Source organism: Pteronotus mesoamericanus, unplaced genomic scaffold, assembly GCF_021234165.1.
Source record: "Pteronotus mesoamericanus isolate MK-2021 breed Mesoamerican mustached bat unplaced genomic scaffold, CSHL_Meso_final contig_25, whole genome shotgun sequence".
In the NCBI taxonomy this organism is placed as follows: domain Eukaryota; kingdom Metazoa; phylum Chordata; class Mammalia; order Chiroptera; family Mormoopidae; genus Pteronotus; species Pteronotus mesoamericanus.
Window position 1 is genome coordinate 6,775,209 of NW_026555105.1, and position 142,219 is coordinate 6,917,427.

General features: G+C 51.0%; 2 protein-coding genes across 2 annotated transcripts; one reads left to right on the forward strand and one right to left on the reverse strand.

Moving 5' to 3' along the window:
- The first annotated feature begins 31,959 nt into the window (after positions 1-31,959).
- On the forward strand, positions 31,960-54,967 carry RIPOR3 (RIPOR family member 3). Its single transcript, XM_054573374.1, has 21 exons — positions 31,960-32,072; positions 37,918-38,064; positions 39,221-39,299; positions 41,172-41,195; positions 41,470-41,523; positions 42,230-42,379; positions 42,523-42,586; positions 42,916-42,959; positions 43,113-43,238; positions 43,315-43,460; positions 44,067-44,196; positions 45,263-45,832; positions 48,371-48,501; positions 48,894-49,017; positions 49,688-49,823; positions 50,386-50,547; positions 51,155-51,316; positions 51,803-52,005; positions 53,023-53,106; positions 54,246-54,336; positions 54,740-54,967. Exons 1-21 carry the CDS (start codon positions 31,963-31,965, stop codon positions 54,841-54,843), a joined length of 2,841 nt encoding a protein of 946 aa, XP_054429349.1. The 5' UTR covers positions 31,960-31,962; the 3' UTR covers positions 54,844-54,967.
- A 1,979-nt stretch (positions 54,968-56,946) lies between these two features.
- On the reverse strand, positions 56,947-119,812 carry PTPN1 (protein tyrosine phosphatase non-receptor type 1). Its single transcript, XM_054573602.1, has 10 exons — positions 119,589-119,812; positions 78,465-78,555; positions 75,415-75,515; positions 72,439-72,537; positions 67,279-67,416; positions 63,983-64,192; positions 63,447-63,608; positions 62,846-63,069; positions 60,162-60,333; positions 56,947-58,102 (listed from the first exon to the last, which is right to left on the reverse strand). The coding sequence occupies exons 1-10, from the start codon at positions 119,649-119,651 to the stop codon at positions 58,088-58,090; spliced, it is 1,275 nt and encodes a 424-aa protein (XP_054429577.1). The 5' UTR covers positions 119,652-119,812; the 3' UTR covers positions 56,947-58,087.
- Positions 119,813-142,219: the final 22,407 nt, after the last annotated feature.

Sequence of the window (142,219 nt, forward strand, 5' to 3'; positions counted from 1 at the left end):
CACGTGCAACATCCTGGCGGCCTGTCAGCGGCAGCTGCCCGCTCGTTCCACCCGTCTTGGGTCTCGCCCCTGCCATCCTGCATTTTCACGCACGGCGAACAGTTTTCTAATGCAAACGGCATCTTGGCACAAGTAGAAGGAACTGCTTAGCCAAAACTATAGGAAAGTTAAGACAAATTTCTATTTTTAGAAGCCTTGGGAGCCAGGTGGGCCCTTTCCAGCTCTCCCAAGCCAGCCAGCATGAGAGGAAAATGCTTCTCCTTTCCAAGTTCCGCCTCCCCTCCTGTCCAGGCCAAGGAGGAGGCCCAGGTAGGGACGCTGGCTAAGAGGAGTGCAGCGCGATGGCAGAGGGGAGCTGTGCCACAGCACTGTAAAAAGATCTAAAAGCGGGGCTTATTATCATTTTATTTTGCATGGAAGGAAGGGCAGTCCTGAGCTGACATCTTCGCTCCAGGTAACTAAGAGCCAGCTGTGCCTATTCTTCGAGACCATTCATTCACGCATAGATTCATAACTTTCAAAAATGAGATCACTTTCCATTCTGTTCTGCCTCTTCCTTTTTCTTCTTCTTCTTTTTAACCCTCACCCTAGCATATATTTAGAGAGAAACATTGATGTGAGAGAAAAACATCGATCTGTTGCCTCCCATATGGGCCCAGACTAGGGATCAAACCCGCTACCTTGTGGTGCGTGACATGATGCTTCAACTAAGCACAACACCCAGCCAGGGCTTGCCTCTTCCTCTTTGCACTCGACCATGTGTCCCGGGTGTTTTCCCTGTCAGCCCACAAAGGCTAAAGCCACTCCTTTCAAGGCCGGCATGGCAGAAGTCCCGGGAGGTTGTAAGAAGAAATCCCTTTGGATGACCACGTCTCTACTCTCTAGCCAGGCCTCAAACTTTCTTGACCCCAGAACACAGGAGCGGAGCCCAGCCGCCTCCATTGTTCAGTGAAAAGAAATCGGACTGGCTCTCCCGCGAATCCGTAACTGGGAGCCGACTGCTTGCTGGCGCCTCCCCTGCGCCGGCCTGGTCCACGTGGCCATCAGCTTTCTCTGGACCATTATCGTTGCCTCTTCATTGAGGCCTCTGCTTCTCGTCTTGCCTCTCTGACAGTCTGTTCTCCCCTTGCAGCCAGTTGTGTCCGGTTAAAAGGAAAAGGGGTCCTGTCCCTCCTCTGCCCTCCAGGCCTGGCTCGCACCTCATCCAGAGTAAGGGGCAGAGTCCTCACCGTGGCCATGCGGCCATGCGGGACCTGGACCTCATCTCCCGCTTTCTCCCCCTCACGGTACTTGCTGTGCCCACTTGCGCCAGGCACAGTCCTGCCTCAGGGCCTTTGCACTTGCTTTCCCCTCCGCCTGGACCTCTCCTCGTCCAGGTGTCCACATGGCTCACTCCTCACCACCTACAATTTATCATCCGACATCCTGTATATTTTCCTTTTCTTAAATGCGCCCTAACACGTGAGTTTCCTGAGGGCAAGGATTTCCCCCTCACCCCCACCTGTTTTATTCAGTGCTGTAATCCACAGCGGGCACTCCATAAATGCTTGTTGCCCGGGGCAGGTACTCGATACATACTTGTGGAAATACTTGCTTTGCTGTGTTGCCAAGGGTGACAAGACAGACAGGCGTTTGGGGAGAATCCTGAGTTAGTCACCAGGAACCTCTAGCTGAGTGCCCTAGGTCATTGATGAATACCCCGTTTTAGCTGCCTCTGTTGACTCACCAAGTGGCTCTTCATTTGCATGTCAGCGAGAGTCTGGGAGAAATGAAGCTGTGCATCTTCAGATCAAATACGACCTGGGCCCAGGTTCCGGGCCCTTCCCGTGGCCCCTGCACGCAGCTCCTGGCCTGTCCCAGGGGGGCCTGGAGGGGCCTGGAAACAGTGCCCTCTTTCTGACCTGCGTCCAGATAAATCCAGACTCAGGCAGATCATGGGACTTGGATTCTGGGGTGGTCGGCTGGCTGTTCCTGTGCTGTCCCCTGAGTTGGACCCCCAGCTCGTCCCCAGGGCTGCTGGCGGCTCTCCTGGGAGGACCACACCCAGCATAGCCTTCCAGACGCACCCACAGCGAAGCGGAGGGAAGACCCTGCAGGTGGAAGCCTGAGGAGGGGGCACAGGTGTCCCTCCAAACACACTGCTGGATGCCCCCACTCACCAGGGACCCAACAGGCTTGTCATCAGTTAGCCACAGAGGAAACAGCCAAAGATCTTTTGCTCACTTAGCCAGGGAGAGGGGTCCCCAGAGATCCCTGGTCCCCAATCCAGGCCTAGAGAGCTTTCCTCAAGATTTTAAAAAATGGACCACAGGTAGAATTGAATTAATCATCATCTCGTCATCAGACATCGAAAGAGGTGCCTGAATGGCCCCCTTTGCCCTCCCATCCAAGTCTCACTACATCTATTTATGAAATGAAAACCACCTGTAAACCCACCGCCCACAGAGCACTAGAGCTCTGGCAGTTATTTATGTCCACCTCTGGCCTCCCTCCCCCGGGGGCAGCCGCTGTCTTGAACTCTGTGCATACCCCCTCTCTGCACCTCTGGGAGGCCAGAGCGCTCTTTTCCGGAAGCCTCATTCAGTGTTCTTCTCCTGTGCTCGCTGTTACTGAAGGAGGTTGTAGGCGGGTTCCTGAAATAGCCCTGGGGACGCTCGTCGGTGTAAGCCCACCATGGCAGTCGCGGGAGCTCAGGGGGCGGGAGGATTGGCTCCCCCCCAACCCGTGTCTGGGGGACCCCAAAGCCAACGGCTGCTCTTAGTGCGGGGAAGTGAAGCTGGGCAGCGGGAGAGCCACGTCCATTCCAGGCTGGGCTGGTTCGTCCCCTTGACCTTCATGACCATCCCAGTGCAAAACAGGCCGACCTGGTTGGCTGGCGACCGGCGCAGGCCACCTCTGGCCTCGTCTGGGTGAGGCTGTCCGCCGCGCACGGGTAGCTGCACACCACACGTCTGGAATACCTATCCCGAAGGGTAATTCCAAGGGATAAAGCATGTTGATGCTTTTTAAATTTTTTTTTATTTTTTGGTGGGAAGGGGGGGAATTCCATTTCTGCTGCCAATTAGTTCTGCCTGAGAACAGCTTTTCTCAACACCAGCACGTTGGCTGCCCCGGCCTCGGGTTCTGTTGATGAGCTCAAAGTGGGGAGAAAACTGATTTTTCTTTCCTCCCTCCACCCCCGACCGTGGAACCCGGCTGTTAGTGATGAAAGGGGTCCTGCGGATCATTTCGTTTTCCTTGTCAGGACTCCAGCAAAGGCTATAAAAAGAATCGGTGGGCTCCTCTGGCCGTCACTGACAGGAGAGAGGAGTTGGCTACCACAGCACCTGAGTTATCACCGTCGGTTTCAGACGGGCCTCTTCTAATGACACCTGCTCCCCCGGCCAGTGCAGCGCAGGGGGTGCGGGAGGCTGGCTGCACATTTCTCTTCTTCCTCAGATGCCGGGGTGCCCCGGCAGAGGGTGACGGGCAGGCGGAGAGGCTGGGAGGCCATGTGGCAGAGAGGTCCAGAGCGTGGCTCTGAGGCCACTTATCTGCCCCAAATCGCAGCTGCACCGTTTTTAGCCATCAACCTGGTACCAGAAACTTGACCTCTTCATGCTTCAGTTTCCTCATTTTAAAGTGAGGCTCAAGCTCCCCCCGCATGTGTAAAGTTCTTCTAAATGTCAGCTGTTAGTATTTGCTCATGACCCTCCCACTCTTCCTCCGCTGACACTTGAGTCGTATGTGGCTGTGCCAGAGTGTCCTTGTCCAGCCTCCTGTTGATGGACGTGAGATCGGTTCCCGTCCTTTGTGATGGTGAATAATGCTGCATTGAATAACCTGTGGTTTTGGGTGCCCAACCCTCCCCGAAGGTATGCGAGCCCCGCGATAACCTTGGCGCTGGACCTCCCTTCCTGCGCCTGCAGAGTGAAGAGAGGCGCACGGGGCGAAGGGCCAGCCCCGGCCTGGCATGCAGACAGGCCTGCGCGGCGGGGTGGGGCAGGGTGCCGCACAGATTCCTCCCGCGTCCCTCGGGGAATGAGGCGCCAGGGGGTAAGTTTCAGAAGGTTGGGGCTGGAGCCATCCAGGCCTCAGGTTCCTAGCAAATGCCCTGAGGTGGTCTGAAGAGAGGAAACCTCTGCCTCGCAGGTTGTGCCCCAGCTTTGTGATCCTCTTCCTCCAGGAAGTCCCCTAGGATCCTCACCCCCAACACCCTTGACTGTCTCTACATGTATTGACCACCCATGGTGGGGGCAAAACCTTGGTTGTGGACTCAGGAAGGTCAGATTTTGGTCCTGGCTCCTTAGGGCCACTACGCCTGTCACCCCCTGGGCCTCCACGTCCTCATCTGCATGAACAAGAAAATAATAATGGTAACAACCTCTCAGGAAGGTTTTACGAGGCCTCAGTGGCATAATGTGTATGACCTGTTGGACCCTGCATCAGGCACTAGAAATACAAGCTCCTGCGAGGAATGTGACATTTATGGGGCGGGGGTCCGGGTCTCCCAGCAGCTGCCCTCTGGGCTCTGCGGACTCGTGGGCAGCAGCGTCTGCTTTGGGAGCAGAGTTAAAGGGAGTGCAGCCTACCTGTGGGGCCTTGAGCAAGTTACTTCCTCTGAACTGCGTTTTCTGTGGAAAATGGGGGATTCTGATGATACGTATCATGCCGGTTTGTTGTGAGAATTCAACGAGGCAAAGCCCATAATGCTTTGGATCTAGCAAAGGCTCAATAAATGGCGGCTCCTGCTGATATTGCTAAGCATCAGCGTTGACGTCGTAGTGTTGAGCATGCAGTCGGGGCTTTGGGAACACAAATAGATTTACCCACGACCCAAGTCCACATGTTATAAAGCAGGGTTGGGGGAGGTGCAGATAGAGGCCCATGTCTCGTGTTGCTAACCCCTTAGGGAGTAGAGAGAAAAACAGCCCAGGACGACCTGCGGTTGTCACCTGCTCCAGCTTACGTCTGTGAGATGACAGACCAGATGTGACCACCCCCGGTTTATAGCAAAGAATACGGTTCCCAGAGAGGGCGGCCTTGCCCCACACCCTGTGGCAAGCCCGCGGCCCAGCAGGCGCCGACCGCTGTCCTGACTCTCCGGGCCGCGGTCTTCGCCCTGACCCTCAGTCCATGCAGGAAATGGAGCGTGGGGCGAAGCTCCAGCCTCCCTCAGTGACCGGAGCCCTTGCACATTTCTGACATTTTTGCATCTTTGGACAAAGCATGAAGAAACTCACATGAACTGTTCTGGTTTCCTGCTGGAAAAATACTCCTGACCCGGGTTGGGGATCTTTGCTGTTGGGTTGCATCGTAATGGCGGTTTTGCCTGTGTTTCGCTATTTTCCCCCTATTCTACTGCTTAGTGATAACAGTTGCAAGAAAACCTAGCTAGGGTAGATCCCGGGGTGACGGAAGATTTGTCGAAGGGCCTCCGATGGGCCGGAGGGTCCCCTGCACCGTCGATGCTGGCATGGGTTCCTGCCCAGCCTCCTGCTGGACTTGCCCCAAACAAGAGAGCAGATGAATGAGCAGATACTCGCTGCTTTCACAGGCCGTCTTCCCTGTGTCCTCCCCACCTTGTATACGGACACCAAGTCACTGGGTTTAGGGCCACCCTCCCCTAGTATGACCTCATCTCTACTAATCCCATGTGCAAAGACTCTCTTTCCAAAGAGGGTCGCATTCTAAGACTCTGGGGAGACATGTATATTTCGGGGGACACGGTTCCATTCACGACACCACCTAATGAACGTGAGCTGTGGTTTATACTCCTCTGACCGCAGGATCCTTGCAGCACGTTCTAAGTTCCTTTCTTTTGTTCTCGCATGTGGCCCTCTCCCCAGCCTGCGAAGTAGGTGCTACGATTACTTGTCTGAGTCCGGGAAAGGTGAGCTGCCTTGTTCAAGTTCACACAGCTGGTAAATAGCAAATCTGGGGTTCAGACCCTTTCCTTTCAAAGCTGGTAAGGTTTCGAGACCCTCCAATCCCATCCCAAGAGCGCAGCGTCGTCATACTTTCTGTCCCAGAACCCCAGCAGCCCGAGTCAGGCCTCTCCCGGCCCACACTTCTCTCTGGACACATCTCCCCCAAAGAGGCTGTATAAAGGGTGGCAGGGAATATTGTCTTTCGAGTGGCAAACATGAAGCTGTGCTCCGTCTCACATCACTGGTGCTCGGCTCTCCCACGGGTAGGAAGCCGCGTGACCCCCGTGCATGTAAGAGTGTGCAAGAGGCACCCATTTCGTCCCTGACAGCTGGTACCATTTTAGAAGTTTAGACTTGGGGCTACAAATTGAAAAATGGTCCATTAAGGTGTGATTTATGCGACATCAAGACTACGCTATTAAATGCTCATGAAGTGGTTCACTGTGTTGGGTCCGCAGGCCCTGACTCCTAGGGCCAGACCTGGCCAAGACCGTCACGGCAGGACAGCGAGGGGAGTGGGCAGGGGGGGGGGCGGCGGCTGGAGGGGGGCCTGACAGAGACGAATGAGCTCGCTGTCACATGATATACGGCAGTTTACATTTTAACACGCCTGGGTCGCGGCCATGGAAAGAACTCGCTTTGGCTAATAAGAGATGTGTACATTAGGAGCCTCTCGGAGCCCTGAGCTCGGAGTCAGGAAGGAAGGATTATAATTTCCAACAACTGTGGTTTTGGGGCCAAGAAACAGTCGCTGTGTCAGCAGGGCAAGCCGGGAGCCTGCCCTCGGCCAGCGAGTGGGCTGGGGGCCTCTGGGGAGATCGGGGGTTCCCGGAGGACAGGGCCATCCTGCAGAGCTCCTCTGGGCCGGGAGGGGGCGGGGGGGCGGTTGCTGGCTGCTGTGCAGAGAGCGCTGCCCTAAAGCCAGATGGCCTGGGCTCGAATCCCACCTCCTCCACTGGCCAGCAGGGCCGTGGCCGGCCCTGTGCCAGTAGGGATTATAACAGAACCTACCTGCAGGGCAGGGGCTTGTGGGGATCCCGGAGCGAATGGCACAGAGTGAGTTTCGTCAGTGCTGACCGTCGTTGTCATGGCGGCGATGGGCGGCTGCTGAGGGTGCACAGAGTGGGGCCAGAGCTGAGACGAGAGAGAAGCAGCGCTGAAGCCTCCAGCTGTGGGTCCGGGGCCAGGCTCCTAGGCTGCCCGGTGCACACCGGGCAGGAGCCTACCTCTGGCACCTGCCCCTCAGGGCCACTGGGAGACCGGTATTGATGTTGGCTGTCACCCAGCTTGGGTGGCCCATGTGCCCATCATCCGAGAGGCTGTGGGATCAGCTGGGGTGGGGAGGGCTCAAGAAGGGGGCTGGAGTTACCCCTAAACCTCGACCTGCAGCAGGAGAGTTGCCCATGGGCTGCCAGCCCGTCTCCACGGCTGTGGACGGCAAGGGTCTCGTCCACATCCCCAGCTCAGGAGGGAGGGAAGGACAGACAATGGCCCCTGTGGCCCTTCTGCCCAAGTAGCTCCAGCCCCCAAGGAGATGGAGGACGGGGCTGCGCCGCTACTCGCAGCCAAGCTGGTTCAGCACGCGGGTCCAGCTCAGGGTGGGGGGGTGGCACACAGACGGGGCGGGACGGGCTGGCCCGCGTGTTCACGAAGGCTGCCAGGCCCTGTGATGTGTGTCCAAGTCTAAGTTTATTCTCCTGACTTGGAGTCAGGCATCTGTTACCATGGGAAGCCTGAAGCCTGACGCCTCCCCTTCGTCCCTGCCGTCCCCAGGACTGACCGCCCAGGGGCAGTGGCCAGCGTGTGGCTCTCAGGCCCGCCGGCCGCGGCGCTCCCACGGCGGTCAGCTCCCGGGTCTGTCCGATGCTGCGGCCCTTGGCTTGTTTGTCTGTGCGGCACCAAGCCCGGCCGGTTTGGGGGCAGCGGCAGCCCCATGGGGAGCGCGGCCCGTGAGGAAGGGACAGCAGACCCCCGTGTGGGGGGTGGCAAAGGGCGCGGAGCGTCCTGGCAGCTCAGAGCGCGGGTCCTTGGGAGGCGCAGGAGGAGCTGGCTGGTGCAGTGAGATTGCGGACGAGGCTTCTCCTTGGGGTGGGGCCCAGCCGGGGGACAAACGCCCCCTTGGCCTGGCGGCAGCGGCTCAGTGAGAGCCCCTCTCGGCTTCACCCCCACCGGCCGCATGGGCTTTCTTTCCTGAATCTGCGATCGTCTCACTTCTCCAACCAGTGGCCCCATTCGTTCATTCACTCTTTTCCTTGGTTCTGGCCACGAACCGCTAAGGTGGAAGGGAGTGATTGCTATGTCCTATTTCGGGAGGGAACACGCACAAAGGTTGAGTAGCTGGGCCATGGGCGCAGAGCTGTCTGCACGGTCTGCAGCTGCCTAGCACGTGACCCCACAACTTAGCAGCTGGAAACAGAATGATTATGAGTTCAAGTGTCTGCAGGTCGGGGGGCCGAGGCGGGTTTGGCTGGCCCTCTGCTGCGGGGTCTCCCGCAGGGCCCCGGTCACCCCAGAGTTCAGCTGGGGCAGGAGCCACGGGCAGGCTTGCTCAGTGATGCGGGCGGGATTGAGTCCCTGTGGGCCCCCGGCCCGGGGGCCTCCCGAGCACGGCAGCTTGCGTTGTCAGAGTGAGCAGGCGGGGAAGGTGAGTTTGCCCACATGCGTGTGTGGAGAGCTGAGTCACTGTCTCTTGTTAATCCTCACCAGAGGCTATGTTTTTTAATTGGTTTAGAGAGAGAGGAAGGGAGAGAAACATTGATGTGAGAGAGAAACATCAATTGGTTGCCTTCCATATGTGGCTTGACCAGGATTTGAACCCACAATCTTCTGGCGTACAGGCCGATGCTCCAACCAACCGAGCCACCCGGCCAGGGCGCGGACCAGGCGGCCCCGAGTCCACACTCTTCCCCACTGCCCTGCTCCCTGTGCATGTTCCTTCTGGGCTGAAGCCAAGAGGGACGGAGGGGGTGTCCTTCCTTCTATGCAGGTGCTCCTGCCCCAGGTCAGAAAGAAGACCGTTCTCCTTTCTCTGCCATTTGGGGAAATTCTATGCCTTTACTCTGTTACTTGGGAGCTCATGGACTTTTTAAAAACGTTCTCTCACAGTGGCCGCTTCTAGGTACCGTCTCATGGGAAAGTATTTTGATCACGAGGAACTGAATGTTGCCACCGTGCGGCTCTGGAGTCCTCTGCACGTACCCAGGTCTCCCCTGGCAGGTGGATGTCTGAGGACCCAGAGGGGTGGGCTATTTACCCAGAAAGGCAAAGAGCAAAGTGCAGAAATATCTTTCAGACAATTACCTGTCGCAGAAGTGATCACACGCTTAACTGGCCGCGGCTGCGCTAACCGGCTGGCGGGGAGACAGAAAGAGCAACGGGGATGGGTGACAATTGTTGCAGTCTTGTCAGGCCACTGTAACAACGTCCCACAGACGCCGCGGTCCGAGTTTCTGCCACAGCTCAGTCCCTGTCAACAGACCCTGTGATCTGGGCGGAGGCCCCGCCTCAGTGTCCCCAGGTGGGGAGGAAAGAGATCGGTCAGCCTTCCGAAGGATGAAGCAGACTCCTCCAGGGGCTGACCCGGCATGCGGAAAAGGGCGAGTACCGAACTCGGGTGGCTGGGGAGGTCATGGCTGCCCTTCCCCCGTGGTAGAATGACGCGGAAGTCCTGCGGGTGTCCCCAACGCCCTTCTCCCCCCCCCCCCCCCGCTCCATCCTCCTTCCTTCCCGCCATGGTCTCAGCTGATCAGAATGAGAATGGCATGGCTATTACTACTATAACCCCCGTTTGCTAAGTCAGGCATTGCACACGCAAATTCTCAACCCCCGCCCCACAGCAGGCAGTCGTCTTATCCCCATTTTACAGAAAGGAAAAGCGAGGCCCAGCAGCTTAACAACTTGTCTGTGAGGACACAGCACGAATGAGTCAGGCTAGGGTTCGTCCCCTGGTCTCTCTGACTCCAAAGCCCTCCCTGTTCTCCCACGCCGGCGGCTGGGCCTTCCAGTTTCCCGAATGGGGAGGAGAAGGAAGGGACCGAGAAGAATTTGCCCCAGAAACACTGTCAGAAGCCAGACTCCAGAAACGCCCAGAGCTGTTAGTTCCCTGTCGTGGCCTCCTCACTGTGAAGGAGCCAGGCCAGTATGCCCAGCTTGAGAGTGGCTATGCTGAGAGCTTAAAGCAGAAACCCAGTTTTGAAACGTTCTAGAACAAGGCAGGGAAGCTTCCTATGGGGATGAGGTGGAGGTTCTGGTCCATTTAACTGGAGGAGATGGGAGTACAGGGATATTCACTTGGCTGGTTGGTAGTTAATGGTCCCTCTCACAGGTATTTATGATTTATGTCGGTGTTTTTAAACACACTGTAACCAGGCTAGATTCGGTGCCCCGGGAAGCTAAGGGAAAAGTGTTCATGAAAACTTTGTTTGTGGGGGAAGAGAAGGAAGTTCCAGACAACGGTTCCTCTTTTTGACTCTACCCATCCGAAGCAGAGGCCCCTCTGCAGGGGCCCCCCGGGCTTCTGCCTTTGGAGACATTGGTGTCTTTTGTCTGCATCCTGGGCCTCTTGTCTTGGCTGAGTCAAAACATAAAAATAAAAAAGAAAGAAAACAAAACAAAACAACAACAAAGCCCCAGATGTTCTCACTGTCATATTAGCCAAACCGCCTTTGGTGCCCATTCTGGGACTGTCTGGGGGTAAAAAAAAAAAAAAAAAGAGTCCGTGCATATTAGGACCCTTTGAGTTCCAAGTGATGGGACTGACTCATCCTGGCTCCAGCCAGAAGGACACTGCACAGGCTCACAGAACTGAAAAGTGCAGAATTAGGTTTCGCTTCAGGTATGGCTGGATCCAGTGTCAGGGGGACCTTAGGGCTGGTTTTCAGTGAGCGGGCCTCGAGGAGATTTCCCTGGCTGGGCCAGTCACTGTGGCTGTCCAATGGGCTGGCCCGAAAGGCTCCAGTGCTGCGCACTGGAAAGTGGGAAGGGGTCACTGACCGTGAGACACCTGAGGTGCTGTTAGAGAAAAGGTCACGTCAACAGAAAGCTCTTTATATATTTTGTGGCATCCAATGAGATCTTAAGGATCTGAGCCATTTCAAACTTTATAGAGCTTTATAGAGGCACGTTACAGAGCTTCTGCGGGGGTCCGGGGGGTGGCCAGTATGTGGCACCAAGCACACGATTCTCGCCCAGCCTTCAGTTCACGGCAGACGGTGCCAGCCAATCAGAGCTCCCTGTCCTCGCGAGCAGAACACGGCCTCAGAATCCCTCTGAACTCTGCATCGAAGCAACCTGTACCCACCAGCTGGTGTTAGAACATGAGCCAAAACCAATCTGTAACATCTGCTCTGAGCCGATGGAGATACGGAAACCGAAGCTCTGAGAGTTGGCGTGGTTTGCCTAGTATCACGCAGGAAGCCAGCAGCCGACCCTCCCAGCTTTCCTGTGGGAGTCCCCCTGATGGAGCGGAGTCTGCCCCTCAGTGGAGGTTTCCACTCCAGGCAGCTGCTGCACATGGATTAGAACAGACTCGAGGACCGAGGGCAGCCAGGAGGCTTGGCGCTGGCCTGGCTCTCGCTCTCAGCACTGCCCAGAGCTGAGCGCAGCAGAGCAAGCACACGGGCCGGACGATGCACAGGGGACCCGCCCGGCAGACCATTTGTCCATCCACAGAGCTCTCCACGGGCTTTTGCTGCCCTTCCTTAAGTACAGTGAAACCCTGTAACATGCTCTACGAAACTCTCAAATGGGGGTGGCGCCGAGGTAAGTCCCTTCTGGGCCTGAGGGTCAAGGCTGTCTTGGAGGGGAGAAGCGATGGCTGCCAATCGGTCCAGAGAAGCCAGAAAGTAGAGAGGGAGCCCCCTGAGAGCGTTTATTCTCCTAGCTCAGCCACAGCCAATCCGTCAGAAAATAGGTGCCCAAGGTCCCGCTGATCGCTCGGCGGTGGGAAGGTCCCGAGGGCCATCCGGACCTCAAGGGGACTGTCATTTTAGAGGGCTCACCACATGCTTCTCACAAAGCCAAGAGCTTTGCACGCATTATCTCAATTCAAATGCACAGGACAGCCTCATGGAGTAGGTGCGGTTATTTCCTACAATGGACACTGAACCGGAAGCTTGGAGAGGTGGTCACGCGGGAGTCAGAACAGACCCTTCTCGGAGTCGGGGCTGCCTGACGCTAGCTCTGAGGAAGCCACGCTCACGGCCGGCAGACATCGCGCAGAGGGACAGAACAGGCAGCGTGAGTCGCGTAACCAGCAAGCCCGTTGCGCCCTGCAGCAGCTCCGCGCAGGGGCTGGGAGGGATCAGGGAAGCACGTGGTCCCTCCCAGAGAGGACGGGGTGTACACCACACCGTGGGGGCAGAATCACATCGACACATGCCTGTCGTGACTCCGTCAGTTGAGCTCACGGCCCACAGACAGGCGCAATCAGCTGTTTGAAACCTTCTGGTCTAGCACGAGCGCCCCTTGTACAGGTGAGAAAACCCCGAGAGGCGCATCAACTTACCTCGAGTCACACGGCCAGTGAACGTGGGACCAGGACTCAAACCCGGTTCCCAGGACTCAAACCCGGTTCCTGATTCCGGTTCAGCCGACTCGACTGCAGCTCCCAGGAAACAGCAGGGATCCAATGGAGAACAGTGCTCGGCGTCAGAGAGCAGGGTCCTGGGTGCGCCTGGGATGAAGAACCGCCTAAGGGTGCGGGGCACCGACACCTCTGTCAGCTCCCCCGGGGCGGCCTTGCGGTCGTCACGGCAGCGCCTCTATGGCCACCACCTGGGCTCAAACCCAGGCCCAGTGCCTGGCGCTTAAGAAGTGCTCAGTTTCACAGATGTGGTCAATTCTTACTGCTCATTTAATTCCTTTTGGAAATTTACTTTTAATTCTTTTTGGCCTTCCCCCTCTTTGGGGGATCTGGTTCAACCCCAGGCAGCCCCATCTGATGACTACAGCAGAGGCTCCCAGGTAGGCTGGACACACCCATGCCTCCGGTGGGTCTGGCAGAGGCCGGAGGGAGAGAGTCAGGCTGCAGCTAAATCCTTCCCTCACCAGCGGTCAGCTCCTTCGGCCTCTGAGGGACGTCTGCAGGGGCTGCCGATCGCGAAACCAGCTGGAAGGGAAATTTGAGGGCCGATACTGGAAAAGGTGCCATGCTTGGAGCCCATCAGACGCCGGTTCAAATGCCAGAGCCCTTGCTCACAGCCAAGCCGCCTCGCTTCGATGAGACTCCGTTTACCCCGGGTTGTGCCCTAGCACTGGGTCGCAGCCTGTCGAGGGAGTGCTGTCGGTCCGCATTGCCGGCTAAGCTCACCGTGGATGACAGCCGGGACGCGGGGACCCAAGGGAAACCGAAGACATTTCTGCCCACTCACTGCTGCTTCTCTCCCAGGCCCCCAACCGGCCCTTCAGCCTCTGGAGTTCCTGGCTTCACCCTTTGTCCAACCTCCAGAGAGATTCTGATAACAGCAGTTCTGAGGCTCCGCAGGGGTCGTTGTGAGGACAACGTGTTCCTGTGGCAAAGTCCTAACCTCTGGTCCCTCCTCCAAGTGCTTCGGAGCAGGAAAGGGGAGCTTGCCGCTGGGACAGGCAGGGACACTGCTTTGAACCCTATGCTCTCCCACAGGGCTCCTGCCTGCTTTGGTGTGGTCTGTGTGGGTTCCGTGGGTCGTAAGTCTACTCTAATAATTCAGGTAAAAGAAAGGGTGCACTGGGAGGTTTGAGAAATTTCCTCTTTCTTACCGAAAAAACACATCAGGACCCAGAAAAATCTAACAAAATGAATTTCCAAAGTCCAGCAGCAGGGTATGTTTCAGGTGAAGTTCGATCCAGCCGCGCAACACTGTCGCCGTGACCAAGCGTGGCCCAGCGCCGGCCCTCTCCCGCATACACCTGTGTGCTTGCGGCCTCAGCATGGCCGTTCCGACTCCAGCGATCTGCGTTCATTCCGTCTCAGGTGTCTGCGCCGATTGGAATGTCCGGTGTCTCTTGATTTGCATTCCAAAGGGAGGAAATGTGATGTCTAGAATCATCCTTTGGGGCCAAGCACCAGAAGTTGCGTGTTTCTGGCCAGCAAGTGGATGGGGGTTTCTTTCGGGCCCAGAGTCCAAGGCTTGTTAAGTCCTCGGGGGCCAGACCTCGAGGGTCACGTGCCCGCTCCACCGCAATGGAGGGAGGCCACATGTCCGAGAAGGGGCTGTGGACCAGTCAGCCACCCCAACATCTTCCCAGAGAGCGGGGACTGAGCCTGTGTGTCCCCATGACCTTGCCACTCCTCCCTGGCCTAGAGACTATCTAACGAGTCCTCTCGTTCTTAATTACTAATTCTAGAAGAATTTTACGTTTGGTTCGGGTTGGACATTTTTGCCCCGTTCTTCCCCGAGGCTCTGTTTTGGGTTCTTTCAGGAGGAGACATTCAGATTCAGGTTCGGGAAATGGTTTCAATCCCTGTCCCCGAAAAGTCAGTCCACGACCACATGTGTCGGCCATCAGCGAACCCAGGCTCAGTCCAGATGGCTGCAAACACACTGCTTCTCCAAACAAACTCTGCGTTATTTTATTACTCTCATACCAGGAAAAGGGTTTGATCTTCAAAACAATGCACCCACGTCATTGATTAGGCTGGAAGAACTTGTTTGGCCATATTTAGAACCCACACGAAGTTTAGAGAATAAATTTAGAACTGAACTCTGAACCTCAAGGGCCAGCAGCTCCAGAGTCTGGCACCGTGTCTTGGGAACTCCACGTGCTACCTTGAGTTTGGTTCGGTTTTCCCTCTGACTTCCCGCGCCCACAGAATTCTTGTAGGGCAATGTAGCCTTCAAGGGTCTGGCCGGGCGTCTAAGTCTGTCTTTACAGCTTATAAGCTGTGTGGCCCTGGGGATGTGTTTAACCTCTCTGAGCAGTAGTCTCATCATCTTTAAAAGACAGGGGGGAAGGTAATAATAACATGCGCTTTGCAGGGTGTCTTGAAGACCGATTCAGATTTTTCCTATTGTGGTAATACATGCGTAACATGAAATTGGCCATTTTAACCACGTTAAAGGGGACAGTTCTGGGGCATTACGCACGTTCACACTTCCATTGTCACCACCGTCCTTCTCCAGAATCTTTCCATCCCCCCAAACGAAGCTCTGTCCCCATTAAACAAGACCGCCCCGCTCCCCCTTCCCTCGGCCCATGGTAACTTCATTCTGATTTCTGTCTCTGTGCGTTTGACTCTTGTAGGGACCTATAGAAGTGGAATCACACCATACTTGTCCTTTTCTGACTGTTTTACTTCGCTCGGCACGTCTTCAAGGCTCACCCATGCGGTAGCATGTGTCAGAATTCATTTCCCTTTCAAGGCTGAATATTATTCCATCGTATGACTGGGCGTTTTGCTTATCCACGCATTTGTTGGCAGGCGCCTGGGTTGCTTCGCCTTTTGGCCGTTGTGAACGAGGCTGCTAGGCACACGGGTGCGCCAGTGTCCTTTTAAGACGCTGTTTTCACTTCTTCCCCAGAGTGTGACTGAGGTAGTTTACCAAGAGCCCGACGCCCCTGCTTGGCATATAGTAAACATTCAACATATTGTAGCTAATAAAATCAGTATTAGAAAAATACTGAGTAAAGTTTTTAAAAATGCAAAGGAAAGAATTGAAATGACCTTTTGCCTGTCAAATGAGCGAAGACTGAAAGGTCATAAACCCTCAGTGCAGCTGGGCCGCCCATGGGTAATCTTTCTGGAGAGCAACTCATAGGGTTAAATATAATATGATATATTGAGGTTCTTGGAAGTGTTCATACCACTTGACCCAATCATTCCACTTCTGAGAATTCATTCTAATCACCGCAAAGACAGAACCTCGAATGCAGGCCACGGCTCGCGTCTAGAGAAGTCTGTCCCAGCCGTCTTCGAGAAATGGTGGCAGCAACCTCTGTTTCCATCCACGGGGAACAGTTGAAAAGTAACGTTGGTGTAGCCCTGCAGTAGAATGTCTTGTTGTTTAGAAATGCTTATGGGAATAGTGAAATGGGAAAAAGAAGGTATAAAAATTACATGTATTTACCCTATAAAAATAGGTAGCACTTATTGAGCATTTACTGTGTGCTGGAGACTGCTAAGTTCCGCATGTACTTCCTCTTGTTTCCTCCTCCCAGCAACCCCCAGAGGCAGGCACTGTTCTCACTCCATTTCACAGATGAGGAAACAGAGGTCCCAAGTGGTGACGCGCCTGCCAAGGGCACACGGCCAGCAAGTGGCAGGACTGGAATACAAACCCTTACGCCTCAAAGCGTAGAAAAGGAATGAAAAGAACTGCACAGGAAGGGCTAATCGTGGCTTCTTGGAAGGGAAGAGGAGTGAGTTTTACTTTCTTCCTTATACTTGCCTGTATTTTTTCCCCCAAGCCAGGGAAAAAAAGGATCATATTAGATAAAAAGAGAAGGAAAGAAGTAATTGCCTCTTGCAAGTGGGCATCTTTGCAGATAAAACACCCAGGCTCTGGGTCCCACGTCATGAACTCGTTTTGTGCCCGTTTTTTCTGGCTAAAGTAGAGCGGAGTGTCCTGGCTGGATCTTCTGGCTGATTGCTTAATAATCGCGGACATACGCGCACATGCACACATGCACGCACACACATGGCCCACGCCACCGGAGACAGGAGAGGAGACAAAAACCAGCAGTAGCCAAAACTCTGCTAGATCGATGCAGACTGTTACAGGCGCAGCTTTCCAAAAAGCAGAGCTCGGTGAAATAAATATTTTTCCTGTGAGAAGAGGCTTAAGCCGGCGATCTTAACAACCCCCCAATTCATTCCAGATCCACTCCGAGTGGCTGGCGTCAATGCGCCCATCTTGATGTACTTAGGATCACTTAGTAAGAGCAGCGTGCCTGTGTGTCTGGCGGGCTTCTCCCACCGGGCAGCGTGCCAGGGGCGATGGGCAGGAAGGCCAGGAGGAGTCGGTCTCTGGGGAACACTCTTCCCACTCTTCCAGCTCCCCACAACTGCTCGAGGTCCCCAATTTTCTTTTCCTGCTAAGCCATCGCTCTTTAATCTAAACTGGAGGCCTGGGAACTCAACCTCTTTTCTTGGCAAAGGCTCCGTTCTTTTAGCCCTGGAGAGAATCTACAGGAAGAATTTAGAACTGGGGACTTTGAAAACATACACACACGAGGTCCGGGTTATCTCAGGCACTGGGAGCTTCACTGTCTAGGCAAAAATTCATTGATTAATTCATTCAATCACTTTCTCACTCAGCCATTGTTTATTGGGCCACCTCCTAAGTATGAGATTTGGTACAAAGCTAGTATAAGATAGCACAGAGCTGCTGGAGAGACGAGATTTATGCATTCACCCATCCATCCGTCCATCCATCCATCCATCCATCCAGGAGATATGTCCGGATTGCCTTCTAGCCGCCAGCCACTTTCTGGACATGCTGGGCCCTAAGCCTCTCCTTAGAGCTTGCATTCTAGCTGGGGCACCAGGCAACAGGAAGACGTAGCGTGTAGGGTAATAGATGGTATTCAGCGCTCAAGAAAAAATAAAGCAGGAAGCGGGGCAGAGGTAGATCCACAGAGATGAGGAGCCAGAAGACGCTTCACAAGAAGGTGATATTTAAGTCACGACCCGCAGGAGACGAGGAGAGACGATTTAAAAGGCGGGGGCATTAAATAGCAGTGACGCACAGCTCACACATGCCCCCTTCCCATGATCTCTCAGCGTGCTGTGCCAGCGAGAATGCGTGTTTGCTGTTAATGCCTTTAATGCCTCACTGTGACCCGCTGATCCCCCCTTGAAAGCCCAGGGCCCTCGCGGGCCACTGTGCCCACCCGCACTTGAACGTGGTCTTGTGTTCAGTGTGACTACTTTGCAGTGCCTGTTCATGTTGTTATGCATGGTGAGTGACCCCAGCTCTTTGTTTACAGTCGCGATGAAGTTGTCCTCTTAAAACGCGCTTATTTTTTTGAAAAGCGAGTTGATTTCAAGAAGAATGTTAAGGAACCTAGGGGAGAGCTGGTACTCGAAGGACGGGGTGGCGATAAAGGAATGAAATCGAGGGCACACTAGTAAGACCTGACCTTTCTCCTCAAGCTGCTCAGGGACAGCCGGGCTGCGGCTGCGAGGGCCCTCAGGTGACAGGCGGCGCCTCCCCGTGAGGGCCTCTGGAAAGGGCGGCCCCAGGGCAGCAGCTCAGAGGAGGGGCGGCTGGGGGCGCTTGAAGGTGAGGGCAGGTCTGGACCTGCCCAGGGAAGGTCATGCAGGGCACTCCAGGCAGGGGGGGTGGCAGAGGGGGACGACCTGCCCAGCGGCATGTGGACTAGGGGGCAGGGCGGCAGGAGGAGGCAGTCCGTTGAGAGACCACCCCAACTTTCTACTCTCCAGCGACCAATCCTAATGCAGATCCTAAAACTTCCATCTGTTAAGCACTGCGTTCTCGCACTGCACTTTCTCGTGGGGTCTCAGCAGACCCAGGGGGCAGCACTGTGGTCACGGTCCTTTTCTACAGCCGGGCAGTCGGGGACTCTGGCCAAGTCACCTGTGCCAAGTCATGCAGCTAGCACCAGTGAGAACTTTTAAAAGAGCGATTTTTAAAAGTTGAGATATTAACACACACACCATAGAATTCAGTCTTTGAAAGTGTACCGTGGTTTCTAGCGTATTCACGGAGTCGGGCGACCATCGTCACCACCCAGTTCCAGAACATTTTCATCCTCCCTGGAAGACACGCCGGACCCACTGCAGCCGCCCCCGCTCCTCTGCTCCCGGGCCCTGGCACCATCAATCTGCTTCCTGTCGCAATGGATTCGCCGCTTCTGCACGTTCATGGAAATGGAGTCATATAATACGCAACCTTTTATGTTTGGCTCCTTCCACTCAGCATAGTGTTTTCACGGGTCATCCGTGTTGTAACATATATTCACACTTCATTCCTTTATGTGGCCGAATAACACCCCATTGTACGGATGTCCCACATTTTGTTTATCCCTTCACCAGCTGGTGACATTCGGATTTTTAAAATTTTTTTTTACTTCTCGTCTGTGATGAATAACGCTGCCAAGAACATTTGCGTACAGGTTTTATTGGACATACGTTCATTTCTCTTGGGCGCGCACCAAGGAGCGGAATTGCAGGGTCGTGTTGTAATTTCACACTAACCCACCATTGGAGGGACTGCCAGACCCTCTCCAAGCAGCTGCACCATTTTTCATCCCTACCAGCAGCGGTTCCGATTTCTCTGCGTGCTCACAAGGGCCAGGCCTTGACCTCAGGCCTGAGACAGAGGCTCAGCAGCAGAATCTTTAGAAAAAGTTTCTGCCTCGGGTAAGTGGGTGCGGAGGGATATTGAGGAAGGAAGTGCAGGAACCACACCCAGGCCTGAGCCAGACTCCAAGGGGCAGCTGGGAGCCCTGAGGTCTGAGCTTTGCCTGCTGTGCCCGCTAAGAATGGTACGCGCATGCCCCCTGCTCCCTTCCAAGTCAGGGCTTTCTTTTTAGGGTCCTGACCCCCCAAGTGGCCCGTCACTCCCAGGTCAGGGCTCATTCCCACGTCCTCGGTGTGTGGGCAGGCGCACCGTTGTTAGTTGTCAGCTGTCAGCTGACTCTGATCATGAACATGCGCTATGCTCAGGCCTTTTGAGCACTTACTGCTCACCCTTACAGTGAACTCTGCTTCAATGCTTTACACACATTTCATTTCTTTTTCTTTTCTCATTCATTTTTTTATTGTATTCTTCCATTGCCACACATTTCATTTCCATCCCCATTTTATGGATGAGGAAACCGAGGCGCTGAGAGGGGAGGGAGGCGGCGCGGGCAACCTCACACAGCCAATGAGCAGTACAGTCAGGATTTGAACCTCGTCTCTAACCACTAGGCTCTCCTGGGAGGGCAGATTGCACAGGAACCTCCTTGTTAAGGCTTCCTTTACAGGGAGCAGGTATCGGTTCTCTGCTGCAGTGAAACAAATCGCCACACATCTTGGTGCTCCCAGCTCTCCAGGGCCCGGCACTGGCCTGAGGAGGCTGGGGCTCTGCTCAGGGTGTCGCGAGGCTGACCTGCAAGCCCTTGGGCAGGCTAAGTTTTTGTCTGGAGGGTCCGGGACAAATCCACGCCCAAGATCCTGCTCCTTGGCATCACCCAGTTCCATGAGGCTGTGGGACGCGCTAGCCATCAGTCGGGGCCACTTTCAGATTCCGGTGGCCTCCGGTTCCCCTTACCATGTGGCCTCCTGTCTTCAAAGCCAGAAATAGAGAACCTCCCTCACACTGAATCCCCCTCATGCTTCCAACCTCCTTCGCCTGGAGGTGCATAATCAGAGGAGTCATAGCTCATTATATTCACAGCTTCCACCCACACTCAAACAGGAGAGGATAATTCAAGGTCAAAGTCACTGCCGGTTTAACACTCTGCCGGCGGCAGGAGGTCTTAGGTTCAAATGACAGAGATAGTGGTAACGACAGCTAGGTTAGTACTTTCTTTCATTTGCTTGGAGGGCCATGGGTTTCTGGCTAATTCTACCTCCACTGCAGCCCAGGAGCAACGCTGGGCAGTACGTGCTTTATCCGCCTTTTACCCACAAGGGAGAGGCGAACGCCAGGCGGTCTGGGGCTGGAGCCCAGATCTCCCAACCCCCAGCCCAGGGCTCTTGGCGCCCACAGCAACCCCTCCCCCCGCCCCATTAGAACTCTCAGGCCTCATTACTGTGTTTGGAAGGGGCGAAGCATCTGTTTCCAGCCAACGTAGCCCTCAGGGAGCACTTCCTTGTAAACTCGCCTCACTGGGTCATCGAAACTCTAGGCTTTTCCAGGAATAGCCACTGGGCTGGGTGAACCTCATCTCATTAAGCAGGAACCAATAAACACGAGGGGCACAGAATCCAAACAGTGTGCCTGCGGGAAGGCTCCACTTCGCAGCGGCCCAGCCCCAGCGGGGGCGGGGGCGGGGGCGGCGTCTGGCCCCGGCTGTGATGTGCTGGTCCAAGGCGAGGGGCAGTGTGTCAGGTAGCGGCCCGCACTGTCTCGTATCTCTGTGAGCTGGGCGTTCTATTTGGGAGTTGACACGGATGCCCAGGTGTCAGCCCGTGGGCACCCCGATCTTCCAGACTTCTTGTGGGGTACCCCGCCCTTTAACGTCTCAACAAGGCCAAGACCACAACGAGAAACCCAGGCCCCGGGCCCTCCCTGCTCTCTCCACCACCCCCGAAGATGCTGGGGGCTTCGCATTCCTTCTCGCCACCTTTGTGCCCATAGGTTAATTTTTATCTTTTCTGTTTGCCCCATACTGTTCACTGTTCCAGTTCCTCCTTTCCTCCTTATGCATTGCTGACACCGGGCTTCCAGGACGTAGAGTTTGGAGGTAGCCGCTGTGAGCTGGGACGAGAGAACCTGGCCCACGTAAGCTGGGGAGGGGGCTCAGGACGGATTCGGGGAGCCAGGCCTGGAAATGAGCCTGAACCAAGATGTCAGGGACCCAAGATGGAGTCACAGCAGATGTTCCGATTAGGGTCCCAGGTGCGCATCCTGTCCTTCTGTTCTAGGGTCTCTTTCCAGGGAGGCTGTGTCTGCTTAGCCTGATGTGGGTCGTGTGCCTCTCTTTGGTGAGGGGACCAGGGGGCCCTGGCCCAGTCCTGTCAGACTGACAGCAGCAGGCAAGAACTAAATCCTCCCAGGGAAAATGCGGTGCCATCGGAAGTCCACAGAATTCGGGGCGATGGGAGCCCAGCGGGAGCACACTGGGAAATGAACTCTAGCATCCCCATCTTGAAGTTTCATTGCCTGGAGAATTTCACGCATTGTCCCCTTGCCTCCCCCAAAGTCCTCCCCTTCTCCAGCTGTCAATCATCACACACACGTTTCTTTGTTTTCTTATTCGGAACAGTTTGGTGTCTCTTCCCCCACCCACCAATGCTTGGGGCTCACCTTGGCACATCCAAAACCTCATTAAATCACTGGGCTACACAAAGCACTTTCTACCTGTTATGGGTTGAATTGTATTCCCCAAAACTTATGTTGAAGTCCTACCCCCTTGTACCTGCGAATGGGACCTTACTTGAAAATAGGGTCTTTGCACCCTAAAATGAAGTCATTAGGGTGAGCCTTCATCGAGTATGACTGGTGCCGTATAACAAGAGGGGAATGGCTTGTGCAGACAGAGACACGCAAGGAGAACACCATGTAACCACAGAGACAGAGGTCAGCGTGCTGCAGCTGCAAGCCAAGGAGCGATGGCCACCTCCAGAAGCTGGTAGAGGCGAAGAAGGGCTTCTTCCTTGAGACTTTACAGGGAACATGTCCTTCTGGCCTCCTCAACTCCACAACAAAATGTGAGGCTCTACATTTCTGTTGTTTTAAGGACCCGGTGCACGGTCCTAGTTACAGCAGCCACAGAAAATCAATACACTACCTCGCATCTTTAACCTCAGCAACGCGAAGCAGTAGACAAGTCTGTCGATTCTAGTTTGGGTGTTCCTTTGAATGAGGAGAAAAATGCACATCCTCACAACTGTAATATAAGGTAATTTCAATGGCTTCCATTTTATAAGTAAGGAAACTGAGGCTCAGAGGACAGGTGACTTCTCCAAGTCAAATAGTTACAAAGAGGTAAAGGCTGGACTTGACCTGGGGTCTTTTGACCCCCAAGCCTTATACTCATCGTCTTTCCGTGATGCTATGGATGCGTAGCTCATAGGTTACTGAAGAGTCCCCAAATCCAAGTCCCCAGATGTCCCCCCCCAATTTTTTTTTAAATTAAAAGAGCTCTGAACTTAACGCTATCCTCGTCCTTGTCCCTGCAGAAACTACCTGTTCTGGCTACGTTTTCTGTAATATGAACAAGCTCTCTTTCATTACAAAACTTTCATTGCAAAATTGGAGGCTCTCATTGCAAAACGGGAGATGCGTTCCCACCAAAATCACCTCCCAAAAGACCCAGGCAAGAATGTTTGGCAAAGAGGGAGTTCATTGATAAACAGCGTGTAGTACACAAATCCAGAGTTGGCCCAAAATGTGTTGCAACACTTTTGGAAACTCCAGGATGACAATTCCAGCACAAGCTGTTTATTTCGGGCCATTGAGCCACACAGATACCCTGCGTCCTTGGGTATCCAAAGACGGACATAGGGAGCCAGCCCCCTCTCGCTTTCCTGGGCATCTATCTGCAGAGGCGGTAGAGCAGGGCTGCAATACCGGGGGAGACCAGCAGGGGGTCTTCTTCCAGCAGGAAATGGATTTAAGGCTGAAGATTCTAGAATGTGAAGGTTTTGGATTCTAGAAAATAAGTCTGCTCCTTTGGGAGAAACTCCACTCTCCTCACAATGTGGGTTAACCATCTGGCATAAGGAGGTGTGAAAAAAATCTGACTTTTCCTGCCTCCCTGCCCCAGGGAGGCGCTGGGGCAGGGCCAGGGTGCCTGGGGCAGTCTCCCTGTCTCCGCCCAGCACCCAGAGGAAAGGAAAACCACACATCCCACTGTCGAAAACAAAACCAGACCAGCAGGCTGGCTTGATTTATCTCTTGTAAATTGTTTACCTCAGGCCGACCAGATGGCTCAGCTCTTGCTGAACCCTTGACCATTTCCCAAGCTCACAGCCTCTATTAGCAAACAGCCTCCTCTCCTCTGGACCACGTGTCTGTGCAGGCGTCCCAGGCCTGCTTTTGGGGAGCCTCGGGCATTCCAGGAGGTTGACTCAGTGGCCCTGGATCCTCGCGGGACACAGGGTGCTGGCCAGGCAACCCACAGTCTGGATGTGGTTATGGGGACGGAGAGCAGCCCCTACAGCCACGGGGCCCCACAGTTAGGGTGCCTGCCGCTCATCCACTTACCGGCTCTTCCGGTGGGGTTCCTGTACACCCGCCTGTCCCCACAAAAGTGCTCAAAATATGTCTGAATGCCAACATTCCCCTCCCGCCCCACCCCCACCTGGCTGTGTGAGGGTAGGAAAACCGCTTCCCCTCTCTGGGCCCCAGGACTTCAGCTACAAAAGGGGTGGGGGTAGGGTGCTGCTGTCTCTTCCTGCCTGCCTCACAGGCTGGGTGGGGCGGGGGAAGTGGGGCGGTCCTGTAAACGCCCACCCATCTCTGCCGCACATCTGCTCGGACTGTGACTACTTTTTGAGGGGTGGGAAGGGGACACTTGGGATGCTCATGCCGTCCTGGGCAGGGGGTAGGGAGCTCTTGGCCGTCCCCGGGTCCCTGGGTCGCATCCTCATGTGCTGCGGAAGGAGGCCTCCCCTTCAGGGTGCCCTGGGTGTGGTGTGGGGGCGAGATTTTAGTTCTGAGTGTGCCCAGAAGCCCTGAGCCCGGGGTGGGTGTAAGAAAGCTGATGGACATTCTTAAAATCTCACTCCATTTCCTGGTGGGGGCCACGGGCGGTGCAGGCAGGAGACCAGCGAAGACCCAGAGGTGAAGGGGGCTGGGACCTGGGGGAGGGGCAGAGGACAAAAGGGCGGATTCAAGGGGTTTCTGAGAAGCAGGGAGGAGGGAACTTCACAGCCTGGCCAGGAGGCAAAACTGTCACCTAGGGAGGGAGGCTTCAGGGATCAGTGGATCAGAAACGCCATCGTAGAGGCAGAGAGCACAGGCTCCCAACTCTTAAGACATGGAAGGAAAACATTGGCAGACCTGGGCACAGAAATACGAAAAGCTTCTGTTACACACACACACACACACACACACAGCGCCCTCGTGAAGAATGAGTTACACAGTGAGCGAAGGGCTGGGAGAAAATGAAGAAAGGATTGCCATCCAGGGTTTATAGATGGCCCCTTAAAGTCAGTAAGAAAAATCTAGATAACCTGAGGAGGGAACATGTAAGTGGGTAAATCCCTGAGAGGAGATTCTAAAGACAATGGATGCCTGCATCCCGTTAGGAATCAGGAAATGCAACTGGAGAGACGAGCACCCCCGCAATAGTGGTGGGTCAGGGTGGAAAGTGCACTAGGAGGGCAGGCAGGTGTGAGAGCTTCGTCCAGACTCGTTAAGGCGGGGAGGACCTCTCCCAGGGCACCGGGCTGGGCGTGGGGTTACACTACCGTAAGGGCGCACACCGGACTCCTGTCTCGGGGCCCGGGCCGGCTCACTGCCCTGTCCGTCGAGACTTGTGGCCTGTGGCCGGGAGGCTGGGCCGACGGCCTGGCTGCCGGGCCTTGGCCGCCTCCGTCCTAAGGGCCTGAGTGGGACAACGTGGAAGCTCAGCCCCACGTGGTGGGGGTTAAATGAGCGAAGCTGGGTCAGGTGCGAGGTCTGCAGCTCCCCACTGCGGGGCCAGGGGAAGGTGGGAGTAGGGGGAGGGCGGAGCAAGTCCTGAAGGGCTCCCTGGCTCTGCAGGTACAGGCCCGGCTGGGAGGGGGCTGGAGAGGGCGCCTGGGGGCTGGAGGGGGAGGGCTGTTGGGAGGCAGACTGGGGCGGGGTGCGGGGAGAGGGCCCAGGGCGATGGCTTCCAGGGCCCCAGCACCTTAGTTTTCATGAGACTCTTCATAAAAAATATTAAATTGCGCCTATTATGACTGAATTGGTATAAAGATGGACAAAGGTAATGAAATACATTCCATTAATATATAAATAGTAATATATCCAATATTATATGATAAAACATTCTCTTTGACCCAAGGTTCACGTTGCTGTCTTGTGGGTGTGCAAGTCCAGGCATTTTCACGGCCCCACGCACCGGGGCCTGGGGCCTGGGGGAGCGGAGCCAGCTGGCTCTTCTGAAGACGGAGTGGGGCAGAGGGTTCTTCCTCATCCTTTCTGGGGTATGCGGAGAGACCCTGCCTGCGTCTAGCTGTGTGTGGGGGAGGCTCAGGTCCCCAACTTTCTGGAGAACTTGGGTGGTTTGTCCAGCGCAGGGTGGTCGGCTGAGGCAGCCTGCGGGGCTCAGCTCGCCTGGGTTTGAACCCTAAACCGGCCCGCGTTGCACTCCCCACCCCAGGGCCTGCGCTCCTGCACGGCTGGTTCTTTTGGAGGAAGAGGGCAGGTAGTCTTTGGGTCTCTCCTCACTGCCAGGTCGGGGGTTGTTTGGGAGGCGGGTCTTGCACAGAATTCATGTTGCAGCCGACAGACCTGCAGGAGGAGCCCAACCGCTCTGCCAAGTTCAAGCATCCGGTCTCAGGCCACCAGACACTTGTCCATGTCCTGCGCATGTGTGTCCACGCGTGCCCCTGCGTGTGTGTGCAGGGTGGGGGCAGAGACCCAGCGGGAGCTTCAGGCCCAGGGCCCCTTCGGCCATGCCCGCCTGCCCGGTCCCCGCTTCCCACTCCCTGTTCCTATGAGCGGGGAGGCCTGGCCCGTATTTGGAGGCAACCAAATGAGGCAGCTTCAGTATGACTCCTTTCACCCATGAAAAATGCTCCGTGACACGCACTGCAATAGCCCAGGGACCCTTGGTGCAGGCTTGCAGAGCTGCCTTTGGCCTGGTGGCTCCCACGGGAGCTGATTCTGCCTCCCAGGGGACACATGGCAGCGTTTGTAGACAGTCTTGGTTGTCACAGCAGGGGCCGCGAGAGCTCCTGGCATCCAGTGGGGACACTGCTAACTACACAAGACAAGCCAGCAGCAAAGCATCAACCGGCCCACCATGCCCGTGGAGGGCCCTTGCCACACGCCACCGCGCGCCGTCTGAGCATGGATTGTCATCAGCGCCATTACTGGCTTCAGGGTTTGACATCCAACAGAGGCGCTGGACCTGGAGCAGCGACCGGGCTGGCCTCACCCTGTCCTCCCCTGGGGTCTCTCCACGCTGTCCCGCCTCGGTCACCCTCACTTCCTCCGTCCCTCTGGCCCTGCCTCATTTTTATCCTTGGTCCTACAGACCAGGTGGGGGGCGACCTCCGGGAGGAGATTCGGCAACCCGCTGTGTGTCCCGGAGGCGGAGCTTTGGTCCCCACCCCTGTCATTTTCCACCCAGGCCCTGTGTTCCCCATCACACCCCCCACCCCATCCCTGGCACCTGCACACACACCCACCCCCGGGCAGCTCAGGGCGCCCCTTCCCCAGGGAGCAGCTGTCTCTTCCAAGCGACCCCAGGCCCGCCTGGTGGTGGGAGTGAGTGGCTGGCGACCAGGGAAGGGATGGGGCTGTTTACATTAAAACTCCCTCTGGATATTTCCCAGAAATCATGAGCGTCTCTACCTTGTGAAAACCCCAGTTAGAGGTAACTGGGACTGGAGACAGTGTTTGGGAACCTTAAAAACATATATATGTTTTTAAGAGGAAATTTTCTCCTCTGATCCCAGGTTTGTCACGAAAAGCAACGTTCTCTAGATAAAAGGCTCTCAGAGTCAGCCCCACGGCTTAATTAATACGCAACCGGCCATGGCTTGGTCCAGCTCTGTTTTCTTCAAATTAACATTTTTTCCCCTAATTCTGAGTGATGCATGTCCATCGCAGAGCTTTGGAAGGTGTTGTTTCAAAATTAAAACCGAGGCTTTGTTGGCTGTCATTCCCATCGCGCTCATTTTCACTCGACATCTTCTTTTGAACACTTCTGCACGTCGTTGCTCTTCCAAGTGATGTTCCTGACGGCCACCCCAACGTCCCCCGTGTGGCCGGGCCGTGGGTCATTCAACCTCCGCCTTGCGTTTGACCGCCTGTGGCCGCACCCCGTGTTCTCCCCTGGGAACTGGGCGCAGGTGTGCAGTGAAGTCCAGCACAATGGCCTGCCTGTGCCCTCCTGGGGTCGCTCAGGTGACAGGCCCTTGGTGCACCTGCAGGCCTGAGTCGGAGCAGGACACGGGCCCCCGCCAGGCCTGTGCTGGGCAGGGAGGGCCCCGGGGCCTGCAGACGGAGGACCCCCACAGGAGAAGACAGTCTAGGCTCCAGAGCAGCCTCCCCAGGCTGCCTGGGACTCCTGTCTCGACGCACACTCCTCATCCTGGGCTATTTTGCCATTTCCTTTCATGCTAAACCAAAGGGGTTATTTTGGAAACTCCTATAAGCAAACGCAGCCCTGGCCGGCATTTGAGCGGATATGAAAGGGCCCTAAGTGAGGGGCTCAGGCATAAAAGCTGCCCAGCCCTGGGAGCCCAGCCGTTAAATTTAGAAGCCTCACCTCCAAATGAGGTGAAATTGCAGGTTCCCTCTGGCGGGTGGGCGGCTTTGGCCAGCAGTGAGCAGGACAGATTTAGTGGCCTCGGCTCCAGCTCCCTCCAGCCACACCTTCGGGGAAGAAGCCCAGGCAGTCCCCATTTTCTGGGGAGCAGCTGGCGGTGTGAGAAGCCCCTTCGGCTGCCTGCCTTCCCTGTGCCCACCAGCTGCGCCCACCAGGGGCATTGCCAGGGAGCGCTGCCCAGGTTGCCAGGCCAGAGGGAGACGGCGAGGGACGCTTGGAGAGAGGCAGTCCGGTCTGCCACCCAAGGTTTGGGACTTGCATGACTTCTGTGCCTCCCTGGTCTCCCGGGGCCCAGCGAGGTCTCTGGCTCGCCTCTCCCCGGACCTTCCCGCAATCCAGCAGCTAAAGGGTTAACGCCAGACACAGCAGTGGGGGATGGGAGGAGAGGGCCTGCAGGGGGAGTGAGTCTCCCAGGTGCCCAGTCTCTGGTCAGTGCCCCTGTCCTGTGTCAATGATTAAACAGGGACCTGGTCAAAGGTGACCAGCCTTGACTGGGGCTGGTCAGGAGCTGCGCACGGAGGGTGCCTGAGATTCCAGGGGTCTCAGACCGGCCACCCCATCTCCGGCCCCCCAACTGGGCGAGGCAGCAGCAGAGGCTGACTCAGGTCCAGTGGGGGGCCACGGGGACCCAAGCTCTTGCACCCTGCAGGGCAGGAGGCTTGATTTGTTTCCAGCCTGGCGGGTCCCCTGCACGAAACTCCTTCCATTCTGGGGCCCTCGCCTCCCCCTCGGGCTGGTCCTGGCTCAGGGGAAACGGGGTGCGTGCCACTGCACGGCTCCTGGGAAGCTAGTGCAGTCTGGCATGAAGCGGACAGGCTGTGGAGCCCATCACGCCCAAGTTCAAATCCAGCTCGGGTTTCTTCTCTGTGCAACCTTGGATGAATCATTTCCTCTCCTCTCAGAGCCTCGGTTTCTTTATCTGCAAAATGGGGATAATAATAGTACTCGGCTCCGGGGAGAATGACATAAGGTTTTAGGCCCTTAGAACAGGTAGCAGGCGGAGCGCTGGCTACCCAGGGTCGCCCATCAGAAGCTGCCGCCTTTGTAAACAGCGTGTTATTGGAGCGCAGCGACGCGCGTTCACGTACATGCCCAGTGTGGCTGCTCCTGCTCTAAAAAGGTGGCGGCTCAGTCGCTGTGACAAAGACTGTGTGGCCTGCAAAGCCTGAAAGATTTACTGTCTGGTTCTTTACAGGAAATGTTTATCTACCTTTGGAGTCTAGCAGTTTGTAGACATTTTTTTTAAACAAATTTTTTTATTGATTATTCTTTTTAGAGAGAGGAAGGAAGAGGGGGGAGAGACATTGATTTGCTGTTCCACTTACTTACGCATTCATTGGTTGCTTCTTGTATGTGCCCTGGCTGGGGATCGAACCCACAACCCTGGGGTATCAGGATGACGCCCCCACAAACAAAGCTACCCAGCCAGGACACACAGTGGAAATGTTTACTTTATAAATCCTTGTTGTTATTCGTATCCTGCCTGTGCCTGGAGCTGCACCGCCAGGTGAAACGGGGGAAGCAGTCCAGCCATTCGATCACGGTCCTCTATTCCCATAAAGGTGTGTTTCGAATCTTCCCCTGCCCCGGGCTGCTTCCACAGCCCAGGTCCCCACCACCTTGGCGGTCTCCCTCCCTGCTCCCTCCTTATTCCCCTGCCCAGATGGACTAGGGGGGAGGGCGGCAAGCAGTGTGAGAAGGTTCATCCCGAGCAGGTGCTGAGAGTGGTGAGGACAGGCGGGCCTCATACATGTTTAATAATCAGCAAGAAAAACCCTAATTTGTAGCTCTTGCTGATTTCGTGGAGTCAGTATTCCTACCATGGCTGCTTTCAAGCTACCAAAATACGGCAAAGATAACAGTAGATGCTACGGTGCGGGTGGGGGCTGTGGGGGCTGTGGGGACCTCCCTGTGGGGCTGGGACCCACCCTAGGGTCCGGGACACCTGACCACAGACACGGAGAGGTGCCGGCGTTTCACGCTCAAGCTCTGAACCTGGCTCTGCCGCTTTGGAGCTGGGTCCCTGGCCGACCTTGTCACCTTGCTGAGCCTCAGTTTCCTCACCTGTTGTTGAGTTAGGTTTGCAACAGCGCCTAGGCCTAAGGGGGTTGTGTGGACTTAATAAGATAATTTACATAAGGCATTTAGCCAGGGCTGGCTTCTTCATGAGCACCCAGTAAACGATGCTTCCATTAGCAGGTTGCCTCAGCCTTCCCATTGGTTCGCAGCGCTGTCCTGTTGCTCATGGGTTTATAGCCAGTGGCAGTCCCTGGCCCTGGGGCTTGCCACAGCGGGGGTACCCAGCACGTGGTCACCAGCTTCTGCCGTCAGGGCTGGAAGTCACCCACCGGCTTCTCCGTCTCAGCGCCTCACTCCGGGGCAGGGGCCTTGGCCAGAGCAGCGGCCCAGAGACAACCAGCTCCTTCTGAGTGTCTCTTGCACTGTGTGCTCTTGGCTCATGGGCCCCTCGGGACTTGGTGAACTTCCACTGTACAGAAGCGATCGCCGAGGCCCAGAGCTTGTGGGTGGCACAGTCACGGCTGGGGACTGGAGCCCCAGCCTGGCTTTTCTGCTTCCAGGCTCCTGCAGGGAGGCGGCGTGGGGGTGAGTAGGAGGAGGGGAGACTTGCGGGGGCTGCATGGATCCACCAGGTTCAGGGCGAGGGCTCTGGAGCCCTGGCGGGGACTGACACACGAAAGGCAGGACTGGGCGCTGGACAGAACGTTATTCCAGGCCGAGGCCCCGCCTGCGCAGAGGGGTGGAGACTGGGCTCAGCGCAGGGTGAAGAGGATTGGTGAGGCAGGGGCCTCGCCAGCGGAGAGAGGAGGGAGCTGGTGGGGGGCAGCCTTTGCGTAGGTTGGGCCTGACCCCACCCTGGCTGAGGAGCAAGGTAGGAAACTGTAGCAGCAGAGATTGAGGTTAGATAGGAAGGAGAGCTTTCCGATGGGCCATGCTGGAAGATACCGGGCGATGGTCCCAAGGGACGGGGTGGCATTCTTCCCATCTATGGATGGTTTGGAAAAAAGAGAAGGCAGCCAGCGTTCTAGGCTGGCCTCATTGCAGCCCGGGTCAGGGAAGGGGTGACGGATCGTGAGCCTCTGGAAGCCTTTGAGGCCAGCAGCCTGGCCTCATGTGAAGTGGGCTTTGTCACCCCCTGCTCAAAACCCTCCCCTGGCTCCCGGATACCTCGGCCCAGCTGCAAGGCCAAAGTCCCCCCGGGGCTGCCCAGGCCTCCGCGACCTGCGCAGGGAGGGCTTCTGCGCCTCACCCGGCGCCGTGCCCCGACCCCCTGACATCACACCACGTCATTGGCGCCCCCAGGCCTTGACTGCGCTGCTCCCTCTGCCTCGAATGCCCTTCCCTTCCCTCCCATCCCTGGCCCCTTCTCTCCCCCTCAGCCTTTCCTCCTTGGCTTTGGTTGCCTGCTCCATGGCTGGGCCAAAGGTGCCCTGGGTTCCCCGACCACTGCCCTATCGGCTCCCTACTGTGACTGTCTGGTGGCTCGTTGGCCTCCTCAGGGGACTGAGAGCCCTGGAGGGAGAGGGCAAGGACCCTGCCTGTCTTGCTCAGCACGTGTCCCCAGCACCGCGCCTGGCATGCAGTAGGTGCTCAGTGAGGGTTCGTGGAGGGGCTGAGCGTTACTGGCAGAGGGGAGCGGCAGAGGGAAAGGGGAAGAGCTGGGTTCAGGAGGCACCGTCCAGTCCCCACACGAGGATGCGGCACAGCTCAGGCATTGGGAACAAGCACAGAGTGCAGAGACCTGGGTTCGAATCTCGCTCCTGCAGCTCCTCCCAAGCAGGTTCCCCAACCTCTCCGAGCCGCAGTTTTCTCCTCTGTGAGCTGGGGACAGCGCCGGTTGCATCCTTTCCGCTGTAAGGACTCATGGTGGAGGGCGGCCAACCCTCAGTCAGCTCTCACCGGGTGGCGGGGCAAGGCTGACTCTCCTGTCCTCTCCCTGTAGGTGACAGCCATGTCTGTGAGGGTGCGGTTCCTGTCCTCGGGGGATGCAGGGGCCGTGGGGGTCGTGGGCCGGAGCGCCTCCTTTGCAGGCTTCAGCAGCGCACAGAGCCGCAGGATCGCGTAAGTTCTGCCGGTGCTGTGGGTGGGGGGCTCGCTCCAGGGCTGGGCGGGGACGGCCCGGACATCCTCTTCCTGCTGCCGGTGACCCTGAGGCTCACTCGCAGGCCAGGCCTGCGGCCCAGGGCAGAGTGGGTGGTGTGTGAGGCGTGGCGTGCGGCGCGCGGCGAGTGTGCGCGCGTGAGACTCCTGGCGTTGGGAGAAACCTATCAGGCCCACTTGGCAGATCAGAAAACCGAGGCCCAGAGAGGTGGGGCCGTGCCCCGAGGCCACTCGGCCTGGCTGACTCAGAGTTGGAACTGAGGCTCGGGGGGTGGGGCGAGGATGGAATGTTCTTCCTGTTTGAGAAAATGGAAAATGGGCCACCTCTCCCGGCTCTGTGACCTGGGGCCAGTGACCTCACCTCTGAGTCTCGGTTTCCTCATGTGTGAAGCAAGGATCACAAATGTCCCTCCCTCTCACGGGGTTGTCATGAGGGCACCAGGAGGTGACACATGGCCGGCAGCCAGCACAACTGGCACACAGCAGGTGCTTATGGGAAGTTTTCAAGGAGGAGCAGCCTCTACAGAGATGGAGACAGGCCTGGGGTCCATGCTGACCCTCTGGATGTGAGTCCACGGCTGCTCCGCCCAGTGTCCCCTCTGGCTGAAGGTAACCTCCCGGAGGAAGGCACATGTCTGCTTTGGGGTCCACGGCCGTGCAGCCCAAGCCCCCCAGCCCCTGGCTCCAGGGTCTGTTTAGCCACACGGACCCCCTTCCCCTCTGGGCCTTTGCACAGGTGAGACCCCCCTCCCCCGCCCCAACTCTCCTTCCACTGCTCACCTGGCCAGTTCCAGTTCCTGCTTCATCCGCCTCGATGCCATGTCCTAGGGGAGCCCTGGGCCCCAGGCCAAGCCCTCACCCTCCATTGCCCTTCCCCTCGGTGAGCAGGCGCCCACCAGGCCCCTGCGACGCCTGGCCTGATGGTCAGGCCCTGCCGCCTGCCTCGCCTTGTCCCCGGCTGCTCAGCTCCAAGGTGTGTCTGGAAGTGCGTATCAGGGCTGAAACCCCGGAGTGCTCCTACAGGAAGCACCCTCAGGGATCCCTAACTCATTCCACAAGTATGCGCAGAGCACCCGCTCTGGCCAGCCCTAGTCCCAGGCTCCCCAAAAGACCCAGGCCGCACCCTCCTCCAGGACAGTAAACAAGCCCACCGTCACCAAGAGGGACCCAGCTGCTGCGGCGAGTGCGGTGGAGACACTGCAGCCGGGGGTGCGGGAGGGCTGTGCAGGGGAGGCCCCTGACCCCAGCCTCCGTGGGGAGAGCGTGGGTGCGCCGTGAGGAGGCACACAGTAGGTGCTCTCTAAAGCTAAGTGTTCACTGACCCGGGAACGATGCTATTTCTTGACTGAACGAACCAAGTCTGAGTGGCCTCTTCCTGGGCTTCATCCGGGTCCCCTCCGCCCCGTGGTTGGTAGTCAGAGCTGCTCAGGACGGCTGCGACCTCCCCAGTTGGCATGGAGCTGGTCCCCCCTCTGACCTGGCAGCAGGGAGAGGCCTGCAGACTGGCACAGGGCCCCTCGAGGGGATTCAACCCTCTGCTGTCGCTGTCTAGAACGTCTTAAGTTTTGAGCTGCGGACTCTGCGCTGCCCTTTGCCCTGGGCCTCCCAGATTCTGCAGTCGGTCCTGCCTGCCCTTCCCTCCCTGTCAGGCCTTTCGGGGCCTCCAGGCTTCCCGCATCCCTGGGAAATGTCCCCTCAGGCCCCTGTGGGGAACTCTAGCCAGAGAGTGCCCCCAGGTGGTCCCCAGCCTCTTGCTGACCCCTCCTGGATCCTGGGGTCAGCCCTCTGGGCGGGAGAGGACAGAGGGGGCCCAACCTCAGACACTAGGGCTCATGGAGCAGCAGCAAGGATGCGGCGTCTGCACCCGAGTCCAAGGAAGAGGGCCCCGGTGGCAGCAACTATCCTGGGGGCCCCTCCTCCCAGGGGCCCCTCCTTCAGGGAATTCCGGAGGACGCCTGGCCTCAGGTCTGCGGTCCCCGAGTGGCCACACCTGGGCCCCTTGTCCCTGGCGAGGAAGGAGCTGCCCCCGACGATAGGGGAGAAGCAGGTCTATTTTTAATATCCTGTTTCTGTCCAACTCCAATGGGGGTCTGGACCCTTGGCCCTAGGGCCGGGAGGCCTGGATCGGGTTTCCGGCCTCACCTCTGGCCTTATTTCCCAGGTAATTCAACCAGGCTGAAACTCAGCCCCATTGCCGAGCACTGAGCAGCTGGCGCGGGCCAGGCAAAATAACCTTAGACGCAGGGCAGCAGATCAGGGCTCCACTTAGACGGGTGCGTAGATGGCCCGCCATCCTTCCCCTGCTCTGGCACCTGAAACCCCTTTGACACTGGACACGCCTTTTTATTCCATAATCAAAGAATTCACATGGGGAAGTCATCTGGCGGGGGACTTTTAGACTAAGGTGTGAATGGTTGCTATAATTAAGCCATATATAATAAGGCAGGGATAAAAGGAGGCCAGGCCCTGACACAGTCCCACTCTGCCCTGACTGACAGGCATGGCTGCTCTTAACCCCATCCTGCCACTCCTCAGCCCGGCGTTCCCTTCCCCCGCTGTCTGTCTGTCTGTTGTCAGGCACCCTCCTGAGCCAAGAGCCCCTGCAGTGTCGGCTGGGAGGTGGGGGTGGGAAAGCTCATAGCAGCCCCTGATCTTCCTGGAGAGGAGGCTAGAGAGGGAGTTCACAGTGGAAGCCCCCATGCTGTCCCATGAGACTTTGGGGACCTCAGAGAAGGCACCAGGAGAAATGGGCTAGTCCATGCAGAGCAGAGTTTGACCTTTGCAAAGGCCAAGTGTGTGTTTCCATCACCGCTGCCCGTCCAGCACCGCTGGACACAGGAGGAAAGGCTGGCTCACGGTGAGGTGCGGGTTTGAGCCCCGCAGTGGCCGCGGCCCAGGACCCCCGACAGGCGTCTCCCCGCGGTGCCAGGGAGGACGCTCCTCATGGGAGGGCTGGGCCGGCGGCCGCACGTGTCCGTCTGGAATTCTGTCTGGCTGCCAGCGGCTGTTGAATATTTACCGAGTCCTCCCGAGCTGGTGGAGTGCCCGCCCCAGAGGGCGCTCCCTGCCCGGCTGTTGTGACACGGGGCCAGACTGCAGCCTGATTTCGCCATCCGGAGGCGGCACATGCGGCGCCTCTCCCCGGCTGGGCCAGCCCCCAGCGTGGCCGCCACACCTGCCCTGTCGAAGCTCAGACAGGAGCGCTGGGCTTAGAGCTTCCTGGGAGCGGGCGCGTCCAGGCGCGGCCGCAGCAGCGAGGTCTCCAGGTAGATGGAAGGGGGGCTTGCCTGTGGGCGCGCACACGCCAGGGACTGCGGGCCCCTGGGAGCCGGCAGAGGAGCGTGGCTCCCGCCTCTCAGCTGCTCGCCGGCCCCGCCGGCTCGCCTGCCCCCCCTTACGCCCGTCTCTGCCGCCCAGCGATGGCAACTTTGTGGAGGGTCTGTTCCAAGAGGTGGGTAATGTGGCCTGAGGGAGGGAGAGGGCGGAGGGGGAACAGCCCCGTCTTGGCCTTTGGAAACTGTCACTGTATGCTACATGAATGAAAACAGCAACACAGGTACAGGGCTGAGCGCTCATGATGTGAGAGGCTCGTGCCTGCGCTCTGTGCATCTGCCTTCACGCAAGCATCGGGGAGCCTTCCCTGCTCACCCTGCTTAAATTCATCATCCTGCCTTTATTTTTTTCCTTAGTACTAAGAGCCCTGTGATATATGACTTTTTAAAAGTTATCTTAACTTCAACACATACAGCATTGACCTTTCACCCCACACCCCGTAAGTGGCTCAAAGCCCTTTACGTTCACTCACTCATGTGGATCTCATGGCAAACCTTCCTGGGGTTCCTGTTTTATAGATGAGAAAACTGAGGCACAGAGAGGTTCAATAACTTGCCCAGGGTCACACAGCTTGTAAGTGGGGGAGCTGGAGAGACACCCTGGTGCCTGGCTGGGGAGCCTACGCTGCCACCCCTTCCCACGGTCTCCCCCAGCTGGCTCGGCAGCTCACGGGGGAGGGGTCCCATCTGTTTTGGTCACAGCTGCACCCCCATCCCCTAAAATGGTATCTGGTACACAGTCTGTGCTTATTCGACTATTTGTTGAGTGAATGACTATCTCTTACCCCTGTGGGCCAAGCACTCTTGTCATCCCCGTTTGACAGATGGGGACACTGGGGCTCCAGTTAGCTCCCCATGCCCTCTGGGGCTGGGAATTGAGCACGGGCACTTGTGTCCTCCCCGCTTGGCCAGGCCCCCGGGGGTCCAGGGTGGGACTCTAGACCCCTCCTTGCTGCACAGCCTCTGAGAACCGGTCTCCGCTTGTCCGGACAGGGCCTGAGGGCCGCTGTTTCTGGCACGCAGTTTTGTAATGCAGTGGTGCAGCCGTGCAGGGGAACCGCAGGCTCGGTCCCTGCCTGCAGGGGTGGCCAGGATGACGCCTCGCTGTTGAGTCAACGGCAGGTGGCTGTGTCTGTGCGTGGAATGTGCAGCGTCTGGCTGGGGTGGAAATGCAGCTGGGCCGCTCGCTGAGTCTCTGGGGGACCAGGGCATGGCGGCTGCCCCGGGGCCCTCCTCTTAGGCCTGGCGACGGAGCAGGAGCTGTGGGCCACTTGCCCGCGCCGCCTCGACCTGGCCCTCCGGACTGCAATCTCCCCTCTCCCTGTGGGCTGTGAGCCCTCGAGGGTGGGATGCTGGCCGCTTGGCTTTCTCGCAGCACCTGACCCAGGGAGAACCGCGCTCTGTGAGTGTTTGAATGAGTGACAAAGTCCTGTGTCCCTGATTTTAGACCTTAAAAATGCAGCAAGCAGACTGTGGAGGCTCCCAGGGAGACGCGGAGCAGGGTTGGTAGGAGGAGGATGCCTCCCGCATGAAGCAGAAATGGCGATTCCCCTGAGACCGCGCTGCTCAAAGTGCGGTCCCTAAGCCAGCAGCAGCACCAGCACCTGGAAACCCGTTAACATGCACGTTCTCAGGCCCCACCTTAGGCCGATAAATCTGTAACTCTGGCGGGGGGCGGGGGTAGGATGGGGGGCAGTCAGCCACCTGAGTCTAAGTCCCCAGGTGATTCTGAGGATTCTGAGGATCCTGAGGATCCTGCACCTGCTCCCAGCTGCCTGGTTAAGATCCCAGGCTGAGGCTCTGCACACATTTGGGCTCGGGTCCCAGCTCTGCTACAGAACCACTGGCCAGACTTGGTTCCCATGCCTCTCCCCCGGCCAGGGGAGTGGAATAGATGGACTAACCCAGGTCCGGAGCATGGGTTTGCCTCAGGATGCCTGTGTTTGCATGTGCGCATGCAGATGTGTGTGTGGGGATTTGTCAGGCTACCTCCCTCCAAGTCACATGTGTAAAGATCAGGGCTGGGGAGGTCCCCCAGAGGAAACTCAAGGCACTATTAACAGAGGGAGGTGGATGGATGCTGCGCAGGCAAAGCCAATAGTACCCAACCCATGGGTGCCCCGCAGGGCTATGATTGGGCCTCCCACGTTGCTTTGCCTGCATTGACAAAGCATGCTGATCAGAGAGCGCTGGCATTTGGGCTGCTTGATTGTATTTCTCACTCTACGTTCACGTCTCATGTCAGGTTATTACTATTGGTGGTAGCAGTATCCTTTTAATCCTAAAATCCAAGCTTTCATTTTACAGATGAGGAGTGTAGGCCCAGGGAGTCTTAGCAACTCCCCTGAGACCATGAAGTTTGGTGGTGCTAGGGTGGGACTCAGCTCTGGCTGCTGTCCCCAAAATGCCTGCCCTTGGGAAACACTTTGTCCAGAGCAGAAATCTCCGCTCTGACCCCCCATTTCTTCTCACAGAAAGTCCATCCAGAGGAACTCAGTGAGGTCTCGAGTACCTGCAAAACCATCCAGGATGTACGGCACGCTGCGGAAGGGCTCTGTCTGCCTGGACTCCAAGACGCAGCAAGTGAAGAAGGTCTTCGAAGCTCTGAAGAGAGGTCTCAAGTAAGGGCAAGATGTCTGCGGCCTCTAACAAGTGAACTCTTTGGCCTTTTGTCTGCTTGTGCCTCTCTGCCTCTCCTTGGGGAACATGGCTGGGCCTCGTCTGGAAGGGGCCACAGAGGCAGCTCCTGGTTATTCAGCCAGATGGGAAGCAACTTGCCCAGGATCCCATGCCGGGAAGCAGGGCGTGGGGCTCCAGGGCCAACACCACCCAGGAGGCATCCCTCACCCTCCTCCCATGAAGCACCCGGCGCTGGTGCCGGAGGGAGCTGGGGGGTGAGCCCGGAGGGTGGACACCTGTCTCCAAGGTGCTCACCTCCCAGGACAGCTCCTGGTGATTCCCATAGGACTGCCTGTCTGAGACTTGTCTGGAGGCAACAGCGTCCCTTTTTTCCTGGGGAGGCAAACTTCTGAGTGGGCAGCGCCTGGTAGATAGTGGTGTAAATGGTCCCAGAGAGAGCGAGTCACCCCCCCTAGGCTGACCCAGCAAATCCATGAAGGAGCCCCACCCCAGCTCCCAAGCCCAAACCTCAGGTTTCCTGCCCGAGCCTCTTTGGCCAGAGAACACAACGTGGGGGGCCGCCTCCCGGCCCATGGCTTCTGCTGTGCTTTCTGGGATGGGCGTTCCAGGTCCCCCGCTGGTGCTCGGCCCCTGGCAGCCGGGCAGCAGGGCAACCTGCCCTTGGCCACCAGGGAGGGCTGTTCTCGCTGGCCTCCCCTGGGGCCTGGTGAAGACATCGACCTCTGGAGGCCACTGGGTCCAGCCTTTTCTCTGCCCTGTGACCCTACGCTGCGTTACTTGCAATCTTTGAGGGTCAGTTTGCCCACTTCTGAGATGGGTTTCATAAGAGTAGAAGCTGTTCGTGGGTGGTTTGGGGAATCACAGAGATATTCCCCATTTTTCACAGGGCTGGGCAGGCACATGGCCCACAGCGTGTGGGATCTCAAGGCCCAGCAGATGGGGCCAGGCTTCCGGGTGGGTGGGATGGCTCTGCCCCCTGCCCTCTGCCCTCTGCCCTCTGCCCTCCGCCCTCCGAGAACCACAGCTGCTGTCCACGTGGAGGCTGTGGCTGCCTGCACTCTGGGACACTGGTCAACGGCCTGTTTCTTTTTCTCTCTTTGTTCCTTTTCCAACTCCTCTTCCTCCTTCTCCTCGCAGGGAGTACCTGTACGCCCAGCAGGCCGAGCTGGATTACCTGTCAGGACGCCACAAGGACACCCACAGGAATTCCCGGCTGGTGAGACTCATCCCCGCCCCTTCCCGCTGGAGCAGCCTTGGCCGGGGTTCGAAGGCGGACCCCCCCTCACCCGCTTACCGGCGGCATGGGGGCAGATCTCCGGGATGCACAGGCCTAAGGAACGGACTTGCTTTATATTGGGGTGAATTTAACCTCAGAGGCTGGGGGGAAGCCCCCTGGCGCCCCCAACATGGTGCAGAGTTCACCCATCGAAGGACCCACCTCCACTCTCTCTTTGGTTCTAGAAGCCACTGTGCGGCAGGTGGGTGTGCAGAAGTGCCTGTTCAGGGGCCTAGTTTACAGACCATGGCGGTCTGGTCGCCCTGCAGGCAGGGGGCTCCCGTGTTGCCAAGGAACAGGGCCAGGCATTGGCTCTAGGGTGTGTCACAGGGGCCCCTGAGGCTGTCCTTGGCCAGCCCTCCGTGTCCCCCATCGCTCTGCTGGTTTCCGGCAGCCCTCAGGGCAGTGGCTCAGAGGCCCGTCTAGCCCGAGGCTCGTCGGCGCTGCGCTTTTGCTGCCTCCTTAGCAGAGCCAGGTTTAGAAACATACACACACATACACACAGTCAAGACCGAAGACAGACAAAAAATAGCGGTCCAGTAGGTCTGATTTTCCGCAGAGAGCAGGGGCTGGGAAACCAGGGCGGGGGCGTGATTCTCTCTCTCAAAGAGCAGCAGCCGGCTGCCTGCGTGTCCTGGCTCCAGCCGAGAAGACCGCGGGGGTCAGCACATGGGACTCACCGGCCCTCAGGCTCACACATGGGCCAGCTGCTTTGGGGAGGGGGAGGTGGGCGGCTCAGCCAGGTCTCGCCCTTTTGTGGGCGGGCGGGCCACACATGTGGAGGGAGGCAGCGCTACCAAGACCCCATCCCGGCTCTCAGGCCTTCCCAGCACTCAGCTGCGCCCCTCTTCTGTGAGTGCGGAGGTTCTCCCACCGCCCCATCTCTCCGTCCTGGTTCTAGAAGAAATTCTAAGGTAGACGAGTGTATAAAGGTTCCTGTGTTTCAGCTGTCCCCATGTCAGAGGCGGGTGCGCTGAGGCCAGGCAAGGGGCGGGCGCTGCGCTGCCGCCGCGTGGCGGGGTGACGCGTGTGGGTCCCGCCTCTCTGGACGCTGCAGGCTCTAGGTTACCAAGAAGTTGTGTGCTGTAACTTTTCTTTCCAAAGACTTAGGAACTTGTTCTTTACTTCTTACGTGGTGCTTTAATTCCATAATTCCACTTGTACAATTTCGCATAAATCCACACATGGGAAAACACAGAACTCAGGAGGTTCAATCTCTTGTTCCTTTTTGCTTGACACCCTCCTGCATCGTGTCTTTCCCACTCTGTTTAATGCTAACATTTATCTTTCCATATTTTTCTCTCGGGCCACATAATCATATAAACGCAGACTAGTGCGGAGGAAGCCTCTGGTCAATAACCATCTTTCGGAAGTGAACTCCGAGCTCACACACCCTCCCACACTTTGCCCTTTCTCCCTCGTGGATCTGCAACCCTGTGGAAACTTCTCCGGGCTCAGAGACGGTGCCTCTAGTCGACGGGGACAAACGAGGGCCTCTTTCAGAACTATGGTTTATTTATACAGGCCACACCCATCACTCATACCTCGTTTGGGGCTGATTTCATGCTGCAATGGCGGAGGCCATATAGCCTACAAAACCTAAAACATTTGCTATCTAGCTCTTTATACAAAGATTTGCCCAAAGCGCATGTGTTTAATCCCTCTTCTCCCTCTGCCTGGACCGCGGGCCTCAGAGGATGGAGGGGCTTCTTGTCCTCTGAGCCCGGGCGCCCCTGGGATGTAGCCTCCTGGGTCCTGGGGGAGCATCCGGAGCACTGACCGCTTCTCCCGCCCCTCTTTCCTCCCCCACAGGCTTTCTACTACGACCTGGACAAGGTGAGTGAAACTTCCTGTCTGCCTGTGGTGAGCAAGGTGGGCCGTGGCTGGGCCTGGCCGGGTGAGAATAACGGCTTTGTTCCCCCCAAATACCAGGGGTCCTCCCCATTTTACACACGGGGAGACGGAGGTTTAGCGACGAGCCTTCCGCAGGGTGGCGAGGGGCTGGCCTGGCTCTGAGCCCCGTTCTCTGTGTCAGGCCTGAAGCGGGGTGGCAAGAGCTGGCAGGTGGGCTGGGCGACTTTCAAAGCATCTTCTCTTTTTCTGGGAGAAGCAAACGCGCTCTGTGGAAAGGCACATTCGGAAGATGGAATTTCACATCAGCAAGGTCAGCCTGCTTCCTGGGTGTCTCAGGGTGGGGCGGGGATAGTCTCTGTCCTTGCTGGGCGTCTGCGGGGCAGCAGGAGCCAGGAGGTCCTCTCTGGGATCGCTCTCTGCGCGCTGAGTGGCTGGAGAAAGTCAAGGGAGTGGGACCTGCAGGGGCTGAGCTCCAAGAGACCCCACGCTCAATCTCAGAGGGCTGAGATCAAGCACTCCATTGTAGAGATGGGAGAGTGGGAGCCCAGAGAGGGACAGGACTGCCCGAGGTCACACAGCAAGTCCTTTAAGGCCTGAAGTCTGCGCACCCTCCCATGATCTCGCTTTATTCTGCCAGCAGCCCGGTGGGCGGGCTGGACATCACAAGCCCCACCCCTGTTTTCTGTTGACACATCGGGCAGGGAGAGGGGAAGGGCTGCCGTTACTGTCCAGTTCACTAGCTTTTGCTGTGCACCGACTCCGTGCCAGCCGCTGCCCGGTGCAGGGGACCCGAAGTGGGTGAGACAGACGTGATTTCTGGCTCTGTGGGCTCGCACACTGTGGGAGCCGGGGGACAAATGCAGGCTGTGCCCACCGTCCGGGGCTGGGGCGGGGACATTAGCTTGGGGGCAGCCTCTTCCCCAGAGGGCGCGAGAGAGACACAAGGGCAGGTCTGGGCCCGGACCCCGCCCCCCAGCCCCCAGGGTGGGCAGCACCCACCATCCCTCCCCCCGCAGGTGGACGAACTCTACGAGGGCTACTGCATCCAGTGCCGCCTGCGAGACGGCGCCTCCAACATGCAGCGCGCCTTCTCCAGGGGCCCCCCGAGCCGCGCCTCCCGGGAGAGCCTGCAGGAGCTGGGCCGCAGCCTGCAGGAGTGCACCGAGGTAGGCCGCCACGGGGCGCCGGAGGGCAGTGGGGGGCCAGACCCAGCCCTGGGGGCCCTGAGGAAGCTCGGCCCACGGCCTCTGGCCGAGTCAGAGGCTCAGCCTGGGGCAGGCGCTGAGACACCCTGTGTGGGGCTTTGCAGGACATGTGGCTCATAGAGGGGGCCCTGGAGGTCCACCTGGGCGAGTTCCACGTCAGGATGAAAGGTAACAGGGCTGAGGGGGCGGGCAGCAGCCGGCTGGGTGGGGTGTCAGGCCTTCTGAGGGCCCTGGGACTTCTGCTGAGGGTGGGGCCTGGGTCAGAGTTCAGGGCCTCTGGCCCAGCCCTGGGTTTGCACTCCTGTGACATGTGACCTCAGGCAGGTTCCACCCCCTCTCTGAGTTGGATGTGAGGGACCAGGCCTCTCCATTGTCCATCATGATGGCTTATCTCTGAGTCTGAGTTCCAGACTTGGGTGGGAGTCCCCCCGTGAGGGCCCAACACGGGGCAGGGGCAGAGGAGGACAGAGAGAGATCAGCCCATCTCTGCGTTCCAGGCTTGGTGGGCTACGCACGCCTCTGTCCAGGAGACCAGTATGAGGTATGGCCAGCCTCTGGGATCAGTCCTCAGGACTCCCTGCCAGGCCTTCCGGGGTCCCAGGGTCCCAGCTGGCAGGGAGGACCCCCAAGCAGGTGGCAAGGGGGTGCATCCACCTGGGGCAGCTGACCCATCCCCTCCTGGGCCTTGCCGCAGGTGCTCATGCGCCTGGGCCGCCAGCGCTGGAGGCTGAAGGGCCGGATCGAGTCAGATGACAGTCAGACCTGGGATGAGGAGGAGAAGGCCTTCACCCCCGCCCTGCACGAGAACTTCGAGATCAAGGTGGGTGGGGCCCGGGGGCAGGGCCAGGGCCTCCAGGCGCTCCGCTCAGAAACCACCTGCAACCCCTCACCCCCAGGTGACAGAGCTGCGTGGCCTGAGCTCGCTGGCCGTGGGCGCAGTGACGTGTGACATCACCGACTTCTTCACGACCCGGCCGCAGGTCATCATGGTGGACATCACAGAGCTGGGCACCATCAAGCTGCAGCTGGAGGTGCTGTGGAAGTGAGTAGGGGCCCGCCTCCCCGCCTGCCCTGCTGGTCCTCCCCCAGGCCAGCCCCAGATTCCCACCTGGAGGGACTCCCACCCAGAGGAAGAGGCTTGGGGGGGGGGGGGGGGGGTCTCGCTGGCTCCCCCTGGTGGCCTGACCACACCCCAGCACCTACTCGTGGGCATTTCTCCCCTCACCCCCAGGAGGAAGGTGCCTACAGTCACAGGCCCCAGGGGCTGGGCTGGCTGCCAGACCCCTCTAGCCAGGCCTGTGCGTAAATGTGAGCCAGCAGGTTTCTGCGAGGCGGGGTGGGGGTGAGGGGTGCCCGGCCTACCTGCTCCAAGGGCAGGGTTGACCCAGGAAATGGCAGCACTGCGTGTCTCCTGCTGGTCTGCTGAGCTTCTCGGAGGGGCCTCTGAAGGGGCGTCACTCACACGTGTTGGCGCCAATCGCAGCCCCTCGCCCTCTGGCTGCTGGAGCCACTGGGCTTTGCCTGTGACCCTGAGCAAGGCCCTGCCCCTCCCAGGGCCTCCACTTCCTCTTCAGTCCCCGGGCCCCGGGTGTGCTTGAATGTCCCCTCGAGCATCAGTGACACCCTGGCCTTCTGTCCTCGCCTCCAGCCCGCTTGATACTGAGAGTTTCTTGGTGTCACCCAGCCCCACGGTCAAGTTCTCTGTGGGCAGCAGGAAGGGCTCCTTGTACAACTGGACACCCCCGAGCACCCCCAGCTTCCGGGAGCGGTACTACCTGGTGAGCGGGCCTCAGTGGGTGGAGGCGCTGCGGTCGTGCGGGGGCTGGCGGGGGTGGGGGGACTCCCAGAGGCCAGCGTGCGGGACTGGGCTGAGCAGCCTGGCACCTCTCCACGTGGCAAGCTTTGGGTTCGGTTCCGCCTCCTTTATTTTGGGTTATCCTGGGTGTTTTTCTGTCCTTTTTCTTTTTCCATGTTAGCCCCTCTATTCTGGGGGGTTGCTAGGCGTGGTTGGTTCTCTTGGATGCCTGGAATAAGGTCTTCCAGAGGGTCCTATCATCCCAGCCATGGACCAAGGTCTCCAGTGTATTTGTTTTAAACTTAAACTGAGTATGTTTCCAGTAGGTAATACCTCGACATAGTGTACGGTAAAACATCTTTCTCCTGTGACCTCCAGGGACCTGGGTCCCCTCCCTAGAGCTGTTGTCAACCTCTTCCATATCCTTCCAGAGATGCTCAATGCCATCTGGCAGCAAATGCATCTTCTCCTCCATCTTTTAGTCCTTGGCAGCCTTTGTAACTCAGCGATGCCCTGGGGGACCAGAGGTTGAGGGATAAACGGTGAGGACGAAGGCCCTCAGAACCAGGCATGTAAACACCAGATGCTTAATTTAACGATGAGCTGCTGTTGTTTGTATACAGTGAGCACGCGCTGTGTGTTGTAGGGCAAGTTGTTCATTCATTCATTCACTTCACTCATTCAAAACTATGGGCCAGGCTCTCCCCCAGCCCAGGTGGGGGCCGCGCCCTCGGGGAGCACTGCCTCCCCAGGGGTGGAGGGACCAGGGGAAAGAACGCAGAACATTCTCTGGCAGAGAGCACAGCCTATGCAAAGGCCCTGAGGTGGGAAGGTGGGAATGAACCTGGAGGGGCATGCGGTACAGCTGGGGCTAAGAAGGTGTGAGCTAGAGGGGTGAGGGGGTAAGAGCAGAGAGGTTCGGGGGTCCTACCAGCACCTCTGAGTCAGCTTGGTGGGCCGCAGGCGTCCGGCGAGCGTGGGTGTGCAGAGGGGAGTGCCTGTGGTCCCCGGGGCAGCCAGTGAGGCTGGCCCGGTGTCCCCCTCTCCAGTCTGTCCTGCAGCAGCCAGCGCGGCAGGCCTTGCTGCTGGGCGGCGCGAGGGCCACCTCCATCCTCAGCTACCTGTCCGACAGCGACCTTCGGGGCCCTAGCCTGTGCAGCCGGAGTCAGGAGCTACCTGAGATGGACTCCTTCAGCTCTGAGGACCCCCGAGACACGGAGACCAGCACGTCAGCGTCCACCTCGGATGTGGGGTTCCTGCCCTCAGCCATTGGCCCCAGTGCCCCCCTGGGAGAGGCCCAGGAGGACCCCCCAGCCCTGGGCCTCCTGCCAGACATGGCCCACCTGGCAGCAGGCTCGTTTGTGGAGCAGCCTGGCTGGAGGAATTTGGGAGTGGAGCGCCCCGGCCTACCGCAGGGCTCCCCGCCCCACAGCTGTACGGTGCCGGGCAGCCAGGAAGACCACGATGAAGGAGAAGCAGGGGACAGAGTGGACGGGCCCGGGGTGAACCCCGAGAGGCCCCTGCAGGAGGTCCTGGATTTGCTGAGGTGCACAGGCCCCTCCCAGCCCCGGCTCCGGGAGCTGGAGTACCAAGTCCTCAGCTTCAGGGACCGGCTGAAGGTACGTGCGCTCCTTGCTGGACGGCAACCCAGCTCTGCCAACGGCTGGGGGCGGGCCGGGGGGGCAGCCAGCCTGGGCCGGCATGCCACTGTCACCTCTGCCTCGCCTGGGTGGGCATTGTCTCCTCTCTGGGCCTCAGTCTGCTCCCCTGAATGGCGACAGCCCTCATCGGGCCGGGAGGAGGGCTGGGAGGAGGGCCGGGAGGAAGCCGGGGCTCAGAGTGGGTAGCCTGCTCCACCCACCCCCAGCCAGAGCCCAGCCCCATCTCACCTCTCCACGCCTGAGCTCGTGAGGCCGCCACTTAGCCTTAAAGTCGCAAACCTGGGCTGTGCTCACGGTCAGAGCTGGTGCCGTGGAAGGTGCCCCACGCCGACACTTCCCCTCGAGGGGGCCCACGCCCGGGGCCGTTCTCATGGGGCTCTCAGAGGTGCCGGCCTGGGCAGATCATCCTGGTTTTTTGGGTTTACATAAAGGTAAATGTACATAAAATAAAATGTATCACACCAGCACCTACTTATACATCAATTAATTTATAAAACACTGTCTTTCGTGTAGGTGCGCCCTGGCCCTGAAATGACTCACCAGCTCCCTGCAAAAACTCGTTTTGTTTTATGCCTTCCCCACTGTTACGATCAGCAGAGGTGAAAAGAGGGGGATTTTCATTTTCCCTCCAGTAACTTTTAAAAAAGCTCACTATTTACCCCTGCTATGGTCTTTGAAAAGGACCTGCCTGAAGATCTCAAAAAAAAAAAAAAAAAAAAATATATATATATATATAAGCAGTCACTTTTTTTTCGTATTTCTTAACAGCGTTTTCACGTAGAACAATTTGTCAGCATACTCACAGCCTGTCACCTGTAATTTGAAAAATTATACCCACTCTACACATAAATCTTAAAATAATACCGCAATCAGGCAATAATTTTAAACATCTTTGAGGAACTCTTCTTTTTTTTTTTTTTTTTTTTTGGCAAACCAAGTTAGAAGAATAAGAATGATTACAGGCTATGGCTTTAGTTTGACTTTTTAAAGAGAAAGTACGGGTGTATAAACGTGTGTGTATTTACACCTCTACTCATTGTTCATAGGTTCTTTTTCTGTGTGAATTCGTTTACTTGCTGAAGTTTACCTTTAACCCCCAAATCAATTCTCATGCTGCTGTCAGGTGCAGCGCAACTCAAAGTGTGAGTCACCTGACTTGCTCATTGAACAAGGTGACACTCTGCTGCCTTGGTTCAGTTCTCTTTCTGTATTTCATGTCCCTCTGCCATCTGTTTAGTGCTGGGTTTTCACATTTTGGTGCCTTCCCTTTTTTTAACGTGCTGTTGTGAATGGCCCCAGCACAGGGCTGAAGTGCTGGCCAGTGTCCGAAGCGCAAGACGGCGGTGATTGTGCCTCACGGAGGAAATATGTGGGCTGGGCGTGACTTGCAGGCTGTCGGCTTGAACTCACTGTTAGGCAATAAACCATACAGAGGAAATAAGGCGTCTTTGAACAGAAGCACGCATAAAACAAGGGTCCCTACTGGCTGTTGACAGAAATGCTGTGAGCGGAGGCTCGCAGCTTCTGCCCTTCCCCGAGGAGCCGTGGTTCTGGGTTCAGAAACCGCGTGCTCACGGCGGCTTTGTAGACCAGTGCGAACGACAGGAATCGCCTGGGTGTGCACGCGCGTGTGTATAGGCACACATTTTTTTTTTTCCTGTCAGGAAAGGACATCTCTGCAGCTGGCCTTATTATCTCTCGCTGCTCGAGGCTCTGTCTGGGCTCCGCTTTTTGGGGCCCGGTTTTGCTCACAGGGTAGCACCTGCTTAGACGGTGTCTCGGGTGGGAAGAGGCCGGGCTAGCTGGGCCTGGGGACAGGAGCCAGCCTTGGAGTCCGCCACATGGGGACAAGACTGACACCTCCAGTAGTGGATTTCTATTCGCCGAGGGAGGGGCGGCCACAGGGAGGCTCTGAGGACTTGAGCGGAGGGAGTGCCGGGGCTTCAATGCTCTGTCCCCTCCCAGGTAGGGGTGGCCCCCCATCTCCTCCCCTTCCACCCTCCCCAGAGCACACACACCTGGGATCCGCAGGCTAAGCTGGCACCTCTGAGCCCCCTGAACAGGTGTTTGGCTTGACTCACACAGTATTTTTAAAATACCTTGAAATTAGTTGTCAATATATAAAACAGGGCAGCTTCCCAGAAAAACCTAGGTTTCCCGTTTTTCGTAGAAAGCTGAACAACCTGGTGACAACCTGGTGACTCCGCTCCCGGGTGGCAGGTGTCAGCTGCAGCATCGCCTGCCCTCCCGGGCTCTCCATGGTCCCCACAGCCACTCGCTCCCTCCTGTCACCTGCCCTGTCCTCGCGGGTGTCTGTGACGAGTCAGATCTGTCTCCCTCAGGCATTTGCACCATACCTTGTCACATGCCAGTTAGGAGGGTCCTTGAGGAGTGCTGTGCCCCGTGTCCCTCCCCGACTTAGGGAACACTGCTAAGAGGAGGGTGCCAGACGGGGTGGTTGGGGCCGGCTGCCTTCAGGTCTCGCTCCGTCCACAGCCCCGCGGAGGCCGCCGGGAGCACAGCTCGGCGGAGAGCCTGATGGAGTGCATCCTGGAGAGCTTCGCCTTCCTCAACGCCGACTTCGCCCCTCACGAGCTGTCCCTTTTTGGGGGCCCCCAGGGTCCCCGGTGAGTGCACCCGCCAGCACCGACCGGGTGACCAGCCTTGGCTCCATGCTTCCTAGCAGCCTCCTGGCCTCTGTCTCCCATTGCATGATTGGTATTTATTTTCGTAACCCTCCACCTCCCATCCCCACATGCACCCTGCGTGGCACAGAGCAGGTCCCCAGGGACTCAGCCTGGCCCTGAGCTTTCTACTCCAAGCAAGGGACTTTCTTTTTTAACCTTAAAAAAGTAAGGGTGGAAGACACAGGAGGGCCTCTGACCCTGACCTAACCGACGCGCCGCAGCGACCGTGCCCCCCGACCCCTCAGCGGCCTCCCTGATCAGAGCTCTCCGGGGAGGAGGGTACCCTCTACCGCAGCCAGAATGGTCACCTAGTTCTTCCCCATTCAACCCAGAAAGGACAGGACCCTGCCCCCACCACCGTCCCTGAAAGAGTCATCCAGGGAGCTCACGGCTGGCGCCCCTGAGCTGGACATGCTGCTCACAGTCCACCTCCAAGTCTGCAAGGCTCTGCTGCAGGTGGCTCAGGGGCCTGGGGAAGAGGCGGGGAGGGTGGAGAGGGAGGGGCTGGCCGGGGGCCCCGGTCGGGTTGGGAGAGCTCCCTGCAAATGGCTGATCTCAAAGTGGCGGGGAGCTTGGCGTGGGGGCAGGAGACCTGCGCCTTGAGAGCCGGTGAGGTTGAGGAGGTTCCCCTGTGGAAGGTCCAGGCCAGGCCAAGTAAAGAGTCATGTGGCTCTTATGCAGCCCAAGTCCTGAATCAAAGGCAGTGGCCGTGACTCCTTCAGTTGTCACAGCCAGAGCTGCGATCCAAACGGGCTCAACCTAAAGAGAAGTGTGTTGGCTCGCAGAGCTGACAAGCCCAGAGGTGGGCTTCAGGCCCAGCTGCACCCACGGTTTCAAATGTCACCGTGGCCGGGCCTCCCTCCCTCAGCTCTGCTTTCCTGTGTAGGTTGGCTTCACTCTTCAGGCAGGCTGGTCCCTTCTGGGGGTCAAAGCCAGCCCCTGGGCGCTCCAGCCTGTACCCTACAGCCGCAGCCGCTTGGGTGAAGGGGGAACCCGCCGATGACCGTCCGGGAGCTATCGCTGGGATAGAGAGGGTGGGCGCGGGGCAGGGGGACGGCCTGGCCACGATGGCTGATGTTGGAGGGCGTGTCCACGTTAACCTGGAGCGCCCTGGGCTGCTTCCCAGAAACTGGCCTCCCCCAACGTGTCGAGGATGGTTCAGGAATGCCTTCTGGAAGAAGCTGCGCAGCAAAAGCAGGTTCTGGAGACTCTTTCTATGCTTGATTTTGAGAAGGTCAGCAAGGCGACGTCCGTTGAAGAGAGTAAGTAACCGCCCGCCACCATGGGCTGCTCCTGGGAATGGCATGAAGTGACAGGCTTCGAGCACAGGGGTGCCCCGTCGTCCTGACACCCAAAGTCGCTGGAGCCCTGGGGTGTCCCTGGCCAGACTGAGCTCAGAGACACGCTGTGGGGGCGGGGAGGGAGGCCGCACATGCTCTGCGGTCAGCTGTGTGACTGCGGGCAAGTGAGCCACCCCTCTGAGCCTCAGCTTCGGAAGCCTCAAGACACACTCCAGGCACCCAGCATGAGCTCCCGTGTTAATAAAAGCTGTGACCCCGGTTCCGCCTCTGCCCCCGGGGCCTCCCCTTGTCCGTAAGGAGAGGTTGGTGACAGCAGCCGCCCCAGGTTGTTAGGAGGCCGGTGGGCGGTGCCTCGGGGAAGGGGCTTAGAGCCAAAGCATGTCCTGCGTCACACTGGAGTGTGGGAAGAGGACACTGCGTGTCGCCCCTCAGCGCCCCGGCCTCACGCCCCAGTGGAGGGAATGGGTGGGCCCTCGGGCAGGCTCCTCCCACCACAGCGAGGTGTCCGGGCCTGGGCTTTCAGTCCTCCCGCAGGCCGCACGGAGGAAGGGCTGCCTGAAGCTGTGGAGACGGTGCACCGTGCCCGGCGGGGTCCTGGCCTGCCCCGCCGCGACGCTACTGAACCAGCTCAAGAAAACGTTCCTGCACAGAGTCAGGGGGAAGTACCCGGGACAACTGGAAATAGGTAGCTCCCTCCGCCCCCCAGGAGACGCTGTCCTGAGCCTCTGGGCCCTCAGCGTTGTCACCGCGAGCCTCATCTTAGCCCCGGCTTCACCTCTGTCTTCATTCCCAGTGTGACGACCGGTCACCTCCTTTTACTGGGGAGATGAAGGAGGAGGAGTCTGTGAAACCGCAAACATGAGTGGGTTGGTGCATTTTCCTGGGGACAGAATCCACAGCTTCCACCAGGACCTTACTGGGGTTAAGAAAGCCTCCTGTCTCCCCTGTAAAGGTGTCTTGATGCTTCTTCAGAATACAGAGCACTGCTCGTTAACAACAAAGGGGACAGTCTTACTCCCGGTGGTGGCTCTGGAGCGTGAGCAGCTCTAAGCACCCCGGGCTGCTCGGCGGCCTGCCTATTCCCAGGCCGGGCTCTGGCCACGGGGGTGCTCGCTGCCCCAAGGCTGCCCGAGCCAGGAGCGCACTCCTTCTTGCGGGGACAGGAGGTGCAGTGAGAGACACCCACGCATGTGCCCGTGGAAAGCGTTTACTCTGGCCAGGCCGGCTAAGGAGCTCCCAGCGGGCGAGGCCGCAGGCCCTGCTCACGGCCCCCTCCCGCGTGTCCTCACCAGCGTGCCGCAGGCTCCTGGAGCAGGTGGTCAGCTGCGGCGGGCTGCTCCCTGGAGCCGGCCTCCCTGAGGAACAGACTGTCACCTGGTTCCAGTTTCACAGCTACCTGCAGAGGCAGAGTGTCTCGGACCTGGAGAAGCACTTTGCCCAGCTCACCAAGGAAGGTAGGGGCCGGCGAGGGTGGCAGGTGGCCTCAAAGCCACATGTCACAACAAAGAACATCCATCTGTGGCACCCTCTGTCCTGGCTCTTGGAAGCCAGTTTTTCAGAACCATGGTGTCTCTCCCCTGCAGCTGTTCTTTCAAGAACCCCAATTTAACTAGATTCCACATTCAGCCCACGCGATGAGACCAGCTGTAGGGGAAGGAGGCTTTACTCAGCCCAAGGCGAGGTCTGCGTTGCAGACAATGGGCAGCCCCCACTGGCCAGCGTCCTTAAAGTTATGGGCTGGGGTTGTATTAATTTGCAGGGCGAACTTGATCCCTTGCTCGAAAGCCTTCCTGGAGATTCCAGAAGGCCCCTCTGAAACCAGTCCAGACTGGCCTTGTGACCACATGCACCTGCCCTGGGATTTGCTTCTCCATCGCTAACGGCAGTGGCCCAGCCACCATCAGAGGCGACCCCGGGCCCACTCCCTCCGTCTCTTCTAGTAACGCTGGTCGAGGAGCTGCAGTGCGCGGGGCAGGCCAAGGTGGTCAGGAAGCTGCAGGGGAAGCGGCTGGGCCAGCTCCAGCCCCTGCCCCAGACGCTGAGGGCCTGGGCGCTGCTCCAGCTGGATGGGACTCCGAGGGCGTGCAGGGCGGCCAGCGCTGCCCTGGCCGGCGCAGCCAAGAACAAGAGCTTTCGGGAGAAGGTACGGAATGAGGAGGGGAGGTGGCGGGGGGCTTTCTCTCTTGGGAAAACACGAAGGTGTGAGTGACTGGGGTTTGCATTCGCTGTGAGATATGTGGATTGAGGGGTGCACCCCCCGTGAACACAGCTCTCCTCACGCCATCGCCGTCGGCAGCACGGGCCCCAGGTGGGACCGGGGCCGGGGCCGCCAGGCCGTCACCAGAGGAACCCACGGAACCACAGGCCACACACTCGCTCACCTCAGTGACCCTACAGTACCGTTACCTATTTGGTCCCTGAGATGTCACTTGCATGTAGATGTTTCTTTCTTAGAATTTCACCGGTCATCCTCATTTACTTGCAATTAATGTGTGTGGCTGGTTGGTTCACTGTATTTGGTCCATTTGAAAACCAAGAAATCAGACCCCTGTGCCTTTTAAGTGCCTGGACCTGTGACTATTCTAGATTTACAGCAGCGGCCCCCGAGGCGGGCAGAGAACAGCAACACGTGGGCCTCACTAACAGTCTCGGGCTCACCGAGGGCCGGACACATGCCCACGTGCTTACAGCTTTGTGAAGCAAGTGCCAGCTTTACTTTCCAGAGGAAGGGACTTGGCCGTGGTGCCGTGACCAAGGGGGGCAGGGCAGAGCTGCGATGGGAAGAGGGTGCTGGAGCGAAGGTGCTCTCCCTTCTGGCCTGAGCGGCAGCGTATGGAGATGGCTGTGTGTGGTCAGCATCTTCTCTAGACGGCAGTTTCAGAATGCATTTCTTAAACAGTGCTGGACAAATAGAGCTTTTTATTCGATTACTACCAGCCTAAAAGCCAGCATTTTTAGAGGTAAGCTCACGACTGTAACGTGCATCTTCAGACTGTGCGCCTGGTCCAAAGATGAATGGATCGTGGCCCGAGTTTTGTTTAGGAGAAAGGTAAGAAGAGCTTGACTTAGTGCCAGCAGTTGTAGGATCAGCCGCAAGCACCGTGGACTTTGCTTTCGGCACCCCCTCCCCCCTTTCACTCACAGCGGCCTTCTTTCCTAGGCTTTGCTTTTCTACACCAATGCCCTGACCGAGGATGACGCAAAACTCCAGCGAGCTGCGTGCATGGCGCTGAAACATCTCAGGGTGAGTTCAACCTGTCCTCGCTGGCAATGGGCAAGGCTGCTTGTGGTTAACGTTCAAGTTAGTTCATTCCCAAATCTTCCCCCTGTGAGACCGAGAAAGGAGCTTACCGAGCTGGTGGCAGGCAGAGGCTCCGCCAGCGGCGGCCCCGGGCCCTCACTTCTGGACTCCTGGATTATGTGCTTTAATAGCTGCAATTTAAAAAATTTCTAAAAGCTTGTTGTAGGAAAGAAAAAAAGAGTGTAAAACACAGAAATGTAAATTATTCACCATCCTGACGCTTAAATTACTGACATTGTGGTATATTACTTGTTTTGGGGTATGTGAGAGCACTGAAAATTGGTAGTTTAATATCAATAAAATTTTGTGCAGTTTAAAACCAGTGAACAAATAATAACCTTTTGTGTTTGACTGGTAGCACTTTGCAATTCTTTATGAAGGATCTATCACAGGTTTACCTTAATTTAAACTTTTCCCCTACTCTTTCCATGTAGAAAATTTAGGTTCATCATTTTTATTAAAAACAATGTCATTATGAGCGTTTTTGTGCATAAAGCTTCAACCTCATTGCACTTAGAACCCTCACTTTAAAAAATAATTGCCAATTTACTAGATGACAAGGGATCCTGCACAGATTAAATCACCCCATTGATTCTGGAATGAAATGCCAGGGAAGTCGAGGCCCTTTGGTTACAGTCACATAACCAGTAAGAGGCTCAGGGTGTCCAGTGAAGGGTGCTGAAGTGCACCCTGGTCCTTGGCCCTGCAGAGCAGCTTGGGGGTCAGGGGGGCCTGAACTGGGGCTCCGCCCGCTCCTCTCCTAGCCTAACCTGGAGTGGGGGCAGCTTGGGAGAGCAGGGAGGAGGCAGCAAGGTCCAGAGGGAGACAGGCCTTTCCACTTCAGGATGGGCCTTTCGGTTGCCCATACATCATTGCTAGTGGCCTGCTCGCTGGCGGCGTCAGGACAAAAGAGGAGACATTTGCAGTGGAGCTTCTGATGAGCCTGAGGCAACATAAGCTCCCCTTCAGAAAAGGGACTCAGACCCCGGAGACTATGCTAGGGCTGGGCCTGCAGGGCTTATACAAGTGGATCCTACCTCCCACTCAAAATGTCTCCTAATAAATCCTCCCTTCCCAAGCAGGGCGTCGAAAGCATCGATCAGATCGCCAGCCTGTGCCAATCTGACCTGGAGGTCGTGCGAGCGGCAGCCCGGGAGGCCACGCTGTCCTTCGGTAACGGAGCGTCCAACGTCACGTGCAGTGGGGTTCCCGGGTCCTTGGCAAGGGCGTGCGAGAGCAGCCATGCAGGCTCTCGGAGACACGGATTAGCACACGGGATGGGCACTGTTAACAACCTGTTTAACTGCATTTGGCCAAGGCAGGTTTTCTTCATGGGTTAGGTGGCAAAAAATGCTTTATCTCCTTTGTTGAGAATGGAAGCAGGTGCACGGGGCATGACTCCACCTTAGATGCTGAGGGGGTGCAAGTCGGCCAGCGAGAAGCCCCCCAGCGCTCCCGGCCCCCGCCCTCCGCAGCAGTACCCAGGGGTCGGTATTGCCAAGGCCACCTTGGCCTGCCAGAGTAGGCAACGCCCAGGCAGGGGACAATCCAGTGACAAGTGCCCTTAATATTGCAGGCGAAAAAGGGCGCTTCGCTTTTGAGAAGATGGACAAACTTTACTCAGAACAAAGAGAAGCAGCCTTTTGCCAGGAGGCAGATGTTGAAATCACAATATTTTAAAGAGCCTCAGCGGATGAACTCAAACCTGGCATCTGTTTCTGCTGCTGTGGTCTCGACACGGGACAGAGCTGTGGATGGGGCATGCTGTGCGCTCCCCTCCAGCGTACGCCGTCCACAGCCGGACAGCCGCTCCCCGAGTCCCTGATCAGTTACAAGGCCCCAGGGCACAAGTGGGGCTTCCGTGTAGGAGCACAACCAAGTGAGGTACCGCACTTCACAGGCTGACCCACTTCGACCAAGCCAAGGGCATGGGTTCGGCTTTGAGAATCTGTCTTCGCCAGGACACAGCGCCAGCCATGCCACGAAGGAGTCGAGGCCCCGCAGGTCGAGGCCCAGAATGAAAGACTCCAAGGTGAACGTGAACTTGTCTCCTTGCAGGGCAGCTGGCTCAGCACTTGGGGCTCAGCGAAGACTGGGACCAAGGTGGCCAGAAGGCCTATGAGCTCGCTAAGGAAAGAGCGCGATGGGTCGAATCATTTCCATGGCAGGAGCCGTCACCTAGGTGACCTGGGGACGGTGGGAGGGCACACAGCCAGGCTTCCCATGATTCAACTCTTAACTCGAGCTATGGCCCCAATGCCTGGTGGCAGCCTGCTGCCCATGGACCTCATTTTTACCGTGTTCAACAGCGCAAAGCAAAGCAGAAGCCTCGAGTGTGATGTCAGGAAGAGCGTTCACTCTGACCTCACGAAACACTGACACCCAACTTCTGAAGCAAGTCAGCTATGGGCCTATTAAATAAATTGCTTCAGAAGCTGGTGTGAAGATTTCACTGAACATATTGCTTTAAAGGAAGAAAATAAGTTTCCTATTTAAGTCTATTAAAAAGACGAGCGTGTCCTGAGCTGTTTCTGTTAACAATGTCGACGTAAGCTGAGGTGTGAATGTGGCTGTCAACAGCGGCATTGAAGGGCTTCGTAACTTCAACATCCTCATTCATGCTTCATGTATATATTTTGTGTTTTTCGATTTAACTTAGTATTTATTTGCCTTGTTTACATGTTCGACTTCCTGAAATTTCAATAAAAAAAAAAGTAACCAATATTGGTGTTTCACTTCACCTGAAGAAAGTAAATAGTGGTTGTTTCCCCAAACATCCTGCTGGGGGAAAAGTCACCCTGCTATCCCTTAGCACACCCTCACCAGCGCGACCCTGAAGCGGCTCTCCCACAGCAGAGGGCGTGAGAAGGGCGCCACGTGCTCTGGACGGCTCCCGGGCGCCCTCCCCTCCCCAGGCACCACGGGGGCCTTTGGTCGCGTCTGAGTCTGTTCCAAAGTCACACGCTCATTTCCTTTTCCCCACACTGGCATTCCACCTCTTCATAAAAGCTCTGGTGCTATTTTTTTCTGTATGTGAAACGAAGAGTGACGTGACCGTGGGCATGGCCACAACACCCGGGCCCCCATCCCCTCTGGGTGTTGTGTGGTCACACGAGCGTGCCTGTGTGTGCTTCCCAGCTCCACGGATCCCGCCAGGAGGCCAAAGCGCAGCTCGCTCAGCGGCCAGCTTAGAAACGGTCGGAAAACCCTGAAGGATATAAGGGAATTCTTTGTCCTCTCTTTGCAACATTTTGCAAGTCTGAAATTATTTCAAAACTTTACTAAAGCCACAAAATGGCTTTAGGGGAGATTTACACATAGGCTGCGTGAATTTTGTGCATCTTACTATGTCTCCGTCAATTCCACACCGACTGCAGCCATGCGGAGGTGCTGAGGCGCAGTTACAACCGTGTGCCTCACAGGCGGGCATGTTCTGGAGATCTGAACCGTCCTTCGAACAGCTCGTGGAGGTCTGCTACGTTCTCTACGCACCCCGTACGTCATGAAGGCGGGTTCTGTTATCGACGGGGACAGGCTGTGGTTGGGCGCGTGCAGGGGCCCCCCGGGGGGCCGGGCCCCAGCCCGCAGGCGCCAACTCCAGGGGCCCCGCGATTCTTAGACGCGGAAACTCACCGCCTTGCTTGACAACGCTGCCTCGCGTCCGCAGGGATGGAAAGAAGCCGCCCATCCTGGTTTAGGCCCACTGAGCAAAGAAATGGGAAGCACCCCGATCCATGTTCTTTAGAAAAAAAATTTTTTATTGTTGCAACTGAAATGCAAACCCATCATTTATATGGCAAGTTGGAAAACTGTACAGTTTGACAGTTCTGTGAGGTCACAGAAGACCCTGAGACGCGCCCCCCTCCCCACCCCGTCATGCATCCACGTATACACACACCTGAAAAGGTATTATACCAAAACACCTCGCTTTTTTTGTTTGTTTTTATTTTTGTAAAAATGGTTTATTCCATGGCCATTGTAAAAAATAATGACCTGCTGAGTAAATATTGGCTTAAGGCATATAGCAGAGCAGCTTGCTACTTCTCTAACATACGTGTAACAAGATGGCGAGCCATCTGCTTCCCAAGGATAGGAGATTAAACCAGTATATCCATTTTGAAATGCTACTATATATACACACCCAAACTACTACATACATATACAGGACTTCAAAAACAAACAAACAAGCCCAACTCAAAAATGCTTACAGCCTGGCACCTCGGCCTTACCCACACCTCACCCGGGCTCTGTGGGGCTCTGCCTCTAGCATCCCACCCCAGAATCTCGCTACACGGGCTTCTCACACGTGAAAGGCAAAATGTGAAAATGCTGGCAAAAGGGCAGCTCGGGAGCTACAGCTGCCTTTTTTCTTGTTAAAAAAGCCACTTAATGTGGAGGTCTTAAGTCCCCCTTGCAGGAAGAGTCGTGAGCACCGTCGGTCCCCGGGGTTCAAGGGCAGGGGCAGACGCCTCGCTCAGCAAGGCCCTCCCGACTGAGACAGCAGCTGGCTGACTCCAGGGACCATCATCATCCACGTTGCTTCAAGAAGTGTGGTTTCCAACAGTTGCCTTGGTTCCAAATGACAGTCTTCTCAAGAAGAGTGTGAACTTGGGATAGTGGAGGCTGATCCCAAAGGTGCGTGAGCAGCGGACCCTGCTTGTCTAAATGTCCAGAGCGTGAGGTGTGACTATGGCTTCCCATCCCCTTGGAATGTCTGAGTTACAGTGGGACCCAGCTGGACCAGGACAGGCCAGGCCTCACCAGGAAGTCACCAGAGTGTCATGCCAGGAATTAGGCAAGTGTCTGTGACTGGAAAACATCCCTCCAGTGCTGAACAGCAAGTAGTTCAGCATCAGTCTCAGGAGCCACAGCCCATAATGATCTGACCATGCAAGGGTAGGCCGGACGTACACACGAGGGCACTTCAGTAAGCAGAGACCTAAGTATTTCAAGCACGTGGTATTTGATCAGGACACAAGAAGACCGAACATGCATTCTAATACACACTGGGGGAAAGTGGTGACTGAGAACAGGTTCTAGCAGGTAAAACTGGGGAGGGGAAAACCGGACAAAGTCATCTCCCGTCACGTGTGGCGATACCCAAGTGTTCGTTATGAATCATCCCACTGCGCTCTAAACACACGCCAAACCTCCTCTCACGTTACCCACAGCGCCACGAAATACCCACTGCTCACAGCCGTCCGTCTTCCTAGTGCTGGTCTGACGCAGCACGCTCGCTGCAGAGTCCTAGGTTCCCAGCACTACCTGAGGGTTTATTACTGTATTTTTTGAGAAAGCCTTTGATGCAAGGCTGACATCAAAAAACTTTTAATACATTATTGGTTTCAGAAAATGCTAGTGCACTAAGGATGCCTCTGGGGGGAAAAGGGAAAAAGAAAAAAATAAATAAACATGGAGCGGAGAGGCTCCTGGCACATGGTCTCCGCCGAGTCTGCCGGGCAGTGCTGTGTGCCGCCGCCTGGGCTTGCACAGGCCACCTGTCCTCGGTGCCGCCGGCACGGCACTCTCTTCTGCTCTCCTCAAAAAATGGGTTGTGGATTTGGTACTTAAAGGAGCAGTCGGGGGGGGGAAGCAAGAGAAAAAGGAGCAGCCCAGCAGCTGGGGGGCGGGGGAGGGGGGGGCCCGGCCTGGTCGGGTGGCGCGGCGGCCCTTACGTCCCACGGCTTGCCTGCTAGTCGGGTGCGGGCTCTGTGGGCGGAGGCTGGCAGAGGGGTGGAGGTGGGTCCGATCATGTGTTGCTGTTGAACAGGAACTGGAATGAAACCAACATTTTCAGCTGAGCCCTAGCCCACCCCGCGGAGCTGCAGGCTGGGCAGTAGCCCGGCTACCCCAGCCCCTCCCCCAGACATGCCCGTGAAAGGGGCTTTGGTGGGTTTTTTCTTTTTTTTAACAATAGCCCCCACCTCTTCCAGAAATCACCCCTAAGGATAAAACTGTGTTGCTAAACCATCTGATGCACTCAAAGATGGCAAACTTTAAAACAATAAAGAAAGTCTTGTGAGGTGATTTCCACAACCACAGTTTTAAAGCTCACTGAGTCCCTTCTCCTTATTTTAACAGCAACACACTTCTCAGGGGTGGGTTTCTACTGAAATGCATTTATACTTCAAATCAAATGGAAACTGCTCCTTCTCGATCTCAATGGCAGGGTGAAAAGGGTGACCTCTGACCCTGAGGCAGGGGCCTCGAGGAGCCCTGTTTTGGAGGATGGGCTGCTGAGGGCAGGACACGGCAAGATGGCTGCGACAAGAAGGGATCGATGGAGAAGTGAACCATGGAAAACCGGTGGGGACACCCTGAGCAAAAGCACAGCCGGGTCTTCTTTTCTAGAGATGGCCTTTTGCGGTTTTTTTCTTCTTAAAATGGGAAAGCTGGCAGGAACTTCCCAAGCTCAGTGTACGCACAGCAGAGGAAGTGACTGGGCAAGACACAGCCCTAAACCCTCACGCCCTCTCCTCCAGGGGACTCCGCATTCCTCAGAGAGGGGGAGTCTTTCCCTGGGAAATCAAATAGAAATTGTGTATTGGGTTACATCCCCTAAGGGTACAAGAAAGTTCCATAAGTGCCTAGTCTTTTTTTTCCCCCAGAAGTAACAAAAAGCTGCTTTTTACAAAGGTTAAAAACAACAATGTGTTGTAATTGTATTTTTTCAAAAACAAATAAACAAAAACAAAAAAAAAAAGAAAAAGAGAGAGAGAGAGATGTATTTGGCATTTTCTCTACTTACTCCTGAATAGGTTAAGGCCCTGAGATTAGATGCTTGTATTCTTGGGACCACAGGGCTCCTTAAAACCCCAGTGCATCAATCCTCAATTCTCTCTTGTTAGCCCTTCACAGTTCCAGACTTTAAAACCTTTGATCTGTTCCTTCTGGGACTGGCTCAGGCCCTTCCACAGCACTGACTGCTAAGGCCAGGCTGCCGGCCAGGGCTCTCTGTACACGCGGTCTTGCCAGCACGTCCGTCAGTGAAAACATACCCTGTAGCAGAGGTACGCGCCGGCCGTGAGGACCGTGGCCATGCACATGTTGACCAGGAAGGGCTTCCAGTGAGTCAGCGCCTGGTCCTGCTCCTCCGTAGATGGCGACGGCTCCCCTTGGGTAGGACCTGCCCCAGCGACCCGCCTTCTGACTTCAGTGTCTTGACTCGTGCTGAGGAATGAGAGCGCAGAAGTGGGTTACTCGCTCTGAGGGGAGCAATGGCCAAGGTGCTGTTATGAGGGGAATTCTGGGAAAAAAGGGGCCGCATGTAAATAGTTCGGTGCTGCCGACACTGGTCGGACGCCCACTTATCACCGCCTCCCCGTAGGGATCCAGGTGGCCCTCACAGCCAGGAAGGGTAGGGATCCGGAGGCCCGTGGACTCCTTAGTGAGGGAGGGTGGGTAAGGGCTCGAGGAGAAATACAGCCGCTGGTGTGAAGACAGGTGCAACCTTTGCCCTGGGGTCTGCTGTACAATGGTCCCCTTCGGATCAGAGAGGGTGACGGCGCGGCCCGCGTGTCTCTACACCCTCCCCTGCCACCTCGACAGATGCTGATCCACAGGACCTTCGTCACTGCTGACGCGCAGACACCACACATCCCACTGACCCCCAGACCGAATCCCCACCCCTATCTGATCCGGCCAGGAGGGCCCTTTCTTGGGCGCCGTGGGCGCAGTCGGTGGGCCACCATCATGGTGGCAAGCTAGAGGGATCCGGGGGGACAACGTGCAGTGTTCCTGCTCCAGGGCCATCACAGGAGAGGCCAGCAGAGGCTCATGGGCCCACGCGCAGCCCACAGGGGCACACTCGCCTGAGGTACCGCTGCCCGGGAGACAGGGGAGGCCGCAGGAAGTGCTTGGTTTCCAGCGCCCACCCTGCCAGGCCCGGGCCGCTGCGCTGAGTGCTATGGGCACGTGGGCTCCCCCGGTGCCCGGCGGCACTTGCGTCCTTGGTACAACTCCATTTTTCCTGGAGCTCCCTGGCTTCTAGCTTCCCAGACACACACCTCCGTGCACACCGCCTTCACGTGCAGTACGAAAGGCACTGCTCTCGCCACAACTCTCAGTGAATAAAGAAAACAGAACACATGACATGAATGAGACAGAAGTCACTTGCAGCCTGTGTCTCTCAGCCTTGGCCCACTGTGAGCCCTCAGATGGAACACGCCGACCTACCCTGAGAACGTCACCAGAGGCCCCGGGAAGCTGGGCCCAGGGTCACTGAGGGACAGCCAATGAGCTGTTGCTAGCACATCACACGGCGCCTGCGCCAGGGGCCCCGCTGGACAAGTTCCTCTCTGGGACTGGCCTGGCGTTTCTGTGATAAGGACCAGTTGCACGAAGAGCCCTGGGGACTCAGGTTCATGAATCAGAACTGGGGCCAGGCACTCAGCCTTTAGCAAGGTGCCTGGGCAAGAAGCTGATGGTCAGTTTAACCCGAGGACCCCTTGTGGCCAATAGTGTAACTGGCTGTCTCGCATGCCACCCCTCCAACGTCCGGCAACACCAACACAGCCAGGCCCCGTTCTCCAACAGCTGCAGAGCATCCCGGCATGAGGAGGAAGCAGGGTTTACCTAACCCCTGGGTATACAATCATCTCTAATTTCTCACCACTACAAATGATGCTACAACAAAACATCTCTCCCTATACATCTCTCTGCACACGTCTGAGAAATGCCATATAGGCTAATTTTCTAGATACATACAAATACTGGGTCGAAATGTGCACTCATTGCCCTGACTGGTGTGGCTCAGTGGACTGAGCGCCAGTCTGCAAACCGAAGGGTCACCTGTTCAATTCCCAGTCAGGGCCCATGCCTGGGTTGCAGGCCAAGTCCCCAGTAGGGGGCGCGTGAGAGGCACCCACACACTGATGTTTCTCTCCCTCTCTTCCCTGCCTCTAAAAATAAATAAAATCTTAAAAAAACAAAAAAAGTGCACTCATTTTCAACTGCCCTCCAAATAGCAGGTACACTGCCTCCACAGTCTCAGCCTGGAACTAACTCCCCGTCACTCTTCAAGCTTCCACACAGTGCCACCTCTTGTAGGCAGCCTTCTTGGACCTCCCAGGGAGGGCTTAGAGGCTCCTCCGTAAGGCCGACCACCTCAGCATGTACCTCCATCACATCACTGACCACAGGCTCCCACTACAATCTACTTCCCCTTCCCAACAGGGTCTGGAACACAGACCAGGAGCAATATATCTAGTTATCTCAGTATTTAACATGTTTCCATAGGTTCCTGATAATCTTTGTTAAATTCTAAGGAAGCAAAATAGCAATCTACTTGGTCATGACTAAATGAAAGGCTAAGTTCCCAAAGACCATTTTGGGGGCTGCAGTTACAAGGTCAAGCCTGGACATTCCATTTCTGGACAGGCCAGGAGCCTGAGGGAGACACTGCTGTCACTGGGCAGGAAGACTCCCAGGGCTCTGAACTCCTGATTCCAGCGAGCGCCACAAGGTGGTGCTAGAGCCCCACTGAAGTCAGTCACTTCCCAGGGCAAACCCTGGGCTCGGCCAGCCAGGGCAGGAGGGGGATGGTCTCTGGGACCCATTCCCCACGACACAAAAGCACTGTGTGCTATCAGGAGGCTGCACCCGCGGGTTTCAATACCAACACGTGTCTCTTGAACAGGTCATTTCTCCTCACCCCCAATAAGCCAGGACCCTCTCAGGTTACCTTTCTAGGCTGCAGGGGGCTCCTAAGGGGGTTCTGCTTTCTTCCTTGATCGGGCCGTCTTCTTTATCCTCCTCGGACTCATCCTTTACCCACTGGTGGTTGGGGAAGAACTCCTTGCACTTCCCATTGTGTGGCTCCAGGATGCGTTTGGGTGGCCGGGGAGGCGGGGGGACGTGCTCAGGCAGGGGCTCCAAGTCCTCGTGGGAGAGCTCCTTCCACTGCTCCTGGAAAGAGCAGCGAGAGGAGCCGCATCAGAGCCCGCGCCCGACCGCTCTGCCAGGACGCCTGGGCCCTCCTCGGGGGCAGGGCTGCCGGCTCAGCGAGGGCCTCTCCGCTCCTCGGGCCCCCAGATGTATCGCCGCAGCTGCAATCTTGAAAATAAACTATTCTCCCTATTACGTTCGCCAGGTGTGCTCTTCAAAGGCAGGAACTAGGACCCAGTGAGAACTGCCACAACTTTCTAACTAAACACAAAGGGCGGCTATTTGTTCTGTGCTCTGGTGCATGATAGTGTTTGAATTTGTATAGCAGACAGCGACCTTCTTCAGAGACAAAAACCGGAACTCGGCGCGCCCGGAGGAAAAGCGCACGCAATGCTGACCTGAACTGAGGAGTCTCCCATGATGTATTTGGCACCTTCGATCACAGCCAGGTAGGAGAAACGGAGCTGGTCTGCTGTCTGGATCAGTCCCATCCGAAATTTCCTCATTTCTAACAGAACTTTCTTGATATCAACAGAAGAAGGGTCTTTCCTTTTGTCCATCTGAAAGCCAGAGAGGAGACACAACTGAGCCAGCCCCGACTCCGCGGTGCCCACCCAGGAAACAACTGCAGCAGGGAAGGCAGAGTTCTGGAAAATGTGAGCTGCTGCAGCAAAATCGGGACCGTGTGAGCGCCTGGGAAAAACGAAAGACAAGGGGATTTTTTGGATCTCTCTGGATTTCACTTTAAAATTAAGACCATCCCTCCTAACCAAGTAATTGAGGGTGAGCCTGTTTTTATGGAAGGGAAGTTTTTTGAAAGGACAGATCAAAGGTCATTTACTGTGGGGACAATCTCAGGGAAGCTGCGGCCAGGCCAGAGAGGAAGTTTACACGCGGTCCCTTCTCTTCCCCGGGTCTTCCAGGACCTCCTTACCAGCAAGAGACAGGTGTCGGCGAGACAGAAGGTCCCCGACCTGCCAATGCCGGCGCTGCAGTGCACCACGACGGGGCCGTGCTCCGTGCTGAGTGAGCCCGACTCGCGGACTTTGAAAAGAAAGTTCAGGAATGAGGCTGGCGATTCGGGAACTCCGAAGTCGGGCCATGTAGTATAATGGAAATGCAGGATCTCTCGAGTTTCTTTAGTCTAAAGAGAAAAATACTCATGACGATTCTAAGAGAATTATCTGTACAGAAATCACAAATTCTAAGTAAGCACCAAGTGCTTTCCCACCCATGCACTCCCAGAACAGCTTGAGCTCTCCGGTTTTCTCCCACGGGCCGTGCGCCCCTACGGCCGCCTGCAAGTGACAAGCCTGCAAGTGACAAGCCCTGCGGCACCAGGCCCCGTGCTCCGCGCTGGGCCACCAGCTGCTCCTGCTTTGACTTCACTTCCTTCAGGATGGAACAGCTTGCCCACCTCTTTTCTCCAATGTCCCCCTCCCCTCTGTTGTCTTCATGGTTACAACGGACTTCTCTGCCCCACAATGATGCTGCACTGCCACCCATGATAACCGTGTCATAGAACCACACAAGGTTTCACATGACAGGGTGAAACTGTAAACTGCGTGGATGTGGCATCAGCTCTGGGTAACTCAGGGCTTCTCAAGACTATCTGGACATCCCAGAGGACGGTCAATTTAGAGGAAAAGGTAACCAGGCACATTAGCTCACTGAGTTCCCACACCACCCCTTCTAGGCATGCATCCTCATTATTCCCATTTTCTGGATTAGGGGACGGAGGCTCGGAGGCCAGCCCTCCAGTCAGTGGGGGAGCAGGAATTCCAGTCTAGGTTTGCCTGAGTCCAGAGGCCGTGTTCAGGGCCTGTGGCAGTCGCTCTTGAAGGGGGGCCCTGGCACGTGTCCCCAGCATTTCTCCCCCGGCCCAGTCTGCTCCTGGGAGGAACGGCGTCTGGTGCCGCCCTTCCTCTGAGCCTGAGAGAGCCCCCTCGCGGCGTGGGCAGCTGGCCCCAGGAGCAAAGATCCAAGTGCGGTTCCCACAGGCAAGAGAGAGCTCAAGAGCTTTCCCAAGCTGAGAGCACACAGTAAACGGGAAGCAGGTATCGGGTGAGCAGCGCCTGCAGGCCTTGCTAAGGTGGGCACATGGCGGTTTAAAGGAACCTCGCCAGCCTCGAGGGCCTCCTGCTCAGTGGAGCCAAGGGCCATGGCAGTGCCTAGGTCGCCTGGCAAGCAGCTGATGGAGGAAGGCTTTGGGCCAGAGACCTGCTTACCAACTCCGTCTTCCTCCATTCGGCAAATGTCCACAAGGTGTCTACCATGTGTCAGCCACCATGCCAGGAACAAGGTCAAGACACCACCCTTGCCCTCCCAGAGCTTCCAGCTGAGTTATAGCAACTTCCCCCAACCCTCGTGTGATGAAAACATGAGAACGGACCACAATGAACACCAATGACCTAAAATCAGAAAGACGACCCCCATTCAGCCCTGCGCCAGCTGGAATGTACACCAGTATCTTTCTGCAGAACTGGGAGAAATCTCCCCCTGACATTACGGTCATTTCTAGAATCTTACCAAGCAATCCCATTCTTTCCTCCCTGGAAAATGATCTCCTAATACTTTAATGGCTTAAAAAGAGAAATGCCTCTTCTATTTTTTAGGGGGGAAAAAAACACTTAAAGATACATTTTAAAAACAAAGTTTTCTCTTTCAATCCTGAAGACGGTGGGATCACCTCTTGTTTACACCCTCCCTCTTCACTTAGCCCACCTCTCCCCAAGACACCCGCTCTGGGCCCCAGCAAACAGGCCCCTGGCCACGGCCAGGCCTCGGAGCAAGCTGCGTCTGCACCTTCGGTACAGGCCTCTTCCACTGCGTCCGGTTCTGCTTCCCTCAGTGAGCAGGAGACATATTCTCAGGAGTTTACCAGAAGTCACTCTTTGTATGTCAGGCTCGCAAATGCTAAAAAGCATTTAAAAAAGTCTACTACATAATCCTCCAGGCACATTCCAGCCCGCTGCCAACATTATTCCTGAAAACCCTCCCTCCAGCCCCTCCATAAATCACTCCCTTTGAGCCCCAGTGCACAGCCGCAGCTGGGCTCCCGCTGGCACTATCGGAGAGGGAGGAGAGAGCACCCAGATAAGCTGCATTCCTCAAAAGCCACGAGATGTTAACTTGTTCTCTGTGTCGCCGTAACCCATGCAGAGCGCTAGATCTGACGGCCACGGTCCATTCAACAGCGGGAGTCGTGGTGACCGTAAAGCACCTCTGCGGTGATTGTAACTCCAAAGCAAACCCTACCTCTTCCACCCCGCCCCGCCCCACCAGCCCAACCCACGTGACAGCCCCCGCCCCCTTGCTTCAGACTGGTCACCCCTACTGCCCCTTGAATAGTCCTGGGCGGCTTCCACCCCACAGCATTGCGAGTGCTTCCTGAGCGCGCGTGCTGGGCCTGGTGCCGCTCTAACGCTTCACACATATCAGCGCCTCCAAACCAGCGGAAGAGGACACAGACACGGTGAGCCGAGCGCCCCCTGCCCACAGGCTGACAGTCTGATGTGGTGGGCCAGCGACTCTAGTTCCAGAGGGCGGCGGCTGGCCACCAGGACTGAGGGTGAGCCCAGGGGCTGCCTTGAGCTACGGGCTCCTCAGAGACGCAGCCCGATGACCGAGTCTGAACCCCGGGGCCAGGGCCTGTGGGGGCGCTGTCCCGCAGCACAGAACTTTGCCGTGTTCCAGCACCCTCTTTCAACAGCGGCCAGCAGCCGGTGTTAATGGTTCTTCCCACACCCAATAGGCCCCAGGCCTTACCCAGGAACCTGACACTGGCTATGAGGTGGGCTTAGCCCCGCAGGGCCCCTCCTCCCCAGCTTCAGAAGAGAGAGGCTGCCGACTGCGGAAGGAGGCAGCGCGCTCCGCTGGGGTTTAACCTGCAGGCAGCCCCTTCACTCCCGCTGCAGGTGCAAAGACAAGAATGGGTATGTTTTAGATAAGAAACTCCCTTCTCCCGAGAACCAGTGCTCCCTAGTGTTAAAGTTTAGGGAGAGAGAGCTCTGTGGGAAAGGAGGTACCTAAGACCCCCTCCCCTGGGCCCTGGGGTACCCTTGCTCACCTGGTAAGTACGCAGGTAAGCTCTGCGCACCATAGTGCCAAAGCCATGTTTTGCTCAGGGTACACAAAATCCACAAAAATTGGCCTTAGGTAATACCACTCAAAGGACAAGGCAACTCAACGACTAACCGCCTGGAGTACTGAAGCACACGCCATACTCACCATAAGGTTTTCCAACTCTAGTTGTCGTACTGTATAATATGACTTAATATCTTCAGAGATCAATGTTAATTTCAAATTTGTGTCTTCGAAAATCATTTCCTTTTCTTCTTTTTGTGGCCAATACTGCGCACATTTTAACTAGGGGAGAAAATAACACTGAATTACTGTGAGCAACGGACTATGTTCCTACGACAGAGGGTTCAGAGTCCCTTCAGTGAGCTTTATGATAACCCAAAGGCCCGAGTGTTTCTGACCTGGGAAGTCACTGTCTGCATAACCGGCCTTTCCTCTGGGGAGACGGGGAGTCTGTGGAGAGGTGGCCAGGGCTGGCTGTGCGGGCAGGGAACAGACTCCCAAACCCAGCAGCTCTCTAGTAACCTACACAACGAGGTGCTTCAGGGGTCAGATCCTTTCGGTCTCTACCGCCTGCAAGGGGAGGCCATAGCGCACACAAGGTTCAGTCTCCCACAAAGCACTTCAGGTAGCCATTTCAAAGACTGCCAAGGATCTGATCAGTGTTGTTGGCATAGTGAAGATGCTCTGGCCTGGGGAAAATAACAGGCTAATGAAAAACACGGCTGGAAGAGGCTCCGTGTGAAACGCTCTGGAAGGCTGAAGGGCTGTTACGGAGCGAAAGCCATTTAGCAGAGGCTTGGAGAGGGGCTCCTCCAAGGCTCGCGATCGCCCACTGCCCCGCCTCGCCCTTTCATTCTGGTTTGGTTCAGTGCAGAAAAGCACTTTCGATGTTATAGTTTAATAATTTAAGAACCACTTGATGGGCTTGATTTAAAGGTAACATTAACTTTTTCTCTAAAGCAAACAAGCTCCCAAAGATTTGGTTTCATTTATTTAAAAATAAGAGTGACTCAGATTTTATGGCATACTTTGCTTGAGCTAAATTTCTACGCCAGTTACCTACCATTTCTGCTTGCTAATAACTGTTCTGGACAAAAACAGCTGGTGGATGGGGGCTAAGCTGCAAGATCTATGAGCCAGAAGGACTGACAATACGCCGAGACAGAGGGAACCTCAAAGGTGCTACGCTTCCATCAAATGGAACACCAGTGTGTGTAAATAGCTCTTTGGGAAATGGTACATATTCAGGACACTTGTGACTCAACATGCACTCGCCCACTCGATACCTCTGAGGCAAAGGATGATTGTGTCTGAAATGCCACAGTAAGTGGTGGGAGTCCCTCCAGGGCCAACTGTCTGTCAGGACAGATTGCTCATGCCTGGCAATGACAAGGTGGCCTGAGGGAAGTGCTGCGGAGGAAACTGGGGATGTGCCATGGGAATTCAGAGGAGGTAAATGTTCCGGGCTGGCTGGAGTTACGGGAAAGAGATCAGAGAAGGCGCAATGGAAGAAGCAGGCTTGGACAGAGCGTATTGGGAAGGACGGCTACCATTCCCTAGGCACTGCCTACAAAGCAGTCTCAGGGCAGCAGTGGGAGATGGGGCCGATGGAGACCCAGACCCAAGGACTTGGCAGCAGCCCGGAAACCTGTGGTGCCACTTGGGCGGGGAGGGGCCAGGAGGCTCGTGACGGGGTGAACACAGAACCACAAACACGTGTCAGGCCTGTCCTGCTGAATGTGCATTCTACCCAAAACAAAAACAGAAACAAACCATGTGAAACAAACACACAAGCATGTGACGCCAACACATCAAACTCCACGGTCCCCAAGCAGAAGGCCACATGGGCTTTCTGAAGAGCCTGCACACAGGCCTGGTTGAAAGTCTTGGCCAGTTCTACCCATGTCACCTCCCTCCACACACTGGTGATGAGCTGCCAAAGACGAATGAACCCCTGGGATGGGGCCAATCTGTCCGCATCAAGGCAATTCTGCCACCGAGGACACAGAGGCATCAATGACACAGCAAGCCCCCTTGCTTAGCCGAAGGAGGCGGGCAGCTGAAAACAAGGCTTTAGAAGACCTTTAAAGAACGCATCTATCCCCAGACTTCAAAGAATTAGACCTGTGCAATTCCTGGAGACCCCAGAAACAAAGACTGCAGGGTAGGTTCAAAGCCACGTGTGTGGCCCCAAAGCGGCCAGCGGAGTGAGAACAGGGCAAAGAAGAAGAGACACAGAACAGCCAGTGGCCACCAAAGAAGAGGCCAATGTTTTCATGTCTCAGAGGTGGGGCAGATGAATTTTTAAATCCTACCTCCACAGAGCAAGCAGTCCCTTCCAAAATCAAATATAAAGCCTAATAAATCTCTGCAGCCTGGGTAAAAACCAAGACCCTGGAACTCTGCAACTGAGGAATTCTGGTAACACTAAGTATCAGGCAACTGAGGTTTATTTCTGAGAACTCTTAGGCATCTATAGTAACATGCCACACTCCGCTCTGTCATTTCCTGTAGAAATTTTTGTTTTAAACACACAAAATAAAACCAACAACAATAAAGCACAAGCTCACTGCTTCCTGTCATCCTGTTAAATGGATACACACTGACCTGAAAAGGAGAGTTAACTGGAAAGCAGTCCTTCACCAGGATTCAAACCGAGGCGCGCCTTGGGTCAGCGCGGAGCAGCCATGTGGCCGACGTGAGAGGGAGAGTTCTCGGGACCTTCTGTAACTGGCAGCTAGGCGATCTGAAGGGGGACCCACGCAAGGCAGTGGGGTGACCCTGTGACAGGCGATTTGGCTTTCCCAAAGAATGGTGAACACAGAGGACGAGGCACTGTACGAGAGGTAGAGGCGGCACAGAAGCACCTGATATCGAACAGCATCTTCAGTAGGGATTTTAGGAGACAGAGATCATACTCCTGGAAGAGCGAGCTAATCTTGCCGTGTTTATTTCCCCTGCCTAAACGACAACCTCAGTCCTTACATATATAACGCATTCCAAAATGGCACTCCCAAAGTCAACGCTGAAATCAAACCACCAAGAACTTGGGCCATTTGGATGACCACAGTCTAACACAAACAATCATTTTCTGCACACTCTTTCCCGGGAAGCATGGGGTCCCAACAGGACAACAGGCAGGTTTGCCAAAAATAAGAAGAGCATATCCTACACTGTTTGGTGAAGGAAGGAAACCAGAAAACAAATATACATTAGTTGGAAACACTCTGCAAGCTGGTTTTACCACGGGCTGTGAGGACAGTTTAAAATTAGATTAGTTGAGCAAGTAAGACATTGTTTCTTCTTATGATTTTTCCCAGTCAGCCCCATGGGGGTGATAATGTTGATGCTGCATTGAAATGTCAAATCTTATGTTGCTTTTCATGCCAACTTTCATGCCCAAATGACCCTGAGTAAAAAGAACAGTTATAAAGAAAAATAGGGACTACTGTCACATTATCACAGTAACTACAACAAAACCAACCCGTCGTGTTTTCGTGATGGCCAACATAGCAACCCAAGGGGAAATGTTGTTTGCAGTGGATCTACGCTCCATTTACGGTCAGCCTTGGCCTTGGGTGGGACACGACCAAGAGCAAGGCCTGGTGACAAACCCATACGAGCAGTGTCCCAGTTGCACTGTGACGAGAGCGGCTGAAGCAAACCATGTGCAAGCAACAAAGACGTGTTACCAGAACTTTTAGCAACAACTAAGTAAAAAACAAACACTACCAGATCTGATGATTTTGAATAAATAAGTCTTGATTTAAAATCCCCAACCCTTAACATCATCTAGAACAGTCAACCAGGGACAATTCCAACCTAAGGGCACATGGCAACTTCTGGTTGCCACAGCTGGGAGCGGGGATGCATCTCGCGGGCTGAGCCCCCGTGGGCTGATCCGCGTGGAGGGCCCGCAGCGGCTGCCGCGTTTCACTTTCCCTTGCGGAGTGTATGCTATGGAAACCTAATGTTTTGTTTCTTTATTCAAAATTGCTGACAGGAGCGGTGATAGGTGGGGGTTTGCTTCACATATGCAACTTCACATTTTACTAATCAAGCCACTGAAGCAGGAAAAAATTAAGAATTACTTTCACTGAAGAAATTTTTTTTCTAAGACAAGCAGCATTATTTCATCACTGTCAACACTCAGGTATGCACTTCATTATTACTGAGCAAATACATACTTTCCTTCAAGAACAGCGGACAAAGGCAGAATACATGGTTTTAAACATGCGCTGTGGTGAGAGGACTGTCTGCTCTGAGTAACCGAGACTGTTTCTCTTGGGGGGCAGAGAGGCTCTGTGGTGAACGCCTCCCGTTCGCACCGCTCAAGCTCCCTTTGATGTGTTCCTTCCATGCACTGTGTTTCTACCCTCTAGAGCCATGACTGTGCTCTCTTTGGAGGAGGGCTTCTCCGGAGCCCGCCCGTTCTGGCAAGCCGCACCTGCGCCCCACGGCGCCAGGCAGCTGGGAGCGCAGCGCCGGTTCCTGGCCAGGCCGGGCGCACTGGCTTCCTGCCCCTGAGCACCATTCACACCGGCCTCTAGAGTCCTCAGCTCGCCTTCTCCTGGGGCCTCACCTCTGAGCCCCGGAAGGGTTTTCAGCGGGGAAGAGGCGTGGTGGGCTGGGTTTAGAAAAGTCATTCTGGGTGCAGGTCAGAAAAGGCAGAGGGGGGCAAGTCAGAAGGCGGGGGGTGAGTGTGGCCAAGAGACAGCTGCACAGGGGGCGACGGCCTGGACAGACACACCCCTCTAGGCCATGTGCTATCCTGAGAGATGTTTTAAGAGCTGCAAAGACCTCGGAAGCAAGGGCGACACAGATCCTGAAGTAAATGCAGAAGCAGGCAACATCCACACTGAAGAGTGGAGCCAGAAGCCAAGCGGCTGGGATTTTACGGAGGCAAATCCGAGTCCTGCCGCTCCCACAGCCAGAGGAGCTAATAGGAAGATACAGATGACTCCAGCCTTTCAGGATAAAACGATGCTCCCGCATCTCCATGACGCACCGGCAGCTGCGCAGGGGCCGCAGGGGAGGGGGCCGCGGAACTCGGAACTCACGCATCGAACCATGGAGAGGGGCTCACTGACGGGGGGTGTGGGGGGACAGGGCAATTTTACCTTAGTCCTTCTTTAATTCACTTACTTATCTGACTTGCTTACATAAACATGTATTTATGGAATGCCTCTTCAAATTTTTTAAATAAAAAAGATAATTCAAGAAACAAACTTAGGCAAACTGCGCCCGTTGCAGACTGACACCCAGGCAGACAGGGATATTAGAGGAGATAAATATGCAACTTACCGATCCTTTCTCCATCACTCTGTTGAGCATGACCACGCCCCGGCTTTTCTGCTCCCAGACCATCTCCCAAAAGTGACCGCACGTATTAGGCAAAGGGCCCTGCAAACACACAATCCACAGAGCACATGCCATTTACACAGAGTGCATGCCATTCACACAGAACATACTGCAGTGCGAGCTCACCGCTGACTATATTAGAGGGTAGCAGTGCCCTGAGGCGGGCTGGAGGCGGAGGCTGGGACAGCAACCCACCTCTCCCCAGCCTAATGGTCAGTAACCACAGTTCAATTTTCTAACATGTGGTGAAAGGTCATTTCCGCATCTCAGGGCTGGTTCAGGGCTGCCCAACAGGAGAGAAAGTGCTGATTCTGCTTTCTGGTTTGGGCTCGTTGACCAAGGGGCTGGCCCTCCTAGGATCCACCCCTGAGGGCAGGCAGCAGGCTATATCTGGAAGCGATCGATGGTGATGCTCTTCCAGGTACTGGTGGTTCCAGTTCCAATCATTTATCAGTGTGGCTGTGGACAAGTCACTTCACCTCTCATGTCTCAATTTCTCTACCTGTCTCACCTGACTAACCATAGAATCTACTCAGAGGGTTTTGAAAATTAACTACGTTCATGTACATAAAGGGCCTGGGACATAGTAAACAACCCAAAAACGTCAGCTGTTACCGTCACTGTTAATAATGGTAACCCTGGCCGGGGACAGCCTTCATCCTCGGACCCAGGAGCGTAAGAGATGTGGACACACACACACAGTCAGTCAGGCGGCCCAAGGGGCGCGGTGTGGGCAGGGTGTGGTGGGGGGCTGCCCAGCAGCTGGCCTCTCTCACTCTAGCCCACGCGGCAATGGCAGGGTGTTTCCTGGGTATGAGGGTACAAATGCTTCAAGTTTGTCTCAGTTTTTAGTAGGGCCTGGAAGAGACATCGCCTATGACCTCCATGTCACAACATGTCTCCTCCAGCCAGCCCTGGAATAGCTTCCCTTCTCAGCTATTTTCATCCACATTCTCCTTATTCTTTCCATGTTTGCCCTTTGAGTCTCACGCTTTTCTTGCCCACGCTCACCTTCAGTGCCCTCTCTTTCTTCCCTGAACTTCCCTGAGCTTGCCGTCCGAACCAAAAGCCCGCCCTCCCCGTAGGTGCTGCAGGCCTCAGACAGCAGGGGTTACACGCGCAACATATCTCCCAACTAACAGAAAAGTGGCTCCTGGAAGACAGGAATCAAATGGCTCCTGGCTGGCCACCCGGGCCTTTCAGACCCGGGCACGAGGACCCCTCGAGAGCCTTCTGCAACCTTCGCTGCCCCCTAGCACCCCCAGTTCAGAATGGGTCTGAGGATTAAATACCATGCAAGAGCTGAAAGAATACACAACAAACTTGGCCCACACTTCATGGGGGAGGTAGAGGCAGCATTGTTCTTTACATTTTTATAATTCTGGTTTTTAAAAAGACTAGTATTAGTTGCATTATGAACAATGAAAATAAAAAGTGGGCAGGGTTTTGTGGCTTGGGAAATGTTTCAGTCGTAACATCTAGAGGTGCAACTTTGGGGTTCATGCTGCTTCCATCCCTTTTGTAAATCCCAGGGCAAAGGGAGACCATGTCGCACCCAGATACATCCACGGTGCCACCTGACTGAAGAACTCCAGACGTGCCAAGTAGCTGCCTGGGCGGGGGGCTGAAAAGGACTGGGTGTGAACATTTGCGTGGGGACCTCTGTGCCCCATCTGACTTGGTACATTCCACCTATCTTTGCTTTGAGCTCCTTAACCCCACACCAAAGCTGAACGGCTGAAATCAGGATGTAAGACTTGACTTCTAAAAAGAGAAGTTCCCAAGAAGCCACTTCGGCCTCCACCTCTTCTCGCCAGCTTGCCGCCACCAGGCATCTCCCTCCTCACTGCCCCTCCCGCCCCCGCAGAGGTGCTGGCTAAAGGCCGGTCCCCTACTCTTACAGGGAAAACTTCCTCCGTAGCCCTGCAGAGGTGTGGCTAACATCTCACACACCGACGGGGCGGCGTCTGGGCACATTTTGGTCATGGACAGGGGAACACAGGGACAGGGGACAGGACAAAAAGGGGCAGAGAAGGAGGGCCGCAGTGTGTGTACCCTCCTCTAGCTCCATGCCCAAAGCAGCCCTTTGTTCGCTGTGCTTTCTGGCTTCACCGTAATTTTAATTTCCAAATATGAGGTAGAACTCTGATGTTCAAAATCACTCTATAATCCAAAGCCATATATAAGACTGATAAATTGATAGGGAATGAGAAAAGAAAAAGAGGGAAACTTAGACTGTTTGGACCAATTTACAGGTAACATTAAAACTTGAGAAAATGAATAAAAAAGAGATTCCTTTATCCCCATTCCCAGATACCCATTGTTTTTGGGTCATATACCAGTAAATGTTTCACAAGAAGATCAATTACTAAACCACTTTTATGATTCTTTCCATAAATATGCCAGAAGCCAATGGGAGCTTTAGGTGATTTTGCAACCTTGCTCACGTACTCTAATAATGTGCATGCGTGCATGTTCTTTTTCCTGGACCAAAACGAGGCCCGCACCGTGGAATTCTGAATGGACGCCTGGTGACCGTGGACCCTCTAAGCTTTCCTCGGGAAGCGCTCCACGGCCTGAGCCAGACCCTTACGGAATCAATACAGGGACTGCCCTTCTCCAGCCACGGCTCTGCTGTCTGTGAACGGACCACAGGCAATTCTGCTACTTCACTGCTGTTTTTCCCAAGCCCAGCAACATCATACTTCTCAGAAAGATTAGTGTTACACCCAATCTGAATCTCTAAAGGAGGATTTTTTCCTACTCTGTTGTTTTTATGGGTTGTTTAAAACCTGACCTTCTAAAGGATGTGGCAGATTTTATTTGAGGTGTAGATAACAGCACTCTAACACGTTTCAACTGACATCAAGCAAGGCAAAAAACATTACAAAAGAGAAATCCAGACAATCCTGGGTTTACCTGAGTAAGAATGTAACTTCTTTGCGCTTCTTCCATTTTTATCAAACTAGCATTGATATAGTCGTTATCCTCTTGATGTAGTTTAATCCGACTATGGTCAACTGCAAGGCAAACCGGCACTCAGAGGTTAATCCTGGACGGCCAGAGTGTCCGCACAGGCAGCGCGCCCCCCGGGGAGAGCAGAGGCGGCAAGTGGGTGGCATTAAGGGAGTTCACATGGGCTGAGGCTCTGCTTCTTACATTGAGATCCGTCATCAATATGGGGACAACTAGTGCCTTCAGCAAGGTTTCCGAAGTGTTGGGAACTGGATGCTGAATGGCAACAGAGCCAAACTACACTAAAACACAGATGACGTCCTATCTGGGAGATCTGTTCTCACGCCGCATCTTCCTATGACATTTATTCCTGTCCTACAACTTGGTACGCTGGGGAGAAGGTGTCAAGAGATCTGTTTTCTGATGCTTAATATGGGGTGGGGCAAAGGTAGGTTTACAGTTGTCCGTATGGAAAACAACGTAATAATTAATAAATAATAATACAAGAATAAACTCTGTTTTGTATACTCAAATTGTGGACCTACTTTTGCCCCCTGGTATATATACTTTTATAGGTAGGATTTATAAGAACACTTCAACTTAACCTATGTCTAAAGGTTTAAAGATTAAATGACCTAAGTCTACAACAGTGTGAAAAGTAACAGCTTAAATTTTTTTACACAAGGGTTTTTTTTTAAAGTTCAAGTATAACACTCTTAAAATGATTCTAAATCTTTCAAAGTCAGACTTTATCATGATCAAAAACACTTAAAAGAGAGTTCACCTTAAAAAAGTAACTTTGAATCCAAAACACTGAAAGTACATAAATGTAACTTGCAGAACAGTTTTTAAAAATAAACTCTCAATTGGAAGTTCTGCCCAGGTTAGCACAAAACAGAGCCATCTTCCCCTTTGACCACGGCTTTGTCCCAGAAACAGTGGTTTCCCCAGGGCCACTTTCCTTGTCCTACTAGCACAGCAAACAAGGGGGGATGGGTATTATTATTTCTGGTACAATGCAAAGGGTGATGAACTGAGGTAACCGCCCATAAATATTATCTTCTCCCCAAGCCAATGGGAAAGGGGAAGTTAACCAGGATAAGTGGTTTGGGACTTTTTGGTCTAAGAATTCCCAAAAGATGTTTTTGAAAATCAACCACTACTTGGAATACTGTTTCTCATTGTGGAGGGTTAATACAAACTGAAATCCTTTGGTAACACGTAAGTGGATCATGGAAATAAAAGATCTCAAAAATTCCTGTGACTGGCATTGGCGGGTTACGTGAGGCCCATACAGCAGTGGGCGGCCTTCGGCAACAACTCCTCCTCCGAGTGCTGGGTTTTTCACTTGCCAAGTGGAAGATAACAAGACCCCCTCTACCTTGAGCCATTCCCCCATTCCTCCCATAATTTAAAAGCAAATTACTTTTCTACTGGCGAGTGGAGGTAGGGGGAAAAAAATATGAGAAGTGAGATTGGGGCAAAAAAGATTCGGAATGTTTCCCTGGAAGAATGTTTTAAATGCTTCTTTTTCTCTGTAAAACTGGTTCATAAAATCATTTAGATGAGCACTGATCAAAGATATAGAAAGGGAATACTGAACACACTATTGACTAATTCAGAGTAAGTACAGCAAGAGCTAGAGACCAAGGGTACCTCCCGGCACCGCTGAGAGAGGCGAGCAGTAATTGGTTCTCCCAAGCTCTGGGCAGCTGGCCGGGACCTCACAGCAGAAACACTCAGGGCACTTCTTTAAAAAAAATCAAAAACACCTCTGACGTGCCACAGGCTGGACATGCTAACTCAAGAGTATCAGGTGTTGGAGCACAATCGTTTGTCACCCGACGACCTAAAACTGCACCCGATGACCTATGTTGCTGGCGTGTGTCCTCATTCAGTTAATGGCGATCTCCACCACTGCCAACATTTCTGAGCAAGACACTGGGCTAAAAGGCTGATGTTACTTTATTTCATCTTTACACCATCTAGCAAGATCAGTATGACTACTGTTTTCCTGTGGGTCACAGGGGAAAACGATGTGCCCAAAGCCACATGCCTGTAAGCAGCAGGCAGCTGTGACGGCAGTCGGAGGCAGGCCGCTCCGTGCCATCCAGGTCCACTTCTGCCCCGTCCCGGGACCCTGGGCGCTGCGCGAGGCAGGGCGGGGGCACTGCGGGCTCTCCGCAGAGAGCTCCGACAGCCACCATCTGCAACCACGGGGGCCGTGCAGGAAGTGCCTGTCTGAGGAACGACCCACAGAATCTCCTACCACCACTGACCAGCAGTGTCTAAAAACCCGGGAAGTGAGTCAAAAAGGCTTCTGTGGCCTCGAGGAGACAGCAAAGTTCATGTTCTTCACTCAGTTCCAGCTTGCCCTGCTTCATGCAAATTCTAGCATGTTTTCTTATTTGCTTTCAAGATATGAGTGGATTGAGAACAAGCACTCGGAAGGCAGAGGAGGCTGCCAGAGGCCAGTGGGCCGACGGAGAGCTGACAGCAGCAAGGCGCTGCGAAGATGAAGGCTGCAGGGGGCAGGGGGCAGGGTGGGCGGGGACCCGGGAGCAGAGCTGACTTGCCTCTTCGGCAGAGGGGGAGCAGCCCCCACCCCGAGCGCCTGCACAGGGCGTCATCACAGCTCGGTGCAAGGGCCAGGGTCTAAGAACACCGCTGCTGAGTCACCCAGAGAAGGTCACGTTATGCCCGCTCTCCTCTGCTTCAGCTGGTAGGAAAGTGATTCATCAAAAAACCAGTCAAAGCTAAAAAAGTGCTCTGAAATTAGCTGAATTTTCCAGAAACTGAAACCTTACCCCTTTCTACAATGGTGGAAAAACGAACCATTTCTATAAGTCTCTAATGTCTTTGTTATAGGAAACAGTCAAGTCATAAACCTCTATTGCTACTGATTTATCACCAAACCCCAGGGCGAAAGAGTCTTGACTGAGAGGCCCTGCAGCTGAGGAAGAACCAGACGCTAGGGAAACAGCAAGACCGGTTATGGAGATATGAATACTTACAGGGACTGACATCTCTGTACCTGTTTCGGTTTTTGTTCTTGGGAAGCTTGGCCACTCTACACGGGAAGTCGCTGGCTTTGTGTCGGATATCCTACGAGACAAGGATAAAGAGTTCTCTTGAAATTGCTGGCATCAGGAATTCATCCAGACATTTAACCGAGCGTGGGCCATGTGCCAGGCACTGAGGAAGGCCCAGTGCAAAAACAGACGTCAAAGGGAGCCCGGCTGCATGGGAAACTCAAGGTGACAATGCCGAGGCAGCCCAAGGTCATGAGAGAAAAAGAGAGGAGCAAGCCCACGCCTGGGGTGCGAGGAGGTGTGTGGGGCCGGGAGCTGGGCTCACGGGGAGGAGGGCAGGGAGAGGGAAGGCGTGCGTCCGGGCGGGGCTGGGGGGGGCTCCACTTGGGAACACACAGCAACCTGGCACTGAAGTTCACCTCTAACGCGAGGAACGGTGAATGGGCTGCTGGGGCCAAAGGACAGACGGCTAGGGCACAGGGTGGGTAGGCCAGACCTTGGAGGGCCTTGAACGTCAGGCCTGCGAGTGCTACTGTAACCTTTTATAAAGTAACTTATTAAGGGCAGATAAAAAGCACTTTATGCCCATAAACTACCCAACAGCTTTCCTAGGAGATGCTAAACAGACCCCATTACACTCAACTGTCAGAGAGAAGGACCCGCATCATGCCTCCTGCTAGACTGATCACACACATCTAATTCTGCCCCCCTAAAACACCACTGTAATCGCATTCAAAACGCTGTCCTTTTTAATTTGTATTTTATTATTAAAAGACAAACTCGCATAACAATGTGAATGCACTTCATGCCACTAAACTGTACACCCAAAAATGGTTATAATGATAAATTTCGTTATGTATATTTTACAATAAAAAAAAAAAAAAGACACGCACACAAGGGGAGAACAGGGGAGAAGACAACAGCAAGAGAATTCTGAAAGCTGGAAATCAGGCTGACTAGGAGCTGGAAAGACTTACAAACCAGGGAGGAAAGCAGAGGAGCACCCCAATTTCCACCGCAGAACCCCCCCTCTCTGGAAAGGGGTGGGATTCACCGCAGGGTCAATCTGTCACGGGTAGAGCTGTCCGAAAGGAGCTGGATCCGCCCCTCGGCCCCCGACTCCGCCCCGCCAAGACTACTGCCTCTGGAGTCTGCAGAAATCTGAAGGTTTTCTGGAAAACGTGTATCAGGAGGCAGAGTGCTCTCTAGATTATATACGCAGGCATGAGTAAAGACCAAAAGATTCTATCACCAGGGCATGCAACTGACAGCCCCCTAAAGGCCCAGGTCAGAACAGCACTAGCAAGCCTCTTACACCTGCTTAGAGCTCCTGATGGGCCTTGTAAGTTCCAACTCCTCATCATGTGCAGACAACACTGGTACCAAGATGGGAGAGGAAAGCCTCTAGTATAAAAGAGATTTACAAGGGAAAAAAAAAGGAAAAAAAGCCCTGTTTTAATAAACCACAGAGAAAAGAAAGCTTTAAAAATATATATTAATATACTAAGAAAGATAAGAAAAGATAATATACTCAGAAAGATAAGGTATTGTATCGATGAATTAAGAACAGGATGCTACATAAAATAAAAACGTCACCTGGAACTTAAAAACAAGACAGAGAATATGATAAGCTTAATTAAAGAGTCAGAAGACCAGATAGAAAAAGTTTTCTCAGAAAGTAAAGTCGAACAAATAAATTTAAAAAAACCCACTATAATAAAAAATTAGGCAAAACAAAACACATAAAAAAAGAAAACATCAAAAAACAGTGCAAGAAAATCTTTCAGACCCACCAAGTGCTCATCATCATGATAACAACAAACTCACACTACAGCACATTAATTTGTAATCCCAGAATCCTGTGAAGAGAATACTCTGTAAGTTTCCAGGAAGAAAAAGATAGATGACCTTCAAAGGGTAAGGTGATCAGAATGGCTTCTGACTTTGCCAGAAGAACACTAAAGGCTGGACAGCAATGGAGCAATGCCTTCAAAATTCTGAAGAAAAATGATTTCCAACCTAGAATTCTACATATAGCCCAATAATCAAGTGAGAAGGGACAATAAAAACATTCCCAGATGTGCAAGACCTCAAAAACTTTATACCCATGTTTCCTTTTCTTAGTAATCCATGGAGCATGTTTTTCTACCTAAGGAGAGAACAAATCAAAAAAGAAATGGGTAAGATTCACAAGGAAAAAAATGCGACACAAGAGCAAAGGCAAAGGAAGTCTATTCAAAAACGGTGAAAGGAGGCGCTCCCAGGCTGGCAGCCATGTGCAGACCCAGGAGACCGCAAGCCAGATTAAAGCAGAGGGCCTCGGAGACAGATGTGTCAGCCACATGCCTTTGTCCATGTACCAACTGCGACCAAAGGACCACAGAGAAGTGAGGGAGAGACGTGAAGTCTACATCCAGGGAATTCAGCTGAGAAGGAAAGCAAAGGAAGTCTCAAAACAGCTCAGCTCTGCGTGACAGGCCCACGGCCCACCCGAACCAGGGAGGAGGGGCATGGAGGTCTGCAAGAGAGCGCTGAGACAGCAATCACCCGAACTGCTCTGTCCAGCACGGCGGCCGCTGAGAGCACCTGAGACATGACCAGTCTGAAAAGAGAGGCTACATAAAGTACAAAATATACATCGGAGGCTGACGACTTAGTGCTAAAAGAAAAGGAAGTAAAATGTCTCAGATACTGTAAATATTATTTGTTGATATAACATGTTGAACATATTGGGTTAAGTCAAATATATTAATTTCATCTGCTTCTTTTAACCTTTTCCTCTGTGGCTACTACAAAAGGTAAGATTATATACAAGGTCTGTCCAGAAAAAAGCCCAGCCACTGTTAATATAATGAGAATGGTTCGCACAATATCAATGTAACCTGGCAGCCAAGGGGAGTGGACTGGAATGTGCATGTGTGAACAATGATGACTTCACTGTACTAGTCAGTGGGAGCAGCAGACACTGTGGAGGGAGCATGTGTACTGTGTGGCCGTCTCATTCAAAATGACTGAGTAGAGCAACACATCTGCATCAAATTTTGCACTAAGCTTGAACACTCCTCCATGGAAACTATTCAGATGACTCAGAAGGTCAGAGCTCTGGGCAACTGGTGACTGGCAGCTTCATCACCACAATGCGCCTGCTCATGCATCACATCTCGTGCCGAGTTTTTTGGCGTAACACCAAATCACCAGGTGACTCAGCCTCTTTATAGCCCAGATTTGGCACCCTGTAACTTCTGGCTTTTCCCAAAACTAAAATCACCCTTGAAAGGGAAGAGATTTCAGATGTTCAATGAGTTTCAGGAAAATACGATGGGGCAGCTGATGGCGGTTGGGAGAGCTGTATGAAATCCCAAGGTGCCTATTTTGGAGGGGATGGAGGCATCCCTGTCCTCTATACAATGTTTCTTGTATGGTTTATCTTCTGCAATAAACGTCTTTATTTTTCATAGTAAATGGATGGATACTTTCTGGACAGACCTTGTATAAGCATTGCCTTGAATTTCTATTAGACGGCACTAAGTGACCTTGTGGAAAGTTGTTCTGAGAGGCTACCAGAAGGTCTGCTAAGAATTAGCAATGGGTAGGAAAAAATAAAAACCAATGCAAATGAAAGGAACAAGGCAATTATTAACTACAGAAAAATTTTCAAAAAGGAAACAAGATAGTACAACACTATCTGTGACTACTAAAGGCAAATAACGTAAATACTATTGTTTTTACTAAATAGTATACCATAGTGGGAAGACGGCGAGGGGAAGTAAAGGGGAAGACAAGCAGGAGACGGCTGTTTAAGAAAATAAGATTTAGTTGAGGAAAGGCTTATATTAGTGATTGAAATATGCTCCTTAGAAATAAGGACGCACATAAGCTAGGACGAGCAGCTCGAGAGCCGCAATGGTCATGCTGGGGAGAAGAGACGGGGCAGTGGCCCGAGGTGTGGGCAAGCCACTAGCTGGGCTTTATTACAGACCTGTTCCGGTGCTGTTTGACTTCTTAAGCCACGTGCGTATTTAACTTGGATTAAAAAGTTTAAAAACCTGTCCACATCCTGCTAGTCTACTTATTTAAAAACCTACAAAATGGCTGGGAGGAGTTTTTTACTCATGCTAGAGATAAGCCAATAATTTAAAAACCATGATGATAGATTATAAACCTAGCTGAGATTAAACAAATTAATCTATCAGTAGCATATACATCACATCTTTTAGAGATGAGATTAAGCTTTCAGGGAAATGCAACAGAACACAGAACATAACTTTAAGGAATGAAAATCAATCTTAAATCTGCTGTTCTACATGTTACTTGGAAGCATTTAGCAATAGGTACAAACTCCGCCTCGTGAATCTGTCAGTCCAGCTGGTGTGACCGAAGAACGATGAAGAGATGATTAACAATATGGATGAACCACTGAATACTGAGTAAATAAAGGCTGAAACAGCCACAGTAGCATGCAACTGATTCAATTCAGCCAAAGGATTATTAATATGGGCTTTTTTTGGTGCCTGAGAGAGAGAGAGAGAGAGAGAGAGAGAGAGAAACTTGGACAGGCCATTTAATAAAGGGGAAAATTAAGAGGTGTTTACACAATAGTTTTTTAAATATAGATTTTAAAATTAAGGTATACCCAGTAAAATGCACACATATTAAGTATGTAGTTCAGTAAGTTTTTCTAATAGACTCTGAGGCATAATTTACAAATAATAAAATATACCCATTTAAGTGTTTCTCTATTTTAGAATGGCCTATGGGAAATATATGCTGGCTCTGAATGCAAGTATTTATATTTCATTTAGTTAAAGAAAAAAGCCAGGAGTATTTTCTTAAAATTGAGGAGTGAAAAACTATCTTTAAAATTAAAGGTAATTACCACCCTGGCTGGTGTGGCTCAGCAGACTGAGCACTAGCCTGTGAACTGAAAGGTCGATGGTTCGATTCCCAGTCCGGGCACATGCCTGGGTTGCAGGCCTGGTCCCCATCTGGCGGCGAACAAGAGGCAACCAATTGATGTTTCTCTCCCTCTCTTTCTCCCTCCTTTCTCCTCTCTCTGAAAATAAATTTTAAAAATCTTTTTAAAAAATAAAGGTAATTACCAATATTGGTGTAGAAGTAAACTACTGTGCCATAATATTTTATACAGAATTACAGCAAAACAAGATTTCTATATTCTAAACTATCAAAGGTAGGTTAACTTTCCAACAGCTATAGAAAAAGGAGATTGCTCACTTCCTTCACAAGCATCAAATATCCCTTAGATCTTTTGTTATACTGATCGAAGAATAACTAGCCCACCAAGTATGTAAAATTTCCACAAAATAAAATAAAACAAAGGCCTTAAAGCTGATGATGAGCAGTTGAATCCTGGGTAAATTTAGGAGCCAACCCAAAAAGGAAATAATAAACTTGCCACGAAACAGGTTCCCAGAACTGTTCTCTAAATAAAAACAAAGAACAGTTCAAGAATCATTCAAACGTACCTCAGCATTTCAGGGACGGGATGGCACCAATTTAAAACAAAGGGATAACATGCTTATGCTAACATTCTGGTAACAGACTGAATTCGTGCCCAGAGTGAATGAATTCCTGCATCTGTTCCGGAAAGCTCATTATCCATTATTCAAACGCCTCCCAAATCCATGAGGCAGGAAGTCAAACAGGTAAAAAGCTGTCAATTTCTGATTGGAGATTCCTATTTTTCTAGAAAACACAGAGGCATAAAAGCCAGTACAGCCTTGCAGAAATATTTTCATATTTACAGTAAGCACTTCATTAAGTTAAACAAAGCACTTTTGGTTTTAACACCCTTTTCTCTTCAGTCCCTCAAGCAGCTGAATGTCCCGCATTGGTTCTGTGGTAAAATGCATTATTCATTTCAAGATTAGGACAAGTGAAAAGGTGGAGAAAGCACACCTCATCCCTTTGGCAGTTGGAATCTGATAAGAAGGGTCTGGATCCTCACCTCTGAATCCCCTCCTGGCTCCCGCCCTCGCCCAGAGTAAACACTCGGCATACTTTTGCTGACGGAATTAATGAATGGCTCTAAAGGCTCCCAAAGCTGGAGAGCCCTTAATCCTGTTACTAATACACTTCATTTTATGAAACAGAATGTTCCTAAAAGGGAATACATTTAAGCAAATGTTGGTCCAATCCCATTTTCTTGTTACAATTACTTGCTACAAAATGGAAGTTACTAGAACAATAATAACATATTATTTTGCTTTGCAAATGGGCCACACAGCTTCCTGATAAGACAGCACCAAAATACTACAATATGGTTTCAAAGAAGAAAGTGTTATTTTTAAGTAGTTCCAACCGAGTTATGCTTTAAGTCTCAAGGAAGAAAAATACGCCAGTGACCCCTTTTATTCATTAAGCCTGTGGTGAACTACAAAGTCCCTTAACACTTCTAACATCTCCTATGCTCCCCTCACCCCATATTACAAATGGCGGCCTAATTTGATTGTCTGAGCTGTTACCTGGTATTTTATGGAAGCTACTGGTCCTCAGAAACAGAGGGAGCTACACTGAAGGGAAATGCAGAAGTACAGTAAAGGCAGTAATTTAAAATGCAATAAGTGAACACACACGGTGTACATTTCCTGGAACTCTAGCAGAAGTCACCACTGAATGGGGAGATATATATAGAGATGGGGGGAGGTGGAGCTGATCTAAAATTTTAGAAACCAAATCTTCACAATAACCTGTATTGAACAAATTTTGTTAATCATACATCTCATTATAAATGAGAACATAAAATTTCTACATAACAAATGAGAAGTACACAAATAATCAAAGTCAGAGGTTAAATGTCTTTCAAAATTGAAAGCAATGCTGTATCCTTTATATATGAAAATTAATCAAACAATACAATTTACTAAAAACACCTTAGAAAAATATTTTTATTATATTGCAATATGCAAGAAGTTCAATTTTAATATAAATTGCAATGCTTAGATAATAAAGAAAAAAGGTTAAAATTTAGCTAACCAATACCAACCTTGTTTTGGCTTGTATTTTTAAATGATTATGTACTGAATTGTAGAAAATGCTGGGAAGTACACCAAGCACCTAAGAAGTGAAAGTCGTAGCTCAGAGAGAGCCGTGAGAGGAGGGAGGAAGGAACAAAAGCAGGCGGCATCAAAAGGCAGCAGGACACACAACAGTCACGCCCGCCAGAGCTTGAGGGAGTGCTAGGTTATCTTGTACACTGGTCTGGGGCGAGCTTAAAAGATAATGGAGTTACAAATCACTAACAGAACAATTATGTACATTTGGAAAATGACATGGAAAAAGCATAATCAAATTGCTGTACAAACTCCCCACAAATGAGAGGATGAGGGCAGGAACAGGAGGTCTGAACTCCCCTTCCTGAAGTCGGCAAGGGGAACATCTCGTAGAGACGGAGGGACTGCTCTCACGCTTTGATGTACACCCTCTGCTCTGAACACACAGCAATGGTCCATTAAATACAGCGAAAAGCACAAAGGCACAGTTAGGCTCAAAAATAGAACAAGAACAAATGAAAAGGAAACAAAAGGCCTCCCACTCAAAATGATCTGCAAGCACAGGACCAAAAAACCAGGAGATAACAAGTCCTGAAAAAGATATCCAACACAACAGCCAGAAAAAACAAGCCCACTCCCACATGAAATTTATTGTACAGCCCCATTAGGCACTTTAAAAATACATGAGTATATTTAAAATCAGGGATAAAGGAACCATGTGTAAAAAAAAAATGTTATGAATAGAAATGGAGAAATACAACCAGAACAAGTAGATAGGAAAGAATGAATAATATTTTGGAAGTAAAATTGATAGTCATTGAAATTTAAAATATAATCCTCACCAGAGAAGGCAAACGCCATCCTGAACAGAGTCAAAGAGTGAGTAAATGGAAAGTAAGTACAGAGGGGGTGCCGCACAGAGGGCTAGGAGACAAGCAGGGTCAGAGGACAGGGAGGCCCCAGCACAAACCTAAAAACTGTCAGCCCAGACGCACTGGGGTAAGGGTAAAGCTGCGCAATAATAAGGACAAAGAATCTTCAAAATAAATGACATTATCTTTTGGCAGCTTAACAGGGCTTTAACACTGTCATTTGCTTAATTTTTAACAACTCTATAGTTATGCAACTGAATTGTTAACAATGAGGTATAAAATTAACTTTTTCCAGTGTCACTGACTCTAAACCTTATTTTTACAGTCCTTAATAGTATCTGATTTTTTTTTTTAAATCACTTACATTTTCTGTTTAATGTCATGAATTTCACCTTGGGCAAAAATCAATAGGCAGAAAATGAATGAGACTTACAGTAATTGATGTCAATAAAATATATTGGAACCAGTGTCTTTCTAAATGCTGAGAACCATGAAACTCACACAACTATTCCTGTAAGAGAACGGTCTAAAAAATTGAATCTGCTTTCACTTCTGTTTTGTTTACCTTCTGCTTTCTATAAGGACAGTTGAAGTATTTCAGGCCCTGAGGCTGTTGACTAAGGACACAAGTGGCCGGCAGACATCTGGAAGTGAAAGGTTTACACCTTCCTTTACAGGGAATCGAACCACCAACCACCAGCTTCCTCCCTTCACAGTTGGTTTCCCTAAGCTCAGTTCGGTGGTCACAAGGAGGGCCTTACAAACCCACTTGATATTCCTACTACGAAATGACAGAGAACTGTAATTATAAAACTGGTGTGATACTTCTGTGCATAATTTAGAGTGTCAATGAGAGGAAAACACTGTCAAAATGAAACCAGATTTGGTTAAGAATTTCTTTAATATTCTAAAAGCAGAACAAGATTCTGTTACCATAACCAAAGAATGGACTTTTGCATTATTATTACCAATCAACTGAGTTTTCTAAACACTTTCTGGAAGTAATGTACTTTTCTGTAACACCATTTGGGGGGGGGGGGTTTGGGATGACGAAGAAAAACATGACCAATGCCCCAAAGCATGAAGTGATAGTTCTTCAGTGAGACCACAAAAATAAAATGACAACTTGGGAAGGAGAAGAAGCAGGTGACCAAGCCCTTCCACAGGGCTTTCCAAAGAACTCTGTGTATGTGGATTAAGGAAGCAAGGCTTAGATTCAATGGAGGAGTCCCTTCAATTCATCCAAACACAGGGCGTGGCAAAAGCAGGTTTACAGCTGTGCGTACGTGACACAGTTTATTACTGTATTCTTATTTATTAATTATTGTATTATTTTCCATGCAGACAACTAACCCCCCTTCTGCCCCACACTGTGCACACTGAGTGTGACCTACGTGGCAGGCACTAGGAACAGGAAGAGGACTGACGGGCAGCAGCCCTGCCACCGTGGCCCTTGCGTTCCGGTGCGAAAGCCAGGCAAGGCAGACGCCAGGTTCTGCGCTAGGCGCTGTCACACGTCCCTCTCCCAAACACACCCATGACTAGGCATCAAGGTTACAGACGAAGCAAAGCCCTGAACCAGTGGCTGCTCTTCCTATACCCCCGCCCCACAGCAGGGCCTGATCACTTCAGGAAAGGCAGAGCGAGTGGTTCGAAAGCCCCAATATGTACCTGTGCCTGTATCTTTCTTTTTGCTTCTTCCTGTGGTTTAAATGAAGGATTCGAGCACTGAAGTGTACCTAAGAACAATGGTGTCAGGCTGTACACATAAAACTACACACACCACCCATTACAGACAAATTAAGAATAATCTGGTCTATACAGATTTCTCATCTTTTTTTTAGACCTCAACTCGTGAGTGAGATGCAACACTACTGACATAAAGCTAATTTAGGCTGTTGCTAAATAAACAGCAAAGGACTTAAAAACTATAGGGCTTCAGAAAAAAAAAAAAAGTCTCTTTGGGCCAATTCGGTGAGAGAAGACTTGTTGACAAAAACCCCAAATCATCAGTTTAGCGAATGCTTACTATTTACCATGCCGAGACCTGCTAGTCTTATCATGAGGTTACAAGAGACAAAAACCCCTTTGAGTCCATAGCCTGTGGTTTTCTATCTGTTTTTTTAACACCAAGACGTCATGGAATTCTCAGTGTTACTTGAAATTCCTAGTCAAGAAAGCATATCTGAATGAAGCAAGTGAAAGTAACATCATGGGAATGACTTTGCTGCCACTCTAATTTAGTTCTTTTAAAATAACTTAGTCATAATGCCAACACTGAAAAGTCATTAAGTGGCACATGTCACAACTGCTCACAAGACATCTGAACAAGTGGCAACATTAGAGTAAGATGCCACAACTATAGGCCATGGGAACCCTTAAGTTGTTTTGGAGGAAGGTTCATTCTTAGTGGTGTAAAATCTATGTGTTTTGATACATGCTTAATGACATATCCACCACTACAGTATTATACAGAATATTTTCACTATCCCAAATCCCCCTATACTTCATCTATTCGTCTTTTCTTCTCTCCCCCAACACCCTTAGCAAACACTGATCTTGTTTATCTCCATAGTTTTGCCTTTTTCTGAAATGTTATATAGTTGAAATCATATCATGTGTAGGCTTTGTCCATATTTTTTTCTATTAGGTTGCCTCTCTTTTTCTAAATGCTATGTAGTGTCCCGTACACTTATTTTATTTTAAATGCCAAGTCTTTTGGTGGTCACATACACTACAAATTCCTTTCTCGGTAGCAGCAGGCTTTTGCTGTGTATCAAACCTCCCGAAAACACAGTGGCTTATAACCACCACTAACATGTTCATGATTCTACAGGTTGGCTATGTGGGCTGAGCTTCGCTGGGATGTCTTATCTCTGTTCCACGTGATGTTGGCTGGGCTCTAATGTGCATTTGTGGTCAGCTGGTAGCCCCATGGTCTCACTCACACACCCGATGCTTGGCTAGCTATTGACAAGGGAGATGGCAGTAATCAGGCCACATCGTGCTCATCATCCAATAGGCTAGGCTGAGCTTGTTCCCACGGTAGCAACTATAGAATTCTCAGAAGCAGCAAGAGGGGGTAAAGGCCCAATGTGCAATTCTTTTTTTAATGCCTCTACTCTGTCATGATCGCCAATACTCTGCTGGCCACAGCCAAATCCTGTGGCTGAGGACAAATTCAAAAGGGATTCTCTACGTCTTGATGACAGGCACACTCAGAGGGGCACGGAGACGGGGGGTGGGGGGAGGAGTTTGGGGCTACTTCTACATATTAATGGTGTCTTTTTATGTTTTTAATTTCAGTGTGGTTCAATTTATCAATCTTGTCCTTTATTGTTAGCTTTTTTTGGAGTATCTTGTTTAAGAAACACTTGTCCATCCCAAGCTCAAAAATATATTCTCCTACATTATTCTTGAAAGTTCAGCTAAAGGAGAAAAATATTTTCTGCACATTTTAATTTGTATCTTAATTATGCCTCAAAATGTTCAAATAAAACATACAGACGACACTGGATGTGTCTGTGCCTCTAACAGCTATTTATGTACACATTAAGCACAACCGTAACTGGGGTGTCTACCTTGGCTAGTAGGCGCTAATGTCTACTGGACGATACACTTGCAGTGTGGTTTGTCGCTTTCTGTGCTGTGCCTACCAATCTTCGAGAATGTGTTTTTCTTACTCAGGTAAGCTCCTTACATATTTTAAAGTCATCAATTTTTTGTGTATGCTGGAAACATTTTTCCAATTTACCTGTTTGTACATTAGAAAAACTTTATGTAGAGGAAATTAAAGTGTGGGAGGATGATCATAAAACTGTCAATATAGTAACAATAGAGCTGCCACTGCTAGTTAGCAGGATTATGAGTGATTTTTATTTTCCACTGTTTTCCAATTTTTTTCTACAGCACATATGCATTACTTGTGTAATAAAGTTTAAAAGTAGTTTTAAATATTTATGTATTCAAACCCATTGACCTTTTTCCTCTGCAATTTCCTTTACTGCTTCTAACATAAAGTCTTTCTCCTTAGTATTTATTCTTTCTCGCTTTTTAAAAACATTTCATCTTGATCCATCTGGAGTTAACTGCTTTCTAAAATTTTCAACCATGCCCATGTACTGCCTGTCTGTCTCATATTGTGCTCATTCAGTCAGCTTAGCGGTCCCCTATGCTCAGTGTAATCTTTGCGTTTGCATGTTACAGTAGCTCAGCTTGTGTATTACACAGAGCTCCTCCTTCCCTAAATTCAAACAGTAACAAAACGCAGCTGCGTCTGATCATCTGAATTTCAGAATGAATAAATTACTATTTTTCAGAATAGCTGAACCATTATAATTAGGTAGAGTTTTTATTTTTATTTTTTAAGAAGATGATGCAGGCTAGATTCATTCTTTGCAACTATTTAGCACATTAAAGATCAAGAAGAACACAAGAGATTAAAATACAGAGAACTGTTAAAACCTACAACAGTATTTATGTAATTAAAATGAATACTGTTACTTTGTTCTTCTGTAAGGAAAAAAGGGCAGAGTGGCTTTAGTACCAAATTCCCCCCCTCCCTGTATTTATCGGGTATGTATCATTGTGTGTATTGTATATGATGACATGTGAAGTACAAAAAAAAATTTAAAACATTAAATTATTTCTGTTCACTACGCTCATAAGCAGGTCTGTTAAAACAAACAAACAAAAAGAGTTTCCTCCATGTCAATTCCCTGATTTCAAACTTTCTAACCTCACTGGAAGTAAATTTCCCAACACCACTGGGAAACAACTTTCAGAATAACTACTTCAAATTATATCCAGCATAAAGTAGCAGTAGCTCAACATATTAAATTAGCACACTTCCCACCTCCTCATCATATTTAGTAAGATGGGATTTTTTTTAAAGGTTCTATCTCTTCCTCCTCTCCAGTCAGTCTTGGGAAACAGCTGCACGATCTTTTGGTCATCTGCCTTCTTAGAGCTGAAGGCATAAAAATACATCTACTTTCCATACAGCAGGAGGAGGCAGTAAAACTTTGCTAATAACATGTAATCAATTTTTAGAAGCCTTTGAAGGCTGACATGCCAAATGCTTCCTCAAGAGGGTTTGCTCAGTATCTCCATGTCACATCAAACCTATACAGGAACCAAAATCCATATACTAAGTATCACTGGATACAGACCCTGGGGTCACTATTATTACATAATAACTGAGGTTGGTGCAGAGATAATATCCTTTAAAGATACTACGACTCGACTCACTAGATACTCTTCCTCCCAAAGCTCATAAAATGGTGACATCTAAGTTGGGCTAGAGGAAAACAAATTCCTAGGACTAAACGGAGCAATAATTACGATAAACAAGGAATTTTAAAAATACTAAATCTAATGACATTTTCATGTAACAGCATTACATAAACTAAAAAATAATTAGAAAGTTTGTTTTCTTACTGTGCTAAAAAGCAATTTTCACAAGGTTACTCACAGTAAACAACGTAGCATTTCACTGAGATATGATCATTACAGACAGAAGAGTTAAAAGGCCAAAACTGTAAAGTTCTTTTAAAGGTAATTGGTTTTACCCTCCAAGTATATTCTTTAAAGCAAATTCTTATATAAGATGCTAAAGTCAAGTTCTGAAAATCACATTCAGAATCAAGACCGCAACATATCATTGTGCACGCTGCTAATTTCTGCCCTTGCATGTCAGGTGGTGCCCAGTGTTCATGCGGCAGGTCCTCGTGGTCCCCATCCTCAGTGAGTTTCCACTTACTGGGGGAAGACCACCTGCAGCCACAACAAACACTGCTGAGTAGAAAGCACTGACCACAAGGAAACGCTGTGCCACAGGAAGAGGGGAAGGCTTCAAGGTCAGCTGGCAAAAAGGAGAAGAGCAACCTCCGGAGAAACTGCGGAGCCGCACCTGGTACAGAGATCTTCCTGGCAGTGCTGCCAGTCGCCTCTCTTTGCAGACTTTGGTTGGCGCCCACGGGAGGAAACAAATCATACAGCTAGGCTCGAGGGGCTCTGCCCCATCTGTTCCGGCACTGTTGCTGGAAAGGAAAGCTCAACAATGAGGACTGGGGCGAAGAAGGGACGGCCGTTCTCCGCCGCACCAACCTCAGAAACCTGCTACTTGCGGTACTCACCAAGCCCTCGCCATCGCACCCAGAGGCCAGGCAGGGGCGGCCAGCCCCACACCACGCTCCAGGGGCCCGCAACCCGTGTCTGTGCGCCTCGACTCCTAAGGGCATGCAGGATACTCATAACACTTTCTAAACTTCCTGTCTCTACTTAACAGGGCTGGACAGGCTTTTCCATAGGAGATGCTACGTGAGCTTCTCCAGCTCCAAGGAGCAGACACTCGTCAGGTCTAGCTTGGTCACCGGCGCAGCACAATTCCAGCACACTGGGCCCTCAGTGAAGACCTACCGAATGAGGGCGCTAAACAGGTCAGAGAGAACTGACATGAGAGCAAAGAATCTGGAATTAAGAAAACAGAGCACGAGAATGACAGTGGAAAACAAACAGCCCTGGCTGGTGTGGCTCAGTGGATTGAGCACCAGCCTGCAAACTGAAAGGTCACTGGTTCAATTCCCAGTCAGGGCACATTCCTGGGTTGTGGGCTGGGTCCCCAGCTGGGGGCTTGCGAGAGGCAACTGATTGATGTCTCTCGCACATCAATGTTTCTTTCCTTCTATTTCTCCCTCCCTTCCCCTCTCTCTAAAAATAAATAAAACCTTTAAAAAAAAGGAAAAAAAAGAAGTAAAATAATGACTGACTGCATAAAAAAATACCAGTGACCCAACTAACTCTGAGAACTCTGCTCTCCCTTCGACCTCCTCAGTAGAAAGCTCATGGATGATTTTCCAGAAATGAGTCATTTCCAGCTATGATACCCAGGAAGTGGCTGAGTGTGATAGGAGCATTTCTTGGAAGAAAGTGCCTCTTCCTCCCTCCTCTTGCAGGCAGCACAGTTTTCTGATGTGGCACATGCCTGGAGAAGACCGTGTTCCATCTGCAAGGGAATAGTAGCTCCCCATATCCTCACTGCAAACCTGGGAAGGAACAGCTCAACGAATGGCTGGGGTGTCTAGAAGGACGTACACAGAGCCCCCGCACCAGGCAGAGGAGGGACTAGGGATGGTACAAACACTCTCAAATCAAGGCCCAGTGGGGTTCGCTGCTGCGAATATTCAGGCAGGAACAGCAAGTGCTGTCTCACTAGGTGTTTGAGCCACAAAGACTGGCACGATGATCAGCTTCCTACAGGCTGTTCTCGGATGTACTTCCAGGCTGATGGGCACCTCAGCCCAGACCCTGGATGGTGTCACATCCTCTCCTTGATATTTCACTTTCCTGAATCAAGAGTAGAGGTAGTTCTTGTTCCTTTGATTAGAGTGTTCAATTGTTTTTTTGTCTTTTAAAGAAGTATTTATTATGATGCTGGGATTTACTTCAAAACAAATCAGAGCTGGGTTAATGGAGAGGGTACAGATGAAAGAAAAACCATGAGTTTAATAATTATTGTAACTGGGTGACAGATATATAGGGGCTCATTATATTAATTTCTCTACTACTATATGTTTGAAAATTTTCAAAAAGGAGTCTAAGACGCACTTTTTTAAAAGTGGGGGCAACCAGGTATGGCTCCAGGAACACAGTGGCAGCAGCGGCATGATTTTTAACCCACCCTGCATTTCTCCAGAAAAAGAAACAGAGCAACGGGGGGTAGTAAAGTGAGCACAGACAACCCCCTACTCAGACGACAACTAAGACAAACCCAGGGTCAAAGCACCTTTTGATTCTGGAAGCGCCCACAGAGGAGAGGCACCTGTTCAGACCCATGTGGTGATCGGCATTCGTGTGAAAGGACGCAAAACCCAGACAAGCGACTCTGATGGCCCTGGAAAGCATGGCGACCTGTCTGTGTCAGACGCCAAACCGGGAGCAGATTCTGTAGGCTCCAATTCCCAGGCAGCGCCTGCTCCTCTCTCCCCAGGAGGGGTCAGGGGGCTCTAGGCCCAACGGACGTTCAAAACTAAGGAACCGAAATGCCCTTCTAGGACACAACTCGGAGGGAAGAGGAGGCTGAGACAGAAGGTAGGGTGAGGGGCACAGGGAAGGCAGATCCGAGAAAGCACAAGGTTGTTTTAAAAATCTCAGAGACAAATGGAGAGTCTGAGAGCCCTGACCCAGAACATCTCTTATCTACCCCTCATTCCTAAAACTACCAGAAAACCTGGCTCACTTAAAAAGGAGCAGACAAGCCCTGAGCGGGTGGCTCCGCTGGCTGGAGCGCGTCCCCTACACCTGGAGGTCCAGGGCTTGATCCCTGGGCAGGGCACGTGCAGGAGGCAACCAATCGATGTTTCTCTCTCACATCTGTGTTTCTCTCTGCCCCCCTCACCCCCGCCCCACAATCACTAAACATATCCTCGGGTGAGGATTTAAAAAAAAGAGCAAACAATCCATGCAGCATTATCATATTAAAGAGAATAAAGGACAACACAATTTTTCCACAGAAAATAAGAGAAAGCTAGAAAGATGCCCATAACAGATGGACACTAATCCAACAAGCTAAAAGAAATTAAGAGAAATGGTTAGAAGCTATGGAAGAACAACATAATTGAGAATGAGAAATCAAGAAACAAGGTAACTAGAAAAAAAGTAGTATTTAAGAAGGGTGAAAGAAATCAGAGAAGAAAAAATATTTTCAGAAATGAAGACAAAAGAAGCAGGAACATGAAAGCAAATAAACATATTTAATGCCTTAAAAGAAACAGAAAAGGTAAGTCTTTTAAATTTCAAAAAGAAACAATCAAATAGAAATAGATTCCTTGTATTATTACTATAATTTTTCTGTAAAATTGTATTTAATAATTTTTCTTTTTAAATAAAAGGACTTTTAAAATTTTGTGAGAAAATGAAAGGATAGCAAAGAGGATCAAACATACACATAATAAGTTGGGTCCTTGAAGAAGGAAACCAAAGCAACGTAACAGCAAAAATACAGTAAACAATTAGACTGTGAAATAAAAGGTTAAAATAAAATCTGTTGGGGAGCCAAGTAAAAAGACCAAGTCACTTACAAAGGAAAGATAATTAGATTGTCAAACCCCAACAGAAATGTTTTATACTGGAAGACAATGAAGTGACATTATTTATATTACTTTAGTAAAGAAAACATGACCCAAAGGTTTTCATTGAGAGACAAAATGGCCTCCAAATATAGAGGTTGCAGGCAAACTATTCTGAACACGTAGTTAATTTCTAGAATTAACCCTTTCTGAGGTATATAGCAGAGAATGAGGATAAGGCAAACAATGGCTAGAGAGACAGAGGAAAGAATTCAGAGCGAGCGTTAGTATTTACTAGCAGGTCTGAAACGAAAGAATGGTTGTAAGGGGGATGGTTCACTATACAAGGGAGAGTACAGCTATCAAAAAAGGAGTGTGGGGGGCAGAACAGAAAGAGTTTTTGAAAAGTAGAATAATCTTACTGCTTGGTTTCACAGATATAAAACTGAGAATCCTCAGTATCAACTGTGAGTACTTCAAATCAGATGCTGAAGAAGGAAGGGAAGGAGAATAAACAATTACAGTCAAGCAGCCCTTAATGGTGGGGATATATTCTGAGAAATGCGTCGTTAGGCAACCTCGTTGCTGTGCCAACGTCATAGAGCGCACTGACACACACCCGGGCGGACGGCCTGCGGCGCGCCTCGGCCAGGCGGCGCCCACCCCCGCACATGCAGTCCATCGCTGGCCAGCATGCCGCTGCGCGGTGCGTGGCTGTAGCAGCCAACGCCACTCCTGCCCACAGGAGGGACTCACAGGAACACCCGCAAACTGCGGGCATGGAGGGTATGTAATAAACATGCCGGTAAAGCAGCAACCATAGAAAATACAAATGTACCTAAATACTGAAAAAATCACTTATAAATTTTCTTCTCAAAAATTATACAATAACATGTCTAGTGTATATAATACAAAGATATAACGAAGGAGACTTAATCAACGTTAACAGTCTAGTAGTGACTCCTCTTCCAAACTTTTCTCCAAACACATGCTAACATAAATAATGAATTCTTAATGCTTGCTTTTACAAAGATTGGCTAATACTACACACATTATTCTATAATATCTTGTTATCGAGCCATCTAACCTACCTTCATTTACTCATGTTGCTGTTTTCTCTATGTATTGGTCACACTGGCAAATAGGATAAATCTGTCCTTCCCAATATCTTAGCATTAATTTAATTTTCTTACCTTGTTACTTTATCTAGACCCTCCAAAACAATGTTCGATGAAAGCTGGCATAAGTTAAAAATAACCTTAGCATTCTTATAAGTTTGTTAAACATGTTCTCTTGTTTCAGCAGCTTCCTTCTATTCTTACATTATTAAGTTTTAGTTACTAAGAGCTGCTGTAAAAGTCCACCTAGAACTCAGCAGTTACTGTTCATTAGGGGGGAGAGAGAACCTATTCTGGGCAGAAAGAGTTCCCTTTTCTCAATACCTGAAATCTGACCTGACTAGGTTCACACCTAACTAGATTTTCTTCTCAGGTCCTTGCAGTTCGCTTCCACAGCATCTCTTGGCAGTTATCTCCTGCTATGAAGGTTTCTCCAGCTCCCTCTCTGGTTGATGTGCTTTAGGCTGCGCTGCGCAGCTTGACGACCAGCATCAATCATCTATCTGGCTTCTCTCCTGCTCCCTTCATGCTTTCTGAACTCAGTTACCCTCAAACAACTTCCTTCTTACTCAGCATTTACTGAGTGTTTCTTTCCTTTTAATGCCAAAATTCATGATTGGGGGTATTTTCTGGTTATAAAGGTGATATTTCTCATTTAGAAAATACAAGCAACACTGAAAACCAGACCACATGTGAAAATCACATTATCACTGAAAATCAACTGACCACCCATGTACCGACCAGGGTGGTAAATATCTTTTTGGTTATTTGTCCCATGGAGGGGGGCTCAGTGAAAAAATTAAGACAATCTATTAACCATCTGAGAAGAATATTCACTGAAGATTAAGAGCAAAGATCTCAAAGCCTCCTTTGTTACTGGTACTTTCCCTGTGTGTTCATTCTTCTGTTCTGCTCTGCTCTGCTTGGATTACAGGCAACTTGACATTTTTATCACTGTTAGGCCCTTTTCAGAGACAGTGGACACTTCAGTCCACTTTGAATGGCACTAAATGGCTCTCTCTTGGTTAGAAACTACCCAGAGTACCTTTCAGCAGCCAACTGAGAAACTACGAACTGGCTAAACTGTCTATACTAATGAGGCCAGTAAAGCAAATTCAGACTCACGATTCTGTTTTTAATCTATTTATTTCTCTTACAAATAGTTGCTTTCTTAAACAGGTTTAGAGAAAACACACAAGAGTATATGAGGGATGTATGATTGGGGGAAGGAATGCTTTCTGAGGGGAAAAAACCCTAAAATAAAATCACATCAAAAATAGCACTACTAATACAACAGTCTAGAGAAAACAAAGAATGGACGCAGACGAGTTCCAGTAGCACCGCGGAACCTGAGTGGCACGGGCGAACGGTGCCGGCGTCAGTCTCTTGCTGTGATGCAGCGCCACACGCAGCTTTGCTGGGGAGGGCCAAACGGTACACGGGCTCTCTTTGTATTATTTCTCACAACTGCACATGGACCTACAATTACCTCAGTGAAAAATGCAATTAAAATTATGTTTGGCAGAATACAGACAAAATGTTTATAGTACTTATATTGTGTAGTGATAGGATAAAAAAAAATTTTATTTTCCACAGTAAACATTCCACTTTATAATAAGATACATTATAAGATTAGAGAAATAAGAATTCTTAACAAGACGGGTAAGGATACAATCAAGACTTGAAACACGTAAAAGACATTTTATGAAATCTCAAAGAATATGAGTAAAGTGATTATAGGAGTATTTAACAAATCATGGGATACTGATATAAGATCAATTCTTAATTTTTAAATACTGAATACGCCAAGGGGAAGCGCTACTTTCTTTCTACCCGTGAATAATGAACTCCCCAGTCATTACCTGAGGAGGGGATGTGCCCTGCAGACCCACGCCCCAGCCCCACACGCCTCCCGTGTTCTTGAAAATGGCTAAGTCACTCCTAACCGAAAGCTCGCCCACCGCGACCTTCAGGCCTCGGTTAGGCGTCCCGGGACTGCTTCAAACCAGCTCACAGCTCCTTCTTCAACACTTTCATTGCACTTTTTATTTTGCTTTAACAGCACTTCCTCCACAATTAAAATGAATCATGTGTGTGACTGTGTCATGTTGTCTTCTTCCTATGACTGTAAAAGAGACCACGGGTATGCGCTCCTGATCATCCCTGAGTGTGTCAGGGCCTAGCCCGTCACTTGGCCACTGCAGTCACCCAGTCAAGTTTTAATGAATTAAGTGCCAACATAATTCATATGAATTTACAGGTGACCATCATAATGGATTATAGAGAAAATTAGGAGTCTCTTATTCAAGAATAATTGTTAGGTAGGGTATTCTCAAGTGCTCAGTCCTTCATGTGGTTTATTTAATTCCACAAACATTTCTGAAGGATTTACAGAGGTACCCCACCTTATTCCACAATTCTGTAGTTAGCAAGAAGACAAAATTGCATATAATTAAACTTAACCTTGTAAAGAATACTTTACATTGCTAGGACTGAAGCCTTACATACTTTAAAGCCCAGATCTTAATCTCTTTTGTTTCTCTTTGAACTTTAGCCTTCCTTCCCCTACAGAGGATATCAAGGTTAGGGTCTGATAGGACAATGTAGTGTCTCAAGAAATTTCTCTCTCTCTCTTCTCCTTTGGCAGAAGGGCAGTACCTACAGTTTAACTAAGGAAGGTTAAATGTGTGTGTGATATGATCCCACAGGGCAACACAAAGCACCAAACCTTAAGTGCTAAGGATACAAAGGTATGAAAGACAAGATCCTAAATTCCTAAAAAGTTCACACTCTAGCTAAGAAGAAAGTAATATATAAGAAACAGAATAAAAATATGAATTCATATAAACTGTTAAGTATTAAAAAGGAAGAGCATGCTGCAAAAAAGTGCTATTTGGCATGGCAAAAGATGGACATGTTCTTTCTAGTGGCTTTCTGTACCCAAATCCTAGTTTTCTAACCCCAGATAGATTCTTCACGTGGAATAGGGAAAAGTGAATGTGTTCACAGAGGCAATAGTGAAAGCATATGACCATCTGCGATCATACAAAATAAGAGAGGATCTAAGGAAAGGTGGCTTAGTGTGAGAGGCGCGTGCTCCACCGAGGCAGGGCCTAGGCTGCGCTGAAAGGCAGAGGGACGGCAGCGGCTCGGGGAAGAGGCAGCACCAGTGAGGACGGAAACCAGAGAGCGTGGGAAGGCACGCGGGTGGGAGAAAGCCGGCTGGGACAGCTGGCCCGGAGAGCTGGGGGGTGCTTTCACCCTGACCTGCCCTAGGCACGCGTGCTAGGTGAGGCCAAGGAATCTGGGCGCTATACCTTGAGCAATGCAGAGCCATCGAAATTCTCAAGGAGGACAGTGACTTCACTTCTTGACTCACAAGAGACAGGATGGAAGTGGAGGCTGGGCTGAAGGAGACTGTAAAATGCCAGAGATGAGGGGGCCCGAACCAACATGAGCGAAGAGAGCGAGAAGAGAAAGAGGTTCAGATGCACGTTTCAGGAATAAAGTTGGGGGGCTCGGCAACCAATCATATGTACAGATAAATTAAACAGAGCTTAAGTGATTTACTCTGCTTTTCTGAGTGCAACTAAGTGCTGAGGATACAAAGGTATGAATTCTTTAGGCATCCAGGGTGCAACTAAGTAGATACAGTAACTTTTAAACTTGTGTCCACCGATTCTCTAATTGCTTAGTGCATTTCTAAATCCAAAACAAAATGCTTAGTCCGTTAGAAATATCAAGCTTACAAGACAAGATGAAGCAGTGCTCTACATTCCAAAATAAATCTTCTAAACAAAAGCACAAGAAAGTCTATAGAAACCTATTTTATATAAAAAGAAGGCATTAGAAAGTGTATTAAATTTTGTGGGTAACCCATTTCTGGTATATTTTTAAGAATGCAACATATTTGCAGAGGTTAAAAAATGGCTTAAGTGTTTGAGTGATTTTTCTGGCAAAAACAATCATTTTTCAGAAGAACTGCCAGTAAATGAGAGAGAAAAATCTGAAGTGTCATTTGAGTCAAATTTGCTAAAAGCAGAAAGTGCTGTTTCATATGACAGCTTCCATGGTGAGACAACCCTCCCCCTGCCCCCCGCCTTCTGTGCTCAAAATTATGAAGGGAAAGAAAATGCCAGAAACTTCCACCACACCATGCCAGAACGCACTTGGGCAACGATCTATAGCTCTGGGACACAGTCATGTTCCACCACCAGCCCCACCGGACCTCGGTTACAGTGACGCCAGGCGAACCTCTCAGAAGTGGCACATCAAACCTTCCTTTCTGGGGGGGCGTGGGTGTGCAAGAGTGTACATGGGCGCCCCTTTCTGCTGAGGATTGAGAGCAGCGGTCAAGTCAGGCACAAAAGCTGTGTGTGAACAAGCGGGGACGCCCCCCAGCTCTGCGGCCCTCCACGGGGTGACTTAAAAGACCAGCTGCAGAAGAGGGCACCCCAGGCCTGCCCCCTTCATTAGGTCACAGTCCGGGCCCAGTACCTTGGCAGTGTTTGCTTGGGGACAAAAGTGGGGTACAGGTTGAGGGTCTGTAGGGAAAAGGAGGGCGATGGAGGAGTTATGGGAGAGTAGAGTCCCAGAGACTAATTTATTTTTTCACAACATTGCCTGGCCCAGGCCCTGGGCTGTGAAGCCATTCAGAGCCTGTCTGAGGTCCCGTGTGTTATGGCTGCCTTATGTTGCCAAGCCATTTGACCATGTGAAACATGAATTGAGCCATGAGAAACCACAAAGATGACTGACCCACAGGTTTGTCCAGTCTTCTGGCAGAAGAAATACTGCAGTGGGCAGTTTTGGAGGGTTTCAGGAAGGAAACACACTGTATGGTTTCGTGTACTGTCATGAAAAGGTCTCATCTGAAAACTAATCTTAAATAAGAAATATGATCAAGGGAGGCAATGCTGATTATAAAAGCTGTTGTTATCTACAAAGTGATACACAACAGAGGAGAATGAGATTCAAATACATGCACAGTTTATAAAGATTGGTCCTCTGGGATTCTTTAATTTCTCATAGCAAAATGAACATGTGATAACTGTGCCACAACCCTTAATTTAGGAAACCTCTAAAAGATTATATATTTAGTTCAAAACCAGGAGATTCTGATAGGGTATTCAGTTGTACACCAGAGGCAAAAAACCTGGTCAAAAGCAAAGAAATGTTAACCAAGGCAAACAGTCAGACCAATGCCTGGGGACCCTGGCATAAAACAAAAGGTGGTAAAGGAGACAGCAAGGCCTGGGAAGCGCCCGGGAGCTCACTGTCATTGCGCTCCAGCCCCAGAAGCTCCCAACGAACCCCGATCCTCAGGGTGCTCATCCACCCCCGACAGCAGGAAACCATCCTCCGTCCGTGACCCACGGGACTCGATACCCTTCAGACAGAACCCAGAATGGCTTCTAGTCATAAAATCACCACTCTCTGTAATGTTGATATTACATGTAGCAATCATTATCCTGTCTAGCGATAATGTGGGGAGATTTCATATTACTTTAAGAGGACTGCTTCAGGTGTTCTGCACATTAAATATGTCCACGGGGAGCTTGGAACTTAACCACCATTCATAACAGTGATTCTATAGAAACATAGGTTCAGAGAATCAGACAAACCAACTTTCAAACTTCTGAAGGAGACACATTTGAGTACTAGGGACTCTCTGTACTTTCATGCTTGGTTACTATTTTGATCTCACGCCGGCCAGAAAAGTCCATCTCAACCTTGTTCCTGTGAAGTGACCCGAAGAAGATTTAAGGGAACATTCTGGAGAGGAATAATCTTTGAGCCTCACCAGCCAGGTACTCCACAACATACAAGACTAGCCATGGCTTTCACCCAAAGCCTATGAATTTAAGAAGGACTATGTGGGGCTATCTAAAAACAAAACTCATGAACACAAAATTTTGCCACAAACTGTCAATTTCGCAGGCTACTGCAGTTCCTTTTGCAGCTGTTACTAACACCTCTCCCTGCTTGCTCAAGCATGTGCTTTTAGCATCCATCCTCTTCAGCTGGCACTGGGAGAGCATAGATGTACCATTAAATACGGAGGCAGAAAGGGACTCCAGACACATTAGACAGCAGAAGCAACAGCTTATTGCTAGTTTGCAGTCTGTCAAACGTCATGAGGTGCACAGGGAGGGAACCCACAGAGTCTGGTTACCGTGTCTGAAGCCAACCCCAGATGCCCCATTATCCTTATAGGGAAGCAGCCCCAAGATCCAACATGTGGGCAATTGCTCGTGGTGGCTGTGGCAGCCACAGGGGGAGAGGGCAGCGAGGAGGGGAAGCACAGAAGGCGGAAAAGACGATGAAGAGTATAACTGCGTGCGGGGACTCAGCAGCGCACGCGCAGACTGCAACATGGGGACTGAGTAAGTATGTCTGAACCCAATGCACTGGAATACAAAGGTTTACTGCTTCCCACACACCCTTCAACGTCTTTTCTGAGGCTCTGGCCGACAACCCTGTCTTTAAAGCTTTATTTCTGCTTTGTTCTCAACTGCTCTACCTCTGGCCTTCCATCTTGTTAAAAGGCAGTTCTATGTTTAAATGATCTCAGTAACTAACACTGAAGATTCAGAACCACCGCTCTGAGAGACATGAAATGCCCATTCCGCCTAAACTCAGTGATCAGTTACCCTGCAGAAGGGCGACCGAGGCCCTCAGGAGAGCAGCCCGTTGGAGAAAAGGACTCCCTCCCAGCCTCAGGTCTGCCCTGGGACCACTTCTTCATGGCAGGTGTCAGTTCTTTTGAAAAGCAGTCCTTGCCCCAAGTCATTTACCGCAACTTTAAAACAGGTAACAGAAAAGTAATCTGCAAATTGTGAAACTAAGTGCTTTTATTCTAAATTCAATTACATTCAAATAAAAATTCCAGTTTACAAAACAAACCTAAAAAAAAAATCAAATAGAATAAGAAGCCAAACTAACTAAATATCCCTTCTTCGCCAGACTAGACTTGTCCTCCTGCTCCAAGCTATAAAGCCAAGCTTGCCAAGGCAAGAACAAGGCTTCTACATTTATTTTTATTCTTCTCCTCCTCTTCTCCATTTAAAACCCGCTCATTTTGTAAGATCCAGAAGATGAGGGAAAAGTTGAAATCCACAAATAATAATCTTCAGGGCTGAACCAAAAACAATGTTAAGGAAAAAAGTTAAAAACAAAAACAATGATTTGGTTTCAGATGCAAATGCTTCACCTGCCCAGATTTTTTCTGCTGTGAACTTTTTGGCAAGATCAAAATCTCAGGAAATTCCATACAAATGAAACTCTAAAGGCAAATTAAGAAAAAGGATCTAAGTTTAGAGCCCAAATATGCTCCTCCCATTCTCGTCTGGTTCCTTACTTGTAGAGAGGACCACCAAAGGAACCACAAAATCATATGCTGACAAGAGCTTTGCTTCCTGCAAGTTGACAGGTCTCTGGCTTTGAATAAATGCCTCTATTTCCTGTCAGCATTGGTCAGTCCTAGCTACCAAACCTATGAAGTTTGAACAAAAAAGACTCTCATACCACTGACTCTCTCATACTTGGCCTACACACTGGAACCCAAGAGCTAAGAAACCACAGGGAAATTGCCCCTCCAGAATGGCAGGGCCTATGCATGGCACAGAGACAGGGCCAGCAGGGGAAGACACGGGGAGGGGGAAGACACGGGTGGGTTACAGATGGGGCTTAGTTCCATCGTGTATAAGTGAGGTTAGGCCCGCGGAAATGGAGTCCAGCTATATACAAGGCACCCTGAGGGCAGCATGGAGGATCGCGCACAGTTCTTGCTCAGAAGGGGCTTCTAATCTCACCGGGGACATATACCACATAGAGGAAATTAACATAAAGGGCAATAAAGAAAACAAAGGGCCTGCTAAACTGATGGTGAGTCAATATCAATGGTTCACACAATACCACAAACTCGATGCCTTCAGTTTCCAATTCATGAACCGTCTAAATAGCATAGCCCATGTCTTCTTTCAGGAACTACTTATTAGATTCTTTCGATAGGCTGGGCACTATACTGAGTAATAATACAAATGACTGAAATGAAAGCAGCCCTGCCCTTTCTAACACCTGGTGGTTACTTGGCAATAGGTAACAGGTTATTAGGGAACAATGGATATAATCACAGTATAATCACGCACAGCATATTTAATATGCTATGAAAGGGGGAAGCACAGGAGCCATGGGAGGACCCAGAAGAGGCACCTCACTAGCACCTGGAGAGAGGGGGAATCAGAGAAATCATCCTCAAAAAGAACAGCTAAGATGTGGACTGAATGAGAATTGGCAAAGCAGAATGTTCCAGGCGGAAAAAAACAGCACACGCAAAGGCTCTGTGAGAGACAGGGAGCAGCGATGCTGCGGGAACTGAAATGCTTCTGAAAGCTGCACCGGACAGCAGCACTGTGCGTGCACACGCCCCGCAACCCAGGGCTATCACTACTTCCTGGGTGCACAAAGGAGGCAGCTGAGGAAGAACAGAGTCAGCGGGAAGGAGCAGTATAGGGGGACCCTTGAAGAACTCCCCCAGTAAAGTGAGAGTTAGGACTAGCTAGAGAAAGAGAAGACACCAAAGGAAGAAAGGAAAAAAAGAGTCATGGGAACTGGGATAAGAGGACATTCAAGAAACAAACAGAAGTCAGCCACGTTAAATGGTGCTATGATAAGGATGCAAACCACCCACTGAATAAGCAACAAGGAAGCTAACAGTGACCAGCCGAGGATTATTTTAGTGGCTTGGTAGGGTGGAGCCTAACTTCCCTGGGCCTGGGCGAGGAGTGACTGGGAAGTAAACAATGGACACAGTGACCTATTTATTTCAAACATTTCAGCTGAGGAGGAAGGGATACAGCAGTGGCTTCAGGGAGAACTGCAGTTGGACAAAGCCTGAGAAAGCTTCAATGGTCCAAGTGGCTCTGCAACAGAGAGGGAGGGCTAAGGGTACACACCTAAAAGAATCTCTCACTTGTGACTTAATGCCAGGAGCAGATGAGCGGGGACGGCGTTGAGGGCACAGATATAAGGGCGGCCTCGCAAAGGAACAAACGCCCCTTTCTCCTTGCGAGAGGAGTGAGGTGGAAAGGACAGCAGGCAAGCTTTAGATATGACGGCCAGAGCTGAGGGCAAGAGATCTGAGGTTGGAGACTGGGTTTCTGGGGGCTCGATCTACAGAAGTGGGAGATTTTCTCCAGCAGCACCTGGGAGCCTGGGCCCCGGTGGGAAGGGCAGGTGGCTGGCCTGGCGCAGAGCTAGAGTTGGTCAAGTATGCTGATGGCTAGAAGACGAGCAAAAGGGCGAGGGAGGTTGGAGGGGAAGCACTTCAAGCGACTGACCACGGGCTTAGATGCACAGGGCGAGAAGTGGACTCCGCGTCAGGGAAGGAGCTGCTGGAAATCCGGATGCAGAAGAAAACGCGGAGAAGGGGAAGTAACTGAGTGAGGGGCACGTGGAAGTGCACCAGGCCGTGACTGGAGAGCGGGGGGTGGCGGAGTCCAATGACCTGTCAGAGGCATGTAAGAGCCCAAGGCCAGGGCCTACCTATGGGAAGGAGGTGGCAGAACAGGAGGGACTAGGCGAGGATGTAGGGTCACCCAGCTGCCCGACATGGCCCAGGGGCGACAGCAGCCTTGAAACAGAGACACTTGTGAGCCAAGTACGTTATGGGGAGTAGGAAGGGATGCACAGGGGCCCATGTAAAATACAATGGGCATAGTACAGGCAAGCAATTAATGCCCCAATATTGCAACTGACCTACTAGGAAAGCTTGGTGGCGTCCTCTCTGTGATACACACACACTTACATCTTTATCGCCCTTTCAACTGCAAGTGTGTTCGCTTCCCTTAGCAAATCTGAAGACAAAGCATAACCAATGAACTTGAGGTCCCATCCAGAGTATGGATTTCTATTCTATGAAGAATGCCTTTATATAATTCTTTCTTATTCACCCCTGTCTTAAAAACAGTTGCTTCCCTCTGCAATATTTTGGTGAATCTGTTGAGAGGCTCGTGAACTACTGTTTTTCTACTCCACCCATTTACTTCAGCTACGTAAAGGACTCCAAAATAAAACCAGGAGGACCAAAAAACTCTACACTTCAATCATCCGCCCATTATTAAAAGAAAAATAGTCAGAGCTTCTTTTATTCTATTTTGTCATCCGCTGTTAAAGAAAACTCTCCCCTTTTCAAGTCTTTAATGACTAGTAACTGATAATTATATTTTAACTGTCAAACTCAGTACTACTTCCACACATAAGCTTCACAGTTAGAATTAAAAGGAAAAAAGATGTTTTCACAACTTTAGTGGTTTGCAGATATCTGATCCTGACTGCTTCTACATGGCAAGAAAAGAGGTTAGTAAATATGTGAATGGAAAACAAGCAATAATAATTAAATCATTTACAATTCTCAAGATGATAATTTTGGTTTAAATTAATCATAAAAAGTCACAGAATTTGTAGTCATATTCAAAATATAAAAATGCTTAAAACTTAAAGCCCATCACTTAGTCCTTAAAACTTGGGTAATTATAAATAAACTTAAGTTATTTTACAAAATACTTGATTTGAAAGAATCACTCAAATAAAGCCTTCTGTGTATGAAGAGCTGCTAATAAAAAGACTACATAATGGGATAAGCCAGCCAGGATCATTATAAATATCCTTTAAAATTCACAATGAATAAATGAGATCTTTATTTTCAAAGTGTCAGCTGCAAATCAGGGGGCTGACCACATATTTTCAATTTATACTTAGTGAGTCAGGCTTATACTTAAAGATTCTTTTAAAAAAATACTCTGCATAGTAAACATGTTATAATTCTTTTTTCTTTTTTTTGTGCATAGACTAAATAGAGTGTCTGCAAACATACTTGGATAAGAAAAATAACACTCTTTACACAAGTTATCAGTTCACAGCAATGAATACTGTATGACCTGCCTACGAAGTACAACACTCCTTCAAACTTATAAAACTTATCAGGACACGAACATCCTCCTGGAGAAGACACCTACACAGATGACTTCACTACATGGTGGTGTGAGGTCAATGCCACAATGTAACCGCCACTATGTCACCCTATTATGAGGGTTCAGAGACCATTATCACAATCAACGTGAGAAGTAATGGCAGAGGAAATAGAAAAGAAGGGATAGAGGAAAATATCTAAACATATGTATAGGGGCAGGCAAAAGTAGGTTTACAGTTGTTCTTATGAAAAATGATACGATAATAAATAGTGCAAGAATAAACTCTTGTGTACTCACAACTATAAACCTACTTTCGCATATCTATCTATCTATCTATCCATCCATCCATCCATCCATCTAGAGAATATGAAATTTAGGGGGTGCAATGGGAGAAGGAAGGTTAAGACCTAAGAGGAAGAAAAAGAAATATGTTCCTACGTTTTCAAGTTAAAGTAATATAACACTTCATATGAACAGAGAAGGGGTAGGAGAAGCAAGCCCCAGATTAAGGGGTCTGAAGAACATACGGGGCTTTCACCCACGTACCCTTGGAGTCTTCGCTTAGATATTACTTGTATAGACTACCCCTACCTAACAGGCCCTCCATCTGCTTTTCCTGCTCCCAATCCCAATAAGCGACCTCCTCCTGAGTGTCCCTGCAATACCTGGAACCTAGGGCTATGAGAGCTCTTAACACTCTGAGCTGGGACTGTCTCTGCTCAGCCCTTCTGTTGACTGGACTATTAAGTATTAAGCTTCTTAAGGACAAGGACCGAATCTTGCTCACCACTTAACCTCACTATCTAGCACAGCGGCCAGCACCTAGTACCGCTCATGTATTTGCTGAGTGACTGAAGGAATGCACGCTGCCTGCAAGGAGCTTACGATCTAGAATGGAAGAGGAAAACAGAGGACCAATGAAAAGCTTTATGGAGAAGCAGGTCTTCAGTTGCCAATTTTAATTTCATATATACAAAAAAGTACAAAGTGGCTATGCCATCCTGCCACATGATTCAGGAATGCTACAACACCAAGTTGGTTTTGTCCTTTTGAGGTGCAGCTTTGGGGAGGAAGACACAAAACTTAGAACAAAGACCTTGATTGTTTTATAATGGTAAAAAAATCTTTCTTAATTATTTATTGCTTGTTCTAATCTGTCGTGTACAACATATCTCCATAAAATAATAGATGTTCAAGAAGGACCAAAGAAAAAACATGTCCTACAATATAATACATACTTCTGTTGCTAAATGCAAATAGAGACTTTTAACAACACACATTCTTTGTAACCTATACATTTATTTTATTTTTATCATGGCTATCATTTATAGAAAAGGTAAGTCAGAGACACCATCTGATCATGAACTCAGACAGATGACAAATAGTATCATTTCTAATCACAAAACAAGCATATTTGGGTAAGTCATTCCTTATCAATTCCCATAGGGATCATTCAATTCAATTTCCAAGTTGGTCATCAGGAATAGTTCATGGAAATAACTGAACATGGGACAGAAATACAGTCACACACTCAGTTGCCCAAGGTGGGGGAAAAAATGGTGGCAACTTCCAACTTCCTCAAAACAGCAGAAGGGGTCAGAGGATGGAAGGCGGGGGAAGCACCTGGGCTGTGCCTTTGTCCCGGAGTGCCATGTCAAGGGCACTCTCTCGGGCGTTCTCACCCCAGCCACCAATCCTTTAACGCTGGCTAATCTTCCCTTGCTTACAGGGCTAAAACATCTTTTTAAAATTATCTTAAATCTAACATTAATATCAAACTCCAAGAATGAAAGGTAGCCTGGAGAATAGAGGCAGCAAACACAAGTGCATCCAAAGGCTGGTAGCACACACAAGACAAGACAATGCGACTCGCCAGGGAACTATAAACTAAAGACCACACATGTCTGTCCAGCGGGGGCAGTGTCCCCCAGCTCAGCAGACGACTGCCAAGGGGAGCCCAGCCAGTGTGGTGTCCAGGTTTTTCAAGAGAAGCCAGAAGTCTGGATTTGTAGCCGATTCCTCCTGATTTATAAACAATGGCCAAAAATTAAACTCTTTTTGTTCAAACACTGTGTGGACCAAGCAAAACACGACTGTGGGTGGCCAATTTGTGATTCTAGGAAAGGTCAGACAACTGGGCAAAGGTCAAAATCTACAAACTATCCCTTCCTTGGTCCTAATAAACCAGGGAGGCTTATTTAGCACAATCCCTCATCTCCCTCTGCAGCGGTGCATCACAGTGAGCCTGTCAAGCTGATTCGGGACACAGGGGCCCTCAGGCAGAGAACATCCAGGCTCTGACACCTAATTGTCCTCCTAAAACATTTCCAAGTAAAGACCAATTTACGCCGTATAATAAATGGTACTGCACGCAAAGCGCTTTTCACAGTGCCTGGGGCACATAACAGAATTCAATAAACGTTAGCTATTATTGAGTTTTATTATGAATGAGGGTAGAACATAAACCAGCCTGTGCACCTCTCCACTGAATGGGAGTTTTTTAACCGATTACAAAACTTAATAATCCCCTTTAAGCATAAGAAAAATTTCAAAGGGAACTGCGTTCATCAATGTGGCACTGGGTAATTTTAACATGGAACTTTAGAGCTCTGTCCCACTTTTGGATAAGGGGAATCACAGAACATCCAAGTCCAGCTTGGATAGGACATGAAGCCCCATTTTCTTCCAAAAAGGCTGCCCCACTTTCCCGGCCCCTCGTGTGCCCACGCAGTTGTGGAATGTTAGATCCGAGCCATGCTCTAAGGCCGTCCGGTCCAGTCACCACACGTCACAGATCCCGTGTGTCACTCCTTCCAAGTTCGCAACGTCGCAGCAGATGCAGGAGCTCCAGTCCCCTTTCCCGTTACCTCACAAGTCCCTGGAGGCAGGTATGTGTTTGAGGTGGTCGGTTACAGGTGGCAGGGCAGCTCCTGGCTGCAGCTTCGAAACAAACCTGCTCTGTGTGAAACCCGGAATCAGCTTTGCAGACAGACACAGCCCTAGCCGTGAGGGCGAAAGGCGCTGTCACCTCAAGGGACAGGCCAGGGAAGGTTTCCTATACCCACCCAAAGCCTTGCTTCCCCATATCTCAGGTTGGTCAGAATCTTTTAAAAATCCTCTAAGGTCAACTACGCCCTTTTAGCCCCTGGCTTGGAACGAAAGTTCCAAACCTCTTTGAAAGAGGCTACTTTACTTGCTGGGCAGGTACAGTCACTAAGCGAAGGAATCTATGATTTACAAATAACGTTACTATGCTTCAAACTGTCCAACTTCCAAAGTACTGAGAAGTATTTTTTTGAAATGCAGCCTAGGTAGAGAATATATTGTGTCCTACATTCAAAATTTGTCTTTCTAGAAAGCATGTTTGAATGTCAAAGGATATAAAGCAAGCTGTGAATAGGAGACTAAAATTAGCACAAACCACAAATAACCTAACATACTTATCACTTCCTTATGATCAACCTACAAAAATCAAACACTAAAGGCATTTACAAAACTAAAGGTGTGGTGCCACATTAATCCTTTAACTTCAGCTGGATCCTTTCTTCCTTCTAAAATGGACCTGGCACGTAAACGTTACCAAGAAAAAATGGCATTTTATTAATGTGAAGGCAAGTGCAAGGGAAACCATTCGAGCACAGTTTTGCCCCGCGAATAAAACAGCAAGCACCCTGCAGTTCTTAAGCGGTTAGAATGGTAACCACCTCCTCAAACTGAAGATAGGAAATTTTAGATGTCGGACCACACCCATCTCCAGCTGGGTTTCACACTGAGCACTAAGGACCTACCAGGCTCCCACCTCAAACCAAAGGTTGCCTCGTCTCCTGCTTTCAGTCCCTACTTCCAAAAGCAGCACCTTTCAACTACCGAAGTTTGTTGGGAAACACAAAGGCTTGCTGCCATCAGGTAGTGGAACAAGTTGCAAAAGGAAGTTTAGTTGACAAATACGTATTCATGAAAAAAAGGCAATGGGTTTGTTCAGCTTCAACTACTCTTACAGTGGCTGCCTCGGCCTGGTAACCATGTTTCCGGAAGTTGTCCAGGGACCATTGAAGGTCACAAAGGAGGGAAACCAGTGCAGACGTCAAGAGGAATGGAGAAGCTACCAGCTGCCACTGGAGACTCAGCAGTGTTGCTGAAACTCTCAAAAGCGTTCTTACTAGCAGGTAGAAACATAAGGGAAAGTAGCAGGCCTGGGCTGTTATCTGTAGCAGGAACAGATGAAATGAAAACACTGCTGCCAACTCTAACATTCCCAGGGTGCATCAAGAAAACTGTCAGTAGGACATGAGGGCATTTTAAACAGAAATGGTAGCATGACTTGGAATCCCAGCATCACAGGATGTGGATTCCCAAGGAATATTCAAAGGCCTGTGTGAACCAGCTGAGTCGTCTGTGTGGCCAAGTCACCTGGGACACTGGGGGTTGCCCCAGAAATGTGGCTTGGTGCCTGTAAACGCTGCTTGGCTTAATGCAACTTCCCGATCTTGCGCCATGCTGTTTCACCCCGCCTCCGAGGCCGACCCTAATGACCCTGGCAACGGGAGGCGGTGTCCAGGTGGTGGAGAGCAAGAATGCTCCTCCCTCTAAGATGTGCCCAAAATACAGCTTATATGAGGGTAAAAACAACAAAGCGATGTCAACAAAAAACACAAAACAAAATATCCCCCCCTCAAAAAAAGGCCACTGCATAGCTTCTCAGAGATCCCTTCTTTCTTGTGCAAAAGGGAGCCAAGCAAGGATCTGCGACCCTGTGAAGGTGTATTTTGCCTTTATCCCAGCAGAAGCAAACTAAATCCTGACTGTCTGAATAGTGAGGCAGCACAAAATCTGAAAGGGACAAATATACAATGACCGATGTTTAACCATCAGGGAATGTAGAGCTAATTGACCGTATTATGCTAAATGCAGTTTGCCTATTTGTTCTCTTGAGTGAAGTTATATTCAGAATTGATTATATCTGCACATGTTTTTAAGTAAGCCCATGTTCTTAAGAGAGCTCCAACTATGTGGAATAATTACTTCATGCCCACTTTTCCTGTAAGCAATTCACAATAGTGTTCAATCCTCCAAGTTAATCAGTGCTCATCAGAATAAAAACTAGCTAAGCCATTTGCTGGAATTCAGCATGGCGACGTGTAAATGAGAGTCTTCAAAAGGAAGAGAAGCACCGACAAGAGATCCATGAAGAAAGCAAAACAGGGGAGAGGTGTTTCATCACAGAGTAATGGAGATAAGGAATAGTTTTCCTTCTTTAATCACTAACTAATAAATTTTTTAAATACAATTTTGGAAGCCTAGCTTTGCTGTGCTCATCTTATCTTTGCAAGTGGCATCGCTCACCCACAAAAGCCACAAACACAGCCGAGGCTTTTCCTTCTTCGTCTGTAAAAGAAAACATGCCTCACTCAGTCTTTGGGAAGAAACCTCTGTAGTAAAAGAGAAGAAGCCCACCCAGGACACAGACCACTTGGGCCCAGAGGTTTCCATCGACAGCAGTTAAGCCTCAATAAGGATTTAGAATTTCCTGGCACAGTACTCTATTAATAGTAGCAGGGAATATATATATTCTCCAAAGAAAATATAGGCCTCAAGCGTCACTTTGCTAATAAGCCATGTTTACTTTTTAAGTCCATACGAAAGAAGTAAGTTCTGGAAGCACCAATTCTAAGTACCATGGTGCACCATAAAACTTTACTGCCTTCATAGAAACGTAAGCATTCAGAACTGTTAATTGAATCATGTCACTTAAAAAAAAAAAAAAAAGGCTGAAAATCATTTACCTCTAAGATGCTCTTAAAATACAGTTATCACTTTGTCTGCAGTGTGACTTGTACCACATCCAAAGATCAACTGATTGAGGGGGGAGGGGGGTTCAACTTTTCTTTGGCTATTTATTTTTTTGGGGAAAAAAATCTTCCATGTGAAATGGTCTTGTTTCCAGTTTTCAGACATTCACAGTTTACAAACTGTCAGTCAGAGACTCATGATTATGTCAAGCTGCCTAGAAAAAGGAGAAGGCAGCAGCTAGTAAACGACACAAAGTAAAGCATTATTTCTAAAATGCTGGAGACTTAGGTACTTTCTTCTCAAGTATGGCAGATATGTAAACTATCACACTATTCAAATGAAGTTTAGACCAGATGTTGGTTTCTTTAAAAAATTACAACATAAAGGGCAGCTACTCTTTAGGTACCTAGCTAAGGCTGAATCTTTCGTAAATTCTCAAGAATCAGTTCCTCTATCTTTTACAGGAAAAACCACCCAATTGCTTCTTAAGAGAAAAAATAACTCATGTGTCAGGGCTACTCAATTTCCCACATTACTAAATCAAATGAAGCCTACTTATTAAGAATGCTTAATTTAGTACCCCTTGGGAAAAAAAGTCAATTCTTTTGCATCCTTAACTATCCTCACAAAACTCCTTTACATTTTTGAGCCTAACCGTGCCCACCAATGCCCACAATCTTACAAAGCTGAGTACCCGCTGCAGTGCTTTACAAGGATTACTTCAGGAACACTAAATTTTTTTTGTGAGCACATTAAAGACTATTACTTAAAGTGAACTTGGTGATCAGTTAGTCCAGGATAACTTTTACAAAGGAAGGGACTGAAGCCCAAAGAAAGGAAGAGACCCACTCAGCATTGTTGGTTTTAGAGCTAAGACTAGAGAAAAAGCAAAAGATTATTAAACAACTCTGTTGGCCTGAAGGGTTGGTCTGATCAAAGGCCAAAAATGTCAGCCTTTACCATGCATACTTTGAAACAAATCACAGACTTTTGTAGAGTTGTTACTCTACGGCGAACAATATTTTATATCCCACAGGCAAAAACCTTTTACAAACCAAGTACATGCAAAGCCCTTCTAGAAAGCATGTGAGAACAAGCCAAGAGTGATCAGAACAGGGTAATTCAACAATTCTTAGAGACAAAGATACATCGCCTACAAACTTCCTATTAAGTTCGCCTCAGACTAAGTATAAATTTATTGTTAAATTTAAAGTTCCTGAGAAACGAACCGGTGGTATCAACTTCTTACTGTAAGAAAGGCTTAAACCTTTCTTCCAAGTCACCAAGGAGGCAATACTCAATCGCCTCATCTGGCCGCGGCTCACAATGCAGTGGTTTTCTCCAACAGTGACCTCTGTTATCAGTACTATCATCCTCCCCCTCCTCACCCCCCAACCCAACCTCCCTCCCCCTCCCCCAGCTAGAATGGGAGTTGGAAACCATGTCTCGTTTGTCTTTATATTGTCTGGGCCTGGAGAAGTGCCGATGACAAATTCGATGCCAGCAATTTTTAGGCACTTTGTGCTGGGTGCAGAGGACACCAAGATGAATGAGAATGATGGACTTGCCGTCCTCAGGAAGGCTGGACTCTGGAGGAGGTAGATCTGGATCTATAGAAACAGCTCCCATGAGAGCAGGGCTTCAGAAGAGGTAAGTATGAAGCTGTATGGAAATGAGCAGGTGCGGCGTGAGGGGGCGCACATCTGAGTGGGAAAGGCAGGCTAGACGAAGAGGTGAGCCAAGGTACAGAGGAATGAAAGAGAAGGATGAGTTTGAAAAACGCGGCACCTTCCACTGTGGCTAGAACAGAAAGTACACAGGCGGGGATGGTTGGGAGCCGGCTGCCATACTAAGGAGTTTGGACCTTACTGGTATTATGAAAGCACTGGAAGTAGTTAAACAGAGGAGTGACAGGCTCAGGTCTGTTTTTAACACAATTACTAGCAATGATGTGAAGAATATACGTGGCAGCATCAGGGCAGGGGTATGGAAAGACTTTGAGGGACCATATTAATATGTAACTGTTCTCACTCGTATCTAGTGTGAAACTAGAAACGGCTGCAGTGTTAGAGGCAAAATTTGAGAACTTAAGACCGCTGGGGTAGTAGCAAGGATGCTACGGGGACTAGTCAACAAAATGTGGTCGGGGGAACCAAGAACTAGTCCGAAGTCCCCAGCACTCCTGGATACTCAAAGCGCCCACAGAGTGCCTGGTACCAAACTACGCTGGCTTGGAAACAATGACCCAGTTAAGACTTCCCATTTTCCAGAACATGGTCAGTAGCAAGAAACATGCCCAGCCTCTCTGTCAGTGTTAGTTGGTTACCATGAACGAATGAATACAAACACCGGAGGGAGAGTAACGCCACAGTGTGCAAAATATATATGGATTCAGGTGGGCTTAAGGAAAGTATCTGCAATTAAAAGCGCATCATAGGACAAAATTTCTGCACTCTAAAATATCAGGTAACAGACAATACAAAAAAAAAGAAAAAGAACAAGAAAAGGCACAGTCATTATTCCAACAGTTTATACTCTACAAAACCCCCTACAGGAAATTTTCTATCCATTTCTATCATGAAATTCAGTATATATTCAATCATATTATTCAATACCAGGTATTTTCAAAGGTTTTGGGGAGCTATTCACGCTAAAATGCAAAATGCAGTGGGAAAACCATGGAGCCCAACAGCAGACAGTTGGCAGCTGAAGATCATGTGCATTACCATTACCTGCCGCAAGCTGACCTGTGCTTCTGTACTTCCGAAAGGACCAAAGTATTCCTATAAATATGCCAGTGATGTCAAACAAATGATGATAGCAGAAAGTTCCCTCCACTATTTCTCCTTGTGCTCCCAGTTTATTTAATATGAGCCCAGACAATTACAAAGGTCTTAACACCATTTCCAAAGTGGTGATCAGACACCTAAATTTAGTTCACTCAAACTAGGGCTAAACAAGAACATTTAGATCTAATGGGTCACTCAAGATGACTAGAACTTCCCAATCTCTCCATGTCATTTCCGTTTGTCTTTTTTTTTTCTTTTAAGTGAAGTGAGTCACAGTGTATAGATCTGTCTCCTCTTCACAAAACACAGTTTTTCTCTGAAGAGAATGGTATTTAAAAGCATTATTGGAAATGTTTAATATTCACCTCCTTGGACTGAAACAACATAAGGTGTATATAGAAGTGAAAAATTTTCATGAACTGTTGTTATAACATGGTTTTAACCTAGAGAGGCATTAGCTCATATTGCCAAAAAAAGCAGCTACAAAGGCACACGTCAATTGGAAGCGCAGCCCATTTTACAAAGCCTGCCTCTAACATGGAATAAATCTTGCCTTGGAGCCACAAGCTACCGTTGCAACCTCCTTTATATGAAACAATCAAATCATTCACACTGAAAAGCACTGAACAGTGTCACAGAATCAAAGAATTGAGAGATGAAAGAGCAAAACACCTGACGCAAACCTTCAACTACAGATGGAAGGCAGCTTATCAGCTATTTTCATTCATTCAAGCTCCTGTCTTCTCTCATTCTAGCTCCAAAAATCGCTCCCTTTTCTGTCTGTGTTCTGTCTCCTCTTGGACAGCCAGACCAACTCAAACTCTAAGCTCACTAAGTATTACTCCCACTTTTCAAACCAGGCATACAATCGTTTAAATGATGGAAAACAAGTCTTAAAGCCATCTACACGTGCTATCAAAGCTGACTTTTTATAGACCTAAATGCATAGGCCTAAATAGCACAGTACCTGGGCTATTTATTAGCGCTAACAGGTAAAAACATGGTTATGCCCCAGGTTGAGCTTGCACAGAATCTTTGCCCGACACGTTTGCTTTCTAAACTACCACAGTCCTCCCCGTCCAAGTCTACTTTTCCTTCGTTCATTTCCTAATTGTTGCCAAGTTTTTGCATCTTTTTGTTCTGGTTAGAAAAGTTAGTGTCTGAGAAGTAACTGCACTGCCTTGTTCACAAAATTTTAAGTAGAAATTACACTTTTCTAATCACAATAAAGTAAGCAAGCTCAAAATGACTTTGTACAAGGCTGTCCTCATCGTGACATGCTAGGAATTCTTAATTTTTTTAAACTTCCCCTTTCTCCCAACCTGAAACACATTTCTTTGAATTCCTGAAAAATAATGGTTTCGGTAAATTGACACACACTTTGGGAAATCTGCCACTTTCAACTCAAGGTCATAGGAACTCTTTGTGTTTTTCAAAATGCCACACTGCCCAAAAAAGAGCCACTTTTCAACATAAAAAGGAAAAGAGCTTCTGATTTCGATTTTAGGGGAAAAAAAATATCTGTACGGTAGAGGTGAGAAAGCCCATAATGGACAACTCCCTAAGGCCCAACGAAATCACCTGCTGGATCCTGGGAGTCCATTAGCTGAGGGAATCTCAAAAGACAGCAATCTTGACTAAGACTTGGAGTTCAAACGCAGCAGGGAAACTTAAGAACAATGAGGGAAATGAAAGACCAACATGCTCCAGGCTCTGGCCTGAAACGGTACGAAAGCAAATTCAACCGAGGACTTTTTAGAGGATGAATTTGCTGAGGCTGCTGTCTCAGTTGCACCGTGAGAGATTTCGCCCAGTGCCTCTGGAGGCCTCCTCCGCTTGTGTTCCACAGCGCAGCGTCCCACGGTTCAGAGCGACTTCAGGCTCCGCTGCCTTAAATCTGACGGAGGCAACACGTCCGCGCTTTCTCCACGTCCCTAGCAGAATTCACTCAATAACCTGGGGCAGACTAGACGCGGGTACAAGCTGGATATATTTACCAATCGCTCTTATACAGGTTAGAGTGCTCATGTCAGTCTATCAGTAACAAATATACATTATGGTCCAAGTAAAAAGAGTCCTGTCTATTAAGCCTGATGCAAATCCACATGAAACCAAGCCTACCAAAAAAAAAAGGGGGGGGGGGCCTTTTGTCAGTCAGACATACCAAAGAACCGCTTAAAGCTTTTTTCTTTTTTAAGCGGAGCTCAAAATAGATTTTAGCACTACCAGCTGAGGGATCTCCCAATTCGCCTTTGGAGCCTATAGGCCGGCGACAGAATCAACTACCTTCGCCCTTCACACAAAGCAGCAAAATCCACTCTGTGCACCGTTTATTGCAAACACCGCGTGTGGTTTTGGTTAATCCTCAGCCCCCGCAGTGACATTTAATCAGGAGCCCGTATTTGCCTGCGAGGACCCGGCCGCCTGCGAGGGCAGACCGCTGCGTGCCGTGAATCCGATGCCGGGGAGATGGTCGGAAGCCCTGCCTCGCGAACTTCTCCCTGCGGGCCAGCCCGCAGCCCACGCGTCGGGGCGGGCCGCGCGGGCGCCGGCCACTCCAGCCGTGACCGAGGGCGCAGGTGCGCGCTTCCAGAGCAGGTGAAGCCGTCCGCTCCCCCGGCCCGGCCGGAGAGGGCAGCGCCTCGGCGCGGGCCAGGCGGCCCCGCAGGCCTTCTTGGGCCTGACCCGGCCAGCGCTCGCGGCCGCTCAGAGCGAACGTCTCCCTCCGACAGGCCGTCCCCGACCGCTTCCCCGAGGCAGCCCACCTCCCGCGGGCAGGTTTTGTTTGCTTCCCGGCACCTGCCACCGCCTGACAGTGTCTGCCGCCCCTCCTCGACTCTAAGCTCCACGAGGGATAAAGCCTCGCCTGTCGCGTTCGGGAGACGCTACCTCCGGCGCCTGAGCAGTGCCTAGCACGGACCAGGCCGGCCGCTCCCTCGCCGTGCAATGAATGAACGGGAAGGGGGACGGGGGCTGTCATCCTGGGGACTCGCGACGCGCACCGAGACTGGGGGAAAGGAAATGGGAGAGAGGGAGGGCGAGCAGCCCTTTCCCCCTGGGAGACAAAGGAAGAGAGTCTGAGGTGGTCCAGTCTAGAAAAGGAAGTGGTGGGGGTGTTCCAGCAACCCCAGGGGACAAAGAGTGGCTGGGAAGGGGGGCGGGGTCGGGGTGCGAGGGATTCGCGCGGAGAGCACTGGCGGGCGGGCGGCCTCCGGGCTGGAGAGGTCACCGGGCCGGAGGATGTGAGGTAAGTGAGGGATCAAAGGGGATTGCGAGGTCCGGGAGGGACGAAGGCCCACCCGAGGGACAAAGAGACGCGGGTGTGGGGGCGGGGGAGGGGGCCTCGGCGGCCGTCGGATCGAATCCTCAAGCAGCGGGGCCTCGGCGGAGGTCGAGACGCAGAGGGGGAACGGGGCCCTGGGTCCTGAGGGGTAGGTTCACGCGGCCTAAGCAAAGGGCCTGCCGCGCTCCGGGGCGCTCCCGCACCTGGTAAATGGCCGCCCAACTCCCGGCCTTGTCGATCTGCTCGAACTCCTTTTCCATCTCCATGACGGGCCAGGGCGGCTGCTGCGCCTCCTCCTCTGCCCACTGCGCCGTCTGCCGCTCTAGGCCGCGTCGCGCACTCAGCCGGGAGTCCCGCTGCAAGCCTCGACTCCCGCCGCTACCGCCGCCCTAGCCGCTGCTTCTTCATGTCAACCCGGCAGCCGGAAGTACGCACCGCTCTGCCTCGGGATCCGCCCCTCAAGCGTGAGGGCCAATCAGTGGTCGAGCACGTCGGCCGGCACTTCCTCGGGGCGGAGCCAGGGGGAGGTGCTGGTGGAAGCGGCCTAAGCCCCCGCGAGACGTCCCGCAGCTCTTGCTCCCTCCTCCGGTCCGGGACTCGAAGCTTGGGCGTGGCGCGCTCCCGTTGCCTAGGCGACCCCAGGAGCCCCGCCCATGGCGCGTGGGTTGGCACCGCCTCCGCGGATGGTGAGATCAAACCTCGGGTAGGCCCGTTGAGTCACGGAGTGGCCTTTCGTGCTGCGCCAGGGGTCTGGCCTCAGTGCTCCAAGCTGGAGAATGGGCCTAGGAAACATGCTCCATTTCCTCCTGCCTCCCGCCTCTGGCCAGATGTCCGCCCATTTTTTTCAAGAGAGAGCTTCATGATTCACCAGGCTGCTGAGGAAGGTGCCATACTCTCTTTACTGTTCTTGTACCGAAATGCAAGATTTCCGTTTGGGGTCTCAAATTCTGGGCGCTGCAGAAATGAATGGATTGGGGTCCTGGCTTGAGGTCCCTTCAAAGGATCAAGAAAATGTTGCTCAGACGGGACTCAGTGGAACACAAATTCCATGGTGCATTTGTGTGTCGAATAATGCAGATTTCTGGGTCCCACTCCAGAGGATTCGGATACCAAGAATTTGTGCATTTTCCCAGCAATCCCACCTAATTGTACACCTGTGGTCCTGGAAGCCCACCTGGTCAGGTTGCCTTCCTGCAGGTTCCACTTTAAGCTGTCCAGCTGTGGCCTGGCACATGATACGGATTTGTGAACTGCGTGGTGTCAGAGAACCTAGAGGACCGAATCATCTCTCTTCCCTGTTTGCATCCCGGGGCCGCCCAGAGCAGATGCGGGTCTTGCTGGCTGAATTCATTCCTTGAGTGCTTGTGGCAGGCACTGTGCCTGGTATTCCAAGTACACACTATCAAGCTCCACAGCAATCCTACAACATAGGCACTACTATTATAACCATTTTATGGATAAGAAAACTGAGGTGCAGAGAAACAAAAGCACTTGTCCTGAGTAGCATCGCATATTGGTGTGAAAGCCAGGTTCTAACCCAGTCTCCAAGGGAATGGTTGCTTTGGAGCCCGGCTACCTGGGTCCAAATTCCAGTTCTACTAAATACTAGCTACGCAACCTTTAGCAAAATACCTAACCTTTCCCTGCCTCTGTTCCCTCCTTTGTAAAATTAGGATAATAGAAGTACCTATTTCATAGGGGTGGTATGAAGATCAAATGCATATAGTGCTATTCGTATAGTGAGTGGATCAGTAAATAGTAGCCCTAATTATTATTAACCTCCAAAAATAGGAAGTGGGGAGGTAAATGAATTCTTATTGAATAAATGCAGTTGGTGTCATAGGTAATACCTTTAGGAACTGAGTGTTCCATCGAAGAAATTAACAAAAGATGCTCATTTGGGGGGAAAATTTGGGAACCCCACACTCGGAGGCTGCCTAATTTAAGGCTTAGCCAATCTAAGTGACTCTCCAGGCGCTGGTCTAGTCTTCCTGCCCTCACGGATTTGAGTAGCAGGTTGTCTGGTACTCATAGAACTTGGGGGAAGAGAGAGCAGGGCTGGTACATTCCTATCGCTGTGGGCTGAGTTACATAAGTAAATAAATCAAATGCCCATCTGGAGCCCAAGTGGCCCTCATGCCTGCAGGAGGTGTCACCCAACGACTGGAGGGGCCTTTGAGTGGGGCCAAAGCTATGCACAAGATCTTGATAGAGGAGAGGGGGCTGTGGCACTCGAAAGCAGGGCCCAAGTCTGGGCTGTTGAGTGCCTGTGTCAGTTTCCTAAAGGTGCTGTAACAAGTCACCCCAAATTTGGTGGCTTAAAACAACAAGTTTATTTCAGAACAGTCCTGGAGGCCGGAAGTCCAAAATCGGTTGACAGGGCCACAGTCCCTCTGAAGGCTCTAGGGCAGAGCCCTTCCTCGCCTCTCCCCACTCCCGGAGGCTCACTGCTCCTTGGCTTGTGGCAGCATCACTCCCTCCTGTCTCCATCTTTACATGGTTTTCTGCTCTGTATCTCCTCCTCTACCCTCTGTTTAATCTCCCTCAACTCCTCGTCTGATATTTGGTGGGGAACAGGGACTTGTGGTGCTGGAGTCTTCCACACCTTTCTGAGGCTTCCTTTCATCTGTGAAGTTCACCAACCCCCTGCCAAGGCCGGGCCTTGAACCAGCCCAGCCCTGGTGTGCCCCAGAGATGTGATGGTGGTGATGGGAATCTTTTAGTGATGACTGGTTAGAAGATAAACAGATGACCATGTGTCATGAGAGCTGAAATCTTTTCCTGGCAGGCATGATGTCACCTGGTTGCTCTGGCCCTTCCTTCACAGATTTAGCTAATGGAAGGAATCAATGACCCATTAAACTTTTTCGAATGTCCTAAAGAGTTGTCAGTGGAGAAGGATGGCTGTTTCCCAAGGATCATCGACTCCTAACTGAGCAGGGCCAGCAAGTTGCCTGGTAAAATCGGTCCTGGTCTTTTTCCTGGCAGATGGCTCGGTGTTAAGAGCTTGGGATCCAGAGTGAGACCAAATTGGTCTCTGATGAAATGTCACGTCCTCAGAGAGGCCCCTTCTGATGCCTCCTAATAAACAGTCCCCGTCACTCTATCCCTTTTCCTCCTTAGTGCTTATCAGGCATTTGGTGTCCTGTTCTCTCCCTAGTGTTACCACATGGCGTTATGTTATATATTTGTCTTAGATGTTTATCGCCTGTCTCCACCACTAAATGTAGACTTTGTAAAGGAAAGAAACTAAGTCAATTTGGTTCAGTGCTGTCTTCCTTAAGCTGCATGAGTCCTTGGAAAGTTTCAGAAGCTGAGACGACAGGGTTTCTTTCCGCCGAAGAGACCTGGAGCTGAAGGGTCCGCAGCGTCGCCCAGCTCCTTCTGCCCGCCGCTGAGGACACACAGCCAGGGAGGGGAGGGGCCCTTCCCTCTGAGGTTCACACGTGTTCTCCTGACAGAGTTCGGCAGCTCGAAGAGCTGGCTGATTTGCGGTCAGCCAACGGGACCCCTGAGGTGGAATAACTGACCGGGGGCAAAGCCAAAGTCCAAAGCACTGGGAACTTGAAGCACAGAGCTTCCCACCTACTGCCAAAGCTGCACCGGGTAACAATGTTGTCCAGCATTTTCTGCTTCCTACAGATCAGGCATCATCCCGCTAGTCAGAGGAGAAAATGGCCGCTCAGAGCGGGTCAACACCCCAGTGCAGAATGCTGGCCCCGAAGTTGGAGCAACAGGCACAGCGAGTTAAGAAGCTTCAAACTCCTGGGCCGGCTCCTCACTAGCTTTCGGGCCTCGGGCAAGTTGCTTCACCTCCTGGTGGCAGCCTGGATACTTTCCATTGAGAAAAACAGCTGAAAGTGGCTTTCACAAACCGGGGAATTTACTGGCTCTTGAAACTGGGAAGTCCAAAGATGACTCGCCTTCGGCAAAGTTGCGTCCAGGGGTTCCAACATAGTCATCATGGCTGTCTCCCAACAGCTCCTTTTTCAGCTTCCCCCGGGCTTGGCCTCACTCTCAGGCAGGCTCTCCCGCGAGGTCCGGGATGGCCCCGCAGCTCCAGGCTCACATGCGGCCCTCTCAGCTGCTCCGATGGAAGGGGCGCTTCTTTTCCCTGGGGGTGGCAGCGCCAGTCCCGGCCTTGAGGGCCATTGGTCCAATGGAGTCTCACATGCTACCTCTAAGCCAAGGGAAATGTTGGCAAGGGAAGAAACGGAGGCCCAGAGAGGTCAGCGTCTGAACCAAGGTCACACAGCTGTAACTGGTCGAGAGGGATTTAGATACAGGCAGTCTGGTCTCAGCCTCTGTGCCCTCAGCGTGATGTTCAGGCTCTGCAAGGAGTCCCGTGAGGTCTAAACACACAGTCACAATGAAGCGCTAATAACAGCAATAATATCGCAACAACATGGTGAAGTCTGTACTGTTATTATCCCCCGCTTGAACTAAGGCACAGAAAGGTTAAAGCAACTCGCCCATGGTCACACAGCTAAGAAATGGTGGACTCAGGGTATGAACCCAGTTTAGCCCTAGATTCTGCCTCCAGGTCTGAAATTCTATTAATCTGGATGAGTTCTGCACTGTTTCAGAAAGCACAGGGAGGCTAACAGCCTGGAAGCAACTTGCTCTCCTCTTCGGTGGGCTCTCTTCCCCACTCTTATAAAGACTCTCCTCCCCTCTACCCCCACAAAGTATTTTCGACTTTACTCCAAGCCATTAAAAATAAAACAGAGAAATACATAAACTGGACCCTCAGCTGCCTGTCCTGCAAGGGTGACTCTCCCAGTGCGGGGAGGAGAAGGTGCTCAGGGGGAACTAGGCATCACACGGGTTCTGAGAAAGGAGGGCCAGAGGCCTGGGGGAGGTTTGAGAAGGAAGTTAGGCGATGGCCTCATGCTTTCAGCAAAGGAGGAGTCGGGGAGGGTTTCCAGAGTTCACTGAAGCTGCCCCTCTCCCCTTCCGCTTAGAGGGTTGGGACAGGAGGCCACTTTGGTAGCACGCACCGTGATTCTGGGCCCAGGTTCTGGAATCTGGCTTTCTTGGGCTCTGTGCCCCTGGGTAAGTTCCTTACCCTTTCTGGTCCTCGTTTTTCCATCTCTTACTTAAAACAAAGATGTGATAGTTGAATAAGATGGTGCCTCAGCCTGGTCTCTAGTTCACAACAAGGACTCAATACGTATAGCTGTGTTTACTGTGATTGTACACGTTGCTGAGTGGAAAGAGCAGGCTCCTGTCTGTCTCCAGATGTTTCCATAGTATATGTCTCAACCTGCTGTTTACATCTGTTAATTTTTTGGTCCTGCGCGCGGAGGCGAGCAGGGCTGGCCGGCTCTGTGACACGCGCACCTGTGTGTTTGCGAGGGGCCCCGCTCTGCTGCTGCTGCCTTGAAATTCTTCATCATTTTTGAACAGGAGGCCCCCCACGAGCTTTTTGTGATGGGCCCCACCAACTATGTAGACAGTCCTCAAGGTGAGAGTCTAGAGTTTCAGTTTCTTGAAGTGGGCTAGAAGCAGTTTCTGTCTTTGAAGGTGGGAATGGTCTTCCCCCTTTATTCTGAGAGGAACCACTGCCCTTAGGGGAAGTCCTAAAACAGTGACATTATCCAGCTGCAGATTCCCCGTATCGCGTTGCTTATTATTATTTAGTAATAGTAATTAGAATAGCTACATATATTGGGCATCAACTCCGGGACAGGTCCTGGTCTATCCTAGCATTTTACCTCTACCCCGACCCTAGATCTCCCCAGCAGCCCCCTGAGAGGGCCTGCCATTCACCTCATTTCACGGTGAGAAAACAGAGTGGTTATGTAACTTATTCACCAATGCACAGCAGCGCCTAGATAATGTCTGTAAGTTGAGTGGGTCTGTAGCAGGACTTTTAGAGAAAAAGAATTAACTCCTAAGTTCACATTGAGACAGAAGTGTTCCTGGAGTCCTTGGGAGAGATATGTATCTTTTTGATCAAGTATTTGCTCCAGTCCTTTCGTATGTGAAGATGGACATAGTCTTCCATTTGAGACCCAACTGTGCAGAGAGGGCAGGGCTGGCCTGGACTTATCTTTCCCTCGTGCTGGAGAGAGGCCCATGGAGAGGACCCATACTTTGTGTGACTAAAAGCAGAGGGACCAGGTTTGGGGGAATATGCTTACAACTCTCATGCTGGCCTCCCCTGAGCCATGGAGAATCACGTGAGGGAAAAAGCTTTCCTCTGAAAGACCTGGATCGTTCCATTGCCCACATCTCGGGTAGGTGAGGAATGGGGGAGGGGAAGGAGGAGAGGTGGCTGTAAATTTCTAGCGAGAAAAGGTCAGGGAGCCTTCACCCATGGGAGGTAGACTGGCTCCCACAGGGTGGTGGCAGGCTACAGAGAAAGCGGGAAAAGACGGATGTGAAGGAAATACGATGTAGGTACAGGAGCTCCAGGAGCTCTTTGCTTACAGTTTCATTCTGTGTTTTCCTTTTCTGCATTGTCTAATGCCCACTTATTATTCATGAGACTTCAGTGGAATTTTGTCCCCTGCTATGGGTTCATCTTAGTTGTTGGGTCCGATACTCATTGTCCCCAATATCAGTTTTCCTCTTCTTTCATAGAAATAGAACTGTAGCTGGGCAGATGGCTGCCCAGCTAAAGCCTAGATTTCCCAGCATCCCCTGAAGCTAGGTATGCCATGTGAGTCTATGCTGGCCAATAGCATGTGGGTGGAAAGTGATGTGCTTCACTTCTGAATCAGCCTTTAAGGCCCAGGGGTCAGTGCAGGGGGATGGAGCAGGGGAAGTCCTTTCTTTCGCCTTTCTCTCCATCCTGCTGCCTGAAATGTGGGCACTGTGGGCTTCACCATAAACTATGTGGACAAGGGCACCGTGCAAGGAATGGAAGAGAACAGGATAGAAGGAGCCTGGCACCCGGACCCTGGGATCATCATCCGCAGACTGATCTCGCACAGAATAGTACATGAGAGACATTTAGCTGATAAACACGAGTCCAGTCTTCCCGGTTGCTTTGTTAGTGGGAGTCTCAGTAACAGTAGCTGAACCTATATTCTAATTAACCTAGCCATGTTTTGGGGGGTTGTTAAGGAAAAGGATTGGGTACCACCTCCATGTCAAGATGGTGTTGGGGTTGGGGAAGCATCCTGGTGCGGGCAGTTATGAGATGGTAGATGAGAGCAGTAGAAGTCCTGGGAGAGATGGCTCACGGTGGTTGCCAGGCAACCACGAGAGTGGTCCATGAGACAAGGAAGCATCCCCCAGAGATTCTGAGTAATATCCTGCAGAAAGAACCTGATAAAAGTTTGGTCTTCTTGAAGTCATGGGGTCTTACTGTTACTTAGATAGTAAAGGGGAAGCTGGAAATTTCAGGGACATCTGGGGCTATAAACAGGGCCCAGCAAAGGTTAACTCCCTTCTGAGGGAGATGCTGTTGGTTGCCTATCTACCCATCATTCCTTTCCCTCTCCTTGGCTGCCAGGGCCCACCCACATAACAGAGGCTGAGAAAGTGAGCCACTCCTTTACCGAGCCACCTTTGCAGTTAAAGTGTGAGCACGTGACTCAATCCTGGCTGACGGGATGTGAGGTGAAGTCTACCCAGGAGCTTCTGGAAAAGGGCTGTCCATCTTGTAAGAGAGTCACATGGGAGGAAATATGCCTCTTCTTTACCAGACCAGGGAAGGAGGGACATAGAGATAAAAAGCACCTGCATTCTTGACAACGACATCACATTATTGACCTGTTCCTGTGACCACCTTGCTCTGGGCTTCTTTGTAAAGATCATATACACTCTTACTGTTGAAGCCACTTTGGTTTGGCTTTCTATTACTCGCAGCCACATGCATGCCAAACGACCCTGCCTTCTCTCTCTGCTGTCCCCCAGCCCTGCGGGTCTCAAGTTTAGCCACCTTCCTTACCCAGAGCAACAGTCGTTTTGGAAGTCAAGATCTTTTGGAAACCACCCGCGTCTATTTGTCATCACTGTCCTTCTAAATACGAATCTCCCTTATCGCTCTTCACTTCTTCATTTCATGAGCGAGGTCTGTATTTGTGGGGGGGAGGGGGAAGCAGAGCTTCAGCCTTTGAGCAAACCTCTGCTGGGGCCTGGGCTGAGCCTCCTGTGAGCGCTTTGAGTCCGCGTGCATGCCTCTCTCAGCCAACCGGGAGCCCCTCATGGGTACGGACAGTGTCGCCTTCTTCTTGGTGTATCCCCAGGGCAGTTTGGAGCCTGTGCGACAGGAGCTGCTCCCTGAACGCTTGTTAAATGAATCTATAAAAGAATGAATCATCTATACCGAATTTTATTACCTCTGTAAACAGAGCCAATCTCCCTCCCACTGCCCTCCTACGTGACTCGAGGACAAGACAGTTCTTGTAGAGATGGAGCCAGGAAAACATAAGTTAATCTGGTTCTCAGTTCCAAAGGAGCTTCTAGGCCCTGTCTCCCGAAATTACCCTCGGTCCTCCCCTTGTCGGCTCGGCTCTGGCTCGTCCCTGAGCCGCCTCTGCCTGACCCGGACCTTCTCAAAAAAAGGAAGAAGGGAGGAGGCGGAGAAGGAAGGGAACTGCGTTTTTAGTTAAGTCATTTCAAGAAACATGGAAGAACTAAAGTGAGAAGCAAGTCAAACTGGGTCATCTCTCATTCAGAATTGTAAGTTTTAGCGTGGGAGGTGGGGCATTTTTGTACTCCTCAATTCTTTTTCTAATCACAAAAGTAATACACATTTAATGAAGAAATCTTGACCATCACACATGAAGGAGAGAAAAGGCACTTTTTCCTCTAACCACTTCTCATGGTCGCTGTTAACATTTCGGTGTGTGGATTGGCATGTTTCTTTAGTTCTCGCTGTCTCTTCATCTCTACCTCCACCTCCGCCTTTGCCTCAGCCCCTCTCCTGCCCTTCTCTCTGTCCGTCTGTCTCCAGGTCTCTCTCACACTGACATGTTCCCAAGCTCTTCACCCCTCATCCCTCCCTTTAACAACCAGTCTGCAAGGCCTACTTCCCACCTTACAAAGCAGCTGGAAACCAGGTCCCCGTCCTCTGGGGTACTATCTGTGAAGTCCAAATACATTCTCCTCAAACTCTGATGATCACTCATCTCTTCCTCCTTCTTCTTTTCAGGTTTTATTTTTCTTTTTTAGTGGCTTTTCTATCTCTTCTCTGTCAGGCATCATATGTATCTGCTTTTTCTTTTTTCTTACCCTCACCGAAGACAAGCTCTTCGGAGAGAGAAAGAGAGAGGGAGAGAAACATCGATGTGAGAGAAACATGGAAACGAGAGAGAAACATTGACTGACCGCCTCCCACATGTGCCCCAACTGGGGACCAGGGACTGAACCCGCAACCCAGGCATGTGCCCCGACCAGGAATCAAACCCTGTGACCTTCCAGTGCACGGGACGATGCTCCAACCAGCCGAGCCGCACTGGCCAGGGCTCCTCTTGCTGTAACCTGTTGCTTCAGTCTACACTCCAGCTTCTTTTTGCTCTCCATGCGTCATGTAGGGGTGCTTTTGGCTACAAGTAACACCCAATCTGACTAACAGTAGCGTAAGTAGGTCAGAGTTTATTTTCTTCACAGAACCGGAAGCCTGGGGATAGGCGTTCACTCCTCATGCTGGACCCCTGCCCATGGCCCCTGAGCCCGCGGTGTTCATGCATGCCGCTCTCTGGCTGAGAGCTTCCTCCGGCCCCAGGAGCAGGCTCGGTTCACCTCAAGGCCAGGTTGGGGGTTCCCGGGACTTCATGCCGTCAGAAGCAGCCCTCAACCCATGAGGAGCTGAAGCTGATGGATAAAAACCTGAGCTCCTTGCTCCTCAAGCAGGGTACCTCAGAGCCGTGGTCTTCACAGTGTCCTGGGGTCCCCAATGGGAGTGAGCCCCACTCCCACAGTGGTGACCTGCTCATGAATGCCCCTTCCCTTCCCCACTCCTCAGCTGGTGCTCCCAAGATCTCCTCTCAAACAAGAAACGTACTTGCATTCAAATCCTTGCCTCAGAGTCGGCTTCTGGACGAACGCAGCCTAAGACAGCTGACTTCGGCTTTTCCTTGTGTCTAACTAACTTAAAAGCTTCAAATGGAAGGCATTTCCTTGACCAGCTATGACTCTACAAAGTTCTGGCATCTTTAAAAGAGCTGGCATCCCAACAGCTAATCTTCAAGACACCAAAAATACTGCGTTTCTATGTAGGGACCCCTATTATACCAGCTTTGTGCCAGGCACTTCACATGTATGTCCAACAAAGTGATGTGACAAGCCCCCGGCCCCCTGAGTCACTCAGTGGCTCAGCCTAAGTTCAGAGGCCACCTGGCAGCTGGAACCAGCCACCTCTTCAGGGCTCGCTGTGAAGCCAGTTCAGCAGAATGGTACCCCACCCCCGCTCCGAGCCCTGAGGGCCATGAATCTAGTTTGAACTGCACAAGGGAGGGTGTGTAGAACTTGGAATCAAATTTGAGATTGAAGTTTTTTTACAAGTAAATTTTCTTGAGACATATAACAAGATGCAGAAAAAATATACATAAGTACACAACTGAAAAAATTTCCACAAACCGAAGATACATAAGCAGCACCCAGATCAAGATACAGAAGGATACGAGCCCCCTTGTACCCCATCTCCACTTCCCTTCCTCAAGATCCCCCGGCCGGCCATCTGCCGCCCTGCACTGGTTTTGCCTGTTTCTGACCTTCGGTCAGTAGAGCCTCGCTGTGTGCACTCTTTCGTGTCTACCTTCTTTCGGTCAACAATGTGCCCCTGAGTTTCATCCCCGTTGGGTATACTTGTGGTTCACTCGTTGAAAGTGACATTTTAATTTGAGGAGTTTTGAGTTGTAAGAGCTGAATATGAGACAGCTCTGGTACCCAGGAGTCTGACACGTTGGGAAATTGGAGAGAGGTAGGTTGAGGAATCCCACCTCTTGGGAGCTGCATGACTTTGGGCAAATGACTTACCTTCTTGGTTCTGTTTCTATAAAATGGGGGTGATGTTGGTTCCCGCGTCATTAGGTCATTGTGAGGATTCGGGGAGTTAGTGCACTGCAGGGGTTTAGGGCAGAGCCTGGCATGCAGGGAGCGCTCGCGAGAGCACGCCGCTCCCTCTGCTTCTGCCTCTCTGGCTAGTGCTGCCACTACTCTACTACTCTTATTATCACCCGGAGGGAAAGAGGAGGTTTCAAAAGAGAATATTGGGTAGTAGTTATCATAAAAATAAAATTTCATAGTGACACCTAACAAGTTGAGACAGATCGCTAAGCCGGTTAGATGTGTCATCTCAGTTGTTAAACTGTACCTCAACCCTGAGAAGTTAATATGATAATGCTCATTTGACAGATGAGGCAACCGAGGCTCAGGAGAGAAGCAACTCCCTTTGGGTCACAGAGCAAGTTGGTCACAGCCACACCATGGAATCCTGCTCTTTGCCCTTTTACCTAATTCTGCTGGATCTAGCAGGCCTCAGGGTGCATTGGGTGAGTCCAGTGGGATCAAAGGATGCAATGTGCTACCCTTGGCATGACCCACACCGTGCGGCCCTTCCTTTAGAACATACCAGAATGTTTTCGGGGTTGATTTTCCCATCAACCCCTTCACGTGAGGCTCAATCTCTCATGCACGTCTCATAAACAGCATTCTGTGAAATATCAGGTGAGTCAATTGTACTCAACAAACAGGTTCTAAGGTAGCCCCATGTGGCATGGTGGCTGGGAATGTTGGGGTTTGGGGGCTGAAATTAGTCAACTGAGGTAACAGAATTCTCCCAGTGCTAGTCACAAACTCGGTTCTGGCCAAAGGGAACAAAAGAAGCATTTGTGAGAAGGATGCAAGGCACTTTATAGAGATGGAGAAAGCTCCAGAAGCAAATTTGGAAAGGACTGGAAACAGGAAGCCCTGGGGGATCTTGGTTGCATAAACTGGCTGGTGTTCTCTCCAGCTCAGATGATGTGTCCCTTAGGATGCTTTGGCTGCAAGTGTCAGAAAACTCAACTCAAATCAGCTTAAGCAGTGAGGGAGTTGGTGGCGGGGGGCGTGGGCGGGGGCAGCTCCAAGGTTGGCTGACCCAGAGGTTCAAGAATGCAACTGAGAATCCAGGTCCTCTCTCTTTCTCCCCTCTGCCTTCCCCTGTTGGCTTTTCTGAAAGCTGGTTCCCTCGATGGCTGCAAAGTGGCTGCCAGGCTATGAAATTGTTAACATCCAGTGGGGAAGAGAGAGAAAGCAGCTTCTTCTCTGGCTCTCTATTAAGAGTAAAGAAGCTTTGATTCCAGAAGCCTCCCCGCACCCCTGAAATCTATCCTGATGTCTCATTGACCAAATTGGCTTAGGTCTTTTCACCCTGAACCAATCATCAGCAAGAGGCACAAGGGCTGAACTGGGCCCCCAGAGGACATTGGGCAAGGTCAGGAGACATTTTGGATATCACAGTTAAGGGCATGTTAGTGGCATCTCAATACTGGAGAATTTATCTGTTCCATAATGTCAACAGTGCAGAGGTTAGCAAACCCTGCCTGAGCCTCATCAGGCCTTCCTTGCACCTGGGATGTAATATAGCTGGTGAAGAGCAGCCTGCAGTGTCCACTGAAAACTTTTTTGCAGAATTTTTTTTGGTCACTCTGTCCAAGATTCAAATTTCAGAAAGGGTTTATTTGGCTTGGCTTGGGTCACTTGCCCACGTATAAGCTAAGGCAAGGCACCATGACTGACCAGTAGTTCCCCCACAGGAGGATTGGGATCCTGGCACAGGAAGTGGGAAAGGATGTTAAACTGGCAAAACCAAACAAAAAAGCCCACCTCAACTTCTCTAAGAAACTTAAACTCTTGATGCCTCTGGAGGGGACAAGTTTCATGTCTTCACTAAAAACCCCACAAAACTGTGATGCACTTTCTTGGTGATACTCCCTCAGAGAAGAAGAGCGAGGTATCCCGAATGACATGGGGGAGGGGGAAGCGTGGGACATCCTGGGATGATACGGAGGAGGGGTGGGTAGAGGAAGAGGAAGACACACAGTTGCTTGACTTAAAAGATGCCTGTCATCAATATTTCCCCTCTGTATGTGTGTGCCACTCCCCCATGAGATACGGGACCTACTCCTACACCCCCTTGAATCTGGACTGGCCTTGACCTTGTGTCTGTTTTGACAAATAGAAAATGGTGGAAGAGATGCCGGGCGAGTTCTGGGCTTCCTGCCTTGTGTAGCCCTGAGCCACCGTGGGAGAAGTCCAGGCTACTCCAGTGGGACAGCAATGAGATGCTGTCTTGGACGTTCAGTGCAAGATGGTGTCGACCCCAGTATCCATCTGCCTGCCCCTGCACGAGAGACCCTGCGTGAGAACCACTCTGCTGAGCCCAGTCAACCCGCAGCACCGTGAGTGGTACTAATAAACTGTTGTTTGTGTGCTACTAAGTTTTGGAGTAGTTTGTCATGCATCATCAATGGATAGCCAGAACAATATATACATATATTATACATAGATAATTAAGGTATTTCTATTTTCATGTTTACTAATATTTTAATTAAAATATTTTTATTGTAAGCATTATGAAAAGGAAGAAAAGAAACACCCCATAATTACATGGATTTAACCCCAATCACAATCACTGTTAGCATTTCCTATGAAGCTTTTCATGCAGTGGTTTGAGAGCATCTCCTTTTCTTTACCATCATCATTATTCCACATCACCATAGAGTTTTTGTAATCAGTGAACTATACTAATAATACTATCACTAGCCACTTAGAGCAGACAGAATAAGGGTTCCCCCAAAGATGCCTAAGTCCTCCTCCCTCAAATCTGTACACGTGTTGCTTTATGTGGCAAAAGGGACCCTGCAGTGTCCCTAAGGGTCTTGAGATGAGGAGATGATCCTGGGTCTTGTGGGTCAGCCCAACGTGAAACCACACGTGTCCTTATAAAGGGTGGGAGGGTCAAAGTCAGAGAAGGCGATGTGGGTAAGGAAGAGGGGCCAGAGAGAGAGATCAGCAGATGCCGCACGGCTGGCTTTGAAGCGGGAGGATGTGCCAAGAGCCAGGGAATGCAGCGGGCCTCCAGGGGCTGGAAAGGCGAGGAAACAAATTCTTCTCTTGAACCTCTAGAAGGAGTGCAGCTCTGCCAACTCCTGGATTTTAGCTCCATAAGATTCACGTTTGCATTTCTGATCTCCAGAACCGTAAGATAGTAACTCTGTGTTGCTTTAAGCTGTTAAATCTGTGACAATTTGTTATAGCAGCCACGGGACACTAATACATCACCTTATTGAGCATTTTACACGCAGTATCTCCTTAATTCTTACAACAACCCAATGAGGCAGGTCCTATTACCGTTTCTAATTTGGAAATGAGAAAGCTGGTACTTGTGGGGGATGAAGAGACCTCCTCAGGCCGCATAGCTACTAAATGACAGAGCCAGGGTCCTATGCTGTTCCTACCATTTAGGGTTCTACTTACATCTGCCACTTGTATAGGGTTTATTTGGACTCATGTAAACATACAGACATTGCTCTATGCCTCTGTCATGTTGCCATCTTTTAATACTTGTTTGTTCTGGTGTTAACATTGTGACTTCTGTGGAAGACCCCACCAGCCATAAAATAAACACCACAATTACGAAACTGCAAGGGTTGTTGACTCTTTAGACTTGACGGTTATTGGCATCAAAGTGCCTCATAAAAAAAAAAGAAAGAAAGAAAGAAAGAAAGAAATCCCAATTCGCTTCGGGGTTTGGATGGGCCAGGTGTGATTTGGAAGATCTGCCTGGATCCTAACTGTTACGTCAGTCTCCTGCTTTGGAGAGTAGGTTTTAATGACAGATTTAGAGAAGATCTACAAAGCTTCTGAGATGGAGTCAAGACTAAACGTGTCTCTAATCCGAAGATGGCCAAGAGGTTGAGCAAACAGGATTCTTTCTCCGAGCTCAGGCTCCCCGTCTTTCAGCCATGTTGGTCTTTCCAGAGCCAAGCTCACAGACAGTTGTGAAATGCTGTTGTACCCCCGCTGCCCCCAGGCTCCGCTTTTGCATAGACCTGCTTGCAATACCATATTTTGCAATGTATAATGTGCACCCACGGTTTTGTGTGCATTATACACGGGGTTATCATACTCATGGTATGTAAATCATTATACACATGTATAATGCGCACCCTTATTTTCCCTTTAAAAATTTGGGCAAAAAGTGTGCATTACAGATAGCAAAACATGGTAATCTTTTTAGGTGCTGGAAAATAGCCATTCCTCACATCCTACATTGAACATCTGCATTTCCTTGAATTTCTTCCTGCTGCTTACAGGTAGGTATGGTCTGAACTGTTGTGGACTTTCATTGCTCCCGCACTGAAGTCAAGATTTGCTTCAAGTTCTCACCAAGCTTGATAACAACCCCCACCCCTGCAGATGTTCCATTGTACTGTAGAGTCTTCTGAAATAACTTTTTTACTCTCTTTATTAAGACATAATCTACCAGACCCAGCCAGGTAACTCAGTTGGTTAGAGTATTGTCTGAAATGCCATGGCTGCAGGTCTGATCCTCAGTCAGAGCACAAACAAGAATCAACCAACGAGTGCGTAACAAATCAATGTTTCTAAAAAGATCCATGCTACACTTGCTGTTTCTTGGCTCTTCCCCCTCCGGTAACATAATCCCAAGGGGCGAGGACTCTGTTGTTTTGTTCTCTTTGTATTGCATATAGTAGGTGCTCAGTAAATGTGTTGACTGAATGAGAGTGCAAATGAAAACTGTCTTTAGTAAAGTGTCTTTTAAATTTGAGGACAACAGAAGGCTCCTTTGGCTTCTGTCTTGATAATGCTGTAAATATCTTTTGGGGGGGAAAATGTGTGTGTGTGTGTGTGTGTGTGTGTGTGTGTGTGTGTGTGAGAGAGAGAGAGAGAGAGAGAGAGAGAGAGAGAGAGAATCGTCTTTGTAGACTGAATCTGAGCTGGAATTCCAGCCCTGCCCCTTAACTGCCATCTAACCAAGAACAAGTCACGATCCTCCTCTGAACCCCAGTTCTCCCATCTGTGAAACAGGAATTAGAACAAGATTAGCTGTGCTAATGGGTGTCAGATGCTCTGCTGGTTCTGTAAACTCTTCCCTTTTCCATCCTTCCCCTGAGTGTCCCGGCCAGAATGAGTGCCCACTGCTGTCCCCCTCAGCACCGCCTCTCCCTGCCCCCAACCAGAGGACAGCCTGCAGCTCGGTGGAGAGGTCTGCACATGCCTATGGCTTCCAACCTCCAGCGTCTGCACCTCTGCAGCAGGCCACAGGGAAAGGCCAGGGAGTTGATGACCACTGTGAGGTGGGCGTTGTGGGTAAATGTCCCAGCGTCCTTGCCCCTTCACAAGACAATTTGGAAAGGTACTCCCCACCATCTCCCAGGAGCCCCCCCTGGGACCAAGCCCCAGCTGCCCGTAAAGGTAACCAGCTCATGGACACACCTTCGACTGGTGTGTCCCGTTCCTATCTCTCTTTCCCCCTCCTGGGATTACCTCCCAGGACAACTTACACTAGGGAGCAGCACTCGTCTGTGCCCCTGAGGTTTTACCATCAGCCCAACTCCTAGCTGCTGGCGTCTGCATCTTTCCTTCCCTGGCTGTTGGAATCAAGCTCACTAGGAGAATTAATGCCCCGCCCTTCCCCCCAGCAGCGGTCCAGGACGCCTGGGAGGAGCTGTTTGTAAACATCCTGGCTTCTGGTCCCTCGGTGGCTTTAAGCTCCAGTTGCCTTCAGTAAGTATCTGGATAACTTGCTTAGTTTTGGTTGTCGTCCCTTCCCCGGCTCACTTCCTCTTCCCTCTTTCTCCTTCCCAAAAAATTATTTGCCCTTGAATCTCTCTTTCAGAGCCTGCTTCTGGGGGAAACCCAAACTAAGATACAAGGTTTGTACTCGGGGGTTTCCAAACTGAAATATCAATTAGATCTCATTGCAAACAGCCTTGCTTTAAATCTCCCCCAAAGAACAGTGTGGAACGTGCCACCCTTTGATTACGCAGCACCCTTGTAATAATGCCATTTGGAGCGGAAGCTGATGATTCCTATTCACTGGTTGGCAGGACCTCATCTTTCCTGTGAAATGAACTAGTCCCCCACCCCACCCTGTGGTACATATCGCCCCCTTTATTTCACATGAACTCCTTTGTTGAATTTCACAGAAAGTTGCTGAAACACAGAGGATGCTCTGTTGATAGCTTTGGAAATGTCCCTTGGGTCCCCAGCCAAGGGTGTCTCTTGTTCCTGTTCATTTAGTTCCTTTCTGCAGATAGTCACACATGTTGAATGTTGCCTGGGAAGCATTAGTCTGGCTCAATACTTTCATTTGCCAAAAAAGAAATTCTGCCGAGTGGCTGATGGGAAACCCCACAGCAACTGCCCTGGGATTCGTGATACTTTGTTATTTCTAATTTTCTTTCTTTTCATACTGGTGAGCATGAAGGATGTTTGCTGATGTGGGGCCCTCCTGCAACTATTACATTCTCTGCTGTGCCAGGCACAATGCACTTCCACTGAGAACCACCCCTTTCTGAAGTTCTCTCTGTCCAGGAGGTTCCAGTGACACCCCACCCTGACAAACAGCATGTGACTTAGCACCAGCCAATCAGAACATCTGACGTACAATGGCCACTATGATTGGGCCAGGGATGGGCAGTGGTACAAATTGGTCCAATCAGAGTTCATCTCAGGATTTGTTTGGTAGCTACTAGGAAGCAGTTCTACTTTGCATCCCTCCTGAGCCTACAGTGGTTGGGCTGCTGACGAATGAACTTGGCTTAGTGAACATCTCAATTCCAGAGGAATTTTAAGTTAAAAAAAATTTTTTCCCAGCCAACACTGCTCCCTACTGTATTATGTTGAATTTCTCTGCAAAGCAGATGCATTAACAAAATTTTTGAGCAGTCTAACTTTCCAGTCATTTTTGCTTGATTTAAAAAGCTCAGCCTAAATTAGTTCTAAAATCTGAGCAGATACCTGATTTAAATCTTGTTGCTGTAATGAAAGCCAAAATAACTGGCTTGAATAAATAAAATTGTAATCCTCACGGAACAGCCGGTAAGTCAGTGTCCGGTTGGCTATGGTGGTCCGGCATTGCTCAGGATTCAGACCCTGGGTGTCTTATTGCTTGGCACCCTCAACACGTGACTTCCACTTTGTGGTCTAACAGGGCTGCTTTTGCTCCTGCCATCATGACCCTATTCCTTCCTGTGAGTAGAAACAGGAAAAAGGAAGGAAGACAGTGCTTTTGTTCCTTCCTATGGCACAACCCAGAAACTCTCAATAACAGAGCTGAGGATGCACGCCTGGTCTCCAGCCTTCCCCACTCTGCTCTGTGACTTGTGTGGACAGCATCAAACGGCTCTCTTGCCCTCTGCCTTCTGATTGGGTTTGACCATTGAGAGATACTGGCAGGAGATGGGAGGAAGGGAACAGAGTAGGTCTGGGTATTTATTCCTCCTGCCCTCTTATCGGGTCACCATGGGCCACTGTGTCCCTCCACTGAAGGACACAGCTCCTTCAGGCAGCCTCTCCACAGGGCATCCTCTCTCCAGATCCAGCAGCTGCTTTTCTGCTTTTCCCTTCAGGTTTAGGGTGATAATGCCATCACCATAGCTACCTAGCGGTTTGGACTGCCCCTCTGTTCCTCTCTAGTGTTGGTTACACTCCCTCCGTTACTAGCCCGGGGGAACCATCTGTGGGGTCCCTACGCCCTGCCCGCACCTTTATCAATAATCCATTCCTGAAATGCTCCTTCTGCTGAGACCCTGACTGATGTGAATCCTCCCAAAAGTCCGAGGCAGTGGGCATTTTTACCATCATCCCTGGTGCACAGATGAGAGACTGAGGGACAGTGAGACGAACTGAGCTGCCTGAAGTCACACAGCTGGTCGGTGGTGGCACCGGTGTTTGAACCGAGGCAGCCCAGATTCAGAAACCACATTCCTCTCCACCGCGCGCGGCCTTAGCGTCTTGGGAATGCGAAGAGAGAAGGACCTGCTTCTCCGCTCGTGGATCAGCCCCGGGGGGCATCGTTAGCCCGTCTGGGGCCTCAGTTCCTCATCTTTTTGGTGAAGGGGCTGGACCGCACCAGGAGTTGCCTGCAGGGGCCAAGAAGTGGCATAAAGCAGCGGAACGGGCTGGGCCATTCCCACACAGGAGTGCGCTCTCTCCACTTTGACTTTAAACATGCGGCCCTCTGGGCTGGTCTGTTCTCTCCCCACTGGCATAGAAAACTAGGCACAGAGATAAACCATTTAGAAATTGCATTTGGCTGGTGGGAGCAGAGACTGGACTCCAGTGGCTTAGACAAGTTAGAGAACGCTTTCTTTCATGTGAAGCCAGTCTGGACGTCAGCCTTCCAAGGGGCAGCTCTGGTAGCTCCATGGATCTCATTTTCTAACATCTTTAGCACGGAACTTCCCTCCTGAAGGTCACAGAGTGGCTACTTGAGCTCCAGCCATCAGTCTGCATTGCAGGGAAAAGGAAGGAGAATGGCAAGCCACCAAAGCACGCACTTGGAAGGCCCACCATCAATTTCCGCTTACAACGCATTGGCCAATCGGCCTCAGCACTGCTGACATTCCGGACCGAATAAATTCTTTGCTGTGAGACGGTGTCCTGTGGACTATAGGATGTTTAGCAACATCCTTGTCTCTGCCCACTGAATGTCAGTAGTATTTCCCCAGATGTGAGAACCAAAAAATACTCCAGACATTGACTAATATCCTCTGGGAGACAAAATTGCCCCGATTGAGAAACACTGGGTCACTCTTAGGTAAAAGAGAAGCTGAGAAATGTGATTTTGGAGTATATTTCCACTCGCAGTAGTGTAGGAATTTCTGTTACTAAGAAAGACATGGAGGCTTCTGGTCAAGATGGAGACGCAGGTAGACACACTTCACCTCCTCGCGCAACCACAGAGAGAATTACAGCTATATCTGTAAAAGAAATAACAACCAGAACCGTCAGAAAATCAAGCTGTACAGAAGTCCAACAACCAAGGATTTAAAGAAGCCACATTCATCTAGCCAGGTAGGAGGGATGGAGTCACAGAGATGGGTGGAGAGGTGGGGAGGCGGTAGAATGGGCAGTCCCACACTCCTGCAGAGTGGATAAAAGTCGGGAGGGATGCGTTGGGAGGGAGCGATCCCAGCCTCAGGCCAGACCGCACAGCCCAGGGCTCCATCATGGGAAAGATAAATCTTCATAACTTCTGGCTATAAAAACCAGTGGGTGTTGGGGAGGTGGAAGAAACTGCCGGGTTTTCAGGAGAGTCTGTTTAAAGGGCCCACACAGACTGAGGATGTACCCACCCACCCACTCTGGGACTCACCACCAGAGCAAGAGCTGGAAGGGCGCCAGTCACATACGGGAAGTGGGTGAAGTGACTGGAAATGGGGCGAGTGCCCGGCAAACCTCCAGAAGCCAGGCAGCAGCATTGTCCTCTCTCCCAACACAGATCTACAAAGCGGTGAAGTGAATTGCCCCACCCTGGTGATTACCTAAGGCTCCGGCCCACACAATTTACAGGTTCCTTTTCTAAGACAGGGAGTCAAAACTGCTCTACCTAATACATAGAAACAAACACAGGCAGGCTGCCAAGTTGAGGAGACAAGGAAATGTGGCCCAAATGAAAGAGGAGCACAAAACCCCAGAAAAAGAACTAAATGAAATGGAGATAAGCAACCTATCAGATGCAGAATTCAGAACACTGGTTATCAGGATGCTCCAGGAACTCACTGAGTATGGCAGAAACATAAGGGAAGAAATGAACATTACATTAAGTGAAATAAAGAAAAATCTACAGGGAACCAACAGAGGAGAGGATGAAGCTGAGAATCCAATCAAAGATTTGGGACACAAGGAAAGAAAAAGCATTCAATCACCACAGCAGGAAGAAAAAAGAATTTAAAAAATGAGGATAGGATTAGGAACTTCTGTGACAACTTTAAACATACCAACATCCAAATTATAGGGGTGCCAGAAGGAGAAGAGGAAGAGCAAGAAATTGAGAACTTATTTGAAAAAATAGTGAAAGACAACTTCCCTAATTTGGTGAAGGAAATAGACACACAAGACCAGGAAGCACAGAGTCCCAAACAAGTTGGACCCAAAGAGGACCACACTAAGACACGTCATCATTAAAATGCCAAAGGTTAAAGAGAGAATCCTAAAAGCAGCAAGAGAAGAGCAGAGAGTTACCTACAAAGGAGTTCCCATAAGACTATCAGCTGATTTCTCAAAAGAAACCTTGCAGGCAAGAAGGAGCTGGCAGGAATTATTCAAAGTGATGAAAAGCAAGGACCTATGTCCAAGATTACTTTATCCAGCAAAGCTATCACTTAGAATGGAAGGGCAGGTAAAGTGCTTCCCAGACAAGGTAAAGCTGAAGGAGTTCACCATCACCAAGCCATTATTGTATGAAATGTCAAAGGGACTTATTTCAGAAAAAGAAGATCAAAACCATGAGCATTAAAAGGGCAACAAATTCACAACTATCAACAACTGAATCTAAAAAACAAACTAAGCAAACAACCAGAACAGGAACAGAATCCTAGATATGGAGCTCATTTGGAGGGTTATCAGCTGGGAGGGGGAAGTGGGGAATGGGGGAGAAGGCGCAGGGATTAAGAAGCACAGTTGGTAGGTACAAAATAGACAAGGGGTTGTCAAGATCAGTATAGGAAATGGGGAAGCCAAAGAACTTACAGGCACGACCCATGGACATGAACTAAGGGGGGAATTGCTGGAAGGAAGGGGAGTATGGGCGGAGCAGGGCAGAGGAGGGGAAATTGACAACTGCAGTAGCACAATCAATAAAATATATTTTAAAAATAAAATAAAAAATAGGAAAAGAAAGACTTGGAGATTGGACATTTGGGTGGTGAGTAACAGTCTCTGTCCTGAGGGAACTCATTCACTTTCCCCTCATTCCGACGAAAAGAGAAACAGTGGCCCAGCAGGGATGCGACACAGTCTTGGTGTCGGGAGCCCTAGGAGGTGGTGGGGGCTGTGGCGAACTGAGAGCAAAGGCCTCAACCGAAGGGGGCGCTTTCCAGCTCTGCTGCCAGAAGGGAGAGAGGAACCAGAGTTCCTGGGACTTCTGAGTTTTCAAGATAATCTAGAAATCAAGATTTTTCTGTACAATCTCCCACCTAAAAATAGTGACCACCAGTTTAATGTTTATGAAGATTTTTATGAGTGATATTTGACCTACAGGATGCTAGTTTGCAGCAACTGGTATATATGATTTAAAAAAAAATCATCATGAAAAATTTCAAACATATACCAAAATGAAGTCATGACATTAACACCTGAGTATCCATCCTCAACAATTATCCACATTTTGGCCGTCTCATTTTTATTCTCTCCCCTCAACTTGCTCTTTCTTTGCTAGAGTACTTTAAAGCAAATTACAGGCCTCTTGTCATTTCACTGCTAAATACTCGATAATCGCTTTAAAAAAGTGAAATCACTGTGCTACTATCACACCTACCGAAGTTAACAATGAGCTCTCGATGCGGACGAGATATTTTTTTATGATGATCAGCTTTTATGTTATTTTACTTTTTATTACGGTAACATTGATTTATAACATTGTGTAAGTTTCAGGTGCACGGTGTACTAATTTGACGTCTGTATACACTCACTACATCATGCTCCCCATGGAAAGTCTAGCTCCCACCTGTCTTCACACAATTGAGCGCCTTTACCGATTTCACCCTCCCTCCACCCGCTTCCCCTCTGAGCAGGGAGCTTCCACCTCTGCTGCTCTGAGCTTTAGTAACTGATACTTCTCCTTGTCTCCCGGTCATCTTCCCTCTCTCACCCCTGTCCCTCCTTTTACACAGACAGACACACAGACAGATATATAGATACA

Coding starts and splice junctions, on each gene's coding strand:
- RIPOR3 (XM_054573374.1), top strand. CDS start 31,963: ATGTCTGTGAGGGTGCGGTTCCTGTCCTCGGGGGATGCAGGGGCCGTG. Junction 32,073..37,917: donor GCACAGAGCCGCAGGATCGC/GTAAGTTCTGCC, acceptor TTCTTCTCACAG/AAAGTCCATCCAGAGGAACT. Junction 50,548..51,154: donor CCCGGGACAACTGGAAATAG/GTAGCTCCCTCC, acceptor TGTCCTCACCAG/CGTGCCGCAGGCTCCTGGAG.
- PTPN1 (XM_054573602.1), bottom strand. CDS start 119,651: ATGGAGATGGAAAAGGAGTTCGAGCAGATCGACAAGGCCGGGAGTTGG. Junction 78,556..119,588: donor GTTGGGCGGCCATTTACCAG/GTGCGGGAGCGC, acceptor CTTGTCTCGTAG/GATATCCGACACAAAGCCAG. Junction 67,417..72,438: donor GAGTGATGGAGAAAGGATCG/GTAAGTTGCATA, acceptor TTTCTCCCCTAG/TTAAAATGTGCGCAGTATTG.